The sequence below is a fragment of the Artemia franciscana genome, unplaced genomic scaffold, assembly GCF_032884065.1.
Source record: "Artemia franciscana unplaced genomic scaffold, ASM3288406v1 Scaffold_843, whole genome shotgun sequence".
NCBI classification, from domain to species: domain Eukaryota; kingdom Metazoa; phylum Arthropoda; class Branchiopoda; order Anostraca; family Artemiidae; genus Artemia; species Artemia franciscana.
The window spans coordinates 114,026-251,955 of NW_027068412.1; the positions used below are offsets into that span (position 1 = coordinate 114,026).

The 137,930-nt window shown below is 34.0% G+C and overlaps 1 protein-coding gene across 1 annotated transcript; it reads right to left on the reverse strand.

The window, feature by feature from the left end:
* Nucleotides 1-55,996: 55,996 nt before the first annotated feature.
* Nucleotides 55,997-121,133, reverse strand: LOC136043695 (probable methyltransferase-like protein 24). The gene is made up of 3 exons (XM_065728587.1): nt 121,034-121,133; nt 110,590-110,907; nt 55,997-56,462 (listed from the first exon to the last, which is right to left on the reverse strand). The coding sequence occupies exons 1-3, from the start codon at nt 121,131-121,133 to the stop codon at nt 56,068-56,070; spliced, it is 813 nt and encodes a 270-aa protein (XP_065584659.1). The 3' UTR covers nt 55,997-56,067.
* Nucleotides 121,134-137,930: the final 16,797 nt, after the last annotated feature.

The following is a 137,930-nucleotide window of genomic DNA, read 5'->3' on the forward strand; positions in this document are numbered from 1 at the left end:
ATTGTAAAGTGTATCAATAAGACATGCCCTAACTTCGTCTGGGTTGGAAATAGATAAATAAAGTTTTTGCAAAGAAGACTCTAGAGAGGAAATCAAATCCACCACTGGAACTTGTTTTGGAAGAAAAGAGAATTGTGGACCCTTTTCAAAATTTTGAATTTCCAATGGTTCAAGCGTTCTAGAGGACAAATTATCCACAGCCGGCCCAGGAGTGAATCCTGGAGCATAAATAGGGTTATTTGTTGATGATTCATTTCGTAGGTTTTGAAATTTTTTAATAAGTCGTTCCCTCGATAAGCGGAAATCATGACTAAATAAATTTCTTTCCAATTCTGCAACTTGGATAAAATCAGCAGAAGACAAATTTTTGAATAAAATCTATTCTAGAGATTTGCTTTCAGAGGAAATAATGTATCTTTTTTGTTTCTTGTCTTTAATAATGTGTATTAATGTGTTTAATTGTAATGTAGGAGCCAATCGCTCTTATTTCGGGTATTCAAGTGTAATCTGAATCTTAAGGACTTGGGAATAAGATTTTCAAATTTGCAAGTTTCCAAGAATTTTTGTTGGTTAATAAAATTAGCGTGTTTTTTGCCTAAGCTAATGAAGTAAAATATATCGATGGTCAACTGCTCCCATAAGCGAGACGTAAATATCGACGAAGACCACACTGCCTTTCAAGACAACTTTTGACGACTTCTAAGTTCCAGAAGGTTATTTTCCAGGGAGGAGGCAAACACTAACCACTGAAAAAAGGGGCTTATACAAATATTCCAAAGTTCCGTCATTGGTTGGGTTAGGGAGGGCTTAGGGGTCAGCTCCAATACGCTTGGGTATGAAATATCAATAATAGATTTTGGAAAAAAGTGGGGTCGGATCAAGACGAGCCAAGACTCACCTTCAATATATTCTGGAATTAAATGTCTCATTAATCTTTCTAGGAGGGAGGGGGTCGTTAGTCCAATGTCGTATGTCACATGTCAATTCCCTCGAGTTTTGAAATAAAATACAAATTATAGTTTACTTTAAGGAGGGTCGGGAGCAAAGTGCCTCGAGACAGCTCTCAGTGGCTTTGGAATCAGATATTGCTAAGAAAATGATGGGGGATAAGGAAGGATGGTAGTGTAGGGCCACGGGTCAGGTCCCATAAGCTGTAATAAATTTATATTAAAAAGTTCCTACAAATTCTGTAATGAAATATCACAAGTTTTTGGAGGAGGGTGCTAGTTCGTGGGAGGCCTTGGGTGACCTCACATTATGTATAACACCATTAATAGCTGTATCAGGGAGGGTTTAAGAGTATGGAGGGTCAGGAGTCAGCTTCTTTACGTTTTGGAATAAATTATTGTTGATACTTTTAATGGAGGGGTGGAATCAGGTCTCGAAGGACCAGGATTAAGAGCTCTCATAAGTCTTGGAATAAAATATCATTAATAATTTCTTGGGGTTGGTTGAGTCAAGAAGGGCCAGGGGTCATTTCCCACAAGGTTTGGAAGATAACTTCGTTAATAAATCTTTTTGCGGGGAAGGATCGGCCAAAGAGTGCCATAGTTTAGCTCACACAAGTTTTTGAACGAAGTATTGATAATCATTTTATTTCTGAATTGTGGTGAGCTGAAGGGATCTAGAAAAGGGATCGCTGTTGATTTACCACCTGAATTGGCACTGCTATCTTAAGGCTATAATTGGCGTACATCATCTGACACTTCAACAAGAGTTGCTGAAACCCCAGTAATAACGAAAGGGATCAGTGTATGGATTGAAGAAAAGAAGTCTTCAAAGAAAAAGGAATTGGTTGCGAACTGAAGACTCGTGTTTTGATCCCTTTAAACTATCTAGGAATGTGACCTCTGTGGTTCCCTCCCCAGCTGTGACAGTCGGAGGTGATAAGTAATGTGTGTGATTTTTTAACTTTTTGTAGTCATTTGTTTGATGTTTGTTAGTTGTCTTTTTTCTTTTCGTAAGTTATGATATAAATTTTTCCCCTGGATTCTGGATTCTGTACAAGTTTTCTGTTTTTGGCCTTTATGTTTCTGTTTCAGTTTCTTTTTCTCAAAAAATGAGTTCACCGTTCTGTTTGCCTAGTTGCTGTCCCCACGTCATTGTTATGAAGATGCCAAGCTGGGTGATGAGTGGCGCATTATGGATCATAGTTTGTATGATTTTTGAATTTGCCTGACTCTAGTTTGGGTGACATCTCCTCCTTGGGTGAGGGACTATTTAATCTTCAAAATAACCCAATTTATGTTCTTAGTTTGATAAATAATTCAGTGGGTCAGTCTAACAAATCGCCATCAAATCTCCATTTTAAGTTAGTAGTAAATATGTGTCGGATTTAGATCGAGTATCCAGACGGTAGATTCTCTATGCTTTAGCTTAATGTTCAGGGTCTTTGTTCTTCGTTTGATGAGTTGAAAAATAGTGCGTAGCGGCCAACCTGATTTCATTGGTCTTTGTGAGACTTCCCTTGATTCGAAAAACGAATCTCTATTGCATCTTCCTTGGTACAAGATGGAATATTTGAATCGAAGTAGGATGGCTAAAAGTGGCATTGCTGTTTATTTTTCGGAATATCTTCCGTACCCTCTTAGACATGACCTTTCAAGAAATGAAGAAGGAATTTTTTAATCTATATTTATTGAGATTAAACCCAAGCTAAGACTTTGATTGTTTAATATATACTGATCTCCTAATGGGTCTGTTCCCTCTTTCCTTCAGATTCTTGATCAGGTCTTGGAAATAATCCAACTTCATTCATGTGAACTTGTGACTATTGGCGACTTCAACCTTAATTTATGTGACCGGAGGTCATCCTCGTCCTTGGATTTTCTTTCGACAATGCTCGCTTGTGGAAAACTAACTTCTGCTTGCATTCCAACTCGCATAACTAAAACTACTGCTTCTTTGCTTGATAATATTTTTTCATCTTTGACCTTGGTGCAAAATTCTATATTGATGAGTGATATCTCAGACCATTTTCCTGTTTTTTCCATGTATGAATTTTCCGATTCGATGCCTAGGAGGAGCCAAGAATTTAGTTTTTCCTCTTTAAAATTTTATGATCAGGGCTTGCATATTCTTAGGTCACGGTTGGCAGGTCGTTGGTGGAGTATTTTTGAAAATGAATCAGACATAGATTCTTTGTTTAATTCATTTTATGATTCTTTGAAAGAGGTTATCTTTGATACAAGTGATGCAGCCCAGTTGAATTCAGCATAGAAAATAACAACCCCTTTGACTCTTGGACTGCTTAAAAGATGGAGGAAGAAAAATTATCTTTGGAAGGCTTACAGGGGCTCTAAGCTATTTTCGTGTGATTCTCAGCTTCAACTTTTCAAAACTTATAGAAGAGTTTACAGTTCGCTTTGTCGAAAGGCTAAATCGTTATTTTATTATAGAAAATTCTTTGCAGGGGGTAAAGACACTGGGAAGACCTGGCAAGTAATAAAATCTGTTAACAGGCCATCTTTTCTGCCTCCTTCTGTCCCTTCAAGTGTTGTGATTGACGGCAAAAATGAAAGAGGGTGAGCTGAAAGTTCGAGATGTGTTTACTTCCTATTTTTCTAATATCAGAAAAACTAAAGCCTCTTCTGTAAGTCCTTCTTCTTTTCTCCCTGATTTTAGGTCTTACGTTTAACCGCCTTGTCCTAAATCAATAGCATTGGAACCTGTCTCTGAAGCTGAAATAGCCAGAATTGTCAATTGTTTGAGGGGTTCTTCATCCTCTGGCCCAGACCGTATTCCGATTAATGTTGTCAAATACATTCTTCCATTCATTATGTGTGCCCTCACGAGACTTGTCAATCTTTCCTTAAAAATGGTGTCTTCCAAAGTGCTCTAAAGCGAGCTCGTGTTATCATCCTTTTAAAGATGGATCAATGAATGATCCTGCAAATTATCGCCTAATATCTCTTTTATCAGTGTTTAGTAAAATTTTTGAAAAATCTATGCTCTCTCGACTTCTTGATTTTCTGAATTCTAAACATTTTTTTCATGATTTTCAGTTTGGTTTTAGGGCGAAGCACTCAACTGAGCATGCATTTGCAACTCTCTTGAATTATTTAAATTTAGCTCTTGACTTCGGTTTGATACCTGCTGCTTTTTTTCTTGATGTTGGGAAAGCTTTTGACTCATTAACACCAAGATTATTTTTTCGGAACTGTCCCATATTGGTATAAGAGGGAATGCTTATTCATGGTCTCTGTCATATTTATCTGGTCGACTCATCTCAGTTCATCCAGACTTTTCTAATCCTTCTGGAATAGAGTTTGGCGTTCCCCAGGAATCCGGCACTGGGCTGATACTCTTTTTCATCTAAGTCAAAGACCTTATTAATGCGGTTAAAAATTTTAAACCCGCCATTTGCTCTCGTCTTTGTTAACCAGTATCCGTCACTAACTGTAACAAGAATTTGTCCTTACCAGATACACTTATTGCTTTTGCTGATCACAGTACTCTTGGCACAACTGGTAGAACTGAGTTTCATCCTCCTTCAAGGATGACAACCCTTTGATGTAAATTATCTTGCCTTAAATGTCGGAAAGTCATGTTTTCTCATTTTCTCCAGAGTCTCAAAGGCTTGCCCTGACCTAAATGAAATAAATGTATCAAGAGTATCATATTGACCCGATTAAAATGAATGTCTCCAGGAGTCTCCAAATCCTTAGAAAGCTCAAACACATATTTCCAGGGTCGATTCTTAGAATCTTGTTCTGCAGCCTAGTTCAGTCTTACGTTTCATATTGTTCTGTTATTTGGATGTCAACTCTTCCCTCGTCTCTGAAGCCACTTTCAAAATTTTATGATAAGGCGAGGACTCTTATTCAGGAAACTAACCGATTTTCACTTAAACCCTTGCTTGTTTGAAATCTCTCTGTATGCTTTCTTTTTCTTCATTCATTTTTTTTACAGTTGCACGGCCATCTTCCTACTGTCCTATGTAAAAATATATCTTTTATCTCTTATCAATCGACTTATCATCTCCGCACATCCAACAAGTTACTGGTTTTTCACACTCCGTCAGTGAGGTCTGACTTCAACCCTCTGACAGCTTGCAACAGGATCTGGAACATGCTACCAGAGTTCGTACGAAGCTGCAATTCGTTTGGTATGTTCAAAAATTATGTTAGAGGTCTCTTAGCTAGTAAATAAGTTTTTTGTTTCCTTATATATATATATATATATATATATATATGTATATATATATTATATATATATATATATATATATATATATATATATATATATATATATATATATATATATATATATTTATATATATATATATATGTATATATATATATATATATATATATATATATATATATATATATATATATATATAATATATATATTCCGGTTTCCCTTGTAGGTGAGGTCTCTGGATTGAGTTGGATATTCAATTGAGTTGGTGAAATCATGTGCTACTCCCTGCCTAGTTTGTCCTTTTTGGGGATTATTAAGGTGGGCGACACAATTTTGTTTTTGGATTTTGTTTATATTTTTTTTGTGTTGGTATTTTTTCTCCCTTGTTCTTTCCCGGCCATGAAGCCTTATGGGGGAGATGGTCTTGAAGTAATTTTTTGTTTATGGATTTTATTGTTAAATAAAGAACTCAGAACTCAGAACTCGGATATACACTATGTTTCCTACCTGAGTAAAAAAAAATTATTTTAACAAACTTCTCATTTCTTGCCCCTGTGATATGAGTTTTTGAACCTACCAATAAGTCCAGTTAGAATCGTCTGACATTATCGGTTAAAATTTGGATTCGACAGTTATTTTGTAACGTCTAAAGATGTCAATTTCTAATTTTATATTCATTAAATCATTGAAATTATTTTGGCCTCAGGAGTAGCAATGGTCCCGGATTCCTGTGCAGGACGGACACAAACATATTTTCTAAAGTCGACACCAAAGCGCATATGCTGGCTTAGCCTTAGTCAGCAAAAAGTCCTTGTGACCTCAAGTTGAACAGAAACTTTTTGCAATCCTGGGTCCATCTTATTCATAACATTGTTTCAAGCTCCTGCAAAGACGATCCCGAGCCTGTTACCTCTTACACATTATATATTCACGCTTAGAAGTATATTACTACTACGGTGAGGCAGCCAATAGCAGATAAATTAGATAGAGGAGGTTTCTCAGCTTGAAATCACCCACCAAAACAGACTAAGCCCATTATCCATCCATCACAGTACTACATCGTTTACTCGGCTAAGCTTTCCTTAATAGGCACCACTCCAAAAGCGGGATAAGAGGTGAACGCAAGGTCCCCTTCTTGCAGGTACGTCGAAAGGGTTGAGGTAACCCTAAGCAAAGGCATTATTCACACAACTATATTTTACACCTTGCTGCAGTTGTCCCCCTATAGAGGATCCTCCTACTCTTTCCTTATGTGTCTCCTTGCATGCATGTCTGTTTGTCTGTGCTTATGTGCCTCAATGTTTATTTGTGTGAATGTTTGTCTTTCTCTCCCCCTCCCTCTCACTCTCTCTATATATCTCTGTCTCTTTCTCTTTGTGTTTCTCTACGTGTGTGTTTGTCTGTCTCTCTCTGTGTGTCCCTGTCTGTCAAACAGCCTGTTGTCTGTCTGTATATCCTTGTATGTGTGTTTGACTGTCAGTCTCCCTTCATGCGTCTATGTGTCTTTGTGTTTGTGCTTCTCTCTCTATCTCTCTCTCTCTTCTGTGCCTATGCGTCTGATCTTCTGTTTGTTCTTTTGTGTATCTACCTCTGTTTGTCTCAAGTTTTGCGTGCAAGTTTCTGTGTGTTTATTCTTGTTTGTCTCTCTCTCTCAGTACTTCTGCGTCTGACCACCTGTTTGCTTCTGTATGCTCTGCATGTCTCTGTGTATGCGTATTTTTTAGTCTCTGCATCTGTATCTTTGTGTGTTTGTGAGTTGGTTTGTCTGGCTCTCTCTCTCTCTCTCTCTCTCTCTCTCTCTCTCTCTCTCTCTCTCTCTGTCTGTGCGTATGTGTCTGATCCTCTGTTTGTTCTTATGTGTATCTGCCTCTGTTTGTCTCAAGTTTTGCGTGCGAGTTTCTGTATGTTTATTCTTGTTTATATGTCTCTGTCAGTACTTCTGCGTCTGACTACCTGTTTGTTTGTCTGTATGTCTGCCTCTGCATGTCTCTGTGTATGCGTATGTGTTAGTTTCGGCATGTGTGTCTCTGTGTGTTTGTGAGTTGGTTTGTCTGGCTCTCTTTCTCTCTCTCTCTCTCTCTCTCTCTCTCTCTCTCACTCTCTCTCTCTCTCTCTCTCTCTCTCTCTCTCTCTCTCTCTCTCTCTCTCTCTCTCTCTCTCTCTCTCTCTCTCTCTCTCACTTTCTAGTTCTATGTGGTTCTTTGTGTCTAAGGGTCTGTTGATCCGTTCAAATTTTTTAGATAATTTAATCAAAAATGGTTCCAAGGTCAAATATCTATGCCACATATATTGACAACCCCCCCCCCTTCCCCGCTCTCGAAGTAATTGCCTTATGTTTTGCTAAATGCTGATTGTTAACATATAAATCTTTTACTTAGAAAAAGGGTTTTTTTGAACCTTGCTCAGTAGCCTTTTATAATGAAACCTTAAGAGCAATAAGAGACGAATATCCAATGCTATCAAGACACTTCTTTTTCGTCGGAGGCTATAAAAAGAAAGTATAAACAATATTGAAGTGGCAGCTGATAGTATTAGCTTGTATTTAAATTGATATTAATAATTCTTCAAATGAGTCTCTTCTGGTCTTGTAGGACCCAGAGTTCAATAAAATCGTCCAACATGAAAAAATAATAAGAAATTCATTCATGATCTTTAAGCGACAAAGAAGACCAAATAACCTTTAGATCACATAAAAATAATAAACTTGGTACTCACTTCATTATAGTTTAGTTTCATTTTTATACAATATTTTCTGAGGACGGCTTTGTGATATAAAGCTAAAATTTCCTGTTTCTTGTATTCATGATCATTACTTGGTGAAAAGTCCAAAGTTTTAAATTTTTGTAGATAAGAGCTTTAAACAGGTCAATTTTGAATTGAATTCCACATTTGGGATCTATGATTGTTTTTAATGTAAGTGGTTTAGTCAGATACCACAAAGAGTACATTTTTATTTTCATCACTCCTTAGAATTTCTCCGAAAAATTTCCTACGGGAAATTCCTCCAGATAAAGTCTCCTTAGCATACTTTAATTTGAAAAAAAGACTTTTCTTAATTAAATTTCTTATCATTAATAAACTTTGCTAGTATTACCCTTTCCATGGAAATTTTTCCTCGAATATTCGCAACCCTAACTAGAAACATTTCCTACGAAAAATTCCCCCATGGTGATTATCTTCTGTATAAAGTTACCTATGGGTAACTTCTTCTGCATACCCCCCCCCCCTGGCAAGGAGAAATCTTACAAAGAATTGTTACCATTGAAATCTTACCATTGACAATATACTCAACAAGAATTCCCTGTAATATCTAAAAATGTAAAACTGAGTATACAAAAAGACAGTTAGACTAATAAATAAGGTTTGTATTACAATTTTCGCTAATTCCCTAGGTTAAATTTATTCTGAAAAATTTGTCTCAAACCTTTCATCCCCGCAAATATTCCCCTGTGAAAAATCCTATCATAGTTGCCCACCAATATTTTTGGTAACTTAAAAAGAGCATTATTATATTCAATCCGTTTAAATGAGCTATATTCTAATAAAAAGAAATAAAAACACTATGTAAAGCTTCTCAAAATGTTAAACAGAGTTAAAAAAAAAATCAGCTAATGAAGAGGGTTTTTCTTGGGAATTCTTATAAAATACCCATTGAGAAGCTATTCTAGACAGTTCACCCAAAAAATTCCCAAGACGCGAAAAAGCATACCGTGAGAAATCCCTTCAGAGCTACCGTCCAATCCTGTTGGTGATCTTAAGAGGAAGTTCAGCTTTCAACTGGCGTTCAAGCAAGCCCTATCCTAATCTTGCATGATCATTGATTTGATATAATCAACCTTGGAAAACGAAAAACAATTACAAGTATATAATAAAATAAGAACGCGTCTGTGGTCTCTCTTCTGGCAAAAAAATAATGTATTTTATAAATTTGAAATAAGCATAAGAAACCCATTCTTTTTGCTTATACCTTTAATTTATTTTTTTAGCCACCCTTTTAAAAAGCCTGTTCGTTTTTAGCTTATGCTGCAGCAGAAGGAGAGATTAATCAGATTCTTTGGGGCCCGACTCAACTTGACTGGATTGGTATGTTTTACAAGAAATTCCTGGTATTATTAAGGGTTTGAATGCTGTGCTACCAATGATTTGTGCTTTCACGATTAAAATTTATTGTAAGGGTGATAGAAGTACCTTTGGAATTTAAAAGAACTTTGTCATGCAATTTTTTGAAATGACTTCGAAATTGATGTCATTCTTTTATGAAAACGTTGGTGTGATTTGGCTTTGTATACAGTCTGAGCTATTTTGAAGATCTTGCCTACTGGTATACATAGAATTTGTAGATGCCAGGCTTCATAAATGTAACATGCCTTACCCTTATTATGAAATCACTTTGATAGAATTGTTAACACCCTTAGGTTCTTATATAAGTTGACTGGTAAAGCTTTTTCAGACTAAGTTTGAAGGGTTGTGCTTCTTATTTCCGTTTGTCCTTGCATAGTTTATAAATGTTACGATTGAAAAGAGCGTAGTTTGTCATTGGAATGGAATTTGTTATCATAATTGACTGAAAGATTTGGAAGATGAAGAGTTTGGATTATCTGTTGAAAGACGTTAAGTTGGTTCCTAAATATTATGATCCAAAAATGAAGGGTAGTTTGTTATTAGAATGGAATTTGTTATTATAATTTGCTGACGAATGTGGACGATGAAGAGTTTGGATTCTCTGCTGAAAGACGCTCAGTTTGTAGATATATTGCTTCTTAAAATATGACTTTTCCATACTCTCGAAAATATTTATCAATGTATTAATAAATATTAGTCAATGTATCACTGTGTGTATTGATATCTGTATATTTTATCTACATTTTGGGTATGTTTCAGATCATAATTATCAGAAATGATAAAATTAATTACATTCAGTTATTTTCTTTTTTTTAAATAAGATGACGAAAAACAAATGCATTCTTGTCTTCTTCAGTGCAGAAAAATCACAGTAGTTTGGTTTCAGACATTTATAATTGTAAAAAGTTGCTACAGTATTATCAATTAGGGGACGAGGTACCTCCTTAGATTTTTTGCCACCTAACCCCTTAAATGTTGAGAATTTTTTTTATGGTTAAATTTATTAATATTACTGTTTTGGTATTCTCATTTTAGAATTTGTTAAAAATGATAATTTTTAACCCCCTATATTTTGACAAATACATTTTGTCCGTTCCATTCTAAATTCTGGTGAACTAACAATATATGAATCTGAATGAACCACAACCCATCAATTTGGATGAAGGTAATATTACAAAATATTTTATCAATGATGCAGGGTGTCTTGAACACAACCTATGATTCATTATTCCTTTTTTGAATGAATGCTATCTTATGTTGCACCAATTTAGATATCTTATATATGTGCTTGATTCGTTCAGAGCGAAGAATAGAAGACTTCACAGTAATCATAATTAACAAGGAGTTACTGTGTTTGTTTCATTCTTAGCATTATCACTGTAGGAGTGAGCTTATTTTCTTCAATTTTATAATTATTTCAGAGACAAACAGTTAGTGATATTATGGAAAGCTCCTGGAGTATTCATCGATGTCTCAACTGCAAGTGGATAAATGGTTGTGGTGGCTTATGAGCTAGTACCTGTGGTTGTGGAGTCTCTTACTTGGAGAGTACCTGCGGCAAGCATGTAGTGAATGATTTCTTATTTTATATTTTTATTTTTAATCTTAACTTTAACATTTTGAATTTAAGCGAATATTAATTGAAAAATGTTGTTATTATGTTATTGTTTTAAATTGATAAAAAAATAATAGATCTTGTAATGAAAACTCATTGACTAAAATCGTTTTTTATTTTTTATTTCGAGTATATTAGCGTTTTAACTAACCCGATTTTTAAAATTCTTTTAGGCTGTATTTATCGAATCTCTAAAAAAAATTAAGTAAATCTAATATTTGTTGTTTGTTTATTATTATTATGAGCCTGTCACCTTTTTCTTAAGAAAAATAGTTTGTTTTCAACCAGTTAATCTATACTTTAAAATAATAATAATTATTTCATGTTAGCTCGACAGAACATTATTGTCTCTTATTTTTCTATGACATTTTGGTTGTTTCACATCCTATTAGTTTTTTAGACTTTCCTGTTTTTTTTATTCAAAGAGAGCCCTTGCGTGAAAAAAAATTGCGTGAATTTTGAAGTCAGATGGCTAGCAAAATTGGGCTAATCCAAATTCACTAGTGTATGTTGAAATAACTAGCCAAATCTTAAAATAAACTTATATAGACAGAAATCATCACAAGCAGAAACAGGGCTGCTACCCCTTAAACTATCTATGGGCTAATGAAATGGTGAAAAAATGCAACAGTTACTTATACATTCTCATGTTGATTACTTGTTCAATCCTTTGCTAGATTTTGATTGACTGCTGCCTCTGTCCTCAGTAATCGACTCATAAGTAAACGAAGAAAAGAACCCTAACCGTTTGAATCGAACTTTTTTCTCCGAAGTTTTTTTTCTGTCTAGTTAGAGCTTAATTAAAAAAATTAGTGTGTTTTCATTGTTTCTGTTTTTCCTTATTGAGCACTGTTAAGAGCTTTGTGCAGATTCATGCTGAAGTTTAAAGATATTTTTTGGGGGAAAGTCTGTTGCCCTGGGCAGAGAAATTTTAGAGGCGCAAAATTTCAAATAAATAATCTTACGGTTATAATTCTTTTATAATTACGAAATTTTATTATTGTAAATGAAGTAGAGTGTGCAGCTGCCACTAAGTATTGAATCCGAAATTTGCGTTATGGTTGTTTCAAATGCATTAATTATACTTACAAACCAATAATTGCACTAAAATTTTCATCTTTCCCTTATCTTTATGATAAGGAACTATAGTGAAAATATGTTTTTCTAGTATCAATATATGGCCCACACCGGGGCCGTAAAAACAGGTGGAGGTTGAAGAAGGCCTCTCAAATTTAAACTCAACAGGGCCCACCGGTATATCCAAAAGTCTCAAGAATTGAAAAGGTAATGGTAAATCCCATGAAACCGTAATGGGTTCCCTTCTCCCAGTAATGGGTTAAATCACATGGTGACGCCGAACACCACGATGGGTGGATTATATGGGAGGACAACTAAGACAGGGCGAAAGATCAAGATCTTTGGACAACGGCCTCTGTAAAGGGCTGACTCAGCCCTTTTGGGATGCATGCAAGGCTGGGAATCTCGCGGTCTACTCTATACCCACGTGAAGAGTGCCACCCCTCGTGGAAATTAGAGCCTAGTAAACAACACATTATTCGCACGGGATATTGATTTGTGGATAGTTTTCTAGACTTAGTCTGCTTAGACAGGCGATTTCGGGCTGAAAACCTCTTCCTAACTAATTTAACTGCTATGGGTTGCCTCCCCATAATAGCATAATATTTGTACGCATGAATATATTATGATTCGGAGGTAATAGGCTTGGGACTGTCTTCGCAAGATTTTGACTCTCGTTGATAGAAGAGTATCACCAAGCTCTGAAAACAAGGTTTTGACCAAGATGGGCTCAGGATTGCAAAAAGCCTCCATTCATACCTGCTGTCCTTGGGACTTCTTTCTGTCCAGTTGTAAGTCGGCTTAAGTGCTTCGGTGTATAATTGAGAAGATATGTTGATTCTCGTCCTGCACCGGTATCCAGGATCATTGTTTTTCCTGAGGCAAAAATAATTGCAATAATGTAAACAACATTAAAATTGGAGCTTAGAATGTCACAACGATAAAAAACGACAATCGTATCGATATTTTGACTGACGAATTCAGACAATTCGAACTGGACTTGTTAGGACTCAGAAACTCATGTCTCATGGGTAGGAGGCATGATATTAGGTGGTATAGATTTTTTTACTAAGGCAGGAAGGATGGGGTGTATAAAGAGGGAGTAGGGCTAATGAAGAATAAGACAGCTGCTTAAGCAGGGATTTTGTTTAGTTTAGGCTGAGAGGGTATTAATAATAAAATACTTATTGCTCATTTTATGACTAAAAAGTTCAAGGTATCAGTTAGAGTAGTATATGTCCCAATAAAACCGACTGACTGAGAAATTAGTGGCTCAGATGTATTTTATTTACAGTTGTAGGAGCAAATAGACAGGGTTCCCAGGTAGATATATAGTCTTTAACAATGAGATTTTAACCCCCATGTCGGTAGACATAGGGATAGAAGGTATACTAGCTTTGGTGAGCTTTGAGTTGGAAAGAACACAGTAATGTAAACGTGACGTGAACAAGTAAACGTTATTATGCTATTGGATACTATGGTATATAGGAGTACTGTTGTTGATGTTAAAAATAAAGATCACCGTCTAGTCGTGTCTAGGGTTAATATAAACCTGAAATATTGGATGGGTAACTACCTCCCGGGAAGTTAGGATGACAGTAGACTATATAATGAGAATTTTAGACAAACTTTCCAGGAACAGTTGAATACTAAACTTCAGAGTTTGAATTTTTACAATGTGGAAGATGGTTGGAATAATTTTAGAAAAACATTATGTGAAGTTGCTGAGGGTGTCATAGGGAAGAAAGATAAGACTGCAGCTAAGAATACTATTGAAGAACCTTTATGTTTAATAGAGAGGAGAAGAGGTTTGTACAAGATTTACCTGATTGATAGATCATATGAAAAAAAGACTGTTAAGAAAATGGAGAAATAATTAAAATATGAATTAAGGATGTGTGAAGTGGAGGTTATGGATAAAATTGCCGACACTCTAGAAGATACAGCTACTCGGCATAATAGTAAAATGTTTTACTGGCACGATAACAAATTGAGAGGGAGTAGTCATTCCGGAATTTTCCTAATTAGAGAAAAGAACGGCGCCACAATTGGTGATAAGAAAAGATTTAAAGAGGGATGGGATGAACATTTTGAGAATATGCTAAAACCAAGATGCAACTGCAAAAAAAGAAATAGAGAAAAAAGTTTATGATACCTTGGATGTAAAGGAAGATTTTTTGAGGGGATGAATTAGAGACGGTAATAAAGGGATTAAATAACAATAAGTTTCCAGGTGCTGATAGTGTGGAAAATGAGTTTTTTAAATATGGTGGCTCAGAGGTTAGAAATCAGATATTGAAAATTTTGAATGAGACTTTTGAAAAGGGGGTAGTAACTAACGATTTTAGGAAAACCAAATTTAAACCATTGTATAAGGAAAGGCAATAAGAGTGAGTGCTGTAATTATCAATGCATTAGTCTGGTCTCTGTAGGTAACAAATTACTTAGTAATATGATACTTTTAAGACACAAAAATACTGTAGACAAAGTTTTGAAGACAAAAACAGTGTGGTTTTAGAAAAGGTAGAGGAATTATCCACCGATTTTTCACTCCTAGGTTAAAAATTGAGAAGTGCTTTGCTTGTCAAACACCTTTGGTCCTCAGTTTTATAGATATAGAGCAAGCGTTTAATTTTGTTTATAGAAGAGCTTTAGCAAAAGTATTATTTTTATATGTTATACTAGACACATACATTAAAGTGATTGGTTCTATGTATAAGAATTACATAAAAAAAACTAGTTATTTTTAACTGAAAATAAGGAGCGACATTAAAACTTAAAACGAACAGAAATTACTCCGTATATGAAATGGGTTGTCCCCAAAACTAGTTATTTTTAACTGAAAATAAGGAGCGACATTAAAACTTAAAACGAACAGAAATTACTCCGTATATGAAATGGGTTGTCCCCTCCGCAATCCCTTGCTAATTAGGCTAAAGCTTTTAATCGTTTTAAAAAGCAGAATTGTGGCAAAGAGTCAAACTTTAGCGTAAAGAGCGAGGGATTGTGGAGGGGAGAACCCATTTCATATACGGAGTAATTTCTGTTCGTTTTAAGTTTTAATGTCGCTCCTTACTTTCAGTTAAAAAAACTTGTTTTTCTTATGTAATTTCTGAACGTTAATGAATTAATGCATGTTTGATTTTGGCTCTCCACACATAAATTATTAATATGAAATTAGCATATTAATTCCTTTTTTGGCTAACTGGCTTTCTCTTAGTTTTTATTAGATGATTTTGAGATATAAGGGATGGGGAAGGAGGCCTAGTTGCCATGCATTTTTTCGGTTACATAAAAAGGCAATTATAAATTTTAATTTTTAACAAATTTTTTTATTAGTAAAAATATACGTAACTTAAGAATTAACTTACGTAACAAACTTTTGTATTCTTAAATTTTTATTATGTATATGAAGGGATTTGTACCCTCGTTAATATTTCGCTCTTTAAACTAAATCGTAAGTTTTGTCCCAATTCTTTAAGAATGACCCCTGAATCAGAAAGGCCTTAGAATAAATAGTTGAAATTACTAAAAATACTATAGCATAAAGAGCGAGGTATTTATCTCCTCCTAAATACCTCGCTCTTTATGCTAAAGTATTCTTAGAACCCCTTATATGCGTAATAATCTATGTTCGTTTTAAGTTTCAATGCTACTCCTTACTTTCAATTGAAAAAACTTTTCCATGTTTATTTTTTCATTGTTTTTGTATAGTAATTTTAGAAAATCCTCCACCCTTTTCATTGAATTTCTGTTTCCCCATGACCTATTTCTCCAAGGAAAGATCCTCCCACATAGCCCCCTACCCTCAACCCCATCCCTGAAACCAAAAAGGACCCCTGAAAACGTCTATACACTTCCCAATAACCATTATTATATGTAAACACTGGTCGAAGTTTGTAACTTGCCGCCCCTCCCCCTGGGACTGTGGGGGAGTAAGTCATTCCGTTGTAATGTAATGTTTCCGGGGAGTAAGGCTTCAACGGATCAAATTTTGATCCGTTGAAATTGGAGAAAAATGAGCGTGGGAGGGGGCCTAGGTGCCCTCCAATTTTTTTGGTCACTTAAAAAGGCCACTAGAACTTTTCATTTCCGTTAAAATGAGCCTTCTTACGAAATTCTAGGACTACTTGGTCGATACGATGACCCCTGGGGAAAATAAAAAACAAAACAGAAAACAAACAAACAAATAAACACGCACCCGTGATTTGTCTTCTGGTAAAAAATACGAAATTCGACATTTTTGTAGATATGAGCTTGAAAAGTTTGCTATAGGGTTCTCTGATACGCCGAATGCGATGGTGTGATTTTCGTTAAGATTCTTTGAATTTAAGGGGGCGTTTTCCTCTATTTTCTAAAATAAGGCAAATTTTTCTCAGCCTCGTAACTTTCGATGGGTAAGACTAAACTTGATTAAACTTATATATTTTCAACCAGCATTAAAATGCAATTCTTTTGATGTAGCTATTGGTATCAAAATTTCATTTTTTAGAGTTTCGTTTACTATTGAGGCAGGTTGCTCCTTACTACAGTTCGGTACCACGAAGTGTTTGATGATACTGCTACGGTAGGAAATAAGGTTAGTAGCTGGCTTTGTATTAAACGAGGAGTTAATTAGGGTTGTGTTTTATCCCCATTTATATGGATCATTGAAATTGACTTTATCTTAACAAGCACAGGAAAATCAGTGGGAGACCACAGAATCAAATGGTGAGGAAAAACTCTCCCGGACTTAGATTATGCTGATGATTTAAGCATCTTATATGAAAATGTGAGCATAACTAGAATAGGTTTGAAAATCAATGTCAAGAAGACTAAGTCACTAAGGTTAAGAATAAGTGGAAGTGAAAAGGTCATGTTACGTAACAAAAAGATTGCTCAAATGGGCAACTTTATTTACCTTGGTAGTATTATTAGTAATGACTTTGGAGAAGAGAAGATGTGATATATAGAATAGCTAGAAAAGCTCATGGTGTTTTTTCACAGTAATCAAAAGAGTGGAAGAATAGGAAGATAAGTTTGCAAACCAAGATTATTAAATTGGAAGGTATAGTAACGATAGCTGTAAAATAGGGCTCTGAAGCATGGATGCTCCGAAAATCGGATGTTTTCCAGCGAAATCGCCTACAAATTGTTCTGGGTACCCGGCTGACTGGCTGATGAGTCCTACTTTCTAGGGCTTATAATAAAAATGGGCAACTTTATTTACCTTGGTAGTATTATTAGTAATGACTTGGGAGAAGAGAAGATGTTATATATAGAATAGCTAGAAAAGCTCATGGTGTTTTTTCACAGTAATCAAAAGAGTGGAAGAGTAGGAAGATAAGTTTGCAAACCAAGATTAGTAAATTGGAAGGTACAGTAAAGATAGCTGTAAAATAGGGCTCTGAAGCATGGATGCTCCGAAAATCGGATGTTTTTCAGCGAAATTTCCTACAAATTGTTCTGGGTACCCGGCTGACTGGCTGATGAGTCCTACTTTCTAGGGCTTATAATGAAAAAAGAGTTGGGATGGCAAGGGTACGTTTTGTAGATGAAGGATGACAGATTGCTGAAGATTGTCCTTTTGGGCCAATCGTCTAGGGTTAAAGGGAAAGCAGGTCTTTCTCGTCGGGGTTTGGAGAATGTCATAACAAAAGTTATATAGGAAACAAGAACTTCCTTGGACGTTACACGGAGAGAGGCTTTGAATACATTGTGATGTAATAGGAGGGTGCGTAACCCTGTAACCTCAGGCGGACAGGTCGTGCGGTGAGTTGTTAGTAGTAGCAGTAGTAGTAGTAGTAGTAGTAATTTGGATGTATGTTTTGCGCATGAATTGTTCTTATTTTAGAGTCTCTGGCACTGATTGGTGGAGTTGTTCCTTATTTATTAGATGTTAAAAACAAAATATTCGATATCCTACTACATCTGTTTTTACTGTATAGATTTTGAGATAACAATTTCAAGAACATAGCATATTATTAGAGGTTTTAGCAGTTTTTTCTCTTTATTTGTTTCCCTCTAAAGTACATCTTCCATATTTCACTTATTCTCCTCCATCTCTCTCTTGTTATTGTTGACTCCTTTATCTCTCTTCCTTTTTTGGAATGTGGATAATTAGTTAGACTTTAGGCTTAAGTGTAAATAGTGAGATACTGACGAAACAGCAGACCCCCAAGAGTGTGTTTTTGGCTATTGAACTAAGTCAACACACACTAGGAGCAATTGGACAGTCAAAAGGGTGTAACAATATTATTTTTGCTTTTTCACCTTCTACTACTTCCACTATCATAACTATTACTATTGGACTAAATTAAATAGCTTAATTTTTTCCAGGTTGTCAAGATATCTAGGCACGAATTGAATATAGAGTGAAAGTTTTATCCTCAAGTTTATGTTGCTTGAAAACGAAATCACAAGGCACTGTGCGTATATTGGTTGTCAATAAGACGTCTCGCCAAAAAATGACTAGATATGTTATTAATCAACTGCAAATGCATAAAATGATGAGACTTTGATACCAGCACAAAAATTAAAATTTGTTCCACCAACCTATTATTGAGTAAAGTTGAACTAAATGCTCTGACAATTTTTTTCTGAAGAAGATATTAATACAAATGAAAATGACATGTTCAAAATGGATTGGGCTTCAGATTTTCAAGCAAAATTATTTTTTAATTTTTATCCCGTTTTGAAAACAAGCTTTTGTTTTTCTTTTAAATATCTTTGACTTTATGACATTTCTCTAGGACTAGAAAGTCTTCAGTCTTCTCTAAGAAAAAATTGTCATATATAAAGTTCAAAACTTAGTGAACACTGCCACAGGAAAGTTTTCTTATGGTTTCACTACTAACTCTTGTAGAAGTGTCTTTTTTTTACTTTTTACAGTACCCAATATCAAAAATGACTGAGGGTATCGAGTTGAAACTTTCAGGGCTACTCTAACTTATTATCATACGATGGAACTAAATCAAAAGGTGCATCCAGCTTGTCAATTTAGCAGAAGTATAAAATTTTAGACGAGTAGGGCTGAAGACTTCACACCTTTAAAAGTCCATCCCACAATTTCCTCAATATATCTTTGAAAACTATCACCAATAATTAGGCTTACATAAATATAAGGGTGATTAGATGATAAACTTTACCTCATCCTCTCACAAAACCTTCTACTATATTTGCCTGAATGGTCATATAGAATTAGAAAGTTTGTATATAATAATCACTTTTTGCAGTATTAGGCTCACCCACCAACGCAATTGACCACTAGCCTTCCTCCGTAATCGCTAATACAAAATCATACATCAATGCTCTTAATTTTAACAAACATCAAGTAAATAATCTTGGTTAAATTAAGCCAATAAAAAAGGGTTAATTTGCTGGTTAATTTATATGGCAGACGTTAGCCTATTCTTTTAGATTTAAATAGAAAAAACCAGTTTTTTCAACTGGAAGTAAAAACCAAAATTAAAACTTATAACAAACACAAATTATTACATAAATCAGGGAGATTTCTCCCTTCTTCAATACAACGCTGTTTATGCTAAAATTTGACATTCCTTCGATCATTTAAGAATATCTCCTGAAACACAATTTAATTAGAATAATAAGCTGTTTTAAAAATCAAAACAATTAAGATTTTACGGAATAATATCAGTATATGTATCTTATACACAACGGTACTTGTCCGTGGCGATTTCTCTTGTGCTTTTGGTCAAAATTCGTTGAATGGGGATCTTAACAGCCCAGCTTCCTTCACTGGTCAATTGCCTAGTATTACCTTCTTTTCCTCACGTCTTCTGATGTCAGGAGGAACCCAGTACCACACATCATGGATTTGGCAGCCTTCACCCATTTGCACTATGAGACCTCAATGAAGCCATCAGAAAGTCATAAATATATCGATAACAAGGGACTAATTTCTCTTTACTGGGTCGCAGTTCTAGCTAGCAACCTAGTAAGAGAAGATATGTTCAATAGTGAAAAAAAAAATGGTCTATAACTCCAAAATATAGGGACAGATCTAACCACAAGCTTTAGTACTAGAATTGCCTTGTCCGAAACCCCTATTCAAGAAACTTACAGGGCCATGGCTTGAATAAGGAGGAAAATCCATAGCCTTGAAAAACAAGATAAATGGCTTGAACTAAGATGTTTTGCATCGACAGCATTTTTTTTCTGTTCCTTCTCTTCGGCTAGTATGGCACTGGAAAACCATATATAGTTGTTTAATGACTCATTTGAAAGGAAACAGATGTGTCAAAAAACCATTTGTATTTTAAGGTTTTTAATAGCATAAATTTTCACGAAATATTGTGTATTTCTCTAACACTATAATAGCAATAGGTAGCTAGCAAGCTAGTAAGAGTTGGATTAAACACCAAACCATAGCCAATACTTGCTAAAGTATCATAATAAATAGTTATATACATGATTATACAACAAACATTTATCTTTTGATATTATAAACTGGGTAGCAATGGTAGCTTGCAAACTAGTTAGAGACGATCATGTCCACTACTGAGACTACAGCAGCCCATAACACCGAAAAAACATGGTCAGCTTGAAGAAGAACGAGTTATAAAATTAGGATTGACGTGTCAGAGACCCTCTGTATTTGAGTCTTACAGCACCTTATCTTGAAAAATGAGGTAAATCTATTGGGTTGAAAACAAGATAAGGGAATTGACTGTATATTTCTTTCCGTTTTTCTCCTCAGTTATCAGGGTACTAGAAAATCATAGAGAGCTGTTTAATGGCTCATTTCACAGAAAATTGATGAATAAAAAAAATTGTATTTATCAAAAAAATATTAAAAATATATTTGTCCTTAGGCTTGGGTGGTGCGAAGCGCCACCCCAACAGCTAGTATATATATATATATATATATATATATATATATATATATATATATATATATATATATATATATATATATATATATATATATATATATATATATATATATATATATATATATATATATATATATATATATATATATATATATATATATATATATATATATAAGCTGTTTGTGTGTCGACTGAAGTCATGTTTGTCGACTGACGTCATTATAAAGATTTAGCATTATGCCGTCATGTATGTATTTTTTATGTTTGTATATGATGTCAAAGGCTTTGTATATGACGTCAAAGGCTTTGTGTATGACGTCATTATTAGTATACAAGAAGGCGTTTCAAAGAGAATTTTTAATATAGATCTTAAAATGACAGAAGAAACAGCCGAGAAAGCTGCACAAATAGTTAATTCAAAGAGAAATTTTAGTATAAATCCTACAATGGCAGAAGAAACAGCCAATGAGGCTGCTCAAAGAGTTAATGCCAAAAGGCTTGCGGCTAAAGAACGCAAAACTGCGCAGTTAGATGAAAATCAACCTGGACAACGAGAGTCAAAACGTTTCAAAACTGAAAATGATGGCCATGATAATTGGGTTTGGGATTTTGACTTGGATAAGGTCATCTATGCCTACCAGATTTTAGTTAAAAGAAAAGGTTCGGCGATATGTATTTCATAGTGACGAAAGACAAGCCAAGGTAAAACAAGCCTAACAACTTAAAAGTGATACCAATGATAAAAAAAATCGACGTTGAAAGGACTATCGTTTCCCAGTTGCAACATCTTTTTTACAAAAATAATAATTTAGTGCTTCTGTTCAAAACAGCAATCGAATTAATGCCTACTGATACGCAACTATTAACGAAGTGGCAATCGTTATGGTTGGTGATCAGTTTTTACCTTGAGATAATATTCTTTATAGGCGAAACAATCAGTTGACAAGAATTACTTAAACTAATTGATGCTACGATGCCCTACAATATCCTACCATTTTTTGGGATGGAGCCGACGGCTATCACTTTAATATTAAATTGATAAATCCAGCCACTAACAAAGAAATGGATAAGAAATGCAGTGCAATGAAATATTATGCCTATAGATTAATGATTCGTCATTTATTTTATTTACATATAATCCCTCTTAGGATTAGATACAACAGCTTTTACATCCTGGACAATCGCCGGTTCATAGACATGACATTACGGCCCGTGTCTTAAGGCAAAATGTTGCTCTCCTTCATCTCCTACAGAGTTAGGGGAGAAATAAAAATCGCAAATGGCCGAGAATATACTCCACCGAATACGGATCGAAAGGTCAGATATGATCTAGGACTTTACAAAAGAAATTTATTACTGCAATTTAGTTATTATGGAAGATTTGTGCTTATCTATTGCAAACAAACTTCTCAAGCATTTGGGAATGCCTTCATCTAATCGTACTGCTTCTATTTCTACATGTGTAGAATGAGATCGTGAACAAAGTTACAACACAAATGATCTATTGTCGAATGTTACAGACTGGGACACCGGGACACCAGGACACAAGGAATATAAGTGACGACCGATACACTCAAAGAGAAATTACAGACCGGGACACCTTGACAAAAATAACGAGCGGGACACAGGGAATATAAATGACGACCGGGAAACTCAAAGAGAAATTACAGACCAAGACACCGGGACACAAATGACGACCGGGAGACAGGGAATATAAATGACGACCGGCACCCAGGGACGCAACTACAACGGAGACGCCCGAAGGGCACATGGAGTATATATAAATAACGAAGGGGACATAGGGAATATTCAATTACCAATTACCATCAACAAAGCCCAAGGGCAATCATTGGAAAAATGTGGTATAGATCTGAATACCGATTGTTTTCCCATGGACAATTATATGTTGCATGTTCAAGAGCCGGTAAACCTGACAATTTGTTTATATGCACAGACAATGGGACAGCGAAAGATACTGTATGTTAGCAAGTTTTACGTAGTTAAAAACATATATGTATATATATATATATATATATATATATATATATATATATATATATATATATATATATATATATATATATATATATATATATCTGTATTCACAGGTGGGACCCAGCGACACAACTACAATGGCGCGTAACTAATATGGCGCGTAACGACTTACGCGCGCATAGGGGCTAGCGCCACCAACTAGGTTTTGGTTTGGCGCTAAGCGCCACACCAACGGCTAGAAGTTCAATATAAATGGGGACTATGTAAGTTTCATTGGATATAGCTGAAACCTAGTATAGAACAAACCACGTCAACTAATAACTAAGAGATAAGATATCACAAGCATCTTCTGAAAAGCAACTTCTCTAGGCTTTAGTATCATACTGAGGATTGTCACATGTCATTCCAAATAAAAAAAAGTCATAGGCATTTTCCTGTTTGAAATTTTAGAATATAAGGACTATACACAAACAATCGGCAGTTACTAATTCTGAAAAGAAATTATGTAATCTTCGTCGATATTGTAATTGCTGAGACAGCTGAAACCTAATGAAGAAGAATTCGGGGTCCATAGTAATAAAAAGTTAATATAATGCAAGTATCCTATAAAAAGCTGCTTTTCTGGGTTAGGGTTTTACATAAAGGATCAAAATAGTTCATTACAAAAGTGAATTAATAAAGTTTCATCTGCATCATGGTTGTAGAGATAGCTGCCCATAGAAACCTGAAGTTAAAAATATGTTTTAAAAAAACAAATGTGTAATTACGAAAAATTCACATTTGAGAGCGACTCAGAAAAGTTAAGTATTTCTTCCACTAACCATAAAAATAAAAGTTTGCAACAAACAAAAAACTATAGTGATTTTGAAAAAAAATATTTAATAACACAGTAAGAGACGATCCAGTACTAGGAAAGACGATAGCCCATAACTTCCAAAGAAAGACAGAAACACAAAGTAGAGTATTAGAATCTCCATGTCTGAAACTCCTATTTATGAAACTTAAAGTTGCTTGCCTAAAATAACAAGGAAAATTATTTGGCTTGAAAAGAAAGAAAATTGGCTGCATCTATGGTATTTTGCATCGACGGTATCTTTTTCTTACGCCTTTTCTCCGAAGCTAGCAGGTCATTTGAAAATCCTAGAGAGTCTGTTTAATTGCTCATTTTAGACGAAATTGCCATATCTAGTGTCTTTTGTAATAGAAAATGAATTCAAATAAATCATTTAATTCAAATGAATTCTCATGTACAAGATTGATGACTGACCTCATAATCAAAGGTTTTAACCATTTCAGAATGGCAGTGGTAGCTAGACCCTAGTAAGAGACGACCACATCCCATATTAAGAACACAATATCCCATAACTCATGAAAATAGAGTCACATCAATACTAATAATACACTATTTGAATCGCCTTGTCTATTACCCTAATATATAAAACTTTCAGATCCTTGGCTCGAATAACGGGAAAAATCCATTAGCTTGAAATTATAATCGAGAACGAGGACCAGCACATAGTAACTGAAAAATTAATTATTACAAGTGCAAAATAAACTTGCTTTAGCAGTAGACTTAGCTTTAGTGGCTTCATTATCATCGGTAAACGTTAACTTCCAACCCATAACTTCCAAAGAAAGATAGAAACATAAGGTACACTATTAGAATCATGTTGTCTGAAATCCCTATTTAGAAATTTTACAACTCCTTGCCAAGAATAACGAGGAAAATTCGTTGGCTTGAAAAAAAGAAAATTGGGTACATTCATGATATTTTGCATTGACAGCATCTTTTTCTTACGGCTTTTCTCTGGAGCTAGCAGGGTATCTAAAAACCCTAGAGAGCCTATTTAATAGCTCATTTAAAAGGAAATTACCACTTCTATTGCCTTTTGAAATAGAAATGTATTCAAAATAAAATATGTTTACAAGAAATGCATTTTCATGTACAAGATTGATGACTGACGTCATAATCATAGGTTTTAATTATTTCAGGGTTGCAGTGTTAGCTAGCAATCTATTGAGAGACAATAACGTTCCATGCTACGAAAAACAATAGCCCATGACTCGGAAAAATGGAGTCAGATAAAAACAAATAATAAACTAGTAGAATCGTCTTGTCCAAAACCCATATAGAAGACTTACAGATACTTGGCTTGAATAACAGGGACAATCTATTATCTTGAAATTATAATATAGAACGAACGGAATCTCATAGTAACTGAAATGTTGATTATTAAAATTGCAAAACAAGCCTATCTTAGCAGTAGCCTTACCTATAGTGGCTTCATCATCACCGGTAAACGTTTCTAGGGTATTTTGCAATATTTGACTTACTTGGCTGCTTGATTCCTTGAAATTCGTCTTTTGCTATCTTACAAACTAAAAAATGGCCGTAGCATTTTTCCTGTTTTTAATTTCCACACAAGCAGAGATAAAGATCACTAGAAGATACTATGTAAACTATAAGATATTTTGTAATTGTGTAAACTACAAATGTAATACTAGACTAACAAAGGCAGCTAAAGCAAAGAGAATTGGTATTAAATTCAGAATGAGTGAAAATCAACAACATAGAATAACAAGTGAGACAAGACCAAAAAACCAAAAACTTATGACGCATTTGCTGCTAAGTTTAATGAGTAAAAACTTCAGAGGAATATTTCTTATATATTAAAACAGGTTTACAAATAAAGACTTAAAACATATTTTTTTTATTATCATAAATGTCTACACAGCAAAATATTGCAAAATATTTTTACTAAATTATTTTTGAAACAAAATATAGGTATCAAAAACGGATAAGGTTAAAGTATATTTAAGAAAAATATGATAAATCAGAGATAAAAGATAAAAGACAGGCAAAACTTAAAATCATTAGCAATGCTATTAGAGGAATCTGAGAAACGAAAATTGAATTTCAAATGACCATTTCCGCATATCTTTTATATTTTTCTGTATAATTTCTTAGGATTTTTCGAATATAGACCTTTACTATTATAATAATCAAAAATTGCTTTTTTCTTTTGTTTCCTTTGGAACTTTTTATACTATAATAACAAGAAGTAAATAAAATCTATTACATAACAACCAAAGTAAACCCTCCCTATTGTGTAACTGACTAACAGTGCATCTCATGGGACATATACTCTGTGACTTAACAGACACCTGCACCTCTTAGAAGACATTTCCAGTGGCGTAACATACACCTAGGTCTTACAGAAGTTTTAATAAAAGCCTCGGGACTAGGATTCGATGGAGACACTGAACAATAGAATACACAGGGTGGTCACTACTGGTTGAGTTTATCTTGGAAAAAGGAAGATGTTTGGATATGTGTATGGTAGCAGGTATATCCTCTGGATAGGTATTCAATTGAAAAGAACGGGTTGACATAGTAAAAGGCTCAAAGGCTATCATGCGAACAAGCAATGTTATTAAAATGGTATCTGTAATTAGGATAATTGAAAGCATTTCAAAGTAAATTTTACAAGATCTTCTACGACCCTTCAATGACAAGTTATTATGAGGTTTTTTCTTGTTGCATATAAACTTCGAGGTATTTAATCTTCTTACTTGTGCAAAGATTTGACCCATACAGTTTATATATATTTAATATTTACAATTACTATATTTGTATCTATGGTCTAAAAGCTAAGGTATTCATTAGGTTAACCGCATTTAAATCACTGAGCTCATTTTCTTGAATACTTGGTAGCATCGGTAGAGATTTTTAGCTGTAAACTCAATTTAATTATCAAGTTTCAAAGATGGGGCATTACCAATTGATGAAACAAAAAAATCATCTTCAGTTAAAAATGCGTCACTACGATGAGTTCACTCAACCTATTTTAACTTTCCACAAGAACAGGGCATTTTATACACCCCATTAACTAAATCTCCGTGGATTAAATCCTTCCGAGAATTAAGGAAACTACCTAGTGGTCACACTGATGGGAAACATATATCAATTTAATGTACCCATACGCAAAATTTATTTAAGCACTTTCCCCAAATAGGTACATAAGGCAAAGAAATGAAACTTTTAAGGCATATTTAAAGGCATTTTTAAGCATAATTCTAATGAGAGGCTGTTTATTTCATTGGGCGAGGGAGGCTATAGAAATTGAAAAATATATTTTGCTCATCTTTTAATAAATAAGGACACAAAAAATTTAAGGACAAGAGTCCTAAGGACAATTTAAGGATCAGTTGCAACAATTATATTTATTAATATTGGTGTTGATTTTATTTGTCTTATAGTTTAGATTTTGTTTCTTTTTATCCTTTGCTGAAGGCAACTAGTTTACATACAGGTGAAATATCTTTGTTGTGAACCCTAACATTTACACATATTTGGATATTCACGATTACTATATTCGTATCATTTTTCTAAAAATCTAAAGTATGCATTAAGTTTGTTTGCATTTAAATCACTTATCTCATTTTCTTGAGTATTCGGTCGCATTGGCAGAGATTATCTAGCTATTAGCTTGATTTTATTATCAAGTTTCAAAGATGGGTCACTTACCAATTGAAGTAACAAATAAAATATCTTCAGTTATAAATACGTCAATACGATCGGTTTACTCAACCTTTCTTAAAACTTAGAGAAAAAAGTGTCTAAACTTTTATATTTCAGATACTTGCTTTGCTATTTTGGAGTTTGACTTGTCTGAAATAATTAAGTTGGATGACTACCTCCTAATATATAACCATCCTTGTGTACTGCCCTGGTATATCATCCTAGTATCCTAAGATTTTTACCTAGAATACTACTTAAAATAGTAGTCTTCAGATGGCTGTTTTGGGTCTTTCAATTTTAGGCTTCTTAGCCTTTATTGGATGTTTGAATAGTGACAAGGACCACGTTGCCTCTACATCCACTGAAAAATAACAAGTAAAAAAAAGAGGAAAATTTTTCATAACACAACGGAATCTTAACCAAAATTTAATATTTCTACCCTATTTCCAAGTGCGATTATCAGCAATACAAACAAAAATATGAGAAAAGGTCATATTAGAATATGACCCTTTCTGTTGAAATCTTTTAAAACAGTCTACTGCAAAAGCCTCCACTTTGATTAGGCTAAATATTGTTTGGCTCTTTTTAAGATAACTAGAACTTTTCATTTTTGTTACATATACTGTTTCCCTATTTTCTAAAACTATTGTTTTAACCCCCCTCCCCGGAAAAAAAACTATTAACACACATCCGTAATCTTTCTTTGGCAAAAAAATACATTGTGAAAGATTGAGTTCTCTACAATAGGGCTGGCTTGGTCAACGATGTCCTTCAGAAAGTCTCCATCCTCTGTAAAAATCCCCTTAAGAAACTACCCCTAAGAAAATTTTCCTTACAGAAAATCCTCCCAGAATATTTCCTTTCCTCTGGCAGAAATTTGGCAAACAGAAATTCCTCCCTGCAAACAATGCCCCTCCCCCAGATGATTTCTCGAATTATTTCTCTAATAACTTCTTACTGTTCATTAGAACGGAAATTACTCCTCTCTTTAAGGATTTATTACCCTCTTTAAATCAAACCCAACGCTACAATGTTGCCTGTAGAAAAGTGAGATAGGCTAAAGCTTTAATGTATTAAATAAAAAAATGTTTTTTTTATTCAAAGTAAGGAGCGAAATTATAACTTAAAACGAACACAAGTCACCCAGTCTATGAAAGGGACTGTTCCCTCTTAGACGCTCCGCTTCATACACTAAACTTTAACTCTTTCTTTCAATTCTACTTTTTAAGATTTTAGCGTAAAAAAGTAGCGTAAATAAAAAACTTTCGCGTAAAGAGCTGGGCGTTGAGGAGGGAACAGCCCCTTTCATAAACGGAGGAATTTCTGTTCGTTTGAAGTTTTAATTTCGCTCCTTACTTCCAGTTAAAAAAAAAACTTATTTTTCTTATTTAATTTCTGAACGTTTTTGAATCAATGCATGTTTTGATTTTGGCTCTCCACAAATGAATCATGAAAACGAAATTTGCATATTGATTTTTTTTGGCTAAATGGCTTTCTAATAGTTTTGACCGGACAATTTGGAGAAAAAACACAGTGGGGGAATAGGCTTAGATACCCTCCGATTTTTTGGTTTCTTAAAAAGGCAACAAGAACTTAATTTTACGAACGTTTTTATTAGTAAAAGTGTACGTAGCTTATAATTTAACTTACAAAACAAACTTCCAAATTTGTATGCTTTTATTACGTATATGAGGGGGTTTGTCCTCTCGTCAATACCACGCTCTTTACCCTAAAGCTTAAATTTTGTCCCGATTCCTTAAGAAAGACCTCTGAATCACAAAGGCCGTAGAATAAATAGTTAAAATTAATGAAATTTCTTTAGCGCAAATAGTGAGGTATTAAGAGGAGGTGAACCCCTCATATGCGTAATAATTTCTGTTCCTTTTAAGTCTCAATGTTGCTCCTTACATTCAGTTAAAGAAACTTTTTCATATACATTTTTTCATTGCTCTTTACAAAATTGCTAAGAAATCCTGTGCCCCTTCATGGAAATTTTCCTCCCCCATGACAAATTTCTCCATGGAAAGTTCGCCCACATATCCCCCTCCCCTAAACCCCTCTTGTCCCCAGCCAAAAAATTCCCCTGAAAGTTTCTGTACATTTCCCAATAACCAAAACTATGTGTAAGCAATGGTCAAGCCTTCTAACTTGCAGCCCCTCCTACGGGTACTTTGGGGGAGTAAGTTGTCCCCAAATACATAGTTTTTAGGTTTTTGACTATGTTGAATAAAATGGCTATCTCAAATTTTAATCCGGTGACTCTGGGGAAAAATTAAGCGTGGTAGGGTGCCTAGATGCCCTCAAATTTTATGGTCACTTAAAAAGGGCACTAGAACTTTTAACTTACGTTAGAATGAGCCCTCTCATGACATTCATGGACCACTGGGTCGAGACGATCACCCCTGGGGAAAAAAGGATAACAAAAAAACTAACAAACAAACACGTCTCTGTGCACCTGTCTTGTGGCAAATAATAAAAATTTCGAGATTTGTAGATAGGAGCTTTAAACTTCTTTTGTAGAGTTATCTGATACGCTGAATCTAAGGTTTGATTTTCGTTAAGATTCTATGATATTTAAGGGGTGTTTCCCCCTATTTTCTAAAATAAGATTAATTTTCTCAAGCTCGTAACTTTTGATGGGTAAAACTAAACTTGATAAAAGTTATATATTTAAGATCAGCATTAGAACACAATTCTTTTGATGTAGCTATTAGTATCATTTTTTCCATTTTTTTTTTGTTTCGGTTACCATTGAGCCGGGTCACTCCTAACTACAGTTCGTTATCACGAAGTGTTTGATTGTTTTTTTCATGGGTATTTCATGTGTAGTCCCACTAAGATATTTTAAGAGAATTTTAGGTTTGAAGGATGTTCTTAGTTCTGTTATACCAAAGGAGTTGAAAGACGATTAACTTTAAGGATTATTCAATTGGTTAGAATGATGAAGTTTTGGGAGAAAATAATTAGACTATATAGAGCGCTCATCTTCTTAATTCAGCTTATTTGAAGAGTTTGAAGTATGGGAAGCATGATTCGTGACCAAGTCAGGTCAAGAAAAAACATGACCTTTTTGGCCCTTCATAAGTGTGGAATGAAGGAAAAGGTCAGATGAATGAGAGTGTTTCAGTATGCAAGAAAGTCCAGCGAGCCCTAAACAACCGAAAAATCCAATATAAAAAGCCTATAAGGATCAATGTCTTTGAGGCTTTACACCAAAGCTAAAGACTGTTAGGGGAAAGTATTTTATCTAAGATTTGGGTTGAGTAGAGAAGATTTTAAGAATTCGTTGCTGATAAGACGGGATAGTTTAAACTTAGATGAGAGAAGATATTTTTTTGCATAGTTTAGGTTGGTGGCCGGCACCTTTTTAGAAATATGTGTGGATGTTTGAATTAGAATCTCTTTCATTTTTCATCTGAGTGTGATGAGCTATCTCAGCTGCTGAATGAGTGTCTTGGACGTATATTTGGGATTAAATGTTGGTTAATTTAGGGATTGTCTGAAAAAACGTATAATCTATAAGACTGTTGTGAAAGTTTCTTCATTTCGGGATTAAAAAAATAGAATCATTTTTGAAGGAATAGCTTGTTATGGTCTTATGGACATGAAATTGAAATTGCTGTTGTCTGTCCGTTTAAATACCGAGATTTGTTGTTCCTTTTATTCTTGTTTTATTGTGCTTTACTTTTGCCTGCCAGCTTTGTTAAACAAATTGTTAAACTTATTTAATATTATGGAAAGGGTGATTGTATAAACTTCTTAGGGGCTCAATCGATTGAAAAATATAAGTTCTAGTGCCCTTTTCCTGAGTCGAAATTGAACAGAGAGTATCCAGTTCTCTCCAAACCTTTATGCCCCCAAAGTTATCTGACGAAAGTAAAACAGTTCAAAATAGGGATGAAACCTTTTTAATGACAGTGAACAGTCAATGAAAAGGTTTCATCCCTATTTTGAACTGTTTTACTTTCGTCTTGGAAAGGCAGTTTGGTCTTCGAAGCTATTAAAGTTATCTGAGCAATATTTTGAGATAACAGTTTTGTTCAAAAATATTAAATGACAAAAATACAATGCCTGTAGGGTAAAAAAAACTGTTGAGCCCCCAAGACAAGGGTTGTAAGTTATGCAAGCTACCCATTGTTAATATGTAAGGTATTATGAAACGATGGGTGTTTACCTAGTCCTTTCAGGTGGTTCCCCCCTTCCTTCCCTACCGAATAGGGTTTATTTACCCAAAATGGATCCGATTTCAATTTTGAGATAACAAGTTTGTTAGAATTATCCAAATGTAAAGTTACCATGCCATCTGGTTGATAGCCCACTGAAGCCCACATTGCAGGAGCCTTAAGCAATTCAAATTTTTCATGGTTTATATATATAAGGTTCTTATCGAAAGGCTCATCTTATGGATTCTGGTTGGTTTTTTTATTTGGAAATAATATTTTCTAGTGCCCTTTCCAAGATTCAGAAGTATTCAAAGAGAAATCATCCCCCCCCCCAAATTCTTTTTTCCCTATATTCATACGCCCAAAATTTTGAGAGTCATCTGAAAAAAAAAAAGATTAAAAAGTCAAATATCTATGCCACTTGTATTGACAACCCCGCAGTTCCCAATACAAGGGGTGTAAGCTATATAAAATGATAATTGTTAACAAAAATAGCTTTTATTAAGAAAAAATGGGCATTTTTAAACCTCGCTTTACAAAAAATATTAGCCTCTTATAACGAAATTTTAAGAGTAATACGAGAAGGATTTCAAATGCAATTCAAATACTCTTTTAGTTTGGTGGCTTTCAAATTGAAATATTAGTAATATCAAAGGAACAGCCGATAGTATTAGCTTGTAATTTAATGGATTTTAACATTTTTTAAAATGAGCTCTCTCTCGATCTTGTAAGACCCTCTGTTCGTTAAAATCGTTCTAGGGTAAAACATTAAAAACAACAAAAGAAACACATTCATGATATTAAAAAAAAAATTTAGACCAAATTGCCTTTAGATCATATAAAAACAATAAACTTGGAGCTCAGTTTATTAGGGTTTTATTTCATTTAAATAATTTTATTTGAGGAAGGCTCTTTGATATAGAGCTAACCTTTCTTGTGTTTGTTTGTATTCAAGATAAGTTTTTGATGAAAGATCCAAAATGTTAAATTATTGTAGATAAGAGCTAAAAACTTCCACATTTGGTACCTATGATTATTTTGAAGGTAAGGGGGGTAGTCAGATACCACAAAGAGTTCATTCTCAAATCCCTCTTGCCTGAAACTTTGCCACAAAAAATCTTCTACAGGTGATTCCGCCGGGAGAATTTTCCTTAGATTTATCAACCATTTCAATCACAACCCTCGTATCACTTAAAAAGGCTGGCTAGTCCCAGTGACTCTCAGTATTTGAACTTTCATTCGTACCACCCTATTTCAGTAAAAAGAGGGGTTTTGATTGCACTGCTGAATAGAGCTTTCAGAATTTGTTCCCAGGTTTTTTTTTTACCGTGAATTCTTGTATTTGGAGGATATTTGATTTTGTAATAGTTACTGGATTAAATTCATTGCTAAAATAATGAAAAATGGACGCATTAAATTTAGGAATAGGGCGATTAGAGTTTTCCAGTGTACAAAATTAAATATACAAAAAAGTTTAATTTGTTTCCCTTTTTACCTATTTTGTGGGAGATGCTTAAAAAAACTATGCGTTAACATAACATTGATACATGTTTCCGATCGGTGAGACCATTAGGTAGTTTTCTTTAATTCTGGGAAGGATTTTATCCGGGAAGATTTAGTTAGTAAGGCATATAAAACTCCCTGTTGTTGTGGAAAGTTTTCTTATCGGTAGAACTCACCAACAATTTATTGAAAGATTTATTGATCATTGCATCTCAATGGAAATAAACCATACAATTTAGCAAGCCTCCTGAAACTTTTGTTTTGGCTCTGACTCAGCATACATTCTTTCATCCTGAACTTTTTTTTTTACTATTTGATGAGACCACAGCTATTTCTAATGATATGATTTTTTTCATTGGGCGAGGGTGCCTATAGAAATTGAAAACCATATATTTGCTAAAATTTCAACATATACGGACACGGGAAATTTAAATATTGACCCAGTTTATTGTCTTTAAAAAAATGAACAAATTTTTACTTAGTCACCAGGGGACAAGATCATCATATACTGGACCAAAAAGAGTTTCTTCAATAGTAAGTGACAGGAAGCTTATTTTGCAACAAAATAGTTAGCTTAGTTTAAATTTTTAGTATATTTCCTCAGTTACTTTGACATTCCTATTGAAGTAACTGTAATAGCTTCTTTTTCCTATGTGGATCAGTTGAAACAATTGTATTTTTTAATATCAGTAGCGGTGTTAATTGTCTTTAGTTTATTATTTTTATTCTTTTGATCTTGGGCTGAACACGCTTAGTTGACATAGAGGTTAAATATCCGCTTAGTTTGGTTTTTCATCGATTTTCTCTTGACTGGCCTTAGTCTCGTTTGATGTTTTTTTTTCATTGAGTTTTATCACTTTTTATTGTTCTTAGACCTGTCCAACCAGAAAAGGGCAGCTTATGGAGGAGATAGTAAGTCATTGAAATAGTGGCACCGGCTTTTTTGGGTTTTGTGGATTTGAGACTTTGCAATGCCCATGCTTTTTGAGTCAAGATATTCTTGATTCGCTATAGATTTGCTTTGACGTTGTGCATCACTGAGTGGAAGAATTACTTTTCTGCGTACCATAATTATCATTAATGACAAAATTACAATTAAAGTTTTTGATCAAAGTTTCCCATTTTGCATAAATGATTTTTTCTTCTAGAAAAAAAGTGACTTGCTCGGCAGGACTTTTTGGTCCCTTCAGCCAGCATATGATCAGGCTGCTTTGCCCAGCGGGTCTGCAGAGCCTGGCCTTAACCTTTTCATTCCTACTCATTTTAGAAGTTTCTAATTAGCATATTCAAGATCAGTGTGTCTTTCTGATCAGAAATCAAATATTTGTTTGTCAATGTTTTCCAAAAAAGGTGGTCTTGGTCGTGAAAGAGTTAAAAGTCCTCAAAAATATCTTAATGTGGCTTTAATTTACCTCTAATAACAAGCCTCCTCTCTTGATTTGGTTGCTAGGACTCCCCTTCTTTCTTAAATTCATGCGTGTTTTTGCTTATATTTTAATTCTATATAAAGAAATCTCATATTTTGTTTTTTTGTTTGTGGAGTTTGCTTATTCTGTGTATAAAACTACTTTGCAAATTTATTTTTATTAATAAAATTTGTGGATACATAAGTTTGTATCCTTTATATTTACTGATCAAGAATAAAAATTCAACATATTTCCCTCACACAATTTAAACATCTTGTAGCCTATGCATATAGTTATGCTCATTCAGGAATGCCCTTAATGTAAGCTGAAAATTCTGTGTAGCAAGAGGAAAAGGAGGAAAAGGAACAGCTTTTGATCACGCATAAGGGTTCAGTATATTCTTGCCATAATGGTACTCTCACGTTTATTTCATCTCTGATAGCACTATTATCTGATAAAAGTCTTTAAAGTACGAATTAGCATGAGGGTGTATACCAAGTGCGAAAAAACTCTAGTAATCAGATCAGCTGTATCTCAATTATTGCAGTCATAGAAAACATTCAATCAATGGCTCAATCATTCTGGTAAGCGGAAAATGGAAATTTTCCGCGTGTGGAATTGATTATTTCATGAAATCTATTTTCCAAATCAGAAGATTAAAAGGGTTTTATAGTCCAGCTATCTAGGGTGCATTTCCAGAGAATTGAAATGACTCTTTCGAATACTATTGTGCACAAGAAATTTAGAATATAAAGATTCTCTGAGGAAAACTTATTAAAAGAAAATGAAATCTCTTAAAGTATTTTGTAATATCCCATGTGTGTAATGTGATTAAATAGCACCCACGTGTGAGTACCCCCAATCTAAAAGCGTGCATCATCTACAGGGGCCTAAATAAACACGTTTTGTGTGAATGCGTCATCCTTTACATAAGTAAATGTTCACCTATTACATAAGAACTGAAGAAATAATGAAGAAAAACGCCTTAAAGAAGAAATGTCTTAGAAACGTCTTGGGATGTCTTAAGACGTCTTGAACGTCTTGAAGAGAAACATCTTACAAAAATATCTAGGGATTTCTTGAAACTTCTTCAAAAAACTTTTTGAAGAAAAATATCTTAAAAAATTCCTACTTGACGTAACATATACCTGTGTCTTACAGAATTCTTAATAAGAGTGTCTGAACTGGGATTCGAAATGGGGCACAAAACGGTAGAATACACAGGGTGGTTACTACTGGTTGAGCTTAATTTGGAAAAAAAGGAAAGGGTTTCGATTTGTGTATGGAGGCCGAAAAATCCTTTGGATAGGCATTCCATTGGAAAAAACGCGTTGATATAGCATTAGGCTCAAAGACTGTCTAGCAAACAAGTGACATTATTAAAAAAAGATAGCTACAATTAGAATAAATGAGAATGTTTTAAAGCAATTTTTACGAACCTTCTAAAACCCTTCAATGACAATTTGTTTTAAAGTTTTTGCATATCAACTTCGAGGTATTTAATTGAATTATTTTTGCAAAGGTTTGAACCATACAGTTTAGACATATTTTGATTTTTACAATTACTATATTCGGATCTCTTGTTTATAAAACTAAAGTATCCATTAAGTTGTTTTCATTTGAAATTCCTCGGCTCATTTACTTGAATATTTGGTTGCATTAGTAGAGAATATCCAGCTATAAGCTCAATTTTATTATCAAGTTCCAAAGATGGGTCACTATCAATTGATATAACAATTAAATTATCTTCAGTTATAAATATGTCTTCACAATCGGTTCACTCCACGTTTTTTAAACTTTGAAATAATGGTGTCTAAATTTCAGTATATTAGATGATTGTTTTGCTATTTTGGAGTTGGACTTGTCTGAAATTATTAGTTGTATGGCTACCTCCTAAGATGAAATTATCCTTGTTTACTGTCCTGGGATATCATCCTAGTATCCTAAGATTGTTACCTAAGATACTACCTAAGATAGCGGTCTTAAGATGGCTGTTTCAGATCTTATAATTTTAGGTTTCGTAGCCTTTACTGGATGTTTAAATAGTGACAAGAACTACGTTTCCTCTGCATCAACTAAAAAAACAACAAGTAAAAACAAGAGGGAATGTTGTCATATGACAATGGAGTCTTAATCAACATTTAATATTATAACCCTAGTTCAAGAACCATTCTCAGCAATACAAACACAAATACAAGAAAAGCTCATATTAGAATATGACCCTTACTATTGAAATTTTTAAGAACAGTCTACGGCAAAAGCCTCCACTTTACTAAAAACCAACATATTCAGACGTATTTAATATCTTTCCCTTGCAAAAAAAAAACAAAACAAAATTACATTGTGTATACGGAAGATTGAATCCTCTATAATAGGGCTGGCCGGTCGCTCGGTGTCCCTAAAAAAACTCCATCCTTTGTAAAAATCTCCTTAAGAAAACTACCCCCACGAAAATTTCTCTCTACGGAAAATCCTCTCAGAATATTCAACTTTCTCTTGCGCGAATTTGGCCAACGGAAATCTCTCCCTACAAACAATGCCCCTTCCTCGCATGATTTCTCGAATTATTTCCCTAAGAACTTTTTGGTGTTCATTAGAAAGGAAATTGTAAGTTTTACTCCCCTATTTAAGTCTAACCCGACGCTACAATTTTTCCTATAGAAAAGAGACACAGGCTAAAGTTTTAATGAATTGTTTTTTTCTTGGGTATTTCATGCGTAGTCAAGCTAAGATATTTTGAGAGAATCTTAGGCTTAAGGGATATATCTAGTACAGTCATACTAAAGGATTTGATAGACTATTAACTTTAAGGAGTATTAGATTGGTAAGAATGTTGAAGTTTTGGGAGAAAATAATTAGACTGTATAGAGCTACGCTTCTTAAGTCAGCATATTTGAAGAGTTTGAAGAATGCTAAACGTGATTACTGACCAAGTCCGGTCAAGAAAGAGCTCTATTTTTGTGGCGCTTCACAAGTTTGGAATGAAGGAAAAGGTCAGATGAATGAGAGTGTTTCAATATGCAAGATAGTCCAGCAAACTCTAAACAACCAAGATATCCAATATAAAAAGCAATATATAAGTAATATAAGAAGCTTATAAATTGTTTTTTTCCTGGGTATTTCATGTGTATTCCAGCTAGGATATTTTAAGAGAATTTTAGGCTTAAAGGATATATTTAGTTTAGTCATACTAAATGATTTGATAGACTTTTAACTTTAAGGAGTATTATATTGGTTAGAATGGTGAAGTTCTGGGAGAAATAATTAGACTATATCATCTTCTTAAGTCAGCATATTTGTAGATTTTGAAGAATGGTAAACGTGATTCATAACCAAGTCAGGTCAAGAAAGAGCTTGACTTTTGTGGTCCTTCACAAGTTTGGAATGAAGGGAAAGGTCAGATGAAAGAGAATGTATCAATATTCAAGATAGTCCAGCAAACTCTAAACAACCAGGAAATCCAATATAAAGAGCCCGTAAGGACCAATCTATGTCTTTGAGGTTTTAATCCTAGTCCAAAGAGTGTTCGAGGGCAGTAGTTTTTTCTAAAATTTGGGTTGAGCAGAGAAGATTTTAAGAATTTGTTGTTGATAAGACGAGCTAATTTGAATCTAGATGAGAGAAGAATATTTTTGGGAAAGTTTAGGTTGGTGGCCGGCCCCTTTTTTTAATATGTTTGAATGTTTGAATTAGAATCTTTTTCATTTCTTATCCAAGTGTGAAGAGCTATCTGAGCTGCTGAATGAATGTTTTGGACGTATATTTGGGATTTAATGCTGGTTAATTTATTGGATATCTGAGAGGAAGCTATGTGTTTTAAAATAGTTGTTTGGATCTGTTCATTTCGGGATGAAACAAATAGAATCATATTAAAAAAGATGGCTAGATATGGTTTTAAGGAACTGTATTTTAATATGGCTGTTTTCTGTCAGTTTAAATACCAAAAATTGCAGTTTTTTTCAAAGTACAATATATAAATATTATATATTATTATAATATATAAAATAAATGAAAACATTCCATGAAAGGCAATTTTTTTTATGACAAAGTTTCTAGTTGAAAAATAAATCTTTGGACAGTGACACATAGAGGACTAATTTTTTAAGGCATAAAACACCTGAGCCTCGCCTACCTTTTTTGTAAAAAAGTAGACGAATCCACTTGAAATTTGAAATGCAAATAAGAACAGCCACACAAAATTTTCCATTATGAATTTAAACCATTTATGCTTAGGAACAGATTTGGAATGTAAATATGGACCTTTCATTGGGTTTGCAGATAAAAATATAGATGAAGATTAGACAGTGGCCTGGGGGAGATGGTATAATTCAACAAAAGGCTTCATGAGCATCAAGGCTAGTAAAATTAAAAACAACACATTTAAAAGGACCTCTTTAGTGGATGGAGTTAGACTTTCAAGTAGCCTCAAAGAAAGAAGGAAGAAGAACACGGAGAAATTAAACCGTTCTGTCTTGTGAAGGAGCTAAATCTTTTTTTATTCGAATTAGTGTAATCATATTTAAACTATTAGTTGAAAAAAGACTTCGACTATACTCAGAGTAGTACAGTGAGACAAATCAAAACACGAAATATTTTCTCAAGTATAACTTGACTTCACAATCAAGGGAACTACTTGAGATATCAAGTTTTAAATGTAAGTTATTTCTATGCTTTTAATAGGGGGAGGACTGTCATTTAGGAAAAATTCTTATAAATGGAAGAGGAAGCAGTAAAGAAAGTTTTGGGACTATGACATTCTGTGAGAATAGTTCTAAGGTACTGTAGAAGTGTGTTTATCCAGCTTAAAAAATCTAAGGCATCCACAACATCTCTAATAAGACTTTAAATGTCACTTTGGAACTACTAGAAGAGTGTCTAAGAGTTATTGAACCTGTAACATTTAACTTTAAAGAAAGGCAAGTGTTAAAACTAAAGACCCATGCTAAAACACTTCCTTCAACTTAATCAAATGCTAGTCAAACAGTTCGTGGTAACAAACTGTAGTAAGGAGCGACCAGGCTCAATAGTAACCGAAACTCTAAGAAATGGAATTTTGATACCAATAGCTACATCAAAAGAGTTGAATTTTAATGCTGGTCTTAAATATATAAGTTTCAGCCAGTTTAGTCTTACCTGTCAAGAGTAACGAGCCTGAGAAAATTTGCCTTATTTTAGAAAATAGAGAGAAACACCCCCTACACGTCATAGAATCTTAACGAAAATCACACCATCAGATTCAGCGTAACAGAGAATCCTGTTGTAGAAGTTTCAAGCTCCTATCTACAAAAATGTGGAATTATATATTTTTTGCCAGAAGGCAGATAATAGATACGTGTTTATTTGTTTGTTTGTTTTTTGTTTCCCAGGGGTGATCATATCGACCCAGTGGTCCTAGAAGGTAGCAAGAGGGCTCATTCTAACGGAAATGAAAAGTTCTCGTGCCCTCTTTATGTGACCAAAAAAATTGGAGGGCACCTAGGCCCCCTCCCACACTAATTATTTTCTCAAAGTCAAAAGATCAAAATTCTGAGATAACCATTTTATTCAACGTAGTCGAAAAACCTTATAACTATGTCTCTGGGGACCACTTGCTCCCCTACTTTCCCCGTGGGAGGGGCTACAACTTAAAAACTTTGACGAGTGCTTACATATAGTAATGGTTATTGGGAAGTGTACAGACGTTTTCAGGAGGATTTTTTGGTAGGGGAGAGGGGTTGAGAAGAGAGGGATATGTTGGGGGAACTTTCTATCGAGGAACATGTCAGGGGGGAAGAAAATTTCCATGAAGGGAGCCCAGGATTTTCTAGGACTATTAAAAAAAACATTGGAAAAATAAATATGAAAAAGTTTTTTCAACTGGAAGTAAGGAGCAGCACTAAAATTTAAAATGAACAGAAATTGTTATGCATATGAGGGGCTCACCTCCTCCTAATACTTTGCTCTTAATACTTTGCGCTAATGTATTTTTAGTAATTTCAATTATTTATTCTACAGCTTTTGTGATTCAGGGGTCATTCTTAATGAGTTGGGACAAAATTTTAGCTTTAGTGTAAAGAGCGAGGTACTGACGAGGGGGTAAACCCCCTCATATATGTAATAAAAACATGAGAATACAAAAGTTCGTTACTTAAGCTAATTTATAACATGCGTATATCTTTTATTAATAAAGTTCTAGTTGCCTTTTTAAGTAACCAAAAATTGGAGGGCAACTAGGCTTCCTCCCCAGCTCCTTTTTTTTCAAAATCAGTCGATCAAAACTATGAGAATGCCATTTAGCCAAAAAAAAAATAAAAAATCTGCAAATTTCGTTTTAATTATTCCTCTGCGGAGAGCCAAAATCAAACCATGTATTGATTCAAAAACGTCCAGAAATAAAAAAAAGTTGTTTTATACTGAAAGTAAGGAGTGACATTAAAACTTAAAACGAACAGAAATTACTTCGTATATGAAAGGGTTTGCTTCCTCATCAACGTATCACTCTTTACGATAAAGTTTTTTACTGTTTTAAAAAATAGAGTTGAGAGAAAGAGTCAAACTTTAGCGTAAAGAATTGGGCGTTGATGAGGAAGCAGTCCCTTTCATATAATAAGTAATTTCTGTTCGGTTTAAGTTTCAATGTCGCTGCTTACGTTCAGTTAAAATAATTTTTTTTTATTTAATTCACAATCTAAAATACTGCGGATTAAATATAATTTTAACTCAACTCTTTCTCGATTATTAATCTAAGAGTGAACATCTGAACTTTGAAGCTCTTTACTTCCTGTTACACATTGTTCTTCTCTTAAAACCTTATCCACTACTACTACTACTACTTATAACTCACTACAGCACCAAGCCGCCTAAGGCCAACACAGCTACGCACGCTCTTCTTCCAACCTAATGTATTTAAGGGTTTCCTCTTTATACCCTCCCAGGTAGTTCCCATTTCCTTTAAATCTTTATTTATGACATCCACCCCACCCAAACAAGGACGACCTGCTTTCCGCGTACCTCCAGACGGTTGGCCAAATAGGACAATCTTTGGTAATCTGTCATCCTTCATCCGTAGAACGTAATTTAGTCATCACAACCTTTATTACATTATAGCCCTAGAAAGCGGGATTGAACCACATTTTTCGTGCAAACTACTGTTTGAAACACGGTCAGTCAGCAGGGTACCCAGAACAATTCGTAGACAATTTCTCTGGAAAACATCTAGTAGATTTCTATCTGCTTTTCGGAGTGCCCATGCTTCAGAGCCATATTTGACCGCTGTCATCACTGTAGATTCCAATATTCTAGCCTTGGTTTGCAGACTTATCTTTCTATTCTTCCAAACTTTTTTTCACTGTGAAAAAACACCCTGAGCCTTAGCTATTCTACTTTTAACATCTTCACTGCTCCCACAATCTTTACTAATAATACTACCAAGGTAACTGATGCTCCCAACCTGATCAATCTTTTCGTTATTTAATGTCACCTGTTCATCTTCACTTATTCCTAGCCTTAGTGACTTAGTCGTCTTAACATTAATTTTCAAGCCTGTTTTTGCACCCTGAATTCGCAAGACCTCTAAAATATTCATTTTGCTCACATTTTCATCTAATATGCTTAAATCATCAGCATAATCTAAGTCCAGGAGCGTTTTTCCTCCCCATTTGATTCCGTGGTCTCCGATTGCCTTTCCTGTGCTCCCTAAGACGAAGTCCATCAAGATGATCCATATAAAGGGGGATAGAACACAACCCTGCTTAACTCCTGATTTAATACAAAACCAGTTGCTAACCTCATTTGCTACCTTGACCGCAGCATTATTATTCTCGTACATAGCACAAATCACTTTAATGTATTTTTCTGGTATACCATATAACGATAAGACCTGTGTTAACGCTATTCTATCAACAGAATCGAAAGCTTGCTCATAATCGATAAAACTGAGGTGCTAAAAAACACCACCGTACTAAGTTATTCGCTTCCTGCAGAAACGAGGCCAATTCCTCTATGATGACCACATTTACTCTTATCAATTTTCTTATATGAATATTTAATGAAAGTTTTCCTTCAGTAACAAGTTATTTGCTCTTTTTCAATGATCATATTTGAAAATCTTCAGTAAACACTTTGACTTGACTTTTCTTTATATAACACACACAATTATAAACTATTACAGATAAAAATCAGCAGAGTAAGAAAAAAATATAAATTTTGCTATCGCGTAGTGACTAGCTACATAAGAATTCCTAAGGGCATCCTAAATAAAAAATAAATAGAAAAAACTAGATAAATGTTCCAAGAAGTATCCGACACAAATTAAAATAATAATGAAAAAGAAAAAAAAAAAAAAAAGACAATCACCTTCTCTCAATCACCCCCAGGGTAAAAATCACCGCCCAAATACAACTCCATCCACCCTAACCCCTTCACCCTACTTCTTGTTTGAGCTTTAGAGGCCATTCAAATCCCTCTACCCCCAAAAAAAACTAAAAAAAAAATAACTAGTTCCCCAAAAAGTACTCTTTCAACCTTTTTTTTTAAATGTGAGATTTCTGATATGTGGGTTGTACCCTTGAAATAAATAAAGCAAAAGAGACTAACTCAAACACAACAATGTTTCACAAAGCTCTATGACGTTAAACTGGGGCAAAAATCCTCTAGTAGCTGGAGTGTATCTAGGTAGCTGGATGTCACATGGATATCCCAAGGATATAAATACAAACATTGGTAATCCTCCATTGACGAAAAATCAAAAGGTACACGCAAATAAACACTCTTTTTTGATATAACTGGGTTATAAGCGAATCATCATCGTGGGAGACTCCTCTAGATAAATAGTCCTCCAGGATAAATTTTTCTACTTCTGACCCGACCACCTCTAACAAGTTATAGAAAAAATTACACATAGAAGAAAAAAAAACAAAAGAAGCGAAAAAGAACGAAAGACAAAACAAAACATAAACTAATTTGAAATACACTAATCATAACAACTGAGACTAAATACAGTCGGCAATACAGCGTATTTTCTTGACTGCTGACCCTACCCTAGGCTTTGCCAAAATCTGACCAAGATGTGACCATGCATTTTGCTGACCATACTTGTCTTTTGCTGCGTTCAAAATGTCCCGGTGACGTTTTGTTACAGACTCCAATAACAAACAGAGGTTGAAGCAATTCTGGCTTTTTCTTTAAACACTTTTTGGGATATATCTTTGCTAGAAAATTTAACGATAATGGAGCAACTCTAATAGAATTTTCTTCATGCATTGTAGTCGGATGTATTCAAGCAGAGACGGTATACATTAATCAAATCAGAAGGTGGGAGGTCAATAATATAAATTGTACTATTTATAATGTGAGATATTTGCGTAATAGTGTCCACACCAGGTAACTGCCTTACCCCATGAAAAACAAGACAATCAAGAAACTACTATTGATCTTATTTTGCTGCTCAATTTTTGCAAACTTTGGAAAAAACTCGAGGGTGACCGAATCATAAACCTGGCTGACTATCAGTTCCATGGCCTCTCTCAGTGACCTTGCGTCATTGAACTTTTTAGTGAATTTCTTTATAATATTTTCCAGCCGATTACTTTTTGTCTTCTCCAGCTAGGCTTCAGTCGCAACTAATTGCTCATACATTCGTACGATACTTAAAAAAAACGGAATTAGACCTTAATTGATCACTTTCTTTCAGGGCGAAACAAGTCTTAGAAATGGTTTCGTAAATTTCAGGGGTATTAGCAAGATCTACTAATGCCTTTTTAACAGTAAGCAAGGATGAATCTGACGTCTTGGGGTTGTATTCTTGAATATTCGCATCTATTTGCCAAAATTCATCGTGATAATCGTAACAAATTACCAGATAATCTGCCTTTGCATGCAAATCCTCTCCTATTCGCATAAATCTTACGGGCCAGAGGGGGTAGTTCATGAATTTATCCAGTGCAAAATCAAACTGCTTGAAACACTGCATAATTTACAGTGACTTACTATTAAAAGTCAATAAACAGAACAAAAAGACTTTATCTTTGGGTAAGGTCTTTCTCACTAATGCCTCACTAATGCTTCTATGTGGATTCTAATGCAATCTGTTTGAAGTCGGCTCAAAAGACTTTCCTGCGTATCACTGAACAGTGCACGTCAACAAATAGGGCCTAAGATTTGCAAATTTCGCTATAAAATAATCCTCCAAAAATCAAAAACTTCAGTCCTAATTTGCAAACTTATTTCGGAAATTTTTAAACTAATTTACTGCACTATAGAAGCCTGGGGCTTTTTTTATCATTTTAGTGCTGTTACTAATCTATCCTTCCAAAATAAATGTTCTATCACATCCAAATCTTCATAAAAATATTCTTTCTTTTTTAAATCCTTTCCCATAACTGTTTCAAGCATTTATACATTCTAAAAATATTCCGTCCGTCTCTCTAACTTTTAATTTTCCCTAATATAAGCCCCGTTCATTTTTTTCACTTAAAACAGTCAAAATTGATTATTCACTGATTAACAAATCTTACTTTTATGCCGTCTGGCTGCATATTTCAGATTTTAGCAATTTTATATGTGGCCATTTTTTCCTTCTTCACAGCTCACCAATTCATATTTTAGTACAAATTTCACCTTCTTTACATATCTCTTATTTCTAAATGATATATTACAGCGATGATTATTTCAGAATCCTCTCTATTTTCTTTTAAACAAAAAGTACTTTCACTGACATTCCGAACTGCGTTTCCGGTTTGTCCCCTATAGTGCCATCAGTTACTTCAAAAACTTTGTTTCTAAATTTAATCCATCCATTTACTAAATATTCAAATTTGAAACACTCCTGTTCAGTATATAACTGTTTCTGGAATGCTTTTCCCAAATTTTCATTCCAGACACTACAAACGTTGTAACTTCCCGAAAGTTAGTTACCCCTCTGAAATTTTAGCTTTAAATTATTTCTAGACACTACTACACTCCGTACAACCCCCTTCTCTATATTACATTTATATTTTGCGATATTTTCTGAAATTTCCTCTGCACGGAAATATTTCTTTTTAGGAACTTCATCCCTCCCAAAAAAAAGTATTTGCCATTCAGACACAGTTTAAGCAATAGACGAACTAGCCAGCCTATTTCCTTTTCCGCATGGGTTGTGAGGAGTTATGTCACCCCTAGAGACACAGTCACTACACCTTTGAAATAAGTTGGCCCAACATCACTTTTAACTTCAATAAAAACACTCCTTATTGCTCTTCCTTACGGTTATTATTCAACTCTTCCTGAAAGATTTCTCAAATTTTACTCTCAGAGTCCAAAATCGTCTTAAATTAACGGAAGGTAGTTATCCTTCCGAAATTTCAGCCTTAGATAAATTCTATTGGACATCTTTCGGGATATTGAAATTATTATACATCTTTACATTTAACAAAAGAAAAACTCGTATTTTTCTAAGCGAGAAATGTTTTTTCGTAAATTTTTATAAAAATTTTACACGAAGCTCCCTCCTTCTTGTGTAAAATTTTAGTTGTGAAAATATCTCAGAGCTTTCCTTTCCATGAAAATTTGTCTTTTTGGATCTCCCCCCTCCCCCTCCTAAAAGGGGTTATTTGCTAATGTGATTTTCCATATAAAAACAGTAGTCAAATTACATAACGTACTTCCTTCATCTAAGGATTGTGAAGGGTTAGTCCATCCCCAGAGCTTAGATACTACACCTTTGAACTATGTTGATTTAAATGAAAATTTCAAAATTTTGAAATGATATCATTTGGATAAATTAAAGCGAGATAGGGTACTTATTTGACCTCTAATATATTTTGTTGCTCAAAAGGATCACCAGAACTTTTAAATATTGTTTAAATAAACCCTCAATAAAACTCCTAAGATTGCTAACTCGTTAAGATTACTTTTCGAAAATAAAAACGCATTTATGATCTTATTTTTTTCAAAGACTTTAAAATTCCATATTTGTTCGTAAATGTATGTCAGAAGCCCCTACAACAAAGTCTCTTAGTCCGATTGCGTGATTTCTATTATGAATACTTGATGTTTATAACGTATTCTACACCCTCACAATTTTTGAAATAAAAAAAATTCTTAGAATCATTGCTTTTAATAAAAAACAATTAATTTCTTTGGTATATTAGACACAATATAAAAAATTAATTCTTTTCATATATTTTTATAATTATAAAAGTTCATATTTAAAATTTCGGTTGCTATAGGGCTGAGTGTTTCCTTGCATAAAGTTTTTCACCACGAATATTTTTTATTAAATACAATAGTAGGTTTCATAACAATCGAGTAATTACTTCAACAATTAGTGTATTTACAAAATTCCGATTAAAAAAATTATAGAGCGAAAATTAACAGAAAACAAAACATTAAATATAAAAACATTTTTCTAATTTAAAGATTAAATTGCAGCAAAAGGACAGTATTCTCATTTCAGTGACAAAATTACACACAATTGTATATATATATATATATATATATATATATATATATATATATATATATATATATATATATATATATATATATATATATATATAACACAGGAAGGTGCCGACTACCTACAAAACGACTTTTTGCATCAGCAGGGCCAAAAAAGAACAGAAAACGTGATTCGATATCCAAGTATCAAATGGGTTGAAACCCTTGTTTTTCCTTAAGATGCATATTGTGAGACAATATGGGAGAATATTAAGTCCTGCTATCAAGAAATGGCTGAATCAACAATTGGGTACCGTCCCAAACTGAATGATGAAGCACTCTCCCAAAAGACGTGTCTATGTGTGTGTGTGCGTGTGTGTGTGCGTGTGTGTGTGTGTGTGTGTTTGTGTGTGTGTGTGTGTGTGTGTGTGTGTGTGTGTGTGTGTGTGTGTGTATGTGTGTGTGTGTGTGTGTGTGTGTGTGTGTGTGTGTGTGTTTGTGTGTGTGTGTGTGTGTGTGTGTGTGTGTGTGTGTGTGTGTGTGTGTGTGTGTGTGTGTGTGTGTGTGTGTGTGTGTGTGTGTGTTTGTGTGTGTGTGTGTGTGTGTGTGTGTGTGTGTGTGTGTGTGTGTGTGTGTGTGTGTGTGTGTGTGTGTGTGTGTGTGTGTGTGTGTGTGTGTGTGTGTGTGTGTGTGTGCGTGTGTGTGTGTGTGTGTTTGATTGTGATATTCAGCATTTTACTCACAGTTACTTAGGTATTCAAGGATTTGTAGTAATTATGTTGTTTTTAAAAATAGATGTAAAATTTTAAGCCATAATTTGACCTTAAGAGGTTTTTCTGCGAATAAATTAACTTGGCAATTTAAAAAATTTAATTTTCATTATTACTAACTTCTAAATAAATACAAATTTTTTTATTTATTAGAATTTCTTTTATATAATTCTTATAAATACTATAAATACTTATAAATACTAGTACTGAACTATGTTACTTACAAATGTAGGAAAGCAGTCTTCCTTTTCTCCTTCTGTCTTTTTTTAAATGTGTTTGTCCTTTTGCATCGGCCATTTTTTTTTATTATATTATTCCAGGTTGGATCCAGTGCTGGTGGAGAAATTTTTTTTTATTTTTCTCCCCGACCGACCTTTACCCTGGTCCAGGTTTTTAACCTGATATTGTTAATTATTGGTGAGATGGCACAATATACAATTTTTTTTATGTATTTATTGACCTACTGACCTTCGCACGATTTTTGGACTTTGATTGTTGGAATTCTATTTGGATGTTGGCTTGATTCGAAATTATTGAAAATATTTAATATTGAAATATTGAAAATGTTTAAAGCAACAAAATGCGAATATTTGCCTCGGAACTCGGAACGATTTTTCAAAAGTTAGTAAGTGTAAGAGTCGTTGTTTTCTTTGCCAAGATTATTTCATCCCATGGATTTCTGTTAAGGGTACACTGTATAATAAAATTTTTGAATGCAATTAAGTTGTAATGTTAATTGTAAAACAACTAATGTAATTTACCTATTAGAATGTAACAAATATTGCCTACAATATGTTGGGGGAACAACTAATAATAAATATAAAAGATTTTCTGGACATAAGACAACAGTTAATAAAGAAAAAACTAATAACTCTCTAGTTCAACATTGTATTAATGTTGTGTGTTCCATATCAGATATAACTATCACAATTTTATAAAAATTTAGAGTTAAAAATTTTAAGTAAAAAAGAGAAGAATAATAGACAACGCAAACAGGAAGATTTCGGGATACATACTCTTGGTACAGCTTATCCTTTTGGGCTAAATGATCGTGTAGCAAAATGTGGAGACATATTTCATGTTATTGTTAAATGTATTGAGGGTTTTATGGACCATCCTTCTTTTACTTGTCCTACTAAACGTAAAAAAACGATCGAGAGGGCATAGGAAAAATAATAGAAAAAATGAATTAGATTTACATAGGTATTCTACGGATCTATGCCAGCTACTTGAATCTAAGGGTATGACTTCTATTATAAAATGTCTAAATAAATTATCCAAGATTAATTTAATCAGATTTTTCTGGATTGTTAAGAATAATACAACTCTTGATTATTATTTTAAAGTAAAATGCGATACAATTTGCCTTCTAACTAAAACGAAATTTATTTAAAAAAAGAATAAGTCTGATAAGATTGGTAATAAGGACAGCAGATTATATTTACCTCTTAATTTTACTTGTAAGCAGACTGAAAATATTAATCTACTAGAAATTTTAAATCAGCAGGATGTGAAACATGCCCTTCCTAGTAATTTAAATTATAATGATAGTTCAGTTTTAACTTATAAATTTTCAAAGATTATTGGGCAAATGATTTAACTATAATTTAATGCTTAAAAGATTTTACAGTGATATAAATTTGAAACCTGTTTGTAATTGTAACCATCTAGGTCCATTTGTAAATCCTGCTTACCAACATGTTATAACAGGGGACTTGTCAATAATAAAACAAGATGACCTTCAATTTGTTATTGTGTTGGTGGATAAGGCTAACAATAATTTTGCCATAATTTGTCAGAAGCTGTATTGTGATGTCTTAACAAGGGAGTTATACACGGCTAATGTTTACGAAAAGGTGAATTTAGAGGATAAAAATTTAATTGAAAAACTTAAGAAATAGGCCTACTTAAAAAAAAATAATATTTAAATTAATGACAATGATAAGAAGTTCCCTTTCCTATATTGGACTTAAAATTTCACAAAAATACCCCTAAACCACGGTTTATTGCTGGAGTTTTTGGACCGATGTGTCCTAATGACATCTGTTACTATGGGTGGTCCGGTCATTCGTCTCACCTTATCATCAGAGAAGTTTTTTTTACCAATGGATTTTTAATATTCTCTGGAGACATGCATTCTCGAAAGCCAGAATTTGTCTTTCTTGTGTGTTATTCAGATTCTAAGTTTCAGAAGCATATAACAGGACGGAAATGATTTTGCTATTGAACCGACAAAGTTTCAGTCAGAGGGAGAAACTGTACAACCTCCATACCGGTTTCAGTTTATTGAATGTTCCAGAGGCCTGTCCGATGCCGTAGGATATATCTTTTTCAGTAGAGCCTGTATTTATCACTGTGCTCCCAAGGTATTCAAAATCTAAAGCCTGTTCAATGCGCCAGTTAGCGTATCTCAGGTGTAAAGGTGAATCCGTTACTGACATACTTTTTGTTTTATCTCCATTGATTTTTAGTCCCATAAGTTGGCCTCTGTCCCTTACAGCTTCTAGTGATTTTTTCTTGTGAGTCTTTGTTTACAGGACTCAATGAGCCCAATATCTTTTGCAAATTCTAAATAATTAACTCGGTGTTCTACATTTAATTGTGATATATAAGTGATATATAATTCTGAATCTTAAGAGAGCTGACCCTTGAATCTCCATGACTTGATACCCCACAAACAAAGCACAAAAGATATTTAATTCCAAAACTTATTAGACGCTACCACTGGCCTTCCAATGACCAATAACTCCCCCGAAAATCATTAAAAATGTTTTATCCTAAGACTTGTGGGAGCTGAAACCTTGCCCTCAATGGCCAAATCTCCCTCCTCCCCCTGAAGAAACCTTTTAACGATATTTTATTCAAAAACATACGGGAGCCGATCTCTGGCCCTCCAGAGCCCTATCCCAAACCCCAAAAGATAGTTTAATATGATTTTTCATTCCGAGGCTAACGAAAGCTAATCCTTGGGCCACTTTGGCCCAACCCCTCCCCATCCCCCCCCCCAAAATATTAACGATGTTTCATTTCAAAAATGATTAGAGCTGACCTCTGACCCTCAATGGCACGACCCCTCTCCTACAAAATAAACTAGCGATATTTTTTTCCAAGAATCATGTGATGTGTGCCCTTTCCCTCCAACACCCGATTCTTCCCCCAAAAATATATAAACCTATGGGACCTTATCTATGGCCTGATCCCGTCCCCTCCACCCACCCCCCCCCAAAAAAAAAAAAAAACAACAGCATACTAGCTTCGATAATATTCTCAAAACTTATGGAAGTTGACCGCTTATCCTCCTTGACCTGACCCCTCCCATCTCCACAAATAAAACTTATAAAGTTTTATTTCAAAACCTATGGGAGCTAACCCACGGCCTTCTATTGCTCTAACCCCTATCAAACAATGTTATTAAAAAAAAATTCCAAAATTTATTGGAGCTCACCTCTAACCCCTTTTGACCCAACCCTGACCACATATCCGCCTCAAAAACGACTTTTTAAAATGAAATCTACGTTATCTGACCCCGGTCCTCCATTTCCCAGAAATATTTACGATTTTGTAATCCAAAACTCATAGGAGCTGAAACCTGCCCCTCAAATATCCCGACCATCATCCTTTCATAATAATTATTAATGATATTTCATACCAAAACTTAGAAAAACTGCCCCTTTGCCCTGAATGGCTCGACCCTCCCCTCCCGATACAAAATTATCAACAATATTTCATTCCAAAGCTCTCATCCGTAGCTCTACCTGGCTCAACCCTCTTCTCCATCCCCCCCACCAAAAAAAAATTATGAATGACAATTAATTACAAAACATATGGAAGCTGAACCTTGACTTTCTGTGGTCTGACCCCCCTCCCCGAAAAAATTATTAACGATTACTTAATCGAAAATTTATGGGAGCTCGCCTCTAGCCCTCCATGGCCTAAACGATGGTCCAACTTTGAAATATTGGTAGAATTTATCAGAATTTGCTCTTTTTTCATTATTTTTATTTGTAGCGCTTTCTTTGTCGCTAATCAAATTTTGCATATGAGACAAGGGGATTTTTCATCAGGGTGTTTATCCAGGGGAGCTTTAAGGGGTAATTTGCATTGGGAATTTTTGCGGTGTGAGGATTTCATGTGGTGTTGCTCATAAGGGAAAAATTGTCCTGGAGTAGTTTTCTGGGCTGGTTTACGTCGTGCACCAGAAGATAGTTGGGAAGAATTGGCCCTCCAGAGTCCTATCCCAATCTTCAAAAGAAAGTTCATCGATGATTTTTCATTCCAAGACTAATAGATGCTGATCCTTGGGCCTCCTCCCCCCCCCCACAAAAAAAATATTAACGATATTTCAGTCCAAAAACGATAAGAGCTGACCCCTAGCCCCCAATGGCCCAACCCCTCTCCCACAAAATAAATAGCAATATTTTATAACAAAAATCATCGGAATTGTCCCATTTCCCTCCAGTACCCGACCCTTTCCCCAAAAATAAACTATATTTTATTCGAAAAACTTATGGGACCTGACCCATGGCCTGATCCCCTCCCCTCCACTCCTCCAAAAAAATATACTAGTGTCGATAATATTTTTCAAAACTTATAGCAGTTGACTGCTTACCCTAATTAACCCGACCCCTCCCATCCCCCGAATTTAAATTTATAATATTTTACTTCAAAACTTATGGGAACTAACCCAAGGCCCTCTATTGCCCTACCACCCATCAAACAAAATTAAGAACAATCATTTTTCCAGAATTTATGGGAGCTCACCTCCAGCTCTTTTCGGACCAACCCTGACCACACATGCCCCTCCAAAAAACAATTTTTTACAATAAATTCTTTTAGATTTAACCCCTTGTACTCCATTTCCTGACTTTGGCCTATTATTACCCCCCTCCCACCGGTCGACCCCAGAAAATTTGTTAGTGATATTTTTCCAAAACTTAGGGGAGCTGACTCCTGACCTTTTATTTCAGCACCCCCTCCCCTAAGAAAAATATTGACGATTTGTCATTCCGAACTTTTTGTGAGCTCATCCCTGGCCCTCCTTTGGCAAACCCGACCTTCAGTCACTCAAAAAAAAATTAATGATATTTTATTATAAAACTAATAAGAGCTAACTGCTGTCCCTCTATGGCCTTACTTCCCACCAAAATTTTTTTTAATGATATTTCATTTAGGAAATTATAGGACTTGATTCCTGACCATGCGTAGCCCTCTTCTTCATAAGACAAAAAAAAATTAATTTCAAAACTTATTGAAGCTGACCCCTGGCCCTCCAAGGTCAAACTTTCCTCCAAAGAAAAAATATTAAAGATTTTTTATTCCAAAACTTAAGGGAACTGACAACTTACTCTCCGTAGCCCAACTTTTTCGCCCCAAAAATTTAACTATGTTTGATTCAAAAACTATGGGAGCTGAAACTTTACTGTTTACGGTCTAAACCCCCTAAACCGTCCAAAGAATTACGCACAATGTTTTATTCTAAGACTTATGGGTATTAATCCCTGACAATTTCTTGTCCAACACCCTCCCATAAAATAATTACGATATTTTATTTACCCCTGTAATTTTACCCCTGATCCTCCTTGCCCCAGCCCCTCCAAAAAATATAGAAGGAAATTTAGAATGTTTCTGAAAATTATGGGGGGTGAAACGTATCCCTCCATAGCCTGACAACTTCCCTCTCATAAGAATTTTTAACGATATTTTATTCTACAACTAATGGAAACTGATCCCTAGCCCTTCTTGGTTCGACCCCTCTCCAACTCTTAAAAATCACTAACTGTAATTTATTTCATACAAATAATCCCTAGCCCAACCTTGGTCCGATCGCTTCAAGAAAAAATTATATAAACTACGAACGATTTTTTTTCCAAAACATATGGGAGCTGACCTCTGGTCCTCTCTAGTCCAATCCCTTCTCCTCTATAAAAATTATTAACAATAATTCACTCCAAAACTTACAAAAGATCAAATATAAACCCCTACCCAAAATTCTCACCCCAAAAAGTATTTAATTTCAAAAATTATGGGAGTTGACCCCAGACCCTCCGTGGCCTATTCCCCTATGTAATGCTAACAATATTGCATTCCAAACCTTATTGAAGCTGATCCTTTGGCCCTCCATTTCCCAACCCTTCTCCAAAAGACAATTTATTAACGATTCTAATCAAACACTTATGGGAGCTCATTCTTTGTCCTTCATTGCCTGAACAACCCCTTTTCTCCAGCCGAAAAAGCTATTAACAATATTTTATACCCTAACTTATAAGTGCTGACCTTTGACAATCAATTGCCTCACCCTACCCCTAAGAAATTATCAACAAAATTTTATTTCGAAATTTATAGGACCTTAACTCGGGCTCCCCTTGGCCCTACCCCCCCCCCCCCCCCCAAAAAAAAAAAAATAATAATATTATCTTATTCCAAAAATATAGAAGCTGACCCCTGGCCCCTGATTGCTTGACCCACCACCCATCAAAAAAAATATTAAAGATATTTTATTCCAAGACTTATGTAATGTTACACCTGACTCTTCTTGGCCAGAAACCCCTGCCAAAAAATTATTTAAAACAGTCTATTCCAAAAATTTGTGACTTTACCCCTGGTCCTCCCTTACCCAATCCCCCTCAAAAAAAATTTGACGATTTTGTATTCCGAAACTCATGGGAGCTGAAACCTGCCCTGAAATAACCCCTTCCTCTCATAGGAATTATTAACGATATTTCATACCAGAACTTACGAAAGCTGACCCTTTGTCCTAAATGGCTCGACCTTTCCGTACCTCCTACAAAATTATAAACAATATTTCATTCCAAAAATCTCATCCCTTGCTCAACCTTGCTCGACCCGCTTTCCCAATCCCCGCCCCCCCCCCCCAAAAAAGTATTAATGAGAATTTATTCTAAAACATATGGAAGCTGAATCCTGACTTTCTATTGTCTGACCCCTTCCCCAAAAAAATTATTAATGATTACGTACTAAAAAAATTACGGCAGATCACCTCTAGCCCTCCATGGTCCATACCATGGTCCCATTTGCATTTATAATTCATTTATAATTCAAAACTAAGGAAAGAGTTAGAATACCAATATCGCAGAAGCAGAATATCTGAAAAATTAAAACCTGAAATATAAAGGGAATAAAAAGGCTGGAAAAGGAATAAACTGTCAAATGCTTTGGAAAGATCTAAAGCATAAATATAAATTCCTTTACTCTTTGAATTTTTATCCAGAAAAAGAGATGCTAAAATACGATGAGGATACTGTCAAAATGCAAGTGATGCTCTCACGTCTAAGTCATAAATGATATAGTTTATAAGAATCACAGTTACGAAAACGTCTGTTATATTTATCCTATCTGTTTTTCTCGTTTAATTTAGTGACTTTAAATTATCTTATTGCGTGCTTTTTCTAGTATTCAAGAGTGTTGATAATGGGTGCGGTTGAAAAGACTAAGGGTATTAACCTTTTCTACAATGTAATCGTATTTACCTTTCATACAATTTAAAACGTCACCAGAATACTATCATGCATTTTTAGATATCAAATATCTGAATATATAAAAACAATTTATTTTGGAGTGAGAAATTATAAGAAACTTGAAACTTTGACGATCACAAACGAACAAAAATTAATTAAAAAACTTTCCAAAAAAACCTTTTTCAAAGAAAAGGAAAAGCCAATTTGAACTTAAGATCAGAAGAAATAAAATATGCAGTGTTTCAAACCATAAAAGGCCATAAACTATTATTAAAAAATAAATGAATCCCAAAAATGAACCAAAATTAAGTAAACAATCATTGCAAAAAAAAGTAAACAAGAGATAATAGTACAAACGAAAATGAGTAAATCTTAAATTGAATATGCAAATCAAGCTTAAAACGAACAAAAATCATTTACTGTTGAAGCATAAATGAAACACGAAACGGAAAGAAATTAAACAAAGATTCATAACAAACAAACATACACCAGAAACTAGTAAAAATGAATGAATAAATCTTGGAACTTAGGCAGTAGGTTTTTAACATTTACAATTAGGAAGAAAAACAGTACTCAGACTCTTTTTTGTAGTGATTTTTGTCTGTTTAAAGCTTAATTTGGATATTCAATTCAAATTTAACTCGTTTTAAGATATATTTATTCATTTATATTAGTACCTGCCTAATGTATTTTTGTTATGATTGTATAAATAATTTCTATTCGATTTGGGTTTCATCTAAGCTTCAATACTACAAAATTTTGGTTCGTTTTAAGTTTGGTTTCCATATTCGATTTAAACTTTACTCATTTAAGATTTATTTATTGATTTATATTAGCTCCTGTTGTATTTTTTTGCTATGATTGTTTATTTAATTTATATTCATTTTTGGCTTCATTTATTGATTAAATGTAATTTCTTGTCGTTTTGAGTTTGAATAATTGTGGATTTTAATTTTTTCCTATCTTAACATTAATTCGGACTTAACTTTTCTTTGGAAATCTTGTTTTTCTGAAAGTTTTTTAATTAATGACTGAAAATAATCACTTAACAGCATACTTCATATTGATAAAAGTAAAGACGTAACAGTATATTTCGTAGGTTCCTTCTTCGTTTTTTCTTGCACAGCCCAAATGAGGCCAATCTTCAGAGGCAACGCAAACAAAGTTGTTGTTGGTTAAAAGCCAGTAAATTGAATAGTATCCTTCAAGGCTTAATATTGTGTTGTTGTGAGTTTCAAAAGAGATCTGCCTCACATTTTTTAGGTTACCGTTGTATATCATATCCGGAATTGCTTCGTATTCACTACCTTCTATGTCAATTTTCAATATATCAATGATCCTTTCCGTATGATTATTTTCCTCGAGAAGCGTTGTAAATCTTGTCATATTCCAAAGCTGATTATTTTTTTTTATTACACCATCAAAGTATGAAAGACCTTAAAACAAAAAATAGATTACATTGTCCTTCCATCAAGTTTCATTTTAAATGAGTATGAATGACATTAGCCTACAAATGAGTAATGAATAATCAATTCAAGTTAAATCCAGATATTCATGAACGGAAAAATTGTACTGTACAATTATTTCTTGATTTTATAAAATATTTCATGACAAAGGCACGGCAAATTTGTAATTTCGATTTTCTCTCAAAGAGCTTAATGAGTTAATAAGCTTCTACTAGCTAAGTAATTATGAAGATTGTAAATTGATCATACACGAAATGGGGATGGAAAAAGAACACAGGAGGACTACACTTAAGGTTGACAATAATGGATCAGAGTTGGACTCAACGGAATGACAAAACCTCACTTAGGGCCGTCAACTCGAATAGAATTAAATTCTGTAAAATGGTGAATAAAAAGGTCACCTCTAAGAAAGTCATTAACCATGTTTAGGAAGCAGAGCAAAACATACTGGCTAGACTAGGGATGGATTCGGATTCTATTTAAAAAGGGAAGCTGTTTATTAATAACCAATTAACCGAACATTTAACTTATCAACTATTCAAATGGGAATTGAAGTGTGTAGTCTTATTTAACCTGTGTGCTTCAAAAGTGAATTTAAACAAAAGGAGAAGTTGTCAAAAGAGGGTTTTTCTTACGACACGTGGTAGATAGTCTACTAATTAAGTCCTTTAAAAGCAAATTATCATTAAGACAAGTAAATTCAGTCATGTTCACAAAAATCACCTACTGTGTTAAATCTTCACCTTTTACCCACATTAGTTGGTCAACACTGTGAAGGCTCTGTGAAGATATTGTACCCCAACTTTCTTGTTCATGTGACCGCTATAGGGAAAATAACACAGATTAAATATTATTCTTTTACAAGATCAGTAATGTCACATTTATAATAGCAATTACACTACTAATACATCCACTAATAAGTTACCAGAGAACCAAGCTGTCTGAGACCAATACAGAGCTACGGATGCTCCTTCTCCATCCCAATCTATACAAAGCCTAAATTTTTTGTCCTGCGTTTACCCTCCTCCCTCAGCACTTGCCCCCCTTCTCCAAGAAAATACCCCCCACAGAAAAGGACCGGTTGTGAAAGAATAAGACACGTCAAGCCTTAATTTTCCAAGGTAGATAAAAATGTGTGTTCGTTGACTAGAAGGGTAAGTGGTTTGACCCTTAGGCAAGATGGGAGACAAAGCCACCATGTCTAAACAACAAAATGTTTGACATTCCAATTCGAAAAGCTAATAATTTTGGTATTTAGCATTTTAAAAGGTATTTTTAAAAAGGTATTTTACTCCTAGATTTTTTACTAGAAAATGCCCCAATAGAGATGATTAGAAAACCAACGAAAAAAACTTAGGCTGTGGCAAATAATAAAAAAAATCAATAAGTTTGTAGGATAATGCACGGAACGATAACACGGAAATTTGAATGGAAAATTAGTCCAAATGGAAATTGATTCTTGCAGTGACGAAACTCATGTGCTAACTAACCAAACTAATAGAACAGAGATAAAGTATAGGAATATAGTAGCAACAATATGTGAGTATGGAGATAAAACACTCATTTCGGTCAGCTTGGATTATCATAAAAGTTGCAATGAAAGAATAACAGAGAAAAAAGAAGATAGGCTTGTTATCAACCCTTGCAATAGATGTCCTCATAGGATGAGACTTTGGAGATTTGGAGAAGTGACGGCTATGACTGTAGGGAAGATCTTGGTATGCTCAATATTTGGGGGATGTGGGACTGGCAAGGGCATACTTGTGAAAAAATGAGAAGCATAAGGTTCCAGTTGTAAATAAAAATATTTCTTAAAAAAAATTCTTTCTTGGGTCAATACTTAGAAATATTTTAAATTTCGTATCATATACACAAAAGATGTGGCTCCGACAGTTAGGCACCCGTATAAAGCATTTAGTGTTCCAGAGAATCCAAAAAGCTTTATAGTGCAGGCTTTCCTGCAAAAAGTATGATAGATTTCATTCTTTTAGGGAAAACCGAGGGTTAATATTAAATTTCCACGTGACAATTTTTTTTTGTAGAAATAGAGAAAACAAAATAGAAGAAAACATGAGAAACTAAATTAAAATTTATAGATAGAGTTCTCATTTAGCAATTGACTTAATTTATTTGTTATTATTTCTACTTAGTACTATTTACTTAATACTACGACGAAAAATAGAAAACTAAAAGAGAGAAAAGAAATATTAAACACGACTATAATAAAGACATTAATAGTGATGCCTCAACAAATCCAACCCCAGTCCAATCCCTTTGAATCTCGATCTTGACAGTTTTTTTTTTTAATTATCCAAGGCCCAAGTGTTTGTTACGTAATGGGGAATGTTTCTAAGAGAAGCAGGTGCATGTTATATTATAGGGAGCTTCACTTTGGTTGTTACGTAATATGGTTTGTTTACTTTAGGTTGTTACATGATAACGCCTTGATTGTTACATAATATGACGTATTAGAGTCCACTAGTCAAGCGGAGAATTTTGTATTACATTTTTCTTCAAGACATTTTTAAAGAGGTTTCAAAACATCTCAAGACATTTTTAAGAAATTTGTTATCAAGACGTTTCAAAAATTTTCCAAAAGTCTTATGAAGATTTTTTTCTTCGAGAGAATTTTCAAGATGTTTCATGACATTCCAAGACTTTTCTTAGACATTTTTCTCCGAGACGTTTTTTGAGACGTTTCAAAACATTTCAAGGCATTTTTAAGACATTTTCAGGAAGACAGTTTCCAAAACGTTTCAAGACATTTCAAAATATTTCTTAAAATATTATTCTTCAAGACATTTTTCAAAACTTTTCAACACATTTGAAGACAGTTTTAATAATATTATTCTTCGAGACATTTTTTTTCATGATTTCAATAGTTCTTAAGCAATAGGTAATGTTTACCAGTGTTGAGAATGACGCAGTCTAAAGTGACTTTTTTCTTCAGGGCCTATAGGGAAGTCAAAGTTGTAACTGAGGAAGGCTCAGGCATAAGTGTTACATAATAACGGTACACAAGTTGGCTGTGCCGTAATCTTGCATACCTTGACACTTTTATTGGGGATTATGTAATCTTACGCAACTTAGAAGATTTATTGGGAATAAGGCAATCTCTTGTTGAATTCTAGATTTCAGGGCCCTGTGAGGAAATCTCCACGTGTAAGAAAAGAGAAAACACACATGGTTTTACGTGATGACGTTGGACACTTGGGTGCTACGTAATGACAGCACTAACGTCAGATGTTTCGTAATGACAGTGAAAACGTGGAGTGTTGCGTAATGGTTGTGCAAATGTTGACGTTACGTAATGGTGGCACGCGCGTGAAATGCTACCTAGGGCTAAGAAATACTAGGGTGCTACGTAATGAAATTTCGTTTCTTTCGGGATTTCTTTTTTCAAAGCGTTTTTTCTTGAGGATTTCATTTTCTTTCAAGATGTTTTTCTCAGCGAATGTTTCTATTCTAAGGATTTTATGTTTGCGTTATGTCCAGTACCGAAATAGCCATTATCATCAAATAGAACTTTGCCTTTGATATCTGGACTATGGGTCCCTTTTAAATATTTTGATTCGGTTAAAATATTCTACACGATAGCCTATTCAACGCCAGGAGAAATACCTGTTTCACATACTAGAATGATTAAATGCATTGTCAGTTTCCATAAAATTACAATAACTGACATGCAAGTTCGAAACTTGATTACTGAAATTTGCTTACATTTGCATTACACATGCTTGTTGAATAATGCTTTGGAGGGTGTTATCTGAAAATATTTGGGGTTGCTCTTAAAGTAGTTTTTTACTATTAGTGTCTTTTTCACATATGACATTTTTTGGTCGTTTTCAAACAAAAAATTTGTTTACTCCAATGACACCCTTTTGGCACATATTATCACACCTAAGAATTTTTAAAGCTTTTTTCCTCAAAATAAATTTATAAACTAAGAAGTTACCATTGTTTTTTGTTTTAACAGCGGAAACTTGCCATTTAATTGCTAGTTTGTGATGTTCAATGACAATTTAAGCCTTTGACACACAATTTATGAAAAACAACGCCCTCTAGCGAGTACTATCACACATAAGGCATTTTTTGGGCATTTCTATGAAAAAATATTAATTTACACAAGAATTGATCTTTTAAACTTAATGAAAATCCCCATTAGCGTTTCTTCTGATGACTCTTAGCAATTGAGGTCAGCGCTGCAAAATGTACCACTTCTGATGACATTTTTTTGTTACATACTATCACACCTAAGGTTTGTCTCAAGCTTTCACCCTCAAAAAAATATAAACTTAAAAATAACAATTGTTTTTATTTGAACAGTGGAAGTCAGGGCAATTATAAGCCTGTGACACTCTATGGCTGAAAAACAACACCCTTTAGCATGCATTATCACATATATGACATTTAAAAAAAAAATTCTTGGAAAAACATTCGTATTCACCAGAATCAATATCTTGAACGTAATGAAAAAATCTCCATTAGCGTTTCTTCTGATAGCTCCTAGCAATTACGACCAGTCTGGCACAATGTACCAGATCTCCCCCCCCCCGATAACACCCTTCTGGCACACATTATCAAACCTAATAGTTCACCCATCCTTTTCCCTCAAAATAAATTTATAAGTTAAAAAATGACCATTGCTTTTTATTTGAACAGTGGATACCTGCTATTTCATTGCTAGATTGCGATGTCCCATGGCGATTTCAAGCCCCTGGTACTCAATGTCGGACAAACGACCCCACTAGCATGCATTATCAGTCATACGAGATTTTTCAGGTATTTTCCATTAAAAATATTCGTTCACGCTAGAATTGATCGTTTCAACCTAACGAAAGAGACCCCATTAGCGTTATGTTTTGATGACTCCTTGATATTGAGGCCAATATAGCACAAGGTATCAGCCCCCAAAGACACCTTTTCGGCCCACATTATCACACCTAAGGGACTTTTTTAGCATTTCCCCTTACATTAAATTTATAAACAAACAATGACCATTCTGTTTGTTTGAACATCGGAAGGCCAGTTTGGCACAATGTACCAGATTCCCTTCCCCCAAGGACACCCTTCTGGCAGACATTATCAAACCTATGAGGTTATCCATCCATTTTCCTCAAAATAAATTTAAAAACTGAAAAATGACCATTGTTTTTATTTGAAAAGCAGACACTTGCAATTTCATTGCTAGAATGCGATGTTTCATGGCAATTGCAAGTTAAAACAACACCCTCTAGCAAGCATTATTACACATATGACATTTTTTAGGCATTTTCCTACAAAACTATTCGTTCACGGTAGAATCGATTGTATAAACATAATGACAAAAATCCTCATTAGCCTTTCTTCTGATGACTCCTAGAAATTGAAGCCAACGTAGCACAATATATCAGTCCACGAAGACACGCTTTCGGCACACATTATCACAACCTAACGGATTTTCGATATGTTTTTCCTTAAAATAGATTTACATACTATAAATACCAATCTTTTTTTTAAACAGTGCAAACTTGCAAACTCAATGCTAAATTGCAATTTCCCATGAAAATTCCAAGCTTGTGACACTCAATGTCTGACATACTATACCTTCTAGGAACTATTATGACACTTACGACAGTTCTCCAAGCATTTTCATGCAAAAATATTCATTTATACAAAAATTGATCGTTTAAACTTATTGAAAAATTTCCATTAGCATTTATTCTGATGACCCTTAGCAGTTGAAGCCAGCGTGGTAAAATGTACGAGCTTCAAAAAAATCCTTCTGGTGCACATTATCGAACCTAAGTTTTTTGAGCTCTTTCCCTCAAATTTATTTCTACAAAAATGACCATTGTTTTCATATGAACAGCAGAAACTTGCCATTTCACTGCTAGATAACGATGTTTTATGACACATCAAAGCCCGTGATACTAAATAACTTACGAATGATACCCTCTAGCAAGCATTACCACAAATTCGATACTCTTTCTAGTATTTTCCCGGAAATTATTTGCTATCACAATAATAGATCGTTTAGACTTAATGAAAAAATCCTCATTAACATGTTTTCGGACGACTCCTGGCATTTGATGTCAGCTTGGCATAATGTATCACAACCAATCACATCATTCAGGCGCGAACTATCACACCCAATAGTTTTTTCAATGTTTTTCTGTCAAAAATAAATTTATAAGCTACAAATGGACCATGTCTGTATATACCATGGTAAATATAAAAGTCTCAAAAAAGAAAAAAGATATGGATAAAAAAATTAAAATAGAAATAATATAAAAAATTGAATTACAAAAATACTTTGGAAACGGTCTAATACGAAGAAAGATTGCATAAAAGCCTTCTGAAATGAATTTACGGGGAAGGCTCCTAAAATCCCTGTGAAAAAAAATTGTGGGGAGAAATCTCGCTGGACTAAAAAATTCAGGATTTTGACTCTGAGAAAATGTCAATGTGTCCACATATCCCATGATAAAACTTAAAATTCTTGAAAACGGACAAAGTAAAACAAGCTAAAGGTTGAAATCCAAAAATGTATTTTTGGAAGAAAATAGAATGTAATAGCAAAAATTTAATTTTATTAGGATACTATTGTATTTGAATAAGAAGCCAATGCCAGAAAATTACAAGATACTAGTGACTTACGTTAGAAAAATGTTTCTGGTTAGAAAACTATCTTTGAAGGAACGGTAATTTGATAACCCATAAAATCAAAAGTTGAACTCTTATAAATGGGTGATTATTACATCCCTTTGAAATGCAACAGTAGGGCAAAAATGATTCTAGGGATAGCGGTGGGAAGTAATGTCTCCGATGTAAACCAACACCAAAAAGAGAGTAGAGCCACTATATACCCAAAATGCCATTGAAATGACTTATCAAAAAGTCTTTGCGGCTGCTGTTTCCACAAATTTTGGTACTGCATGTCATTTTACTTTAATTTCTTCAAATAAAATGAATGAAACCATAAAACGACAGCCAAGGCTGTGAACAAGGGTAAAAAAAATTTAACACTATGTTAAATTGTAATCACTACTTCTGTACAAAGAGCTTTGTGCAGGGATGGACCATTGATTAACCCTGGCCAATACTATACATGAGAGCTACAAAATCAAATGCTTTTTGAATATCAAAAACTATCAATGGCCAGGTCGAGGGAGACCAAAATAGAATTTTAGCCAGAAACTTTGCTCAATGCAACACTAGTGGCTTAGCAATGGGATGTTGACTTATCGTTGAAAATTATATTATAGGCCAATCTAAGCAAAATAAATATGAAAAGAGAAACTGGTCATTTGTCTGAAAAGAGAAAATAAACAGGGATGGAGTCTAAAAACCTCCCCCAGTAAGATAAATGACCGACCACGTGCCACACTGGTCCAACCTTAAAGATATAAACACGCAACGTCAACCTTGCAACATCCGTTTGCCTTCTTTTTTCCTATCTGAGCTATAGTTTCCACCACTGTTCTCTCGACCTGTCGCCATCCACACCTTTTTAATAGAAAAATAACTATGTTCTAGGTCGTTTGGACATCCACATGAGGATTTAAAAATTGTCAACAAGATTAACAAAAAATAATCTTGCTTTGAATGATTAAATAAATTTGTTCTTCCTCTCACGAATTCTGCCTTAGATTTAAGAGATGTAGGCAATCAGGTTTTGACAAACTCAATGATGCCAGTCATCATGAAAATTTTTTGAACTAGACTCTTAATCTCTATCGGTGGAAATAACGTTGCATCTTAATTAAAACATGAATTACCCCTTGGCCAGGAAGGTCCAGAAAGACAAAAATAGAGTTTTAGCCCGAAACTTTACTCATTGCAACACTAGTGGCCTAGCAATGGGATGTTGACTTATCATTGAAAATTTTATTATTGGCGAATCTAAGCAAAATAAATATGAAAAGAGAAATTGGTTTTTTTTCTGAAAAGAGAAAATAAACAGGGATGGAGTCTAAAAACCTCCCCCAGTAAGATAAAATGACCAACCACGTGCCACACTGGTCCACCCTTAAGGATATAAACACGTAACGTCAACCTTGCAACATCCGTTTGCCTTCTTTCTTCCTATCTGGACTATAATTTCCACCACTGTGCTCTCGATCTGTCGCCATCCACACCTTTTTATTAAAAAATAACTATGTTCTAGGTCGTATGGACATCCACATTAGGATTTGAAAATTGTCAACAAGATTAGCAAAAAATAATCTTGCTTAGAAGTATTAAATAAATTTGTTCTGCCTCTTACGAATTTAGATTTGAGAGATGTAGACAATCAGGCTTTGACAAACTCGATGATGCCAGTCATCATGACAAATTGTTTGAACTAGACTCTTAATCTCTATCGGTGGAAATAACGTTGCATCTTAATTAAAACATGAATTACCCCTTGGCGTATTTTAAAATGATCCATGGCCGAAAATACGAAGGCCTTTGAAACGAATGGGGTTTTAAAACAGCTAAAAGTTTGAGTGAATTATTAATCAGCTTATTTTTGGTTCCTTCCCCTGGGATAGTCGTGTGAAGAACACTCTTCAAGGCCAACTGAAGACAAAATTTGAATTTGAAAGTTGCTCAATGAATAAGATTGGTTGGAAATAACTGTCAATCCCCATGAAAAGTTAAAACTGTGAATTTGGTTCCTGGACAAAGGTTTGGGTGAAATATGAAGTAAATGGGGGAGATTGTCCCCAAAACTCCAGACTAGAGATGCAAAATCTCGGTAACAGTTTCACAACTAGCAAAACAATTACCCATCAAGCCAACTGTTTATCACTTGTGTGCCTTCACAGAAAGGCACCTCCCACCACCAAAGGAGACCAAGTTACCCTTAGAGTTGAAAGGAACAATCTCAGATTCTTTCCAAGCTTTCTCAATGCAACCCGGAATTCAATGTCTCCCAATCTATCCGTAACCTTTATTACCCAATTCAATTTTATTTTATGATTATCTGTAGGCTTTTTCAATAGGTCATGGACCTTCTCCTCCATCCTAGGCTTTTTCGTCTTGCTGTAGTTCTGTAATTTTCCCGCAGGGTCTAGGCCACTTCATCCCCTATGATCTCTTTTCTCTTCTTGTAATTTTTTAATTCTCCCGATTTTCTATAGTTCGCCAGTGTTAGCTGAATTCCAAATTTTGCCTCTTTTTTTTTTTTTTTTTTTTTTTTAGTTTTCTTAAATTTGTCAATCGCGTAAGATAGATCATCATTAAATCTGAATGGGACTCCAGTGTCCATCATCTTTGACTGCCTCTCTTTATCTTAGCTCCATTCAATAGTTGTTTTTTTTATTTTCTTTCCTTTTGTCATAGCAGAAATTAACTCGTGGGTAAATAAAAAGTAAAATCTTAATTTGTAGTTTCGATTTGTGTGTTTCTTTTTTCTCTTTTAGTTTTCTTTACTTTAACGGCAGAAACAAAAATTCGTCAGGAAATAGGAATTGGATTCCAATATTTGGTTTTTCCCATTTTACTAAAATTTCTTGAACTTCAAGAGGAAAATCCCATGCGATAAATTAATTTTTATATTTCTCTGGTACAATTGGTGCTGCATTTTGGTATATACTTGTCGGCCTCTTGTATTCCTTACATGTGTTTTAAAGTTATCTGTTTTCTGAATTTTTTCCCAAGAAATCAATTTCGCAGGTCTTATTTTGGTCAATATTATGTGGCCAAGCCATTTTAGTATTCCCCCTCCATCTCCAATTAAGAACTCATTTTAAAAATAGGAAATTTCAGATATCCCCAAAGTCTCCTTCATTAGAACATCTACTGCAAGAATAGGTACTAAGCCGACTCTTATCCATTTTATCTTGACTCTAGTGTCCTTTTTTGCAATTTCTATTCTCACCCAAGCACACTGGCATGGACGCTTAACTCTATAATAGTATAATGTTGTAATCTTATTTATACGGTCTATCTTCACTCTATTAATTAGCTCAGTTCGCACATAAGTACGGTCACTGGAACAATCAATTGCCATTTCAACAAATTCCCCGTTCAATTTTCCGTATATTTTATATGACACTACAAACGCGTAATTTTTTTCATTATAATGAGCCATGGCCCAGGCTTTCGTTTTATGAAGTTTGTGATCATCTTTACTGAGGTAGTTTCTTGTAAAATGCCCTGTTATACCACAGTTAAAGCAAGTTACTTCCCTTTGCTTGTGCTGAAATGCTTTGTTTTTGCTCTATATTATGCTTTTTGTTATAGTGCCTATTTTTATTATGCTCTATATATTTAGATTCTCTGTATCTGCAACCTCTTCTCTAACTTAGGTCCACCTATTCACGAATAACACTATTTCTTCACTTGCTTTCGTGTTTTTTTCTTTCAAGTACATTCTCATATTTGGATAGAATTTTTTTAATTGTTCCATTAATGTTTTTATCACTTCTGTCACATTTTGTTTTATCTCCTATGAAAGTACTTACGGGAGATTTGCAACTCTTCAAAATGACATGCTTTAATCTTTCAAAGTCTTTTGAGCAGTGCATCTGTAATGCCTTAAAAGCAGACGATCTGCTACAAACGATCTCTGACGCTCTTGGGTATTTGTCCTTGCGATCATCTCCATTAGTTGTTTTCTTTTATCTCTATCTGTCCCCTCCTTTCGTTCTCAGGCTATTCTATCAGCCTCCTCTTACTACTCTCTAGCTGTTCTATCCTTTTCATCCTTTTTTCCTTAGCTATTCTATCTCTCCCTCTGTCTTTCCTATCTTCCTTTTTTTTCTTTGGCTATTCTCTATTTCTGTCTTTCTTTTCTATCTTCTTCTCTTTTTTCTATCTTCCTCCTATTTTTGCATTAAGTAATTCGTAATTCATCATTTGTGTAAGATCTACTTTATTGCTTTTTAATGACTCCTGCTGTACATTGAGCTCCAACTACTCCTGCTACTTGACATACTTTGATTCTCTCTGTTGTTACGTCCTCCTAATTTGTTTTCTGATTGTGTTCACTATCAATTTAATTGATCTGAATCAGTATTTTTTCTTAGAGGTGACTCCCCTTGAATTTGCATGGCATCTGAGGGGTGAGTTGGTCGCGTCTTCTGCGTATTTTCATAAAACAATTTTTCTTCGTGTATTACCACCTCTGTTTATATTTTGTACTCTCTTATATTACGGGGTGTGCTCATTCCCGATTCTATTCTTTGAAATCCCATTTTTGTTTCTTTATTTGGGTCTCCTCTATCTGGGAATAATTCCTTTTGAGTCTGCAGTCTACTATTTTCTCCCTCTACGGTTCGTATAGAATGTTGTATTATTTTTTAGTTTGTTGGAAAAATCCTCCTTTCGTACCTGTCAAAAATGTCTATTCATCCCCTGAAAGATATAGGGTTCCAAATGATGGTGAATTCCCCAGGGTATTTCTAGCAGGAGTCGCATCTAAATAAAAGGGCGAAAACAATTTAACCGTGGTAGCTTTTCTCGAACTAATATCTAATTCAAATAAGATCTGTACATTTCCTGACCTTATATCAACATTCTGTCTATCCACCATTATATCAGAATTATGCTAAGAACTATTATTTCAATCCAAATAAATCCTTTTTCGAATGTGAAGCTTCCAGTCTCTCGTAAAAACTAATTATGACTCAGTTTGCTGATTCTTTACGCTAGCTAATTAGTTGCGTGATATATTTATTCATAAGATTTTATTATATTCTAACAAGTTAACACCCATTCACAATGTTTTTAATTGATTCCATCTTTTCCTGCATTTTTCTTAAATGTAATCACAAAAGGCTATTGTGTTGGCTAAATTAAATAATCTCTTCGAAAAACGTGGATTCTCTTACTACCAGTACTTCTGATAGCTCCTCTACTTATTGCCACTACTTACTGGAGTGGAACGTCTTACGGCCACCACTCTTGTAAAGAACATATTGGGTAAGGTAATACCCTGTTGGGGTATACCCTGTCCTAGGGTAGGTAAGATAATCGGACGGTCAAATGGGGCGAATTCTGAGCCAAGGGGTGTCACAACCTGGGTTACCAGTAATATCACCAGCAATCTCTTTGTAGGGTAGAAAAAACCCCTTGTCAATATACTAATGCTATTATTTCTGTCGAACTCCTTTTTTACCCTGCCTTGGTTCAGGGGCAATATTCTTGCACAGTTGTAGACAATACCTCGCTTGTATTTTTCCAACGGTCACTTAAACCAAATATATGTGTATCAACTCTGAAAAATACTAAATCAAAATCACCACTTCTGTACAAAGAACTTTGTGTAGGGGTTGATCCTGGATTAACCTTGGACAATCCTCAAAATGAGAGCTACATGACGAGAGGCTTTTTTAAAAATCATTAAATATAAATGGCCAAGTGCAGGAAGACAAAAACAGCATTTTAGCCCAAAACTTTGCTTATTACAACAAAAGTGGCCTAGTAACTGAACTTTAACTTTTCTTTGAAAATTTTATAATGGGCGAATCTAATCAACTTTAAGCAATTATGAAAAGGAAAGCGGGTCATTAATGTGAAAGAAAACAATGGTGCGATCAGGCGGCCATAAGAAATTAAAGGGAAATTTAGAATACGGGCTTTTCCTCGTATAGTCTGAAAAATGTTAGTACAATATGAAAAACCTTATTTAGGACTTCCAATCCAATTTGAGGACAAATAGTTTACGTAATCTTTAAAATAAAGGACGTAAAAGAGAGATAAAAGATAAGAAGCGTTAGCGTTACTTCCATTTAAGAATTTAGTAATCATTTCGTGACGATTACTTAGCTACTCAGAAGAAACTAAGGAAAACCAAAAGAGTAAAAAGAAATATAAAACAATACTATAATAAAGAAATTCAGCCTAAGAAAAATAACACAAGAGTTAAATTAGGTGTATTAGATGATCTGTTTTTCACAGGACAGAAATTTGAGGGAAGTTTAATGGAGACAAGAAATGTAAAAAAAAATGATTCATAGTTTCATTCTGCAATAATTGAGAGTAACATCTTGGTAAATTAAAACATTTTGCTGAGAAAAAATAGCTTAGGAGGGAAGAGAAGCTCGTAGACCCATAGGGAAAAAAACACAGAGATAACCTGTTAATATGATCGAATGAAGTACAACTGGGTTTGAAAAAATGGGAATGTATTGAATTTTGGATTTGATTGCAAAAGCTTGAGAAAAAAGCTGGAGTAGATCCTATCAACTATATAAGGTATTTAGTCTCGTTCAAATGGGGAGAACTGTTTTGGAGAGGATCTCCTGTACGAAATCAGAAACGAGTGCCAGTTAGTTTAACTAACAAATGTAGAACGGGTTCTGATGCCTTTCCTGAGGTGTAGTCTTTCCTAATTAAAGTCATTTGGAAATACTCTTTCCCATTACTATTCATTAAACAAAAACCATACTCATGTTGAGTTATGAAAGAATTTCTAGAAGTCGTATCACAACTAAACATCAGCTTGGTTTTCTTCCCTCTTGGTCTACCTTATATGTACTTTCAGATGCAACAGAGTTCGTTCATGGTAATCTGAACAAGGGCTTGTACGTTTTTGGTCTATTTCTTGACTTTCCAAAGGCCTTTGATATGGCTGACCACTATGTTCGTTTGTCTAAACTATCTTCATTTGGAGTGCAAGGAGTCCCACTAGCATAACTAAGGTCTTATCTGTCAGGGAAATCTCAGAATGTTTTGATTAATGGTTTTTCTTCCTTTTTTTGCCTATATTGAAAGGTGTTCCACAGGACTCTCTTTTTGGACCACCTTTGTTCCTAATTTACATTAATGATCTTGTTGATTGTTTTCATCCCCATGTTTTCCCTGATCTTTTTGCTGCCGACAGTAACTTTTTCATTACTGCAGTGGACCTACCATCTGCCACTTCCATAGCTTGAGATCTTCTTGATAAAGTAAAAGATTGGTGCTTGTCAAATATTATGGCTCTTAATAGCCGGTAGAGTACCTTTGTCACTTTTAGGACCTCTTACCGTATGAGAGACGTACAGGAGTTAATCACCCTGAATTATGGGAATGATATTATACCACAAGCTACTATGGTGACGTTTCTTGGCTTGTATCTTGACTGTTTTCTTTCTTTTAATCTACATATAACTCACATCCGTTCTCACATCCCCCACCAGTCTTCGAAGTTGCACCAGGTTAACTCATTTGTTCCTCCAGATCTTATGGTTTTTTTTTATTATGATTTTATTTATGCTTACCTTTCTTATTATTGCTATGTCTTGGGTATTACTAAAAGATCTCTTCTCTGCTTATTTCAAAAAGCCCAAATTAGGTCAGTTAAGGCTACTTTTCTTTTCCCTCAGCTTTACCCTTCCTCTGATCTATATTATGATACTGGAATAGTTCCACTAGATCGAACTGTAGGAATGAGTAATCTTAATTTACCGCATTCTTCTCTTCTAAGTACACGTCCACCGACTCTGCAGCAGTTTTTGTTTCGGATAGACTCAGGTAGGTGCTCTTCTTCTGTACAAAGTTGTTCTCGCAGATTTATTTTACCCAAACGATCATCAACAGCAGCTCATAGGTTTCCAGTTATCAATCAGTTTTACTATGAAACTCTATCCCTCCTAATGTACCTCTATTTCACTCTAAATACAGTTTCTCGTTTGGTTTTTTTTTTAGATTTTTTTTTTTTATTATTATTATTATAATTATTTTGCCCTAATTTATATGTCTCTCTTCTCTTTATTTAATATATTTTTCAGAATTTAAAATGTTTTCGGATTCCATCCAAATTTCTTATCTCGTTTCTTCACTTCATTTCTTTTTCAGTTACATGTTTAAGTTTTCTTTTATATCACCTATATGATAAATGTCCTTGTCTTGTTTTTTCTTTTTTTTTATTGATGTGCTTATAATTTAATTGTATGGGCTTTTTTTATTGTATGTGTTATATAAGTGTTTTATATTTGTTTTGTAGGTCCATCACAAGCTACGCTTGTTGGGTTTTGTAATTACTTTACCTCTTGTAATTGTTTTTTTAGTATTAATAAACTGACTGATTGATTGATTGACTGAATGGTAAATGTGGAATGTTTTTTCAATAAATTTTTGTCAATTTTTATTATCATTTTATTTCTTAGAAAAATCACATTTTAAATCTTTTGGTTTTCAATGATAAGAACCCACTTCTGGCTTATTCTATATAAGCAGAATAGGATTTTTCAACAATTTAATAATATATGCCCTTCTGAAAATCTTGTTACCATGGACTAAATTAAGATTGAGTTCTATTATTACCCCAACGCCGTCAGTTTTCGGGGCACAGCACGTCCAGTGCCATTATTGATGGTACTAGTATACGGTTTTTTGGCCTAAGGCCTTTTGTGAACTATTCTACCAACAGTTTTTGTAATGTTTCGTGCTACTAAGGTTAGCCCTGAAGCCAATATTATAAGTTCTCTTGCAACAACGCTGGTAAGTAGGGTAATGTGTACAGCTAACCATTTCATGGTCAACTCCAACGCAACATGAACTCCATGAGTCTGCCCTCGTTTGCCTTTTTCTGTATTCTTGCCAAACCTAATGTCAGAAGGGATACGAAAAGTGAACTTCCCTTGATAGTTATGTGCCACGCTATAGAACCATTGTCTAAGGCCGAAAGTTCTTCTTTAAGAATATTAGTTTCCAAATTGAGAGCTATATCGCATAATATACGACCCTCTTCCTATAACAGAGCACTCTACTCCTTAGACTCTAGACTTTAGACTTACCAGGACGAAAGAAGTCAAAAGTAAAAGTAGAAAAAAAATTAACTATTGACGTACCAACTGTACATAGTGAACTAAAGAACAAAATCAACAAAAACACTTCACGACTTGCCTCTAATGTGGATTTAAGTCCTTTAAATTCAAACTCATTATTTACTTTTCGATTTTGAAACCTGAATTTATACTTTATATGAGTCATTAGTCATCCTTATTTTTCAGAAGCTAGTTAATTGGCAGACTATTTTAAGACGTGTCATAATCAGTTAACTGGAAAATGACACAAAAAACCAACGTTAAATCACAAAATTTAATTATCTTCCCTTATTTCTTCTTAGGGCAATTCCCATTGAAGCTAGACCTTGGCTAAAGTTTCTATAGCTATAGCATGCACTTTGGTCAGAATCCATTACCATTGAATGTCTCTGTCAAAAAAATTCAAGCTATTGGCCGTTGAGCCCTTTATATCTGGTTTTGATTTTAAAGAAGGGGAGCCCTGACGTTTTTTGGAACATAATCGTGCGAATATGTAATCGTGGATTGTAAAATCTAATAATTCTCAGGCATATCCTTTGGAGAATTCATATAATCGTAAGTTCATCAGCATAACTAAAAAAAGTAGACATCATATCGGTTCTAAGTCATCATTAATCATAGTCTGTTGGTACAATTAAATAGGAAATAATCTCTCTCTTTTAAATTTTCACTTGCGAGAAACGGAGAATAAAGATCTGGCATATGTTACGATTCCAAACTTCAAGAAGAACTTGCTATACTAACATTTTAACTCCATGGCTGAGAATAGCTCAGCATCCCAACTAAAACACGAATTCTCCCTCAGGATAATTTGAAACTACTACGCTATATGCAAAGGTTTGCAATAGCGATTGGTGTACAGGGGAATGGTCTTAGGATCCAAGCAAAACATGAATTTCTGGGTTCACTTCAGTGGGATAATCGTATGAAGAGCAAATGTCGATAACCACTGAAGGCGAAACTTAAATATATGGCATGGGAATAAAATTTGAATGAAGTGAGTGTCGATGCAAATACAGGGTATGAATTGTGAAGGGGGCTACCGGAAACATGTTTGGGAGGGAAACTTAATGACTAGTAATGGAAGAGAGTATTTCCGAATGACTTTAATTCGAAAAGATTACACCCTGGGAGAGGTATCAGAACTGGCCCCACAATTGTGAGTTTTAATAAGTGTCACTCATTTTCAATTTCTTAACGAGGATCCTCTCCAAAAGAGTTCTCCCCATCAAATGAGACTAAATACCTTTCATAGTTGATAGGATCTGCTCCAGCTTCTTTATCAGGCTTTTGCAATCAAACCCAAAATACAATTCATTTCCATTTTTCAAACCCCGTTGTACTTTATTCGATCATGATAACTGGTTATCTCTGTGTTTTTTCCCCTATGGGTCCACGAGCTTCTCTTCCCTCTTAAACTATTTTTTTTTGGAAAAATGTTTTAATTTACCAAGATGTGTTACTCTCAATTATTGCAAAACGAAATTATGAATCAAATTTGTTTTTTACATATTTACATTTCTTGTCTCTGTTAAACTTTCCTCAAATTTCTGTCCTGCGAAAAATAGATCAGCTTTTACACCTAATTTGACTCTTGTTTTCTTTTTCTTATACTGCATATAATTTGCTTTCAGCAAAGAAAAAATGACCCTCTGGCCTTTAGAAGGCTTAGCCCTAGTCTCTTTACTAATTCCTGCTCGTAAAAGTTTGGCTTGATTATCCATTGTAGTTTCTCTTCGTTTTGAGTCTCATTTATTCATTGATTTCTGTCTGTTTTAAGCTTGAATCATTATTTTCCCTATTTCTGCTCGTCTTTGGTTTAATGCAGGTCTTTATTTTTCTTGAAAAACTTCTTTCATGGAAAAAGCTTCTTTTAATCAATTTATGTTTGTTTTTAATTGACGTTTTTCTACTGGTTGATAAACGGATTATTTGTAAAAAAAAAAAAAATAGCGACGAAGACCGCACTGCTTTTGCATAACAAACAGACACAAAGTGGAAACAATAAGGGAATTATTTTCAAGACAGTGGAAATTTTTACTGTCTTGAAAAGAATTTAAATTTCTACTTTGGGTTTGTTTTGGATTATCTGTAAACAAAAAAGAATAAAAACTTCGGTTTTTGTGCGTAAGAATTAAGATCTTGGTTTACTATTAATGTTTCGCACAAAAAGTTTTCAACAAATTTAATTAGTTTTTACTGTGAAACCTTTAATGGATGAGTAAGAGGAATATTATTTGGATTGGACATCTGTATAATTTTTGGTCATCATGAGTCCCTGCGACGTCCAGTATATATGAGGTTTTTTACAACCCTGGGGCCTTATTGGTCTCTGTATGGTTTTCCACACCTGACGATGCTCTTCTGTCAAAAAGAGTCAAAGTTCTGCAAAAGCAATTTCAACCCTAGTACCTCTGACTCATTATGTATTCATGCCTAATTTACTAAAATGCTATATGGAGACATCCCATAATAGATAACTTAGCTAGGAAGAGGTTTTCAGCCCAAAAAAGCCTACCAAATCAAACCAAACCCAGAAGCATTATCTATCAACCAGAATCCGGTGCAAATTTTTTCTTGGATCATGTTACATCCTTGTTACATCATGTTACAACCTTGAATATAGACGGATATTGATTGACGATTTCATTATAAGCATCTTATTGAATTATAATTGTTTTGGCGGGTTGTTCATTTAAATAAAAGTACTTTCAGCTCATTTATTAAAAGAGCTCTAACTTGTTGGGCAAAAAAAAATAATAATATGCCCTGTAAGTTTCAATTTAATACCCTTAGCCGTTCCCGAAATATTGTCAATAAGTCTGTTTGACAACCTGTTTAGATAATGTCTGCCACATACCCCTCAATATTCCATAACAGTTTCAACTTGATGCCCTTAGGCGTTCCTGAAGTTTTTTTTTACGTACTTATGACAACTTGATCAAACATAGCGTCTTCTGATTTAGTCCAATATCCCTTTCAATTTTCCCTGAGAGTATGAATTTAATATCCTACGTTGTTCTTTGATATAGACAAATAATGATCAAACACTTCGTTGTAGGAATTTTGTGTGTGTTATATTTTGATTTAATAGCTTGTTTGTTTGCATTTTGAGCTAGTGTATTAGCTAATATAGTTCCAATTTGTTGTAAAAAAAAAAAAAAGGAGATGGAGAATTCCTGACAAGAATTGTTTCCAGTTGCGATTCCCTTGGTTCTGAAACTTTTATTGAGGTGTCTTCACGGCCTGAAATTTTAATGAGATCAAAAAAGAGATCACACTAAGAATATAACACACTAATAACACACACTTTCAAACTAAGAATCAATACAACCATTTTTTTTTCAACCATTCTTTGTCGCTGATGAGCTCCCTTCGGTTAACAAATCAAAATTTAGTATCTACTTGTCCTTTCCGTCCAATATTCCCTCACAGTTTCAGCTAGGTCGCTTAAGGCGTTAATCTATACCATTAACCGTATATGAACTATTGAAGACCTCTCATTCTGATATCCTGGATGGAGATAGTGTCATTTGATTTAGCTCAACATCACCTTCAATATTTACAGAAAGTTTTAAATATCTTAGCCGTTCCTGTCGTATTGCAGGTGAACCATTTTGACACCCTGGATGCATACAGTTCACCGATTTAGTTCAATATCCCCATCGGCATTTCATCCAAGATTCTTCGCCTCATTTCTTCCAAATTATCCTCGTCTATTCCATTTTCCACTGTTTCTTTTTCAAACATTTTTTTTTCAAACATTCTTTGTCGCTGATGAGCTCCCTTCGGTCAACAAATCAAAATTTAGTATTTTGGTGATAGGTTATATATAGTTATAGGTTATATATAGGGATATAGGCTATAGGTTAGTATTTTGGTGATTTTAGTATTTAGGTGATAGGTGTGTGGTTCAATCCCAGTCAGTGCCAGGGAACTTCCCAAGATAAATCTATGACCCAATCTTTTTCCCATACAGAAGCAAGGTGTTAGTTTGGATATTTATGGAGTCAGACCAATTACCCTAACTCAAGTATTCTTTAAACTCTAAGAGAGCTTCGAAGCAGATTGGCTTAAAGAGATGATCGCTTAACTTATTGATGAAGAACAATTCGGTAACATGAAAGCTTATCAACGACACATTACCTGGTCAGTCTCTTCTATACTGTATATAAACTACTTTATATACAGTATAGATTCAACAATCTCCTTTTATTTGACCTCCAAAGGGCTTCTGATCTTCTTAATTATAACGTTTTAGTTAAAAAATTGCTTGATGAATTTAAAGTACCGCCTTTTCTAGTCAATATTATTACATCTTTTCTGTCAAATAGGAGTCCAGTTGTTAAGTACTAAGCTGTTTATTCTGATTCACTACCTATTTCTTGCGCAGTTCTGCAGGGTACGCTTTTAGGTACTTTACTATTTTTAGTAATGATTTACAATCTTGCTAATGAATCAACCGATCACAGGAAGTTTGTGGATGACATGTCATTGCTCGAAAAGTGCAGAAGCAATATTAAGAGTAGTGCAATGGAAATTCTCGAAGACGTTGCATAGTCTAAATTAAAGAAAAGTTGCAATTTACTGCAACTATTTATTAGTTGCATTAGTTAGTAAAATTATTAGATAATCATGCTAGATTTTTGTGGAGGAAAACAGATAGGGGAAAGCCCTATAGATAGGTAGAGTAGCTCCATAGGAGGCTTAGACCAAGTAGGACCTTGTCCCAGTGGGGCCCATAATAGAAACTGGGAAACCCTCCCCTGGGGGTCATAATTTCAGGTGGAGGAGGAAGAAGGCCCCTCAAATGTACACTCAGCAGGGCCAACTGCCGTGTTCACGCGTCAGACGAGTTACAAGCCTTCTCCCAGTAATGGGTTAAATTGCATGGTGAAGCAGAACACCATCGTGGGAGGATCCTCTATAGGAGGACAACTGCGGCAGGGCTTAAGATCCAGATTTATGGACAACGGCTTCTGTAAAGGGCTGCCTCGACCCTTTCGGGGTACCTGCAAGACTGGGAAACTTGCGGTCAATTTTTCCCACTTGAGGAGTGGCGCCCCTCGAGAAAATTATAGCCTAGTAAACAACACAGCACTCGTACGGGATTCTGATTATTGGATAATTTTCTGGGCTTGGTTTGTTTTGATAGGCGTTTTCGGGCTGAAAAACCTCTTCCTAGCTAATTTATCTACTATGGGCTGCCTCCCCGTAGTAGCATAATATTTGTAGGCATGAATATATAATGAGTCGGAGGTAATAGGCTTGGGACTGTCTGTGCAGGATTTCGACTCTTGTTGATAGAAGAGCATCGCCAAGTGCTGAAAACCATGTTGTGACCAAGATGGGCCCAGGATTGCACAAAGCCTCCAACTTACTGGAGGTCCCAGGGACTTCTTGCTGTCCGGTTCTAAGCCGGCTTAAGCACTTCGGTGTAGACTTGAGAAGATATGTTGGTCCCCATCCTGCACTGGTACCCGGGATCACTGCTTTTCTTGAGGCCAAAATAATTTCAAAGATTTAAAGAAGATGAAAATTGGAACTTGGAATTTTACGACGTTAAAAAATGACTATCGCATTGACATTTTGACTGACGAATTCAGACGGTTTGAACTGGATTTATTAGGAGTTTCAGAAACTCATATCCCAGGGGTAGGAAGCATGAAATTAGGTGACATAGAATTTGTTTACTCAGGAAGGAAGGATGGGGTACATAGACAGGGAGTAGGGCTCATGATGATTAAGGAAGCTGCTAAGTCTTGTTTAGGCTGGGAAGGTATTAATAATAGAATACTAATTGCTCATTTTATGACTAAAAAGTTTAGGGTATCAGTTATAGTAGTATATGCCCCCATTGAACCAACTGATGGAGATACGAGTGACTCAGATGAATTTTACTTACAGTTACAGGAGCAAATAGACAGGGTACCAGGTAGAAATATGGTGTTTTTGCTAGGAGATTTTAATGCCCAGGTTGGTAGAAATAGGGATAGATGGTATCCTAGCCTAGGTAATTTTGGTGTAGGAAAAGAAAACAGTAATGGCTATAGGCTTTTGCAATTTTGTAGGTATAACAACCTAGTTATAACCAATACGGTGTTTGGTCACAAAATGGCCCATAAGTTGACACGGTATTCACGTGATGGTAAGACAGCAAACCTTATTGATTATCTTATTGTAAACAGAAGACTAGCAGGATCAATACAAGATACTAGGGTGTTTAGGAGTGCCGTTATTGATGTTAAAAGTAAAGATCACCATCTAGTAGTGTCTAAGGTTAATTTAAAGCTGAAATTTCGGAAGAGTAACTCCCTCCCGGAAAGTTATGATGTTGGTAGACTTCAGGATGAAAATTTGAGAAAAAAAATTCCAGGAACAGTTGAGTACTAAACTTGAGGGTTTAAAATTTGACAATGTGGAAGATGGATGGAATAATTTCAGAAAAACAATTTGTGAAGCTGCTGATGGTGTCCTAGGGAAGAGTGCTAAGACAGCAACTAGGAATATTAGTGAAAAAGCTTTAGGTTTAATAGAGAGTAGAAGGGGTTTGTATAAGAATTATCTGAGCGATAGGTCGTATGAAAACAAAAGGAATGTAAAGAAAGTGGAGAAAGCATTAAAATATGAACTAAGGAGATGTGAAATGGAGGCGATGGATAAAATTGCTGAGGATCTGGAAGATGCGGCTAGACGGCATAATAGTAAAATATTATACTGGCATGCTAATAAATTGAAAGGGAGTAGCCGATCCGGACTAGTCCCAGTTAAAGATAGAAATGGGGCCACAATTAGTGATAAGGAAAAAGTTAAAGAAAGATGGGTGGAACATTTTGAGAATGTGCTAAACCGAGATACAGTTGCAGGAAAAGATATAGATGAAAATGAAAAAGTTTGTGATACCTTGGATGTGAAGGAAGATTTGTTTAGTAAGGAAGAATTAGCGACAGTACTAGAAGGATTAAAAAATAATAAGGCCCCAGGTGCTGATAGTATGATTAATGAGTTCCTTAAATATGGTGGCTCTGAGGTTAGGAATAAGCTACTGAAGATTATGAACATGATTTTTGAAAAAGGGGAAGTACCCAATGATTTTAGGAAAACCTTAATTAAACCACTGTATAAGAAAAGTGACAAGAGTTAATGTCGTAATTATCGAGGCATTAGTCTGGTCTCTGTAGGTAGCAAATTACTGAGTAATATGATACTTTTTAGACTGAGACATGCTGTAGACAAAGTTTTAAGGGAAGAACAATGCGGTTTTAGAAAAAGTAGACGATGTGTCGACCATGTTTTCACTCTTAGGTTAATAATTGAGAAGTCCCTTCGTTGTCAAACACCTTTGGTCCTTAGTTTTATCGATTATGAGCAAGCTTTCGATTCTGTTGATAGAACAGCGTAAACAAAGGTCTTATCGTTATATGGTATACCAGAAAAATACATTAAAGTGATTTGCGCTATGTACGAGAATAATACTGCTGCGGTTAAGGTAGGAAATGAGGTTAGCAACTGGTTTTGTATTAAATCAGGAGTTAAGCAGGGTTGTGTTCTATCCCCCTTTATATGGATCATTTTGATGGATTTCGTCTTAAGGAGCACAGGAAAGGCAATTGGAGACCATGGAATCAAATGGGGAGGAAGAACGCTCCTGGACTTAGATTATGCTGATGATTTAAGCATATTAGATGAAAGTGTGAGCAAAATGAATGAATTTTTAGAGGTTTTACGAGTTCAGGGTGCTAAAATAGGCTTGAAAATTAATGTTAAGAAGACTAAGTCACTAAGGCTAGGAATAAGTGAAGATGAACAGGTGACTTTAGGTAACGAAAAGATTGATCAGGTTGGGAGCTTCAGTTATCTTGGTAGTATTATTAGTAAAGATGGTGGGAGCAGTGAAGATGTTAAAAGTAGAATAGCTAAAGCTCAGAGTGTTTTTTTCACAGTTAAAAAAAGTTTGGAAGAATAGAAAGATAAGCCTACAAACCAAGATTAGAATATTGGAAGCTACAGTGATGACAGTGGTCAAATATGGCTCTGAAGCATGGACACTCCGAAAAGCAGATGAAAATTTACTAGATGTTTTCCAGAGAAATTGCCTACGGATTGTTCTGGGTACCCGGCTGACTGACCGTATTTCAAACAGTAGGTTGTACGAAAAGTGTGGTTCAATCCCGCTTTCTGGGGCTATAATGAAAGAAAGGTTGAGATGGCTAGGCCACGTTCTACGGATGAAGGATGACAGATTACCGAAGATTGTCCTTTTTGGCCAACCGTCTGGGGCTACACGGAAAGCAGGTCGTCCTTGTCTGGGTTGGGAGGATGTCATAAATAAGGATTTAAAGGAAATGGGAACTTCCTGGGAGGGTGTAAAGAGGGAGGCTTTAAATAGATTAGGTTGGAGGAGGAGCTTGCGTAGCTGTGTTGGCCTCAGGCGGCTTGGTGCTGCAGTGAGTTATTATTAGTTATTAGTAGTAGTAGTATTTCTTTTTTATAGTATCGTTTTATATTTTTTTTTCTTTTTTTGTTTTCCTTAGTTTCTTCTGAGTATCTAAGTAATCATTAAGAAATGAATACTAAATTCTTAAAGGGAGGTAACACTAACGCTTCAAATCTCTTCTCTTTCCTTTATTATTTTTAAAGATTTTTTAATAAATAATATATTAAATAATTTTAATAATAATATATAAATTAAATAATAATTAATAATAATATTAAATAATTTTTAAATAATATATTATAAATAATTTAATAAAATAAAATCTTTTTATTTTTAAAGATTAAGTGAATTATTTGTTCTCCAATGGGAATGGAAGTCCTAAATTAGGTTTTTCATATTGTACTAACATTTTTCAGACTATACGACAAAAAGCCCATATTCTAAATTTCCTTTTAATTTCTTATGGCTGCCTGATCTTATCATTTTGTTATTGATGACTTGAAGTTGTTATTTACTAAAGTATGTTTTCAAAAATTAATTTTAAGGCGACCCATTTTCTCTAAGAGTTGGCTGTTGGGGTTGTCCACTGTCTTTTTTTTTTCTTTCATATTTTTGACCTATTTTCGTTTTCATTATTTGAGTTGCTTAGATTTGCCCATTATAAAATTTTCAAAGATAAATTAAAGTTCAGTTACTAGACCACTTCTGTAGTAATAAATAAAGTTTTGGGCAAAAATTTTATTTCTGTCTTCCTGCACTTGGCCATTGATATTTAATGATTTTTAAAAAGCCTTTAATTATGTAGCTCTCTTTCTTAGGATTGTTCAGTGTAAATCCAGGGTCAACCCCTAGACAAAGTTTTTTGTACAGAAGGGATGATTTTTATTTAATCTTTTTCAGAGTTCATACAGATTTGTTTGGTTTCAGTGACCGTTGTAAAAATACAAGCGACATATTGTCTACAACTGTGTGAGAATATTTCCCCCGAATCAAGGCAGGGTAAAAAAGAGTTCGCGAGAAATACCATCATTAATATATCAACAAGAGGGTTTTTCTACCCCACAAGGAGATAGCTAGTAATCCAGGTTGTGGCACCCCTTGGCTCAGAGTTCGGCCCTTTTGACCGTTTGGACATATTACCGTACCCTAGAACAGGGTATACCGCAGCGGTGTATTGCCTTACCCTGTATATTCCTTACAAGAGTGGTGACCGTAAGACACTTCACTCCAGTAAGTTGAGACAATGAGTAGAGGGGCTCTTGGAAGTACTCGTAGTAAGAGAATCTACGTTTTTGGAAGATATTATTAATTTAGCCTACACAATAGCCTATTATTATTACATTTTAGAAAAATACAGGAAAAGATGGAATCAATTAAAAACATTGTGAATGGGTGTTAACTTGTTGGAGTATAGTTAACTTTTATGAATAAATATATCACGCAACTAATTAGCAAGCGTAAAGAATCAGCAAATTGAGTCATAACTAGTTTTTATGAGAGACTGGAAGTTTCACATTCGAGAAAGAATTTTATTTGGATTGAAATAATAGTTTATAGCAGCATTCTGATACAGTGGTTGATAAACAGAAGGTTGACATAAATTCGGGAAAGGTACAGATCTTATTTGAATTAGACATTAGGTCGAAAAAAGCTACCACGGTCAAATCGTTTTCAGACTTTTATTTATGTGTGACTCCCGCTTAAAATACCCTGGTGAATTCACCATCAATTGGTACCCTATATCTATCAGGGAATGAAATAGACATTTTGAAAGGTACGAAAGGAGGATTTTTCCGACAAACTCAAAATAATACAACATCCTATACGAACCATAGAGGGAGAAAATAAGAACTGCACACTCCAAAGGAATTATTCCCAGATAGAGGAGACCCAAATAAAGACTAAAAATGGGATTTCAAAGATTAGAATTGAGAAGTAGCATACCCGGTAATATGAGAGAGTACGAAATATAAACGGAGGCATTAATAAACGAAGAAAAATTCTTTTACAAAAATAAGCGGGAGACGTGACAAACCCACCCCTCAGATGCCATGCAAATTAAAAAGGAGTCACCTCTAAGAAAAAATACTGATAAAGAACTTATAAATTGATAGTGAACACACTCAGAAAATACATTAGGTGGACATAACGACAGAGAGAATCAAAGTAGGCCAAGCAGTAGCAGTAGTTGGAGCTGAATGTCCAGCAGGGATTACGAAAAAGCAATAAAATAGATTTTACACAAATGATGAATTACTTAATGCAAAAATATGAGGAAGATGGAAAAAAATGGAGAAAGATAGAAAAGAAAGAAAGAAAGGAAGAATATCCAAAGAAAAAAGGAGGAAGAAGATGGAACCGCTAGACAGTAAAAAGAGGGGGTTGATGAAATAGCCAGAGAACGAAAGGAGAGGACAGATAAAGCTAAAAGAAAACAACTAATGGAAATGTTCTTTGGGAGAAATACTTAAGAGCGTTAAAGATCGTCTTTAGCAAATTTAATGCATGCAATAAACCTTCAGCCAATGAAGTAAAATGAGGGTGATCATTTATACCACTACAGTTAAAAAAAAACAAAAAAAACGGCAATATTAAACAGATAGTCGAGATAAAACTGGGTGACATCAGTCCGGCTAGTCCTTAACTACAAAGCACAAACTGCTTTTAAGGCATTACTGATGCACTACTCAAAAGACTTTGAAAGATTAAAGCATGCTATTTTTGAAAAGTTCCAACTCTCCCGCAAGTACTTTCATAGGAGATAAAAGAAAATGTTACGGAAGTGATAAAAAACATTAATAAAACAAGTTAAAAAAAAATTATATCCAAAGACAAGAATTTATGTTAAAGAAAAGAACACGAATAAAGTCTTGTTTTCACTGATCTTTCCTACTACCTCCCTATTTTTCTATCATTATTTGTCTAAAACAGAGATTATTGTGGATGAAAAAGGCGAGTCATCTTTTAGAAATTTTATAGATAAAGAAATTTTTAACTTAATACAAAGTCTTCAGAGTAATGATTGGTCTAGCGTTCTTGAAGCTAATGATGTAGTGCAAATAAATTATTTTTGTCTCGTATGGAAACTCTATTAGACAAGCATTTTCCTCTTAGGAAGAGGTTAAGGAATTTTACGCTCAGATGCCCCTGGACGTCTAGAGGTCTGATCAATGCAACACATATAAATGTGTCTTTGTTCATGGCTGCATGTAAATGTAAGCCACAGGATGTTCTTTGAAGTATAAGTATTATAGAAATGTGCTCACTTATTCAGTTCATGCAGCGAAAAAGCTGTATTTTGCGTCCGATTAATGTGTGTAAGGGGAGTTGGAAAAAGGTTTGGACTGTGGTTAATAAAGCTCTTTCCCGCAAGAAACTCAAAAATTCTAACCAATGTTCTGTTGTTTTCCCTTGTCAGAGAAGCCTTTTTTCTTTTCTCCATGTTGCGCAACTGAGATTTCTATTATTATTTCTAAACTTCCAAGCAGTGGTTCGGTTGATACTTTCGGTTTGAGTAATTACGTCCTTAAAAATATTAGTCAGTTTGTTTCTAACCCCATCTCACACATAACTAACCTCTTTCTTTCTTCTGGTGTTTTTTTTTTCATTTATTTAAAGTTGTTTATGTTGTACCTTTGCATAAAAATGTGATTCATCTCTAAATTCAAACTATAAGCCTATTTTTCTGCTTTCCACCATCTCTAAGATTGTTAAGAAATTCGTATATTGTACACTCTGTTCATTTTTATTTAGTATTTTAATCATTTGTATTTAGTGTAGAAATTTTTTTTGGATCCAGTTATCACGGAGTATATTTTGATTTAGTTCTAATACTACCCTGACAGTGTCAGTCCGTGAAGCACAGTAACCCCAGTGCCAGTAGTCTACTTGTGGTACTAGTTTATTGCATCTTGGCTCGCAGCCTCTTGTCGGCTATTCTATCACCAGAATCCACAATTTAAGGGACTGCTAGTGCCAGTCCTGAAGCCTCTAATATTAATTTAATGGCACCAAAGGTGACAACCAGTGCGAGTTTAATTACCCAGGATTCCATTGTAAACCCCAACACAACACAGACCTTACGTGTCTGCCTTTGTGCGCTGTGGTCTTTCTTCACCTATAGCCAGCAGGGATACGAAAATTGTACTTTCCGTGATATTTATATTCTACGCTAAAGCCCCACAGTCTCAAGCCCAAAAGTTATCTTTCAGAATCTTACTCCCCTTCAGGAAAACTATGTCGCATGATATAGGGCCTCTTTTTTATACCAGAGCCCTTTAATCTAAAGACTTTAGAGGATAGACTCTATCTAGACAAAAAGAAGTAAAAAAAAAAAAAAGATACAACTTATTTTCACATCAACTTTACATAATGAAATAAAGAACCGAATCAACAAAAAATACTTCACAACTTGTCTTCAATGTAGAGATTCACGAGCTCCAACCAAAGAAAATGAATGGCTTCTTTAAGTTATTAAACAAAAAAACAAGTTTTTTTAACTGCAAGTAAGGAGCGGCATTAAAACTGAACATGAACAAAATTATTCCGTATGTGAAAGAGGTTTTTCCCTCCGCAGCACCTCACTCTTTACGCTAAAGTTTGACTCTGTCACAACTCTATTTTTTAAAACAATAAAAAAACTTTAGCGTTAAGAGCGAGGCGTGCGGAGGAGACAACCTCTTTTATATACGGACTAATTTCTGTTCGTTTTAAGTTTTAATATCGCTCCTTACTTGCAGTTAAAAAAACTTTTTTTTATTTAATTTCTGAACACTTTTGAATTAATGCAGGTTTTGATTTTGGCTCCACGACAAATGAATAATTAAAACAAAAAGTGCATATTATTTTTTTTGCTAAATGGCTTTATCATAGTTTTGATTGGATGATTTCGATTAAAAATGATTGGGGGAGGAGGCCTGGCTACCCTCCAGTTTTTGGCTACTTAAAAATGCAACTAAATTTTTTTAATTTCTTGTACCGACATTTTTGTTAGTAATAAACATACATAACTTACTAATTAACTTACGCAAGTAATTTTTTATCCGTGTATATTTGAGATTTTTGGATTATTTACCTATAATTTAGCGCATAGGACGCAAAAATTATTGTCAAAAGAATTATGGGTAAGGAGCAACCATTCTCTTGTGTTTTGAGAGTGGACACAAGTCGATAAAATGGTGTTTTCTAGATTCAATAAGGAACAAAACTATCCTTGCTAAGGTTAATATTAATAATAGGGTAGCTGTGGAGAATCGTATGCAGAGGGAAAAAGAAGAATTAAAGTGTGTAATTATAGAACCTAGGAGAGGGATTAAAAAAATGACCTAGAAAGGAAAAAATGCGGATGCTCAACAGAAGTCATTTAAAAGGGCGAAAAAATTGTTACCATGTTAAGACAGACTGCATTAGGCTAAAAAAAACAGTTGAAAGAAACAGATGCTCATTGAGAGTGGAAGTACACGGATATGCCTTAAAAGACCATCTTTTTCTTCAGAAAAGGACCTCTAACTGAACTCACACAGTAGCTATCAGAAAAGGTTCAGTTGTAACTGATTAAGCTTCATGAAATACGTCCATAAAAAGTTCAGATTTGAATTGAAAATATATGATGCTTTTTACATAGAATGAAATCCCGTATTAACAAAAACAGATACAAAATTTATTCTTTTAGATGGTTAATATTTATAATTCTTGTCTGCTTTTACAGTCAATCAATGAAGATTCTAATATGTTTCGGGCTTGAAAACAACTCTTACTTCTAGTCTAACAATAAACCATTACAGCTTTGTCAAATAGACAAAATATTAGAGAAAAAAGAGATTTCTTGGCCCTAATCCAAAACCCAAGAATAATATGCCTAACATTTCTACTTACCTAGCAAAACACTAAGTGAAAGATTCCTCCAAAATATTAGGTGTAATACAAAATAAAATATGTAACATGGAGAGAAACTTACTAAGAAATACAGAGGGAGAAAAATTAGTGTTATCCTGACGAAATACAAATCTCCAAAAGTAACTATATTAAGCCACATACATAATTTAATGTAAATCGGAGGATATCGTCACAAATTATGAGAATTGCAAAGGAGGTGCTGACTATTTAACGCTACCCCCTATTCCTGCAACCATCCATAAAAATGGAGAGCTCTGTATGGAAAGCTTACTTATTTTAACATTATGTTAAACATTCATATCGTTTTAACGAAAAACTACTAAAAAGTGAACTAAATTTGCTTCACTTATCTTAAAATATTCGAGCTCATCAAAAAACCAGAAATAGCAACAAAATGTATGCCAAAGTTATCTAGCTTTGCCAATGGAGACTTTATTATTCTCTTTTTGGAAAAAAGTCGCAATAAAGGAGAAAATAAATTTGCAGCCAGTATATAATCAGAATTACTTCTAATAGGTTGAATTGTCGCTTAATGAAATTAAAACTCTTACGTTTAAACAAGAAAACAAGCTTCCAATATATAACATTATCTTACGATTAAATATCACATCGCTGGCAATATATACGGAAATTTTTTGTGATAGTTATTATTATTTTTTTAATATATTGAAAAATTAATTTGAAGCCTTTTTACCTATTCCTAATGTAGATAAATTGAAGTAAATTTGTTCATTTATAAGGCAAATATATTGCGCAGACTTTAATGTAACAGCACTTTGAAAGGTAGTATACAGTATAATTATAAAACCCTAAAGAATTGTCATTGTAAGATTACCAGCCACTGTACCCAAAAAAGTTTCATAAATAGTTAGCATAAATTAAGATGATAAGCAAAAAAATACAATAGCACATATCAAAGTAACATGACCTGTCTACACGTCGAAGAATTATAACAACTCTTTTTAAACTCTGGCTATTCTTTTCACGGTCGAAGATGAAGCTTGTTGTAAAAACTAGTATTTCATAGTAGGCTTTTTAGCACCATTAGTTTGACAAAAAGGTATTGAGATCCATTGAGTTTTAGCTCCAGCCTTTGAAATGTGAACAACTACCCGGTTAGGATAATATTCTTTTTGATTCACATGGATTGGTAAAAATAGTGTAATGAGTCTCGAGTGAATAACTATATCCTTTGCGATGAAAGGATTTTACTAGTATTTTATTCTGATTTTAACAATGGAAGAATTTTCCGATAATGAAGCTGCTGATAAGACTCTTTTGTAGTTAAGCACAGAAGACGCAACGAGATTCGGTAATCTAAATGGAGCATTAAAAGGAACTCATGCCAAGTTAAAGAAAAACAAAGGAGGTAGGGATTATGCATTCGATATTCTCGAACAAATTCAATTTTTATATCATCAGCTCTTAGAGGAAGATGCTAAACTTCTACGCAAGGAGAGCTATAATCTTCAAAATATAATCAAATTTCATGAAAAATTGCAAAATAAAGATATTATGGTTCCATCCTTTTTTTAAAATCGTACTTTAGTGTTGTTAAAGGTCCTGAAACCCTTAATATGATTCTTGAGCCTAGCAGTAATGAAACAAAAGATCATAAAAACAGAGAGAACCTCCGGCAAAAATACTACAAGACCTTAGTAAAATAATTAGAGAATATTTCAGCTAATTTTCTACTAAAAATATGAAAAAAGGGCGAGAAGGCAAAATTATTGTTCAATTAGACTAACAATAAGCTTTAAACAATGGTCTTTGTGTTTTCAAAAAAATTCAGTAGCAGTAAAGTATACTCCGAGGGAGCTAAGATAAACACATGCCATTCATGCTTGTCAATGGTGCTCCTATAATCAAAAATAAATCAGAATGCAAAGAATTTGTAGAACACAGTAATCCAGATATAGAAAAACTTGTTATTGCTGGAAGAACGCTGGAAGTGGTGACTATTATTAAAAAAGAAAAAGTTTCAGTGTCATATTAGAAACCCAAGAAGCCCAAAAATCAGAGGAAAAATTATAAAAAGAAGAGGCCTCAATTTTTTATTTTTACTCCTATACTGCGACGATTACATAAACCTTATATGGTGCACCAATTGTTGTCTTTTCGACCATAAGAAGTCTGAGTGTGAGGGTGATTTAATCTGCTCTTGGTGTATGGGACATCCTAACTACAAAGAATGTGCTAAATCCTTCAGTAGTCGCTGATGTTGCCGTTTGTGTAAAAAGTGACAGCCTAATTGTGAGGCATATCCATTGTACAATTACGAAAATTGCCCAACAGCCAGAGAAACAACCCAACAATTAAACAAAATATTGATTATGTATCATGAATACAGAATACATCTCATGTAAATACGCATAAGAATAAAATACAGTATCTAAAAATTAACCTACAACATTGTTATGCTGCAGCGGCACATTTAGAAAAAACACTGGTCTACTTATGCCCTGATGTCGTGCTTATCCAAGAGCCGTATATTAATAAATCTGGTAAACTTTCATGCTTACCGAATATGTACAATATCTTCTCAAAGACAACGTTTGAGAAAAGATTCTATAGTGCTGCTATACTTGTCCGCAAATCCCTAAAATGTGATACACACTACAAAATCTTGACCAGTGAATGTGTTATAGTGTCTGTTTATCTTAAAACTAGAGCTTTTCTAGTTTCATCCATGTATTGCCCTCCATCCTTGTGCTCAGTAAATAGTTATTTAGAAAGCATATAAGTCTTTGAAATCATTCAAATTATGTTTTGGGATGGATTTTAATGCCAAGAGGTCACTCTGGCTTAATAATATTTCTTCTGATTTGAAAGGTAGATCCATCGAGGATTTTGTTGTCAGAAAATCATTAGTAGCACTGAATAACCCAAATATGCCAACATATGAATTTTCTTATTCTAGCCCCGACGTCACAGCAGTTGGTTTAAATTTACTAAAACTTGTTGACAGTTGGTAAGTGACAAGTGACCCCTCATCCTTATATGATCACTTGTATATCACGTAAAACCTAGTTTTTGAGGCAGATGTTGTGGAATTTCTGAATAACATCAAGTATAATACAGAAAACTAACTGAAATGTTTTTAATAATGTTGTTATAAATGAAATGGATAGTTTATATTCCCACTCTGCTTCGGATGTTGAAGAAATAGATAAGGCTGTCGATGCTTTAACAGCTTTGATGCAAAAACCTACCAATGAATCAACCTCAATGAATCTTGGCTCTCTAAGAAAGTATTCACAATGGTTAACTTTAAAATTGTCAAACCTTAGAAAAGGGTATAGACACTTGCTACGGATATTAAAATCCTCTTATTCTCTCGAAAATGAAGTTAATTTAAGGAAACCAAAAAAGAAATATAAACTGGGTGTTTTAAATGCAAAAAAGACGGACTGGAATAAATTCTGTGCAGAAAAACCGAATGTGGATCCAAGGAATACATTCCATAAAATTTGTAAAAATATTAATGCCAATGCTCAGCCACTACGCGTATAAGAAAATTACGACAATAAGACTAACTTCGTGAAAGAAGACAGGGAGGTATTGCTAAATAAGTGGTTTTTAAAGTGTGACCATTCAACTGATAATAATTAACATGACGAAGTTGGAGCAAAACTTACAGATTTCTTAATTAAAAGCAAATCAGGTGTTACCAAAGTCTGTTTGAATGAAATAAAAGAAATAATTAAAGGTTCAAAGCCATCGAAGGCCTAATTTAGTACTAATTAAATTTATTACTAATTAAAAACATCAATGTTCTTTCTCCTAGTTTGGTAAGGTTAGGGAATAGTTGCATAGAAATTTCATATTTCCCAAAACTTTGCAAAAGTGCAAATATAATACTTTTCAAGAAAAACTAGTAAAAAGAATGACAGAAATCCAGATTCATATCTTCCGATTAACTTACTCTCGAATTTTGGTAAAATATATGAGCGTGCCATTGCGAATAAAATGATTGTGAATAGCACTGAACATAGTTGGCTTTCGCCCCTGCAGTTTGACTTCCGAAGTGGAAAAAGTAATATTGATGCAATTGATAGTATTTTTACCACGTAGGAGGAAACCAATAAGAAAGAACTCTTTTTGTTATGTATTTTTTTATATATAAAAGGTGTATTTGACACCGCATGTCAACCAGGAATACTAAGAAGTTAAAGGTTAAATCGTAGTTTTATTTGCTTTAAAATTTAATTTATAGTTACATTTCTGATAGAGTTACTGCATATAAGGGTAAATTTTTGTGCATTTTAGAGTTATCATGTCCTCAGGGTGGAATATTGTCTCATGAGTTTTGGTCGGTTAATATAAATGATCTTCTAGAACTAATTATCCCTATTTTTGTCATCCATGTCATCCTTGAATCTTTGTCATCAAGGGCATTTTCGTATTTTCAAACTTAATCAGTAGATAATAGCCTTGTGTTTAATAAGTCCGAGAAAAACGAAATATTATTCTCAAGGAAGCGAGAGCCTCCGAATATGAAGATTATGTTTTATGGAATTGAGATACTCGTTTAAAATAAGGATAAAAATTTGGGTGTTATTCTTGATAGAAACTTATTATTGACTGACCGTGTTAGAGATAAAATTAACTCTGCAAAACAATAATCTAATTTTTTTTAACTGTTGCTAAGAGTACTTGGAACCTGAATCCACATGCACTGATGAATTTATATAAATCAGTGATCAAAAGCTATATTTTATACTCGTGTCATATTTGGACCTGAACACTAAGAAACACATATTCCGCTAGTTTTTTCCTTATATATGTATATATTGATATTCAAAATACATTTTATACCTCAGACTTAGTTTTTTTGTCAACCAAAATTTAGGCATTTGGAACAAAATTTTGATACGATTTCAACCAGATTTCGACATTATTTTTGCAAATGTCAGCCAATTTTTGACATATTTTAAAGCAATACTTCCAATTAGAATTTCTAGTTTGTTGTAATTATAACTAGCAAAAAATTTGCATCAATTCACCATTTTCATCAATTTGAGGGATGATCTGTAAAAATGTTTACTAAAAGATCATAAATACCAGAAAGGGAAATAAATCAGAATATAATTAGGCCTAGAAGTGGAAGCAAGCATTGCTTAAAGCCCGTAAGGCCTTATCTTCAATGTTACAAAAAAGATTTGCTTCATAAATTAATTGAGATTTTGACATTTAATGTATCTAAGACAACTGACAGGTCTAATGGGATTTGAAAAGTGTGTTTGAAAAATTCGAAAATAATTATTATGTTAATCAAATCAATCAAGATTTTATAATAAAAGAAAATAAGAATGATGAGTCATTCAAACGAATGATGATCTCAATTATTTAATTTGAATTAAGTTGAATCAATTCACAATAATTCATAAGGTTCCTGAGGTAAATATGATAATTTACAATTAATTATTGACTCTAAATAACACATTTGTATTTTCTCTAACAAATACTTATTGCTATCATTCGATCACCACTGAGAAGAAGACACATATATATTTGAGTGACTCTGAGCTTTTCTAACATGGTATATTGATTGAAAAGGAAACTTATCATCGGCAAAAAGACACGTGTTTTGGCCAAAAGACAAATCAAAGTAGAACAAAGGGACAAGGATTCAACAGTTGAAATCACTCAGAATAAATTGGGACATTTTACTATACTTTTGCCCATGAGAAAAATCTTCGGGAAGCAAATTGAGGTTATAAGAAGGAGCATGATATATAGAATAATGATAGAATAAGAAACATGTAATAAGTGTTTAAAAATAGCTCTTTTGAAGTGAAATATAAGGAGCTGGGACCATTTTCCTCAAGGAGACATGTTCTGTAGAAGGCAAATAATTTTATTCTGAGTTTGATTTTAACAAAAATAAATTAAAAGACAAAAAGATCAAGTTACTTAGTCTCAACCGCTCACTACTATAAGTGTTTTTTGGAAGGAACCATGAAAATGGCCACATATCATGGGCTCCATGGAAAGCAGTAAGTGGTGGTGCATATCATAAATAAGCAGCATTCGATCCCAACTGTTTAACTTGTTTTACTTTAGATACCATTGAACATTGGTCTGTAACGATACTTTGGAATTGCCTTGAGTAATATAAGTGACTGTATTTTTTTTGTTCTAAGCTGGATCTTGTACATTTTAATTTGTTGGGGCAATATTCCCATTTCCGAATTTTTTCTCATGGTCATATCGTGTACCATTGTTGTTTGAGTCCATTAAACATAATCGCTAATTAATACCTGTCCTATCATATAATCAAATAGCTCTTATAATCAGTTCAGGAAAACCAAGCTTGGAAGCTACCATAGACATTAGTCACCCTATTGACATCCCTAACCCCTTCTAGTGACCATACAACAAAAACTTTACCAAAACAGACTGTGGGAGAAGGGTCTCGCAGGACTAGATAAATTTGGGTTGTGTCTTTCAAAAAATGCCAAATTATTTGTTTATCCCCTGATTAAACATAAAACTTTTGAAAAATACAAAAATAAGGACTAACAAAACTAAAAACAGATATAAATCAAAATAATTTAAAATTACAAAATACAAGGGAAAATTCATAATTAAAATAAAGACGAATAGAAGTACCATCCTAAAAGCCTCCTGAAATGGAGTGAAAGGGAAGCCCCTGGATACCCCTTTGAAATATACTATAGGAAAAAATCTTTTCAGGACTAGAAATATCGGGGCTACCACTTTTAAATAATTATAAAGTGTTCATATATTCCAACTAAAAAACAAAACTCTTGCAAAAGTCACAGAAATAGAGAAAAAAGAGCTGAATAAAACATGCATCGTTAAAAACTTAGAATTATAAAATATAAGGGAAACGACCGAATTGAAGGAAAGATGACCAGAAAAACCGTCAAAAACCCTCCTGAACTGGAGTGAAAGTAACGTCCTCTCCAACTAAATTCTTGTGAAACAGACTGTGGGGCTCACAAGAAAATAAGGTGTAAATTAATTACAGTATTATATGGTTAAAGAGCACATTGGTGGTTCATATTGTGCAAACTATTGGTGATTTTTATTGTTTTTTGAACGTGTTGAAAAATAAAGTTGGTGCTTTAATTTGAATATTTCTAATGTTGATAAATTAAGGCTAATTTCGTCATGCTTAAGGCAAATATATTGTGCAAAACGTTAATATAACAACATCCTGAGAGACACTATATAGTAAACTTGTAACGCCAAAGGAACACTATTGTAAGAATACAAGCCACTGGAAAAAAAATAGATCAGCTCTTTATCAACTTCTTCTACACTTTTAAAATCCACGTAACTAAAGCGAAAAATGTTTAAGGATTTTAATTACAGTTCTTCAAATTATAGTCTTACTTCAGGTTGCTGCAAAAGTTATGTTGATCCAGAGTGCTTGAATTATAAATAAATTCCAAGTTTTAATGAAGTGTTTTTTTTTTCCTGTAGAAACTAATGCCTAAGAAAGGATACTCCCTAAGGTTCTAGTCTAAATAATTTTAATTCCTGTGAATGTTTAAAGTATACTCTTAATTAGTTTACCATAATTTTTAGAGTGATTTCTCACTCTAAGTGAGAAAGTAATTAAGCTTTTTCTTAACAAAAAGCAATCATTTGTAACAGAATAAGTTATATCACAAAAAAATGTTTTTTTTTATATATAAAATTGTGGAATTTTTCTTGTATATGTAAGAATTTATGATTTATTTTTACATTGATATCTAAAATTTATTTTAGGCCTGAGAATAAGCTTTTTCTGTCCTAAAATAAATTTTAGGCCAGAGAAAGTTTACAACAATTATTTTAATATTTAAAGAAAATAAGAACGATATGTCAACCACACCGATTACAAGCTGGTTAGTGCAATTATTTAGTAGAAATTAAGTCCAATCAAATTAAGAAAAATCAAAAAGTTTCTATATTAACTATGAAATATACGTTTCATCTTTCAAAAACACTTGTCTATTTTTCTGACACAAGCTTACTCATATCATTCGATCACCTCACAAAACAGAAGATAAATATAAGTTCGAGTAACTCTGAGTTCTTCTTATATATGTTAATTCATCAAAAACATTTTTCCGTTGGCTCACAGACATGTATTTGGTCGAAAAGGCGAAACAAAGAATCTGAAAACCATATCTGAGAGCACTGGAAATAAGTCGACAAATTTAGATTTACTTTTGCCCAGTAAAATAACCTTCAGAAAACAAATTGAATCTTTGCGCAAGAGAATGATCCATAGAATATGAGTAATGTAATTGTTGTTATTTCATTTTGATTTCAACTTTCATCTTTTGCTTTCAAAATTCTGTTCGAACTATGTTCCCAGTACGAAATTCATCTTGCACTCGTATCTCGTACCGTTGTTTAGTCCGTTAAAAGTTATCAATAATTAATACCTGTTTTCTTACATAGCCCAGTAGCAACCGTTTCTTATAATTAGCTTATGAAAACCATTAACAAGAAGACTAGCACAGTCATTTGTCATTCTATTGACTTACCTTTTATCCCCTCTAGTGGCCATATCATAAGAACTATGCTACAACATACTGTGAAAGAAGGGCATTGGAGGACTAGAAAATTCATGATTATAATTTTCAAAAGAACCAAATTATCAGTTTCTCTCACAATAAAACATAAAACTCTATAAAAATATAAGAAATAAGGAATAAAAATGCTGAAAATTAACAAAAAATAAAAACAGACTTAAAATTACAAAATATAAGGGAAAGGGCCTAATTTAAAGGCAAACGAATAGAATTCCCACCTGAAAAGCCTCGTACAATGGAGTGAAATTAAGGCCACAAAAACCTCTGAAATAGACTGTTGGGGGAAGATCTCGCAGGACTAGAAAAGTCAGGGTTATACACAGATAGATAATTCCGTGATTCAACCAAAAACAGGTATTTCACAGAAAAGAAACAACAAAAAAACAAGTACATGCTACAAAAAAAAATAAAAAAAGAATACACACTATCAAAAAGAAAATATAAACACTAACTAAAAGTTAAGTTCCTTCGTGTTTGATAAAAATCTGTTAAAAAAAGTCAGAACTCTATTATTTCTAATTATCGGCGATACAGGAAACGGCATACTTATTTTATATTCACTTAGTTAAAACTCCATTACAATATGAGCTCTACAATAAACAGGGGATATCAAATAGAAGATGACTACATGTTTCCATTAGACCGCACAAGCACAAAGGAGAGTCAGCTTTTCCAATCGTATTTAAACAAGAGCTAGGAGCTCAAATAGCACTTGTGTTGAAGCAAGAAGAGCTAAGAGCCAAGAGCTCATATGTTATGAGTTCTGACCAAACTCTAGGAATCAATAGATTGATTTAAAAGGAAAATCAGAGGCTTAATGCCGGTCAGGATTAAATATAAGAGCTCTGAGTCACGATGTTCTTCCATATATAAAAATTCATTAAGATCCGATCACCCATTCGTAAATTTTAAATTCCTCATTTTTCTAATTTTTCCTCTCCCTTTAGCCCCCAGATGGTCGAATCTGGTAAAACGACTTTATCAAGTCAGTTTGTGCAGCTCCCTGACACGCCTATCAAGGCGTGTCATCGTCCTGGGACGTTTTCATCGTCCTAGCACGTCCAGAAGCACCAAACTTGCAAAATCACTGAAAACCTCCCCTCAACTTCTCCAAAGAGAGTGAATCCAGTACGATTACGTAAATCACGCATCAAGGACATTTGCTTATTCTATCCACCAAGCTTCATCCCGATTCCTCCACTCTAAGCGTTTTCTAAGATTTCAGATTTCCCCCTACAACTCCCCCCAATGTCAACAAATCTGGTCGGAATTTCAAAGAAGAGCTCTGAGACATGGATTACTTCTAAATATCAGATTTCATTAAGATCCGGTCACCCGTTCTTAGTTAAGTTAAAGATATCTCAATATTTCTAATTTTTCCAAATTAACAACCCCAGCTCTTCCAAAGAGAGCGGATCAGTTCCAGCTATGTCAATCACGTATCTTGAACTTGTACTTATTCTTTCCATCAAGTTTCATCCCAATGTCTCCACTCTAAGCATTTTCCAAGATTTCTGTTTCCCTCCTCCAACCCTCTACGTCCCGGGATCCAATTCGAGTCGAAAATGGAGCATCTGAGACATAGGATCCTTCTATAAATATCAAGTTTCATTAAGATCCGATCACTTATTCGTAAGATAAAAATACCCCAATTTCTACATTTTCCAAGAATTTCGGTTTCCCCCTTCCAACTTCCCCAATGTCTAAGGATCTCGTCTAATTACAAATTAGACCTTTAAAGCACAAAATTTTTCTAAATATCAAATTTTATTAAGATCTGGTCACCCGTTCGTAAGTTAAAAATACCTAATTTTCCCGAATTACCCCCCCCCCCAACTCAACCAAAGAGAGTACATCTGGTCTGGTTATGACAGTCACGTATCTTAGACAGGTTTTTATTCTTCCCATCCACTTTCATCCCGATCTCTCCTCTTTAAATATTTTCTAAGATTTCCGCCCCCCCCCAAACCGTCCCCCCAATGACGCTGGATCCGGTTGAGATTTAAAATAAGAGATCTGAGTTACAAGTTTCCTCTAAATATGAATTTTCATGAAGATCTTATCACTCCTTCGTAAGTTAAAAATACGTCATTATTTCTAATTTTTCAGAATTAAACCCCCCCCCCCCAAAAAATAGAGTGGATCCATTCCAATTAGGTAAAATATGTATTTAAGACTTATGCCTATTTTTTCCACCAAGTTTTATCCCGATTCCTCCAATCTAAGCGTTTTCCATGATTTTAGGTTCCCCCCAAACTCCCCCCAATGTCACGAGATCCGATCGAGATTTAAAATAGGAGCTTTGAGACAAAATATCCTTCCAAATATCAAATTTCATTGAGATCTGATCACCCGTTCGTAAGTTAAAAATACCTAATTTTTCAGAATTAACCCCTCCCGCCCCAACTACCCAAAAGAGAACTGGTCCATTCCGGTTATGTCAATCATGAATCTAGGACTTGTGCTAAATTTTCCCACCAAGTTTTACCCCGATCTCACTACTCTAAGTGTTTTCCAAGATTTTAAGTTTCCCCCTCCCAACCCCAGCCCCCCCCCCCCCTAATGTCACCAGACCCGGTGTTAATTTGAAATAACAGCTCTGAGACACGATATCCTTCAAAATATTAAATTTCAATAAGATCTGATAAGCCGTTCGTAAGTCAAAAATACTTCATTTTACTCTATTTTTCCAAATTAACCGGCCCTTCACTGCCCCCAAGATGGTCAAATAGGGAAAACGACTATTTCTAGTTTTATATGGTCCGGTCCCTGATACGCCTGCCGAATTTCATCGTCCTAGCTTACCTGAAAGTGCCTAATGTAGCAAAACCAGGACTGACAGAAAGACCGAAAGATAGACAGACATATCGACAGAATTTGCGATTACTATATGTCACTTAGTTAATACAAAGTGCCACAAAAATGAAGCAATCTGCTATGCCCTGTGATAAGCCGTGTTAATTTGCTATTTGGGTGGATTTGGATGTAGAGATTAGGTCATCTTTATTTTTAAAAAAGCTAGCCGGCCGTGTGCTAACACAATTTTTAAACTCATGAAACTGTTTTACATACAAAACCTAATTTTAAAGATTTACACTCTATTTGAAAGGGCTGAGATGCACTAAAGTCATTACAGGAAGGACCCAAAAAATGTGCAATAATTTGGTCAATATAATGGCTATGATTTGCTTAATAGAAAATTCCCTTCAAGGTAGGACTCAAACCCTCGGTCAATTTTGAGGCCGACCATTTTTTCCGTATCTTAATAAACATAATTCTAATGCTCTGAAATCCATTGGGAGTAATCCTGCGAGAGCTGTTACCACATGCGTTTGAGCTGTGTTAAAAGATTTAGAAACGATGATCATAAGATATCTTTGCACCGACCCAAGCATTTGCTAAGTGTTTTTTTTCTCAATGCAGAAATCAAAATAGGACAGCCGTATAAAATATGGCTTTTGATTACTAATTTATATAGCATCCTCAATGCATGTGGATTCACGTTCCAAGTACTCTTGGCAACCGTTAAAAGACAAGGATAATATTTTTTTACAGAGTTAATTTTATGTCTAACATCGTCAGTCCATAATAATTTTCTATCAAGAATAACACCCAAATATTTAACACTATTTTAAAAAGTAGCTCAATTCCATCATACATCTGCTTTTCAGTCGGGAGCTAATGCTTTCTTGAGAATAAAATTGATTCTGTCTTGGATTTGTCAAGCAAAAACTTATTATCTACTGACCAAATTTGATAATATGAAAATACCCCTGATGACAAGGATACTAAAGTTGCTATTTCACTTGATGTGATAATCGCAAAAACATCATCCGCATGTGCCTAAATTTTTACATTAGGAATATTAAGTTCTAGAAGATCATTTATATTAATCGACCAAAACAAGGGGATAATCTACCACCTTGAGGACATGATCGCTCTAAAATGCAAGAATATTCACTCTTATACCTAACAACTCTATCTGAAAAGCAACTATAATTATAATTTAAAAGACCATAAGATAATGATTTAGCCCTTAAAGTTTTCTGTATTCCAGAGTGCCATATGGTGTCAAATGTGCCTTTTAAAGTAAAGAGTATTTTCTGTATGTTTTTCTCCACCGCTGTAACAATACTATCAATTGCATCAATAGTACTTTTCCCACTGCGGAGACCAGACTGCAGGGGCGAAAGCGAACTCTTTACAGTGCTAATCGCAATCATTCTATTTGCAATGGCACGCTCTTATCTTTTACCAAGATTTAAGAGTGGGCTATTACAACGATATGAAGCTGGATTGCTATCATTCTTTTTACCATTTTTTTAAACTATTATATTAGCATTTTCCAACTTTTTGGGAAATATGAAATTTTTACGCAACTGTTCAATAACTTTACCAAACTAGGAGCAATGACATTGATGTTTTTACTTAGTGCTAAATTTTGAATTCCATCTAGGTATGGGGCCTTCAAGGACTCTGAACCCTTAATTATTTCTTTTATTTGGTTCAAGGAGACTTTGGTAGCACCTGATGTCCTGTTAGTTAAAAAATCTCTGAGTTCTGCTCTAACTTCAACATGGTAATTACTATCAGTTAAATGATAATCCTTTAAAAACCACTTATTTAGCAATATCACCCCGACTTCCGTCACGGAGTTACCCTTACTGCCTTCATTTTTTGTTACGTTTAGTGGCTGAATAATGGCATTATTATTTTTACAAATTTTGCGGATTGTATTCTTTGGATCCAAAATCAGTTTATCTGCACAGACTTTATTCTAGTCACTCTTTTTACCATTTAAAATACACAGTTTATATTTCTTTTTGCATTCCTTAAATTAATATAATTTTCGAGGGAATTACAGGAATTAAATATCTATATTAATCGTCTATAACCATTTCTAAGGTCCAACAATTCTGAAGTTCATCACTGTGAATACTTTTTGGGAGAGCCATGACTCACTGGAATTGATTCATTGGTAGCTTTTTGTTTTAAGGCTGTAAAAGCATCTACAGCTTTATTTATTTCTTTAGCATCCGTAATAGGGAAGGAATACAAAATATCTATTTCATTTAAAATAGCCGTACGGAAAGCATTTCAGTTAGTTTTTCTGCATTTATACTTGATGTTATTACGAAATTGCAAAATATCTGCCTCAAAAACTAGGTTAAACTTGATATACAAGTGATAATATAAGTATGAGGGGTCACTTGTCACTTACCAGCTGTCAACAAATTTTAGTAGGTTAAACTAACTGCTGTGACGTCGGGGCTAGAATATAAAAATTCATATGTTGGCATATCTGAGTCATTCAGTGTTATTAATGATTTTCTGACAATAATGTCCTCGATGGATAAACCTCTCAAATCAGAAGAAAGATTATTAAGCCAGAGTGACCTCTTGGCATTAAAATCCATCCCAAAACATAATTTGAATGATTTCAAAGACTATCTATACTTTATAAATAACTATTTACTGAGCACATGGACGGAGGGCAATACATGATTGAAACTAGAAAAGCTCTAGTTTTAAGATAAACAGATACTATAACACATTCACTGGTCAAGATTTCGTAGTGTGTATCACATTTTAGGGATTTGCGAACATTTATAGCAGCACTGTAGAATCTTTTCTTAAACGTTGTCTTTGAGATGATATTGTACTTATTCGGTAAACAAGAAAGGGTACCAGATTTATTAATATACGGCTCTTGGATAAGCACGACATCAGGGAATAAGTAGACCAGTGTTTTTTCAAAATCTGCCGCTGCAACATAACAATGTCATAGGTTAATTTTTAGATTCTGTATTTTATTCTTATGCGTATTTACATGAGATGTATTCTGCATTCATGATACATAATCAATTATGTTTACTCTCGTCAGAGTAAGACGCATTTTAAGACCTCTGTGTGTATTTATGTGAAAAATATTATTTCATGATCTTTTGGATATTCATTCAATGCTGAAAACAATATTTCAAGAACTGTTGGATATTTAGTGAATACGTATTAATATTTGGATATTAGTACAATTTTAATGTACAATGGGAGGTAAAAGGAAAAATCCGAAACAAGAAGGTACGAATATTTCATTAGACACCTCAGATGATAGCTCTAGCTCGAAACCGGAAATATCAATACTAGCTGCAGATTTTAAGCAAATTCTTGAAATCGTAAAAGAAAATGGCAATAAATAAGACAGCTTATGTAATCAATTAGGTACTCTTCCTACAAGGGTCGATAATCTGGATAAAGAACATTCGGCTCTTAAAAATAAGATGGTTAATAGTGAATCGAAAATTGGAAAAATTGAAAATGATACGTCCTGCCTCAATTTGCAATTAAAAATTTGTACCGATGAATTAATAAAATTAAAAAGAAAAAATGAAGATTCAATGTGTCAGATTGTGAAATTGGAAGCCGCCAAGTTAGAAAATAATATCATCATATGGAATGCAGTTTGTGAGGATATTGATAACGCTAAAGCTTTATTTACAGAAGTTGTTCGCCATGGATTAGAATTGCCTGAAGTAAATTTTACAATCTCGCAATATGACAGAAATCGTAAATTCTTAAAGGTGACACTAAATAAAAAAGACGACAAGTTTTCTATTATAAAAAATGCCAGCAAGCTTAAGGACAAGACATTTCATGGAAATAATAGCAACTTGTTTATTAGTGATGATGTGCCAGCCGAAATTCGTAAAATGCGTAAGCTGGTTTTAGTGAAACGGGTTAAATTGTGGAAGATTCCAAAATATGAGGCATGGATATCAAAGGGGATTCAGACAAACTTGTTTGTGAAAAGACCTGACGGCTCAATTACAAAATATTCATTTAGTGATAGCATACCAGAAGTTGACGACTTTCCAAACGTCCAAGGACATGTAGGCCTACATCATAGTTTTCTAAGTGATGTTTCAGTGAAATAAAATCAAATCGTCTAATAGTAAAGCGCCCTGTTAGTATGTTATAAAATATACAAGTAGGAAGCGTTTAATCATGTTTTGTCTCGTATTTATTTGTTTTTTAGTTATCTTCTCACTAATTTTTATTGCTCTATATATTTATTACGATTCTTTCTCTTTAGTCATCAATTTTTTTTTATGTTTTTTTACTGCTTGTTCTGAAGCACACAGAGGTCTTTATGAATAGTGGTATAATATTGAAAGAATTTGTCTTAGAATGAAGACATTTCTCTTTTCTTTTCTTAGTTGTTTCTGTGTGAGCTACCTTTTATTTTTGTGTGTTGGGTGCATCGGTCGTGATGTGGTTATTCTTGACATGGTGGTAATATTTGATAATGGATAGAGATAGTGATGGAATTCCATCATCAAGGTTAAAAGAATTTGAGCGAGATCCTTTTTTGTTTCATTCAGTTTTCCAAAATATTGTAGCTAGTGATAATAGCAGCATATTAAATATACCAAAAAATCAATATTTATTCTTGAATGGATTGGCAAAGAAAAACTCTAGAACAAGGAGGATATCGTTTTGGAATTGCCGGGGCTGGAGGACTGCAAGGGATACAATTGACACTTTTCTATCGACATCAGATACGGACATATTCTGTTTATGCGAAACTTTTTGAGATGAGTTTTAAATTGAAAGTATTCATGTTGATGGTTATCAATTGTTTCATGTTGGAAGGAGTATGCAAAAGAAAGGTGGTCTTGGTGTCTTAATTAAAAGTTGCATACCAGCCCGTGCAAGACTAGAATTTTTGCCGATGAATATTGAAATGTTATTTGAATCTTGTGTTGTCGAATGTTTTTTTCCAAATAATGAGAAGATTCTAATCACAGTTATTTACCGTATTACGTCAGCTAGTCAGATGGAGTTTAGGAATTGTTTTGAAAAATTCATGGATAAATTAGCTAGTCTTAATACATCTTATATAGTTATGGGAGATTTTAATATTGACCTAATGAACCTTGTTTCTTCTAATCAGAATAGACTGGATAGTAACACTTTGAAGTTTTTAGAGTGTCCGCTATCTCATGGATTATATCCTGTATGTATTGTACCATCTAGAATAACTGATACGTCATATTCACTAATTGATAATATTTTTTCACCTGAAAGTGCTGTTAGTACATATGTCATTCCTGATGATTCATCTGATCACTGCATACTTATGGCTGATTTTTTGCGATATTTCCCGTATAATGAAAAGAAGTCAACAAAGCGAAGAGACTTTGGGAAAAGAAATTTGTTAAAATTGAAAGAAGCACTCGGTGATGTAGGGTGGAGTTCAGTAATTGACGAAATGGATCCGGATCAATCCTTAGATAACTTTTATAATATATTGACTGATAAGCTTGATAAATTTTGCCCGTATAGAAATATGAAAGGAAAGAGGCATACACCAAGAAAACCATGGGTAAATGAATCACTTTTGAGGTCTATTAATGAAAAAAAATCGCATATATAAAATTAAAATGAAGTATGCCACTGAAATAAATATAATACGTTTTAAAAACTATTAGAATCTTTTAGTAAGGATTCTTAGAGAAAATGAAAGAGTGTATTATGAAAATTCATTTAAAAATTCTGATTCTCCTCGAAAAACTTGGAATTTAATTAAGGAGAAAATCGGAAAAAATAAAAAGCTATCACATCCTGAGGTATTAATTAATACAAATGGTGTAGAAGTTAGAGAACCGCAAAATGTTGCTAATATGTTTAGTGATTATTTGCTGGTGTTGGTCAAGCGGTTGTTTCAGCAGGAATAGCTTTGTCCCCTTACAGGTTGCATAAAGAATATTTACCCCCCAATGAATGTACGAGCATATTTCTGGCCCCTGTTAGTTTTGCTGAATTTTATAAGATTATCAAAAATATAAAAAACGGTAATTCAGTGGGACATGATGAATTATCAACAAATTTGTTAAAGAGTATTGCCGGAGTTATTTTTGAACCACTTATTCACATTTTCAATTTGAGTATCAATTCAGGTATATTTCCTAGTAGATGTAAAATTGCCCGAGTAATTCCGTTGCATAAACAAGGCGATAAATCTAATGTAAGTAATTATCGTCTAATTGCAATTCTATCACCTTTATCTAAAGTGTTTGAAAAAATTTTTAAAGAAAGGATTTCTAGCTATTTGGATAAAATAAATTTCTTTACCAAATATCAATTTGGATTTAGGGAAAACCGTTCGACAGAACAAGCAGTTGCAGCTCTTTTATTAGAAATAAATGATTGTTTAGATGATAATTTCCATGTGGCTACTGTTTTCTATGATATAAAATAAGCATTTGACACTTTAAATCATGAAATTCTTCTTGACAAAATGATAAATTCCGGCATAAGAGAGAAGGATCGCAAATTATTAAATCATACCTATGCGGACGCAAAATCACAGTAAATGTCGGTGGAAAAATGACTAATTTAAAAAGTCTTATTGATATTGGTATCCCCCAAAGCTCAGTATTAGGTCCACTTTTATTTTTGATCTATATTAATGATCTTCCCCGAGGTTTGCATGAGAATATTAGCCATGCAGTTCTATTTGCAGATGATACAGCTATAACAGTTAAAGCTAGGGATTCATTGACATTGATCGAAAATCTGACTATAAGTGTTACCTCAGTTAATCGATGGTTTGTTTCTAATAAACTAGTACCGAATTTTAAGAAAACTAATTTTATGGTTTTTGGTCGTTCAAAACGTTCCACTTGAGAGATTTCTTGTGAGGAGCTACAGGTTGGTGATCAAAAAATTTGTAGGGTCCAATCATATCGTTATTTAAGAGTTTTTCTTGACCCCATTTTGTCATTTCATAATCATATTAAGTATTTAAGATTAAAACTTGCGCAAAATATTGGATCGATGTACCGTGTGAAGAATCTTTTTCCTTTTAACATTTTAAAAATAATTTACTACTCTCTAATTACTTCTTATTTGAATTATTGCTCAGTTGTATATCTTAATACATTTTGGAAGCATATAAAACCCTTACAGGTACTACAAAATAGGGCAATAAGAATACTTGGAAATTTCTTACATCGACCTTCAAAACTTGAAAATGTTTCGGAAACTAAAACATTATTCCTCTTCTTAAATTTGTTGGATTTAAATGATATACGAATATTAAATACTTCCATATGGCATTTTCAAATCCAAAATTCTAAAAATTATTTCTATGACAAATCTCTGTTAATCTTACTTCCTCGTTCGGATTGTCGGAGGTCTAGGATGTATCAAATTCCTTTTGTAAGCTCTGAAAGGTCAAGATTTTTGATTAGATACCAAATTCCCTTCATTGCTAACAATCATAAGCTGATTGATAAAATTCTGTTTGATCCATCCCAAAAATCTCAGCAAAAATCTCAGCTAAATTTTAAAAAGCAAATATTAAAGATTGTTTGCTAAAATTTTGATTATTCACCATTGATGATGGAAATTTTAAATTATTTGATATTCTTATTTGTGTGTTCGTTTTTGTGTCCCTGTGTCTGGGACGGCCTACCACGCCCCTCCGGCCTGATATTTATATATTTACTTATCTTTTATGAGTTTTTTTTTCTATTTTGTGTGTCTTCTACCGTATTATATTTTGAAATCATTATTACGATGAGATGTTGATGTATTTTTCTTATGTTTTTGCACTCTCCCAGCCTTACGAGCTCTGCTTTGTGTTGGGGCATAATATTGTTTGTTGAATAAAGAAAAAGTTGGAAGTTGAAAGTTATTTCTCTGGTTGTTGGGCAATTTTCGTAACCGTACGATGGATATGGCTCACAATTGAGCTGTCGATAACTTCAAAGACCACACTGCCTTCTATGACGAAAGTAAAACTGTTCAAAATAAGCATGAAACCTTTTTATTGACAGTGAATAGATATAAAATTATTTAACTGGATATTTCGAACACATATACAGTGTTCATCATCAGCAGTTTTACTGTTGATGATGAACGCTGTATATGTATAGTTAAATAATTTTATATCTATTCACTGTCAATAAAAAGATTTCATCCCTATTTTGAACTGCTTTATTTTCGTAATTGAGCTGTCGCTTTTTACACAAACGGCAACATCAGCGACTACTGAAGGATTTAGTACATACACCAAGTCCCATATATGTCCCATAATGTCCCATACACCAAGAGCATATTAAATCACTTTCACGCTCAGACTGGCCGAAGACAACAATTGGTGCACCATATAAGGTTTATGTAATCGTCACATTATAGGAGTAAAAATCAAAAATTGAGGCCTCTTCTTTTTTTAAATTTTCCTCTGATTTTTGGGCTTATTTCTAATATGACGCTGAAACTTTTTCCTTTTTTAATAATAGTCACCACTTCCAACGTTCACAGTATATCTGGATTACTGTGTTCTATAAAATCTTTGCACCCTGATTTACATTTGATTATAAGAGCACCGTTCACAAGCATCCTTGGCGGGCGTTTTTTTAATTCCCTAGAAGTATATTTTGGTGCTATTGAATTTTTGTTTAAAGTACAAAGAGCTTTGTTTAAATCTTGTTTTGAGTTAAATTCAACATTTTTTTTGCCTTTTAGCCCATGTTTGATATTTCTAGCAATCAATTTGCTGGAATCTTCTTCGATTATTTTACTACTGTCTTGCATTCTTTTATTTATGATCTTTTGCTTCATTACTACTAGGTTGAATAAGAAAACTAAAGGTTTAAGGACTTTTAACAGCACTAGAGTATGATATATGATTTTCAAAGGAAGATAGAACCATTGTATATTAATTTCCAATTTTCTTGTAATTTCATTATATTTTGAAGATTATCGTTGTTGTTTCGTAGAAGTTTTGCATTTATTCTAAAAGCTGATGATATAAAATTTGAATTCACTCACAAATATCGAATGCAGGAATCCCTTCCTCCTGGGATTTTCTTTACCTTGGCAAGAATTCCTTTTATGGCACCGATTAGAGTACCAAAACTTGTTGCGTCTTCTGTGCTTAACAGCAAAAGGGTCTCATTAGCAGCTTGGTTATCGAAACATTTTTCCATTGTTAGATATAGAGTAAAACACTAGCAAAATCCTTTCATGGCAAGGGATATAGTTATTCATTCCAGACCCATAACACCAATCCACGTGGATCATACATAGTATTATCCTAACCGTGTATTTGTTCAAAATTCATAGGCTAGAAAAAGTCAAGGTTACGACATTCAAAAAATGACAAAGTGTCTGTATTTTCAACGATAAAGCAAAAATCTATTGAAAAAAGATAAAAGTTAAAGAAAAATATGCTGAAAGGAAACATAAAATAATGAAAAGCAAAAATTACAAAATATAACGGAAACGACCTAGTCAAAGAAAGACTAACTGGAGTCTCGTCTTTCAACTCTCCTGAGACAGAGTAGGAGGAAGATCCCTGAAAACCCATGTTAAAGACTATGGGGGAAGGATATCGTTGGAATAAAAAATTCGGGGTTATGACTTTTAATAAAAATGCTAACACGTCCGTATATCAAACAATAAAACATATAACTCTTGAAAAAGACAAAAAAAAACATTAAAAAAAAGCTGAAAATTTAAGAAAATACTAAAAGTTAGAATTTGAAAATGTAAGAAAAGGGGCATAATTGAATGAAAGACAAACAGTAGTCCTGTCTTTAAAATGTCCTGTAATGGAGTGAAAGGAAAGCCCTCTCCTCAAAAATCTCAGTGTAACAGACTGTAGGGAAGGGATCTCGTAGGACTATAAGACTTCAGGATATTACTTGAAGAAAACATTAACATCCCCGTAGATATCATAAAAACATAATCTCTTGAAAAAAATAAGGAAGAAAAAGCTGGAAATGAGCAGAAAATATTATACGGTTAGAATTACAAAGTGAAGTGGAAACAGCGTAATTTAAAAAAAAACTAAATCGAGTGCCTTTCTAAAACCACCCTTAAGTGGATAGGAAACAAGGCCTCTCTGGAAACTCCCGCGAAATATACTTTGGAGGAAGGATCTCACAGGACTATTAGGAAATAAAAAAAATTGAGACTTTAAAAAATTCCTACATTTCTGTATATTCCATGATAGAACATAAGAATCTTGAAAATAATCAAATATGAAGAATAGAGAAGCTAAAAACAAGAATTAAATTTAAGACGGTATAATTACTATATATGAGGGAAACGGCCCTAACAGGAGTTCTGTCCTTAGAACCCCCTCAAATGAAATGAAGGGAGGCCCTTTCTTCGAGAGTCCCATGAAATAAACTGTTGGTGAATAAACTCGCAAGACTAAAAAAATCAGGGCTGTGTTAAAAAAAGAGAAAAATATCAGGAATAAATATAAGCTGGAAATAAACATAAAATATTAAAAAGATTGATTTACAAAATATAAACGAAAAGGCCTATTTTAAAGAAAAACAAATAGGACTCCCTTCTTAAGACGCTACTTAAGTGCATTGGAATTAAGCCCCCCCCCAAAAAAAAAACTTGGTGAAATATATTGTTGGGCTAATAAGAAAACAAGCTGCTAATTATTTACAGAATTTTATGATAAATTAATAGATTGGTGGCCATTTATGTGTAAACTGTTTATGTTTTTTAACATGTTGAAAAAAATTTTGGCTCTCATTTGACAATTTTTAAAGTCAATAAATTAAAGAAAACTTTAATTATACTAAAAGAAAATAGATCGCGCAAAAGTTTAAAATAACGAGGCTTTTAGAGGCTCTATATAGCATACTTGAAAGTGAAAGTAAGGTTCCCCCCCAGTATACCCTTGTGAAATATGCTCTGAGAGAAGCAACTTTTAGGACAAGAATATTCAGGGTTTTGACTTTAAAAAAAATTTCAAAGTTTTCGTATATACCCCAGTAAAACACGAAGCTCTTGAAAATTATAATAAAATAAAGAATAAGAAAAGCTGAAAATAAACATAAGATATTAAAAAAATAGAATAAGAAAAATAATGGAAAAGGTCTAATTAAAAACATACGAAAAAGAGTTCTAAATTAAAACCCTCTTTAAATAGGGTGAAAGGAAGGCTTAAACCCCTGTGAAATAGACAGTGGGGAAAAGAGCTCGTAGGATTACAATATTTATAGTTGTGACATGCAAAAAATTCCGGTGTGTCCTAATATACCAAGATGAAACATAAAACTCTTAAAAGGATAAAAATTAAGGAAAAAGAAAGCTGAAAGCAGACATTAATTATTAGAAAGTTAGAATTACAAAATATATTGGAAACGACAAAAGTCAAAGCAAGTCTAACAGGATTCCCATCTTTAAACCCTTCAAAAATAGATTGTTAGTAAAACCCCTTTGAAAACTCTGATCAAATCGACTCTGGGGGAAGGATCTCCCACGACTAGAAAAGTCAGGGTTATGACTTACAAAAAAATGCAAACATGTCCGTATATCACATGATAAAACATAAAACTCTTGAAAAAAGGAAAAAGTAAGAAATGAAAAGCTGAAAATAAACATGAAATATTGAAAAGTGATAATTAATAGAGATATTGGAAATGGTCTAATACAGTAAAACACGAAAAGTATTCCTGTCTTAAAGCCTTCCTGAAATAGAGTGAAAGGAACGCCCCTCCGAAACCCCCTTGAAGAAGACAGTGGAGGAAGGATCTCGCAGGACTAGTAAAGTCAAGGTTACAAGTTTTAAAAAATATCAACATTTACGTGTATCAAATGATAAAGCACAAAATTTGTTAAAAAAGTTAATAAATTAGGAACCAAAAAGCTGAAGAATTTAAAATTCTAGGAAAATAGAATTAAAAATACAATGAAAAAGGCCTAATTCAAAGAAAGACGAAAAGCAGTTCCATATTAAAACCCCAAAATGGAGTGAAGGCAAGGCCTTCCAAAACCCCTGTGAAATCGACTGTGTAGGAAGAATCTCGCAAGACTAGTAAACTTAGGGTTATGACTTTCAAAAAATGTCAATGAATATGTAAATCCCATGATAGAGCATACAAATCTTGAAAAAGACAAAAAACTAACGAATAAGAAATACTAAAGATAAACAGAAAGTATTGAAAAGTTAGAGCTACTAAATATGTTGCAAAGGACCTAATTCAAAGAAAGACGAAAAGGACTCCCGTCTAAAAAGCCCTCTGAAACAAAGTGAGAGGGGGATAAAAACAATCCCTGTGAATAAGACTTTGGGAGAAGAATCTCGCAGAATTAGAAAATCAGGTTTTGACTTTCAAAAAATGCCAATGGGTCGGTATATCTCACGATAAAAAATAAAAGTCTTGAAAAAGATAAAAATAGCCAACATAAGGGCTGAAATTTAAAAAAAATGTATAAATTTTTACAGGTCAAAATTGTAATTGAACAATGAACCTGGATAGGGATTTTTCATTTAAAGAACTGTCTTTTGTTTTCAAGCCAATATACATTACGTCTCCAGAAATAATCGCTTGAAAGTTGGCTAGTGAAAGCTGATGATAAAATGAGTAGCTCTATAAATCGTAATTAGATTTTCTGTTAAAATCTAGCAACTTTATTTTTCCAAACCATGTATTAGAACTGCCTACCTATGGGACGAAAAAAAATGTTTAAGGAATGATGGTGAGCTGGTACAGCCATAGAAGGATCAAACGCAAGCACTTGACACCCATAGTCCTCTGCTCTTTCTTCAAAGGTCCAGTCGAAATTGATGCCAAATGAATAGATTAGGCACCCTTTCTTCAGTGGTCCAATATTCTTCTCCAAGCAGACTGTGTAATTTCCATGTAACCTGCTCTGTCCTCTCGGAATATTCTCTTCAATAAAATCTGCCCAAATGTAACTTCCTCCCCATGTGTCTAGTTCTTTGCATATTTCTAATGGATAATTTAGTTCATCAATGATTTAAATTACTACTAATTTCAAATCAAATTTATGCTGCTTAAAACACTTTCAGTAGCAAATTATAGATTCAATTGCAATATAATTGGTGAATAAAATTGCAATTAAATCGCTTGCAGTGTAATGTTCAAAGGCATTAAATATAACAGCATCAATCGTTCTGCAAATTAAAAAAATATTTAAAATTAAAATCAAACACTTCTTTCTAAAGAAATGTAAGGTATCAATAACTTTTATCAATAGTATTGGAGACACTAAAAATAGTGGTTTGGCAACATTGTAAACACAAAAGGAATTAGTTTCTTATGGTTTTACTATACATATAACTTTATGCAAGCTTGAAGTTATCCATCTAAATTTATCAGCCTAAAAAATTTCTCTGAATTTCAAAAAAAAACATCATCATAATCAGCACATAATAAAACACTATATACTATATACCTATATACAAAAATTTTTAATTCCGGATTTTAATAGAGGGGTACTTTGTGGCCGAATAAAAAGAAATAAAATAAAAAAAGTGAAGACTAGGTCGTTAAAAAAGGTGAATTTACAGAGGTTTAGTAAAGAATTGAGTACCAGTGATTTCCGCAAGATTATGGATATGAAAGATGACGCTTCTGGTGCATTTGATCGTACGATGGGGGGTCGTACAACCAATTTATGATAAGACTTGCCCAGTGAAATTCTTTATACCAAGTAAGCCTGTGCCCAGGAAGCCTTGGATAACTATTGAAATTCTTAAAGCGTCATATTTAAGAAATCAAGTGTATGTGGAATATTTAAACAGTGAATGTGCCAAGAAACTGGAACAATTCAAATAATACGCAATAAAGTAAACTCGATTAGAAGAAAAGCCAAAAAAGAATACTTTGCAAACCAATTGAGTTTAAATAAGGATAATACTACATGAATTTGGTAGGCTATTAATGACCTATTTGGAAAAAAAAAGAAGCTCACCCAATTCGCTACTGATTCAAGGAGAACTTGTTAATGATAAAATGAGTTTCACGAATAAATTTTCTGAGTTTTTCTGAGGTACTTGGTATTAACCAAGTGACATATAGCGATCGCAAATTCTGTCGGTTTGTCAGTCTTGTCTGTCCTGGTTTTGCTACTTTAGGCACTTCCAGATAAGCTAGGACGATGAAATTTGGCAGGCGTATCAGGGACCAACCCAGATTAAATCAGAGATATTCATTTTCCCGATTTGATCATCTGGGGGGAGTGAGGGGCCAGCTAATTCGGAAAAAAGAGAAAAAATGAAGTATTTTTAACTTACGAACAAGTGATGGGATCTTAATAAAATTTGATGTTTGGAAGGATATTGTCTCTCAGAGCTCTTCAGAGGGTTGTCTCTCAGAGCTCTCAGTTGGGGGGGGGGGGCTAAAATGTTGGAAAACGCTTAGAATGGAGGGATCGGGATGAAACCTAGTGGGGAAAATAAGCAGGGGTCCTAGATACGTGATTGACATAAACGGAACGGAGCTGCTCTGTTTGGGGGAGTTGGGGGGGGGGGGGGGTTAATTTTGAAAAATAGAAAAAATGAGGTATTTTTAACTTACGAAGGAGCGATCGAATCTTAATGAAATTTGAAGTTTGGAAGAATATTGTGTCTTAGAGCTCTTATTTTAAATCCCGACTGGATCTGGTGACATTGGGGGGAATTGAGGGGGAATCCTAAAATCTCGGAAAACACTTAGAGTTGAGGGATCGGGATGAAACTTGGTGGGAAAAATAGGCACCAGTCCTACACACGTGATTAACATAACTGAAACGGATCTGCTCTCTTTGGAGGCGTTGAGGGGGGGGGGTTATTATGAAAAATTAGAAAAATGAGGTATTTATAGGGAATCCTAAAATCTCGGAAAACGCTTAGAGTTGAGGGATCAGGATGAAACTTGATGGTACAAATAATCGTAAGTCTCAGATACGTGATTGAAATAACCTCAACGGATCCGCTCTCTTTGGGGGAGCTGGGGGAGAAGGGTTAATTCTGAAAAATTAAAAAATGAGGTATTTTTAACTAACGAAGAAGTGATCGGACCTTAATGAAATTTGATGCTTCGAAGTATATCGTGTCTCAGAGCTCTTATTTTAAATCCCGACCGGATTCGGTGAAGAGGAAGCTGGAAGGAGCGGAACCTAAAATCTTGGAAAACACTTAGAGTTGAGGGATCGGGATAAAACTTGGTGGGAAAAATAAGCACAAGTCCTAGATACGGGACTGACATAACAGAATGGATCTGATCTCTCTGGAGGAGCTGGGGGACGGGTCAATTCTAAAAAAATTGAAAAAATGAGGAATTTTTGACTTACGAAAGAGTGATCGTATTTTAATGAAATTTCATAGTTATAAGGACCTTGTAACTCAGGTCTGTTACTTTAAATCCCGACCGGATCCAGTGTCATTAGGGGGGGGAATCTTGAAAAACACTTAGAGCGGTGAGATCAGGATGAAACTTGGTGGAAAGAATAAGCAAAAGTCCAAGATAGGTGACTGACATAACCTGACCGAATCCGCTCTCTTTGGTGGAGTTGGGGGGGGGAGTAATTAGGAAAAAATAGAAAAAATGAGGTATTTGTATCTTACGAACGGGTGATCATATTTTAATGAAATTGTATATCTAGAAGGATTTTATGCTTTAGAACTCTCACTTTGAATCTCGTTGACATTGAAGGAAGTTGGAGGGGGAAGCCAGAATTCTTGGAAAACGTGAAAATCGAGGTATCTTACGAATGGGCCATCGGATCTTAATGGAACTTGATATATAGAATAATCGTATGTCTCAAATGCTCCATTTTCAATTCGAAATGGATCTGGGGATATAGAGGGTTGGAGCGGAAACAGAAATCTTGGGAGCCAGAAATCTTGGAAAACCCTTAGAGTGGAGAGATCGGGATGAAACCTGACGGGAAGAATAAGCAAAAATTATAGATATGAGACTGATATAATTGGTACGGATCCGTTCTCTTTGAAGGATCTGGGGGTTGTTAATTTGGAAAATTCAAAAAATTGAGGTACTTTTAACTTAAAAATGGGTGACCAGATCTTAATGAAATTTGATATTTAGAAGGCACTCGTGTCTCACAGCTCTTATTTCAAATTCCGACCAGATCTTTTGACACTAGGGGGAGTTGGAGGAGGAAACCGGAAATCTTGGAAAACGCTTATAAATGTCGTAGATACTTGATTAAAGTAACCGGACTGGATCCGATCTCCTTGGGGGAGTTATGTGGTGGGGTTCAGTGCTTTGGCGAGTTTGGTGCTTCTGGACGTGCTATGACGATGAAAATTGGTAAGTGTGTCAGGGAGCTGCACAAATTGACTTGATAAAACTCGAATCGGTTTTCCCCGATTCGACCATCTGGGGGGCTGAAGGAAGAGGAAAAATTAGAAAAATTGAGGTATTTTTTACTTCCGAGTGGGTGATCGGATCTTAATGAATTTTGATATTTAGAAGCATCTTTTGGCTCAGAGCTCATATTTTAAATCCCGACCGGAATTAAGCTTGTGATCTTCCTTTTAAGGAATCTATTGATTTTTAGAATTTTGCTAGAGCTCATACTATATCAGCTTTTGGCTCTTCTGACCTCGTCACAAGTGCCATATGAGCTCTTAGCTCTTGTTTTTCAGGTGTTGGGCAAAATGAACAGGCACAAGGGTTAGTTAACTTTAATAATAATTTATTGGAATGTGAATTTGTGGATGATAGAGGAATTGTAATTGAAATTGAATTTCAGCCTTGAACTGGAGATGAATTTCTAAAGGTTGTGAAAAAAACCAAATCGAATTCCACAGGGACAGATGGCATTAATCTGAAAACTTTCAAGTCAAAGATGTGTTACTTAATACCATGTCTAGTTCATCTAATCAATCTTTCCCTCCCAACCGCTTCATTCCCTGATGCACTTAAAAAAGCGAAAGAAATCCCCCTTCACAAAGCTGGTTCTATGCTAGAAATTGAAAATTGTAGACCCACATCAATTCTACCCTTGTTTTCTTAGATATTTGAAAAAAATGTTCATAAAAGGCTTTAAGACCACCTTATGAAAACCAGAATGTTTAGTGAAAACTAGTTCGGCTTTAGAAAAGATCACTCAAAGTCGGAGGTCATAAATTCCCTTGATAATATTGTAAATAAATGCATTAAACATGGTGAAATCCTTTTGACTATTTTTATCAATTTTAGAAAGTCATTTGATACAGTGGATTTTAATATTCTACTCAGACGTATACAATCCCTTGGAGTTTTTGGAAATTTTTTGAAGTGGTTTGATAATTTTCTATGTGGTAGATCTATTCAACTTGTATTAAACGAAGTGTTATCTTCTCCTTTTCAAATGATATGTAGTGTACATCAAGGGTCTGTTTTGGGACCACTTCCATACTTTGTGTATGATGATTCAATGCGTTTCTACTTACCTGAGTGTTCTAATACGACTTTTGCAGATGATACTGTTTTAACTGTGTCTTGTTGATCTTTTGATGATTTGTTGTTGAAAGTAAATAGGGTTTTCTATTTACTTTGTCAGTGAAGTTTGAGCCTTTTGTCAGTGAAGGTTAATAAGACTAATTTTATGATTTATAGTAGAGTAGGGTAAGCCTCCATGTGTTGATAAAGAGGTATTTTTAACGGTAGCTGTTTGTCACAGTTGGCATGAAGTGCGTTATTTGAGATTCTAGCATGATTGGAATCTATCTTGTAAAAACCATAGTGATCTTTTTGCAGCTAAAGTTGCTAGACGTTTGGGAGTTTTACGTCAATTAAAGCATGTTTTGCCATTATCAGTTCTTTTATTATTGTATCACTTTGTTGCTGCGCCTTATATTTCTTATGGCTGTGTCCTTTGGTCTAGTGATTTCTATGCAAATTGCAAAAGAGTGCAGATCCTACAAAACAAAACAGTACGTCTTCTTGGTGATTATGCAGAAAATGTGAATGATACCGCGTCATGTCTTAATAAATTGCAAGTGCTTAACATTGGTCAGATTCGAGATTATCAAGCTGCTGTTTTTGCGTATCGATGTTGAAGTAATGTATGTCCTCCAGTTTTAACCAATTTTTTCGAGTAGAATCGTTCACTCTACAGGTACGAGACTAGAGAGGCGTATAATTTTATTGTTCAGTATCGAGACAAAACACGTGCAGCTTTCGGAATTATGTATTTAGCTCTGGCTATTTGGAATTATATACCAGCTGTTATTAGGGAGGCTGAACACATTGGGTCATTCAAAGTAAAATTTAAAAAAAACATTTATTGGGAGTAGGAGATAATTTCTTGTATCATTGTTAGTCTTTATTTATGTATGTTTAGCATAAAAAGTAATTGAGTGAAAGTGTTTTTGTCCTTCTTTATTTTTCTTTTTTTAAATAAATAGGTTCAGATACAGAGGATTGTAGCCGTCCAACATCAGGCTGTTTTGAGCCTACCCCGGGCGGTTGTGTTTATTTATTGTTTTGTAATTAGTAGTCAATAAAGCAAGTAAAGCAAAAAAACTATAGTGGATGCGTGTTTTTTAAAGTCTGTTATTTTTTTCATATGAAAGATTAGGTCAACCCAATGGTATTAAAAAACTAAAAGAATTCCTTTTTGAACTGAAAGTCGAATGCTAGTGCACTTCTTAAGTAGACAAAATATTTTTCACAACATTATGATATTTTCTAGAAATATTTGACGTAAAATGACAATTTTGCCACAAAGAGGGGCTAAATTTCCATAAAGGAAATATTCTGAGAAAGCCAATCAATTTAAATTATTAAAAACTATATGTGCTTAGATATCTTTTTTTCAGAGGTAGCAATGTCGCAACGTGGCTTATTTTTTCATAAAGTAACGCTTAGTCAATTCAACATAAATGTTCAATATAGAGATTTAGTATTAAGCTTCTTCTAACTAAGTTGATTCATTTTGGGGATGATATGAAAAAAACAGTTGTGTATAAGTGTGTCCTTGTCATTGCAATGACGACCGGTGGATCATTTTTTATGCGGGGTGATTTGCTCTAAGCCTTACAAAGTCCGTTTTGCGTTCGATTTCTATCCTAGAGCCTTCAGATAAAAAAAAGAAAATATTTTGGGGAGTAGTGGAAGAATGTAAAATCTAATTTCCTTACAGAGGGGGCGATTAAAGTGTCTTAAATAGGCCACAACACTGTTTGCAATACGATACAAATACGACTTAGAATCAATAGGGAAATCTTTCCATGACAGTGAAATTCAAGTCAGAGAATATTTCGATCCTATGTCCATGGGCCGTCTTCCGAAAAACACCTATATGTTTCTATGTTTTGTTTGTTTTTCTAATGTTGTTCTGAACACGGCCCTTCGACATTGGTCCAACATATTAAGAGAATTCCCCTGTCTTGAGAAAAATTTCTCTATTGTTCCTAAGTTGTGTTTGTTTGATAGGGAAAGGCAGTAAAGTTTTATCACTATTCAAGTTTGCAATAGGCCTCATCAGCATAAGAGTTGACATTATAATCCTTAGGCCACCAAAACCCAAATACGTGAAACATTATTTTGGGGTATGCTCCCCACCCAAACGCAAAAAAGAGCAAAAAACAAAAAAAGGTTATAATAATCACATCTAAAATTTAAATCTAAGTCCCTTGGACAAGAAAATCCAATATTGAAAAAAAGATTAGAGTGATATTGGCCCTAACCGTGTAACGGAGAGTGACAAAGAGCCTGAAAAATCTCAAATTAATTTTGTGTTTCAGGAAAGTTTATATGGAAATTCTGATATAAAACCAAACGAGAAGGACTCCCACCTTACAACTACTGATAGTGGTGCTCAAATTCGCTAAGCTTTTTTTCGATGGAGGGGGGGGTCAAATAATTTGGTTAAACGTTTAAATACTTATTTCCCCCTGAAAACATGTGTGTTTAAATTGACTGGCGGTTGTTTCTAGCCTGACAGTACCAAAAAATTATGAAATAGTTTGCTTTGAGTTCAATAATAACTTTGAAATTGTTTTCTATTCCAGTGATTTCCTTTTTTACGAGGTCCATGACAAATGTTATCTGTGGCTTAATTATCTTAGTGTTTGAACCCAAGGTATATCATTTCTGAAAGATTGGGCCCATACTTCCGGCCTTTAGGTTTGACTATCTTTTAATATTCAATATCTTTATTTGATTCAAATTGAGATCAAATTATTTCTAGGACTATCCCTCTGTTGTGCTAGATCTTACACAGTCTATAAATTAATCCACATCAGTAAGTTTAAAGTCCTTTAAGTTCCAAATGTTTCCTGCACTAAAGGCTTATAAGATAAAGCCATCATGAGTTCTAATGAAAACCGGATAATAGAAGAAACAGACTTAGAAAAAGCTCAAAAAGAAAAAATAAGGACACAAGAAAATACAAGATCCAGAATTAGTACTTTTGAAAAGTAATATAGACATAGCATTATATTTGAAACCAGTAATTTCAACATCTGTTCATACAAATGGCAACTCCTATTTAGTTATAAACATACCTGAACGATATTAACTCATGGATTAAAGCCCTTAAATAAATTCAACAAGAGTTTAGAAAAAACGATACCACCTTTTAAATCAAGCCGTTGGCTCTACAGTGGTAAGGTTGATGACCCCCATACCTTCTCAAGACTAGAACATGATTTGCGCTTGACTGAAAAAAAAATCACAAATGACCGTGGATTGTCTGGTTAATTGACATATACTGATATTTATTCCTTAAGGCTTTGATAATTTTTTATTTGTTTAAGTATGAAAAGTGAAAACATTTCAAAGATATTTTCAGTAAGACGTAAATTGTGCTCTAGTCTTCAGATTAGGGATGGGGTTATCAGCTCTACAAATGCTAATATATGCAGGTTCATAGTTTTATTCGGCTGTATATTGTAATTTCTGTTCGTTTCGATTTTCATTTATTTATTGATATTGGTTTGTAGTAGTTTTACACTTGGAAAATTGTTTGAATTTATTTTTGCTTGGGGCTTAATGGAGCTCTTTACTTTTCTTTGAAAGATTTGTTTTGTTGAGTTTTTACCTTTAAATTAATTTCTGTTCGTTTTTTTTTACATAATCTTTTTCATGGAAAATAATATATTTCACATGTTTTCATTTTTTTTATAAGAATAAATAGTATTGGTTGCCATTTTTGTATCGTAGAAACTTTTTCAACAATTTGTAATCCTAATATAAAAAGTATTTTTTTTATTTCATTTTATGATTCTGAAGTTGGCTTAAAAAATAAAACTATATATAATTCCAAAAAGATTCTGTCTATGCTCTTTTTCAGCCTGGATATACTTACACTCGTTTTGTTTATTTGTATTGTAAAATCAGAAGTATTAATAGTCGTATCCCCAAAGGTTTCAACGTAATACCCCCAGTCGTTCTTGATATTGCTGATATGTCTTATTGGCAGCCATAACTACAATGCCTTTTTATTGATTTTAAAACAACATTTAGTTTTGAAACATAATGGGCCAGTTGCATAATCATGGAGGGTTGAAATGCCTAATATCCCTAAAGACAAAGTTGCTAGACCATTCTAGTATACTGAATAAGATGGTTGTCTCATAATTTTGACTGGATGCGTTAGGAAAATGAATGTACTTGAGAGAAAGGCTGCTTGCCCCCCCCCCTATATCTTGTTAATCTTAAAAAGAGTACCAGAACTTTTAATTTTGAATTAAATTAGATCCTTTAAAAGTTTCAATTATATTTCTAGCCATTATAGAGTTTTGCTGCCTATGATATTGTTTATATGACTTATAAAACCAGCACCATATAGTTTTAATCCTCTAATTCCTAAACGTTTCCTAAGAGTTTCATCTTAATATCTTTAGCTCTATTGTAGTCGTAGTATTTAAAGTATACATTTAGTGCCTTCTGGCTAGTTCAAAAACCCCAAAACTTACCCTTAAGGATCTAATCAAATAAATAAGTTGTGCTTTATATTTTGCTTTGTCACCTTTTCGAAAGTCCTTATACTCATAGTTTTTTTCATTTAGTTCAACTCCCGCCTAAATATTCCTTAAAAGCTAACCCTTATCTTACGCATTAACAGTATTTGTAGCAGTCTTAGTGGCAGTATGCGCATAGCTATTTTGGTTTCTTCAACATCCCCTTCTACACGCGCTGAAAGTTTAAGATTTAATACATACCATCATCCATACCTAAAGCATCTCTGATGTGTTTGCTTGACAGCCTGTGTGGGCATAGTGTGTTTCGATTTTGTTCCATACAGAATCTATATATTCTAAATTTTTCACAGTAATTTTCTTAATTTTAATAGCAGTAGTAGTAGTAGAATCTGTAGAATTAATTGTAGTGGCCTAAGCTTTAGTGGCAGTAGTAGTAATAAAAGTAGTACTAATAGTAACACTAGCAGTAGTATGAGTAGAAAATAGTGGCATTAGGATGCGAATATTTTTTTTGGAATAGTTCAACATCCGTTAAAACGAGCCATGTTTCTTTCAACTTCACACACCAAACGGTTCCTAAGATATTTGCTTTTACATCCTTTTCACAACCTGCATACAGAGGGATATTCTGATTTAGTTCACCTTCCCGTCTAAAAATGTCTTGAGAATTTCAATTTCCTGCTCTTAGGCATAGTTGTAATAGTATTCACAGAAGTTGTATTGATATTATTAGTATTAGTATTTCATAGCGGTTTATTACTATTTGCACTAGTATAAACCTATTGCTGTTTGGTCAGTTGATCATCCCTCTCATCAAGTCCTGGAAGTTTAAACTTAATACAATTATCCAGTGCAATGAAATTGCTGATATGCCCTTTTTTAAACCAGTAAGTGAATATACTTCTTGAAATTTTCATCTTAATACTCTTAGCCTCGCAAGTAGTTGCAATTGAAGTAGTAGTGGTAGTATTAAATATATCAGTACCAATTTTATTAGCAGTATTGTGGACATATTGCCTCTTGGTGAGATTATCTTCCCCTTTCAGCATTCTATAAAAGTTTCAACTTAATACCCAAATCAATTCTTGAGATACACTATTTTAACAATGTGCATACACATAGAGCCTTTTGATTTAGGTCAAATTGATTTATGTCAATACTTTAAATGTATTAGTTTGGTAGTAGTGGTGGTAGTTTTAGTTGCATGGATAGCATGCAAATATTACCTGTTCTATCACCTTCCATTTCATTTTCTGAATTTTCCAAATTAATATACTCAGTTATTTCTGTGTTATGCTTTTTTGACAATCCGTATACACATAACATGTTTTGATTTAGTTCAAAACTCCCCTCAAAAGTCTCTATGAGGCTCATCTGAGTACCCTTAATCTTCTTTGAAAGTAATGCTTAAACATGCATGCCATTCTCAATAACATATGCTATGTTTAAATAATGAACAAATTTCCTAAATTACATCCCTTGTGCTTAGAAATGTGGGGAGGTGAACATCCCTATAACTGGACCTTTCAACAATGGTGAAAATAAGAGCTCTTTCAAAATTTCGATAACATATGTTCTAGTGAGTGATAGGCTAGGGGGGGGGGGAGCTAACCTCCCTCCATTCACTTTTGACCTTTAAAAAGGGCACTAAAACTTTCAACTTCCAATCAAATGAACTCCATTTGATCCAAAGCTTATGCAACTACCCGCTCCATAAGAATCTTATATACCCTAGGCGTAACTTACAACCCCTGCCCATAGACTCTAGGGGATTGTGTCTCCCCTAAAGACATCATTATTATAATTTTTGACTATTTGAACAAAACAACTATTTCACGATTGCGGTTTAATATGTTTTGGGAAAAGATAATGCCACCGAGGGGGCCTAGCTGCTCTTCATCCTAGCCCTGCTAGGCTACGCTAGGCTAGCCCTGCCCTTCATACCTAGCTGCTAGCATGAGCGTGAGAGGGGGCCAAGGTGCCCTCCAATTTTTACAAATGTTTTTTACAAAGGTTTTTCACAAATGTTTTTTACACTGAATTTGGAATCAACTGTTCTAGTAAGAAAAGAGTGGTATTAATAAGAGAGGGAGTATCAATCAACATAAATTACTCCGTATATGAAAGGGGCTTTTCCTCCTCAACACCCCGCTCTTTACGCTAAAGTTTTTTTATTGTTTTAAAAAGTAGAGTTGCGAGAAAGAATCAAACTTTAGCGGAAGGAGCGGGGTATCGAGGACGAAAAGCCCCTTTCATATACGGAGTAATTTCTGTTCGTTTTAAGTTTTAATGTCACTCCTTACTTTCATTTCAAAAGCTTGTTTTTTTTTATTTAATTTCTGAAAGTTTTGAATTAATGCATGTCTGATTTTGGCTCCCCGTACATAAATTATTAAAATGAAATTTGCATATTAATTCTTTTTTTGGCTAAATGGCTTTCTCTTAGTTTTGATCAGACGATTTTTAGAAATAAGGGGTGGGGAAGGAGGCCTAGTTGCCCTCCAATTTTTCGGTTACTTAAAAAGGCAACTAGAACTTTTAATTTTTTATGAACGTTTTTATTAGTAAAAAATATACGTAATTTAAGAATTAAATTACGTAACAAACTTTTATATTATTATATTTTTTATTATATATATGAGGGGGTTTGTTCCCTCGTTAATACCTCGCTCTTCACACTAAATCTGAAATTTTGTCCCAATTCCTTAAGAATGACCCCTGAATCAGAAAGGCCGTAGAATAAATAGTTGAAATTACTAAAAATAATTAAACATAAGGAGCGAAGTATTTATCTTCTCCTAAATACCTCGCTCTTTATGCTAAAGTATTTTTAGAACCCCTCATATGCGTGATAATCTCTGTTCGTCTTATGTTTTAATGCTTCTCCTAACTTTCAATTGAAAAAACTTTTTCATGTTTATATTTTCATTGTTTTTTTTTAATAGTAATGCTAGAAAATCCTGCGCCCTTTTCATTGAATTTCTCCTCCAGAATAAAATATTCCTCCAAGGAAAGATCCTCCCATATAGCCCCATCCCCTGGACACCACAGCCAAACCAATAAAATCCCCCTGAAAATGTCGGTACACTTGCCAATAACCATTACTGTATGTAAACATTGGTCAAAGTTTGTAACTTGCATCCCCTCCCCCAGGGAATGTGGGGGGGGGGGGTAAGTCATCCCCAAAGACATAGTTATTAAGGTTTCTGACTATGCAGAACAAAATGGCTATCTCAAAATTTTGATCCCTTGACTTTGAAGAAAAAATGAGCGTGGAAGGGGGCCTATGTGCCCTCCAATTTTTTTGGTCACTTAAAAAGTGAACTAGAACTTTTTATTTCCGTTAGAATGAGCCCTCTTTCAACACTCTAGTACCACTTGGTCGATACGATGACCCCTGGGAAAAAAAACACGCACCCGTGATTTGTCTTCTGGCAAAAATACGAAATCCCACATTTTTGTAGATTGGACCTTCCAATTTTTTCTATAGGGTTCTCTCATACGCTGAATGCGATGTTGTGATTTTCTTTAAGATCCTATGACTTTTAGGGGGTGTTTCCCCCTATTTTCAAAAATAAGGCAAATTTTCTCAGGCTCGTAACTTTTGATGACAAAGACTAAATTTGATGAAACTTATATGTTTAACATTAGCATAAAAATCCAATGCTTTTCATATATCTTTTAGCATCAAAGTTCCGTATTTTGGAGTTTCGTTTACTATTGAGCCGAGTCGCTCTTTACTACAGTTCGTTACTACGAACTGTTTGATTAGAATTATATATTCCAAATAAAATGAGATTCCTCTAAAATTCACACGACAATCGCTTTCATATCAACCTTCTAGTCAATTGGGGCATGCCTTTCAACCCTTACCCTCAGATTCTGGGGGATTCTGTCCACCCCAAAGGCCTCATTTTATGATCCATGAACTATTTTCGAAAAAAAGGCTCTCACAATTTTTATTGGATGCATTTTTGGAAAAAAAAAACTTGCTGGAGGAGGGTCTGGCTGCCCCCAATCAGTTTGACTCTTAAAAAGGGTACTAGAACGTCTGATTTCCAATCAAATAAGCCGGTTCTGGAGTCTATACAACCATTCTTTCCATAAGAGCCTTGTACACCCTCGGGGCCTGACTTACAGCCCTTGCACAATGAGTTCTAGGGGAGTGTCATCCTCGAACACATAACTCCTAGAGCCTTCAACAACGATGGACAAAATGGCTACTCAAAATTTTGATTAGATGTGTTTTTAGAATTTATGGGAATAAAGGGAGGGGGCTTGTAGCCCCTCCCCTCCCGTTCTTTTAAACAAAACCAACTTCATTACAACAATTAACATTCAAAATGGGTTCAGTCACTGTAACTTCGCAGAAAAAGACCCAAAATATATCAGTTTTTCTAAAAACAGAAATTCTTATATGTTTAAGCATGTAAAACAAGGGTCAGTTTCTTCGCTGAAGAAATTCAACTCGTACCCTCGTTGAAATTTCAAAGCAAATATATGGGCCCAAGTTTTGCTCATTTTGTCTAGTTATGCAGATGATTGAATCATGAATAATTTGGGAAGCATTGATTGCCATTTAAAACACAATGAACTAACTTTGCAACAGGCTATTAAATTTTGCGTCTCAGACGCAATCTTTACAACCCCAATTTCTTCAGAATAATGTGACTTGTTAAGTTTCTGCTTCTACACCAAAGGAACTAAAACACCAAATCAAAGAATAGATTCAATGAGAGAATAGAACCGTCTACAGATATTACGAAAATTAAATCATTTTTAGGTCTAGCCAGATATTTTAGAGAATTTTATCATAACTAAGCGAAACTAGCCGAACCTTTGATTCATCTAACTAGAAAGAACTTATAATTTCGGTCCAGAACAAATTGAAGCACCTTAGAAATTAAAAACAGAACTTATGAATCCTATTAGTATTTTTCTTGATGTGCCAGATAAAATTAAGGATATTTACCTTGTCACTGATGCATCGGAAAAAAGTATTACCCATATGCAAGTATTACTAATGCAAAGATGTGAGAAAACTGACAGATTTCAAATAGTAGCAACTTGTTTTAATTCTTTGATTGGAGCATCTTATAGTTTTGATTAAATATGAAAACAAGCTTCACTTAACTAAAAGTAAGGAGCGACATTAAAACTTAAAACGAACAGAAATTATTCCGTATATGAAAGGGGGCATCCTCAAAGCCTAGCTCTTTACCCTAAAGTTTTTTATTGTTTTAAAAAGTAGAGCTATGAGAAAGAGTCAAACTTTAGGGTAAAAAACAAGGCGTTGAAGAGGGGACAGCAAAATTAATATACGGAATAATTTCTGTTCATTTTAAGTTTTAATGTCACTCCGTATTGTCAGCTAAAAAACTTCTTTTTCATTTAGTTTCCGAACATTTTTGAATTAATGCAGGTTTTGATTTTGGCTCACCGTACATGAATAATTAGAACGAAATTTACATATTGATTTTCCATTTTTGGCTAAATGGCTTTCTAGAAGATTTGATCTGACAATTTTGAGAAAAAAAAGTCCGGGGAGGGGCCAAGTTGCCCTCCATTTTTTTGTTTACTTAAAAAAGCCACTAGAACTTTTAATTTTATTTACAACCGTTTTTATTAGTAATAACCATACATAACTAACAAATTAACTTACGTAACGAAAATCTATATTCATATATTCTTATTAACTATATAAGGATATTCGCTCCCTCGTCATCATAAACCCCCTGACTCACAGACCCCTGAATCACAAAGGCCGTGTATTTAGAATAAATAGCTCTTTTTAAAATAATAAAAATACTTTATTGTAAAGTGCGAGTTATTAAGGAGGTTATGAACCCCATCATATACGTAATAATTTATGTTCATTTTAAGTTTCAGTGTGACTCCTTACTATAACTTAAATAATCCTTACTTTTTTATTCAGGTTTTTTTTTTTTTAACAAGGTTAGAAAATACAGCACGTCTTTAATAGAAATTCTTTTCCACAATGATAAATTCCTCCATGGAATTATCATCTTACGTAACCTCCTCTCTTTGACTCCCCACCAGCAGAAAAAATCCCCCTGAAAACGTCATTATACTTCCCAAAAACAATACTATATGTAAAAAATGGACTAAGGTCATACCTTGCCATCCTTCCCCAGGAGACAGTGGGACACTAAGTAACTTTAGATTTTTTGACTATACTAAACAAAATGGCTATATCAAAATTTTGATCTGGTGTTGAGCATGGGAAGGGGCCTAGTTGCCTTCCATGTTTTTGGTCACTTAAAAAGGACACTAGAACTTTTAATTTTCATATAAAATGAGCCCTCTCGCGATATTTAAGGACCATTGGGTGATAGGATCACCCCTTTAGGAAAAAAACAAAGGAGCAAAAAAGCAAATAAACGCGCATCCGTGATCTTTCGTCTGCCAAAAAATATAAAATTCCAAATTTTTGCGGAAAAGTGCTTGAAACCTCTACACTAGGGTAATATGATACGCTGGATCTGATGATGTAATTTTCTTTAGGATTCCATGACTTTTAGGGTTGTTTTTCCCTTTTTTGAAAATAAGGCCAATTTTGCAGGCTCGAAACTTTGGATGGGTAAAACTAAACTTGATGAAACCTATATATTTTTAAAATCAGCATGAAATATTATTTCTTTTTATGTCTATATTGGTCTCAAAGTTCTATTTTTGAGAGTTTTGGCTACTATTTACTTTGTGGCTTCCTACTACAGTTAGTTTCCACGAAATTTTTTGTAACTATAATAGAGAACGTTTTGCCTTAGTACAGACTCTAAAACATTTTTAAAAGATATATTTACGGGCAACCAAAACTTACATTTTGTAGATTGCAAGGCTCCCATACATCTAAAGCGAGCAAACAATTTCTATTCAAAATTATATCGAATTGATTTTCTTTTAAATAATAATTCATTATCTTAAACCGTAGGAATATACTTAAACTGTAATAACAATAGGAATGTTACTAATTACCTATACCGTCCTATTTCAGAATTTTTTCAGCCAAATTGGTCTCTACCTGTCCTAAATATGCACTGTTTTTTCTTAAACTTTGGCCAAATCAAACCTAATTCCAAAATGTATCATCATACTAATTAATTTACTACTTACAGAAACCAGACTATTGCCTCTATCATTCTCACTTTTATTACCTCTCTTGTTCCAGGGTTTGATTAGAGTTTTCCTAAGATCGCTTTGTAATTTCACTTTTTCGGAAACTGAATTTGAAATCTTCAATAGCTTATGTCTATACTCTTTACCACCATATTTAGGAAACTATTTTAACAAACTAACATCCCCCAGGTGTCTTATTATTTTTTAATCATTTTAGTACTGTCGCTAATTCATCCTCACAAATAAATTTTTCTTCAACCCCAAGGTGTCATAAACTGTTATTTATTCCTCTATATACTTTCTTGTAACTCTCTTACGGTTTATTACATTGTCGAAATGCTTTTCCCATCTCTATTTAACACTTTCCTTGTAACTTATTGCTGCCATGCTTGAATCTTTAACTAGAAAGTTCAAATTGACTACTCCCTCTCAATTTATTAACCTGCTCGTTCAATATTTTCTCTCTTTCCCTCTCTCTCTCTCTCTCTCTCTCTCTCTCTCTCTCTTTCTCTCTCTCTCTCTCTCTCTCGATTCATATACTTAAACCGTAGGAATATATTTAAAGTGTAATATCACTAGGAATATTACTGATTACCTTTCCCGTACTATTTCAGAATTTCTGCAGCCAGATCAGTTTGTCATCCTTGACAAGTTAGAAGAGTTTCTTGCACTTTTCATGAATGAAGTCCAAATTGATATTTTGGGATAAGCAAAAAGAAAATGAAAAATTTCAAACAAATAATCAGGAGATTGAATTAAAAATAAAGGAAATATTAAAATTGGAGACTGCTCCCTTAAGTTGAAATTATCCCCATAGTACTTATGAAAAATGTGAAAGGCTTAAGGGAGGTAATGAAAAACAGTCATGCCAGACTGGGTTAAATTAGCCATAAGAGGGATGTGAGTCAATTTTGGCTAGTCTATGCACTCCCCGGACTAAACGCATAGAGAAAGGGATGGCCTCAGCATTGAAAGTACTGAGGGGGATCTTTCCTCTATGAGAAGAAACAGGCCCACCAAGGACAGATTTTCAACCATCGGATCTATCCATGGCAAACTGGGTGGGGTCAGATTTTGTAAAATTGGTCTGAGTTTGAGAATAACCTAAGGGGATATGTATTTGTTTGGGAGTGGAATTTGGTCCTGCAGAGTGTAGGTTCTAGCGGTGGACCTTGCAAAGTATAGTTCTCATTAAGGATATACTGGTGTGAAGAATTGTGATTCGTCATCCGCATCCGGGACTAGGCACCAAGAGGGTGGATCGCAGGATGCCAAAATATTTCCAAGATTTGAAATTTCAGATAGAGCTAAAATGAACACAGAGCCAGATATCTCGAATTGGGGAAAGAAGGAGAATCTCTTATTAGTAGCATGATTGAGGGATCTTCATTTGTAACTCGTGGATGGCTTATTGTGTGCTATGAATAATTGGGACAAAAGAAAACATATATTTAAATTTAAGATCATTTTACCTACAAATAGTTATCTAAAACTTCCGCTACATGTATTCAAGTTGTTTTTTTTCGGGGGGGGGGGGGGGAACCCATGTTGGAACTCTCAAAACCTTGAATAAATTGTAACCATGTTGTGTCTTTGAAAATATTTACTGCCTGGTTGAAGCAGTAGTAAAATATTCTGACCTTTTAAAAGTCAGCACCATTTAACCAAGTCTCAAAGATAATATTTTCGCTATTCATCCTTTTTATAGTTTGCTTAGTAATAATACAGAAAAATAACAACTCTGCGTGTATCATGACCATTTTATCATTACTGCGGTCGAACAATTCAGTAAATATACAGTAGTAGCACCTTAAGTCAAAATATGTAATGGGATTTATAATAAAAGAAATCTTATCACAATTCGGGTATGAAACTGTTTTTAACTAACACGTCATGTTTTACAAGTAAAACCTTCAATAAAATGGCCAAAGCATTATTTTTTTTTTAATCTTACAATCACCTCCCAGAAATCCCAATTCAAATTAAAAAGCAAAAATTTAAATAAATGTGTAAAAAATCCTTGCTCATTACCATTATGAAATACATGGAAATAATTAGAGTGAATTTTCATTACTTATTCAACTTGCTTTAAATTCCACCATTTGTATTTAAGTATTTTAGCAGAAAATATACTCCCTTTTTCCTTCTACATACATTTGAAGCTAAATCCATGCTGGCACAGCATTTTTTTAATCCAAGACATTATTTTTTTCCGAAGATGAGTAAGTTTTTAGTCTTGTCCTGAAAGTTTTTGTCAGTCACCAGCTCTGAGTCAATCAATTGAAATATGTCCAAAACAATCAAGCTACATAGTGCAACAACAAAAAAATTAGAAACTAAGATTTCTCCAAATGATTTAGTTTATGTCATCCAAGATGGGTAATTAAAAAAATACTCTAACCGTGAGCCCTGCTTTGGGTTGGCTAAACTTTACAAAATTTTCTTTGTGTAATATGAATTATAAACTTGTAAAATACCCTTGGTCAATATTAGAAAGCTAAAAAGACTAAAAAACCCAAAAGCCTTTTTTAGTAATGAATCCTAAATAGTAGGAAAAAGGCGAAACTAGGAGACTGCCATTCAGTTTTTCTTAACGGATGAAATTAAAGGTAACCGAACTATGGCTACAATTAAAAAGAAATCAATCATAAGATTTGGCAGTTTAATTGAACAAGCAAATAATTAAACACAGGAAATGAAAGTAATTTGTAAAACTTAGCCTGTGTTTTACAGGGAGAATTGAGTAGTTCTAATGTGCAGTATTTTTCTACAGAGGTCGTTTCTGAAAATAGCCAAGGTGAAAATGTTGACAGTAACAAAAGCCTTAGCAAAAATGTAAATTATGCGACCAATACCTCATAGTCATTTAATATTTCAGATTAGTTACAAGAAGGATCAACAAAGTATAGTAACACTCGTGAAAAACGAACTGATAGAAAACAGTAAGTTATAAGGATCTTCGATCAAAGGATTTTCTTGACGAAATGATGGCAAAGTTCTATTCCATTAACCCACATTAGTACATTCGTACTAATATGAACAGAAAAGAAAAAAACAAGCATCTTACTGTGCAGGTAGTGGTCTTTTAAGAATTTTGTAAAGTTTCAGAAGTTACAGTTATAAAGGAGGCAATCGACGAAATATGCTGAGGAGAAAGTGGGTTTTATCGAATAGAACTTTGCCACCTTTTCGTCAAGAAAATCCTTTGAACAAAGGTCCTTATAACTTACTGTTTTCTCTCAGTTCGTTTATCATGAGTGTTACTATTTTTTGTTGATCCTTCTTGTAAACAATCTGAAATATTAAATGGCTATGAGGTATTGGCCGCTTAATATACATTTTTGCTAAGGCCATTGTTACTGTCAACATTTTGACCATGGCTATTTTCAGAAATTACTTCTGTAGAAAAATACTGCACATTAGAACTACTCAATTGTCCCTGTAAAACACAGGCTAAGTTTTACAAATTACTTTCATTTCCTGGGATTAATTATTTGTTTTTTCAATTAAACTGCCAAATTTTATGATTGGTTTCTTTTTTATTATAGTCATAGTTCGGTCCCCTTTAATTTCATCCGTTAGAAAAGCTGAATGGCTGTCTCCTAGTCTCACCTTTTGTCTTACCATTTCAGGATTCATTGCTAAAAAAAAACATCTTTTTTTTTTGTTTGAAGCTTTCTAATATTGACCAAGAGTATTTTACAAGTCTCTAATTCAATATTACACAAATAAAATTTTTGTCAGGTTTAGCGAACCCAAAAAAGGGTCCACGGCTAGAGCATTTTTCTTAAACATCCATCTTGGATGACATAAACTAAACCATTTGGAGAGTTTTTAGTTTCTAATATTTTTGCTGTTGCACTACGTAGCTTGATTGTTTTGGGCCTTTTTTAATTCATTGACTAAGAGCTGGTGACTGATAAAATCTTTCTGGACAACACTTAAAACCTACTCATCTTTAGAAAAAAATAATGTTTTGTGGATAGTGTACAATTATCAGAAACTTTTCTTAAAACATATAGGAGAGAAATCGGGCTATAATGAGCAAAATCAGTTCAGGTCACGTTTTTATAAATCACTATAACCTTTGTTTACTTTAGAGATTTAGGATAAATTCTTATTTTGAAAGATCGATGGATAAGCTCAGTTAATTGTCACATAATAAGAGGCAAAATGGTAAGAATAACCCATATAGTAATCCTACTCTGGCCATGACTATAATCATACTTTTAGAGTATTCACGATACGAGCTACCTCCATATCAAAAACACATTTTAAGACCATTGGCCTTGGACATTGGAGTAAAAAATAGGCTTTGGAATCGTAACGAGGGACAGAAGGGCTTACAGAGGAAGCATTCGTCTTTTCTAGTTAAGGAAAATAAAACTTGAGCTCTAGATGAAAATTTTTTCTCCGTGGACAGTTTTACCATGGACTATAAGCGCTGTTGAAACTGAAGGCAGAGGCGGAGTAGGTCTAAGAATAAAATTACTAATATTCAATGTTTCCCTAACATACTTTCTACACTTAAACAATTTTTTTTTTTAAATGCATAGACATGGCCTTCCGACACAGATAATTATACATATTCTTATAGGCCTTGAACTACTGACAAGAAGATATAGAGTAAAATCCTTGTAAAGCCTAAAAAAATTCCCTTTTCATCGCTTATGGCAATCTTGAGCTATGTACGGATTCAGTGGTCCTATCTATTTTGAAGTATGACACACTGATTTCATATGACAAGGTTCTAGGACACTTTGTTTGACTAAATATTAAAAGAAATCAAAAGAGTCTTATAATCTGACTTGGAATCGAAACTTTCCCATGGCTCATTAGTCAGACAAAAATTAAGTAGACAGAACTTACTATTGATAAAGAAAAAAATGGTAATTAGATGATGACACTTTAGCTTGCGCTTGATAAGCACTCTTATTTCCTGAAATAGTGTGAAAACAATCAGAAGCATCACTAACCATCAGCAAATTGTCTAAGACAATTAATGACAAAAAAATTATGAGTAATCGACGCATGCGTTATAGTAACTCAGGTGGGTAGAGAGTGAAAGAAGATTTACCCAAAATAACTTAATCGACAACAATATGTATCCGAAGCAGAATTTTGATTCAGCTGCCTAGGATTTAAATCCCTCATAAGGTTTAGTTCACAGGGATGCTATTGGACTATGTCCAAAACTTCTTTCAGAAATTCTATAGACGAGAGAAAAGATCTTCTAGAGGAGCTTTCAACTAAACTGATAACTAGGCCCACACAACTTAACTTAATCTCAATAAAAGTTGATTAAAGATCCCTTCCTCATTTCTACATAAATCACTTTGGCGTTGTATACAAGATGATTGCAGTATAAAGAATGGGGCCATCTCTGACATTTGTATCCTTTTAAGCATCTCTATCCTAGATCTTTTAGTATTTTAAATCCTATACTTCTTTGAATAAAAGAAAGTTTTACATAATCCAATAATATCCAGATTTCCACCACTGACGATCCTTTCAGTTTTATCAAACGGTGAGTCCTTGAATGTTGAGCTGAAGCATAAAGAAAGTACCATCTCGTTTAGAAGAGGAAGAACCATTTAATATGGAACGTTTTCACTTTCAATAACTGAATTGGGATCATTATTATTATGATTTTCCATTTCCAACTAAAATATAAATTATACTTTCAATATCTAAAGCTTTGTTTTGTAACGCAACAAAACGTTATCCAAAGAGTTGAAATCATCCTAGCCACCAAAATAAAAAATAATTTTCCTAGTGAGGTAGATTTGCTTTGTGACGATGCTCACGAGAACATAGGTTGAATACATTACAGCCTAGCTATAGTATCTATGCAAAAGTAACGCTGAACTTATTTTTGTGCACATATGAAACTGATTAACAAAACAAACCGAAGAAACTGAATTCAAAAAAAGTAATAATAGAGAGAAAAAAAACAATAAAGAAAAGGAAAAGGGATCATCGATGAAATCATTTAGGAGATCCACCTACAAACATACACCCAGGAGCAAAATTATACGTTGATAAATATGACAAAATTGTATAAATATACAAAAAGGAATGAACACCTAAAGAGAGAACCGAAAAACAAAGGAAAGAACCAGACAAAATAATATAAGGAAATTCCACATCAACAATCAGTTTTCAGTCACCCAGCGTGGTATGAGCACTTTAGAAATACTACCAGATATCTTAAACGAATGAAAAGAGCATGCGAAAGAGCTTTGCATGCGTCCAGTTTTTTGCTTTCTTAGCTTCAAAGCAAAATTTTTAAATTTAATCCCTTTTGACATAATTTAGGTTTCACTCACTCTCACTAGTAGAGTAAAAACAGTGCTTAGGCTACTTCCGTATGCTAAAAGTTCTTTACCACAACGTGCTAGCCTCGGATAAATCGCAACTGATACTTTTACGAGAGCCTTTGAGCTTTCCATACTTTTGTATATTATTATAGTTATTTGCAGTTCCGGTCAAAATAAATATAACTGGCTCAATCTTATTCCTAGCAGTATACCAAGTTTAAGGATTTCCCGGTCTATTACTGTAAAAGCTATCACGCTTGAAGTCACAAATGAAATATCGTCATTATTTGCTAACGCGATATCAGTCAAAAGCTAGCAAACAGCAGTTTCGTTACTTTGCCCAATCGTAAGGGGAATCCCTTTAAATTAAACATTCTGGCTTTAAATGAAAGCTGTGAGTGTATACATCAATTTTTATATTTATTAATGTTGATATTGAAGACGCAATTCTTTTGCTGAAAAATGGAGTATTCCTGACGTTGAGCCACAATTCCTAGATCCAGACTAGCCACCAATTGCACAAGCTCTTGATGCTTCTGATCTAAAAAATCCTCTGTAATAGACATCATCTTTAAACTCCTTATTACTAACTATTAATTTCTGCAAATCTATTTAATCTCCACTAAAAATCCATAAAAGCAAATTACTCGCAAGAGCCGCTTCGTTCCTGGATTAAAAATCCAAAGGGGATCACTTTTCATCAAAACAAAAAAAAACAGCCAGACAGTGCCTTTAAAGGATAAAAAAATCACCGGATACAAAGCTCCGCACCCCATGAATACTGGCAAGCAACTTAGTGTCTATATATCTTTATAAAAGCACAAATGATACACAAAACTGTCGTTAACTCATAAATAGATAGAATTTTCGACAAATCCACAAGTATTGGTGATTTTTTTTGTTTAATATATATGACTCTAGGAATTTGATTTCTAGGAAAGATTTAAACCTTTTATTTCACTAGTATTTAAGTGAAGAAACCTTATTACGTAAATGATTTTGAAACAAATTTTAAACTTTGTTATTTCTTGAAAATGGGACTTACTGATAATGTACTAACTGGCCCCAAGTCATGAAAATACGCCGTGGATTAAACTGGTCTTTGGTAGACCACCTTGGACTAGCACCCAAACCATCCACATAGATATGTTTACTGTATCCCCCTGCAATTTACGAGGTATCAAGGCCAATTTTAACCCGTTCCTTTATTTGATGAACTACTTCAAACTATCTATTATTTATATAGTTCAGACCAATCGTAACAACAAAATACAGAACAATGAGGACACCGTAGACACATAAACCTAATTGTCGACCAAGTATGAAAAAGCAATAGGAAGGTACTGAAGTATGTTTCTCTGTTAATTCCCAGACCCTTATACCATCGATATAGGTTAGGATGTCCCTAGCTCACCGGGTGAAGAAGTTTGCTGAGGACACACTCCAGTGTGTTAGATTGCTTACTGCCTCGAATCCTTACTTGAATGTAACGAACACAAACCGTTGAAGACTGCCGATATCCTCCATGGGACTTCAGTGCTATCAACCTAGCTTCAATATTTCTTTGAATTTGATTTTCGCCATAGCCTAAACGAATAATCTAGGCTTGAATTCTTCTTTATAAATAAACCAGAGAAAAAATCAAACTAGAAGCTCAAACTTTCAGAGGGCCGTCTTGCCCTGATTTTGTGTAGAAATTTTGGAAATTCCTCTCTCAATAAAGCACAACTGCTGCTTTTCTCACAATAGAAATTAGAAGACCAGGATGAAATAGGAAACACCCTTGCCTCTTAGTAACGAAGAGTTTAATACCTTGATGGCCCTGTGAGAGCTCCAATAAAGTACCAGTATGCAAACTCGTTTATGCTTACTAAAAAAAGAAAATCCGAGCAAAACTAATTACATACAAGCAATGAATGATATCCAAGAAAATTAAGATATACTCTTTTTGATCGAATCTTGAAGACGCAGATTGTGTGATTCAATCCTAGACTCAGTATAGATAGAGACATGCTACCAAGCTTTAATTTTCTTCTGCAAAGAGAAAGTAAGAAAATGTCAAAGAGGCTTGTGACGTCTGAATAAACTTTGAGCTCCCTCCTAAATATCAAAAAAGGGACTCTCGCTTAAGAAAAATGAGAAAAGACAAAAGCTCCTGTTACGGCTTTGCTGAATCCCTAAGTATGGAAGTTAATAGAAAAAAATTCTTTATTTCTCTATCAAACCGATAAAGTCCTCAATTGTTTGAGATTTTCCATTTCTAAATTATACTGTACTCTGCTGCCTCTTGTTTGAAAAATTCCGCTGGGTATGATATCATAGCTAATGTTATCCTTAAGCCCTTCCAATTCAATCAGCTGAATCCTTATCATTACTTTTCAGGATATGTTTTCGATTGGGAGCCTTTCTATACACATGAAATTTCCTACATTTAAATTATATATATAGTGAAAATGATGATCTAACAAACATCCAAAAAAAAATTTAGAATAATTTTTTTTATATTCTACTACTTTTAGCTGATTTCAATAGTATCCGAGGCTGGAAAAGGCGATTCAAAATTTCAGAGATTAATTTTCAAAAAAGCCGATTTGAGGCGCATAATTTGACAAATAAGAAGTATAGAAATTTCTAGAAAGCCCTGGTCGAGAAGACCCCATGCGTGCCAATATTGTCCATCATGTGTGCCAATTTATATATATATTTATATATATATATATGTATATATATATATATATATATATATATATATATATATATATATATATATATATATATATATATATATTATATATATATACTACTACTACTACTACTAATGCTACTACTAAAAGTTCACCGTAGAACCAAGCCAACTGAGGCCACCGTGATTCCGCATGGTCCTCCTCTAGTCCAATCTATTCAAAGCCTTCCTCTTTACCAACTGTAAAAAGTTCCCGTTTCCTTTAAATATTTATTTATGACATTCACCCACCCCAGACGAGGACAACTTGCTTTGCTTTTAGCCCAAAACGGTTGGCCAACAAGGAGAATCTTCGGCAATCTGTCATACTTTATCCACAGGACGTGCCCTAGCCATCCCAACCTTTCTTTGTTTATAGCCATAGAATAGGGATTAAACCAGATTTTTCGCTCCGCCTACTGTTTGAAATAAGGTCAGTTATCCGGGTACCAAGTACGATCCGTAGGATACTTCTCAGGAAAATATCTAGCAAATCTTCATCCACTTTTCGGAGCGCCTATGCTTCACAGCCTATTTGACCATTGTCATCACTGTAGCTTCTATATTCCAATCTTGGTTTGTTGACTTATCTTCTTATTCTTCTAAAAAAAATTTTACTGTAAAAAAAAAAACCCTGAAATTTTTCCATTTTACTTTCGATATCTTCACTCCTCCCTCAGTCCTTATTATTAATACTACCAAGGTAAGTGAAGCTGCCCACCCGATTAATCTTTTCATTACCCGACGTCATCTCTTTATCTCACTTATTCCTAGCCTTAGTAACTTAGTCTTTTTAACATTAATTTAAAAACCTATTCCAGCACCATGAACTCGCGAAGCTCTAAAAGTTCATTCAATTTGTTCAAACTTACATCCATGATGCTTACATCATGAGCTTAATCTAAGTCTAAGGGAGTTGTTCCTCCCCTTTTGATTCAATCGTCTCCCATTGTCTTTGTTGTGCTCCTTCGACAAATTTGACCAATTCGACAAAGATAAATTCCATCAGAATGATTTATACAAAGAGGAAAAGAACACAACCCTGCTTAACTCCTGATTTAATACAAACCAGTTATTAATTATATTTCTTATCTTAACTGTAGCAGCGTAATTTTCATATATAGCAAAACCCACTTTAATGTATTTGTCTGATATCCATACAAGAATAAGACCTTGGCTAAAGCTTTTCTATCTACAGAATTGAAAGTTTACTTATAATCTATAAAATTGAGGACCCAAGGTGTTTGACAACTCAGGCACTTTTCAGTGATTGACCTAAGAACGAATATTTGGTTGACACATCCTCTACCTTTTTTAAAACCGCACTGTTCTCTCTTAAAACTTTGTCTACAGCATTTCTCGATATAAAAAGAATCAACAGACAAATGCCTTGATAATTGCAAAACTTACTCTTATCACCATTCTTATACAGTGGTTTAATTAAGGTTTTCCTATGATTGTTTTGTATTTTTCCTTTTTCAAAAATCATATTTACAATCTTTAGTAGCTTATTTCTAACCTCAGACCCACTTTATTTAAGAAACTGATTTACCACACTATCAGCAATTGGAGGCTATTATTTTTTAATTCTTTAGTGCCGACACTAATTTTCTTCACAAAACAAATCTTCCTTCACATCTAAGGTATCACAAGAATATCCTCTATATCCTTTTCTGAATCTCTATATCGGCTTCAGACATTTTCAAAATGTTCTGCCGGTCTCTCTTTGACTCTTTCCTTGTCACTAATTGTGGCACCATTCCTATCTAAACTGGGACACATTCATATTGACTATTTCCTCTAAATTCTTAGAGGGAAAATATTCTGTTGATATATGTATATATATATATATATATATATATATATATAATATATATATATATATATATATATATATATATATATATATGTAGGTAGGTAGGTAGGTAAGTTTATTTATCCACA

What these genes read in the sequence shown, in the direction of transcription:
- LOC136043695 (XM_065728587.1), bottom strand. Translation starts at nt 121,133, where the DNA reads ATGTTATGTGTATACGGATTGTCAAAAAAGCATAACACAGAAATAACT. An exon ending in AATGGAAGGTGATAGAACAG is followed by an intron (nt 110,908 to 121,033) that starts GTAATATTTGCA and finishes TAGTAGTAATTT; the next exon opens with AAATCATTGATGAACTAAAT. An exon ending in CATTTTTTTTCGTCCCATAG is followed by an intron (nt 56,463 to 110,589) that starts GTAGGCAGTTCT and finishes TTTTGTTTTAAG; the next exon opens with GTCTTTCATACTTTGATGGT.